Raw genomic sequence first — 144,179 nt, 5'->3', positions numbered from 1 at the left:
TTAAAAAAAACATAATAGAAACTTAATATTCCATTAAAGTTGGAAAATAATGTTACAGAAATTTTCTAGAAAGCAGGACAAAGGGCAACCCAGGTGGCTCGGCGGTTTAGCACCGCCTTCAGCCCAGGGCCTGATCCTGGAGACCTGGGATGGAGTCCCACATCAGGCTCCCTGCATGGAGCCTGCTTCTCCCTCTGCCTGTGTCTCTGCCTCTCTCTCGCTCTCTGTGTCTCCCATAAATGAATGAATGAATGAATGAATGAATGAATGAGTAAATAAATAAATAAATAAATAAATAAATAAATAGAAAGCAGGACAGAAACTGCAAAACAGAAAAAATAAGAAAACTAAAGGACTGATCTAGGAGATGGTCCAATTCGTATTGGGATTTCCAAAGGAGAGAATAGAAAATAGGAGGAGGAAAATCTCTAAAGCATAATGGGAGAAAACATCCTAAAACTGAGGAACATACTTTTCAGATTGAAAGGGCACACGGAATAGCAAACACAATGAATGAAAAGGACCCAATATTTTATGAAATTTTAGAATACAAGGGATAAAAAAAGATTCTGAGGGGATCTCTGGGTGGCTCAGAGGTTTAGCGCCTGCCTTTGGCCCAGGGCGCCGTCCTGGAGTCCCAGGATAGAATCCCGCGTCGGGCTCCTGGCATGGAGCCTGCTTCTGTCTCTGCCTCTCTTTCTCTCTATGTCTATCATGAATAAATAAATAAAATCTTAAAAAAAAAAAAGATTCTGAGAAGGGGCTTAAAGTGGGTACCACACAAAGAAGCAGGAATGAGAAGAGAGCAACCTCTTCGCTTCTTCACAATGGAAGCTAGAAACATCAACAATGCCTCAAAATACTGAAGAACAATTTCTAACCTGGAATCCTACCCAACGGAGTTATCCATCACGTTTAAGGAAGGAGAATAAAAACAACTTTAGACGTGCTAAAACCAAACATGTTCTCTTACATTTGCGGAGGTCAGAAGGACCCTCAGGAGGACCTCAAGCACCAGCAGGGCTGTGTTACTTCTGGGGGCTCTGAGGAGAGTCCATTCCTTTTCTCAGCTTATAAACTGCCTGTATTCCTTGGCTGAAGATTCCTTCCTCTGTCTTCAAGGCCTGGCAGGATAACATCTTCAATCGCTGGCCCTGACCCTCCTGCCTCCTTCTTATTAGGACCCTTGTGATTACACGAGGCCTGCATGGATAATCCAGGAGAATTTCCCCATCTCGGATCCTTTACCAGAGCTGCAGAATCCCTTGGGAAAGGTCAAGCAATATATCTCACCGCTTCCAGGGATTAGGATGTGGACATCGTTGGGATCATTTTGCTTATCAACCAAAGCCTCAGAATTTTTATCTCCTGTGCCTCCTCTCTCAAGAAATTATGGAGGGAAAAAAAAAAAAGAAATTATGGGGGATATATCTACCATAATATGGGAATAAACTAAAAAAGGTGAAGAACTGAGTCTAAATAAGAGATGAGTAAATAACATTTGTTGGGCGAGAAGGCCCAAGATGACTGCTATACAGCAGCCTAAAGCACAACAAATGCAGAAGATCCTAACAGGTGTGTCTCCAAAAAAAAAAAAAAGAAACCAACAAAACACGTCATGTGTTTCCATGTGCGCAGGTGTTTAAGTGGAGAGTTTTAAGAAGGAATATAAATACAGGCTTAGAAGACTATGCAAATAAAAAACAAGGCAAATATTGGCTCCATGATAAACAAAAAAAATATAAAAGGAAGCAAATAAAAAAAAAAGGAAGCAAATATATGTGGTACAATGATGGAAAAAAATAGGTACACGTAATACTGAAACATATTTAAATACAGTGATACAATCTCATTGGGAGGAGGCTTGTGTATATGTATGTGTACAAACTGTGTGTGGGAAGAAAGGCCAGGAGAAAAAGAAATGTACATTTTCATTCTCCATAGTATGGAGTCGGTAGTTAATATCTAAAACTGAAGTATCCAGAAGTAGTAATAAAATAAAGTTGTTTGGAAACATGAAGATAATACCAGAAAAATTAGTTTCCAAGAATGGAAAGCCTCTGGCTATTTTTTTTTTTCTTATTCCCTTCTCTTTCCAGATATTGCCTATTTTCTCTAGTTGCCCTCCTCTTCATGCTTTATTCTGGATAGTTCCTATTGCTGTGTCTTCAAGCTTATGGATCTTTTCTTCTGTATAGTCTATGCCATCCAAGGTGGTTTGTTTGTTTGTTTTTTCCATTTTATCTTTTTTTTTTTAATATTTCTCTCATTATGTCAAGGTTTCCTTTACATCATTAAGGTTAGTTATAAGATTTTCATACTTGTTTAAAAGTCCTGGTTCTATGAATTCTATTGTTCTGTCATTTCTGGGTTTGTTTCTATTGATTGGCTTTTCTCCTGGTCATATTTTTTTCCTGCTTCTTCATATGTGTGGTAATTTTTGATTGGTGTGAGACATCGTAAAATTTTACACTGTTGGGTGCTGGATTTTGTTGTATTCTTGTAAAGAGTGTTGGATTTTGTACTGGCATGCAGCTAAAAACTTTCAGTTTAGTTTGATTCTTTAAAGGCCTCCTTTTAAGCTTTGTTATGGCAGGTCCACAGTATCCATATTCTGGTGCTACATTAGCCTGGTACTACTATTATAGTAATACTACTATATCCCGGTACTACTGGGCATGACCATTTGGAGGACTGTAACCAATATTCTATGTATTAAGAGGCACTCTGGCCTTTAGGAACACAAACAATTCCCAGCCCTGCATGATATCATATAACTTACTGCTTTTCAGATGGTTCTTTCTCTGGTTTTAGGTGTTTTCTCTCATATATCCAAAAATCTCTTATCTACTCAGAAAAGGCTCAAAGGAGCCTGGCCATTCCATATCTCTTTTTTTCTGTGTAGTTTCTTCTTCTCTGGAACTTTGTCTCATAAATCCTAGAAACCTTGGCCTCCCCAAATACTGACTTCTCTTCCTCAATTCCTCAAACAACTGAGTTTGTTTGTGCTTCCCCTCCTAGCACTGCAGCTTGGAAACTGCCTCAAGGCAGTAAACTCAGATAATCACAGGACTCCTCTTATTTGTGTCCTTTCTCTTAGGGATCACAGTACCACACAACCTGCTTTCCAATATCAGAAACCATTGTTGTTGTTTTGTTTCTTTCTAGTTTGTTTTCAACAGGTGAGCAACTCCCATAGCACTTCAAAAGTAGAAGAAAAATCTTCTAAGCCTTCTTCCAATGTTATGCCTAACTCTCAAACCTTTATTCTTAACCCTATTCCCATCTGCAATCCAAATTAGTGAAGTGAGGTATCTGCGTTATACTATGTTATCCAAAAGAGACAGATGGACTAGGAATTAGTCACGAGCCCTGACACTATGATATTAACAGAGAATGTTCTAGAACTTGAGTTCTAGCCCTAATGCTGTGATTCGCTCGGCGTATGCTTTTAGTGATTTAATATCACAATGCCTCATGGTCCTCATTACATATTAACAGTAATGGAATAAGACTGAGTACTACCACAGAATGCTGTTATTCTTTTCTTTATTTCCTTTTAAATCCAAATCCATCTGACCTCCAAAACACCTCAGGGAAAACCTGTAATTGGCCAAATTCCTTAGATTGCTTTCTACCCCAGAAGGACAGAATTGGTACTAAGCTATGGAATTTTTGCCACGCCGCAATTATAGTCACAAGAGCATAGTCAAAACACAGTACTAACCACCATGCTAGATTCTATGCTAAGTTCCAAATAAAAGTTATTTCTCTTCTGTACTTTCTAAAAGAAGTAGAAATCAATGCCTTATTCATCAAGCCTACCAATTATTCAGATAAATGTTTACTTTCAATTTCTTCTACAGAACTCATACAAAATAATTTATTTTCAATACCAAGAATATCAACCTTTTCCTAATTCCTTATCTTATAGAGCACCTCAAAACAGAATCTAGTTCACCAGATCTATTTCTTTAAGCAATTCAGGAATTACATCTAAGGGGCCATTTCCTAATTTCAATTGGCCTAGAGGAGCCAAATTATTAGTAAATCATCTGTTAGTGTTGCTTTGGTGGAAACCTTTCCTCAAGTCAGATTCTTCTCCCGTATTTTCTTGTGGTCCTCCTAGGCCAGCTCTAATTTCCCCTCTTGTTATCTATCTTTTCTGTCTCAGGGGTCAGTATTCTTTCCTGACCAGGAAAGTGACAGACCACCAAACTGCAGAGCACAGTACGGTGGGCAGAACTGCAATCAGCCGTTACCTGATGGGATCCAGAAGGCAGGCTCTTTACTAGACCCTCTGTGTCGGAGGGGGACTTCCGTGGAGCCTGCTTAATCGGTGACACACTCTCTGATGTACTGCAGCTGATGAGTTGGCAATTTGGAGAACAAATGTAAACAGAAAAAAAAATTAAAATAAATGGGAAAAAAATATAGAAATGCAAGTGATGGCAAGGTGAAGCAGCAGATAAAACAAAACACAACAGAACAATGAGTATCAAAATGATCACAGATCTTGAGACTATTTCTTATCCCTGACACTGTTTCTTAGAAGTTGATGAACCTACTTAAGGGTAAGTACAGAAACTGTGTAGTGCAACTTCTTTGCCCCACTTTGCAATCACACTATCTCCTGAATGGGACTCTGCCTATAATGCTCATTTATCCTTTTGCTACTCTGTTTTTCCCCTGCTATCACTCCTCCTCTGGGATGTTTAAAGGAGCAAGCTAAGCCTTTGTAATAGCAACAAGGCAAACCTTTGCTGAATGTATTCCAAAAATTACAGATCCACATCCAGGCTTGTAGTCTTGGCTCAACTCATTCCTTTCATTCCTTAGTTCCCCATATTTAGTTTCCCTACTAATACAACCAAAGAAAACCCAGGAAGTCATGAATGATAAGAAACTGTGGAATGCCACATCACACAGGCTGAACTTTTTCAGGGCTCTGGGGATCTTTCACAATAAACATTATCTCATAAATAAGTAAGGGAAAGTGAATGGCAGGAGGTACCTCATTAGGGATTCTTTAATGGTACATGTCAGCTTAAATCCTTGTTAACACATTTTTAAAGAAAATCTTAGGAGTTTGGGAAGGTTCACATTCTAGTGTGATTATAACTAAGACTAAAGCAAACTGTGTTCTGTGAACTGCGTCTTCTCTGAATCAGGAAGCTCTAAGCTCTATATCCCAAACCAAAATGGTCTGAGTATCTAACACAAAGAGGGTCTCAGCCACCAATAACAATTCATGTATGAAAGAACACTAAAACACACACATACACAAAGTCATTCTACGTGAGGAATATATATATATATATATATATATTCAGGTGATCATAAAACCTCTGAGAAACCTGACAGCCCAATTTCACTGGGATGGTACACTCAACAAGTTGCCAATGCAAACATAAGACATATTTGTGGACAAACCATAATAGCTATTGTGTTAGCACAGAGCTAGCTGGTTAGTTGTCAACAAGGGAGATGGGCTGAATACATACACATGAATGTTAACAGCAACGGGCAATGTGATTAGTTACCATGTGTCTAGTGGGATTGGAAGAGGACCCCAGCCCTGTTACAGTCCCAGTGTGTCGTCTATGTCAGCTTTTCTTAAGAAGTAGAAGATAAGCAGGATCTGATCCCGGCACACCAAGGTGGAAAAAGCAGGGCAAGGGGAAAAAAAATCATAGTAAGAAGAAAAGCAGCATTCACGATGCCATGCAGGACTCTAAGGCATACTCTTTTGCTCCTTTATTAACCCCAAAGCAAGAACTACAGACTGGCATGTCACCACCCTGGATTAGTCTCTCATGTTGAAGACCAACACTTGGGTTATATTTCATCATAAAGCACTCACTATGCAAAGGTATAGATACAGTCAGCAGAAAAGAAGCATTCCAAGCAAACAAGATCTGAATTTGAACACTCAAACTGGCTAAAACACAGCACTCCTAAAAACCAGAGCAGCAGAGCCCGGGTTCCCACCATCCACCAGCAAGGGGGTTTGGGGCAAGCAACCCCCTCACAGTCCTTTAGGGCTGGTAAGGTGAGCCCGTGCACAGGGGACCCGGCTCGTGTGACAGCCTGAATCCGGCCTCTGCTGAGTCTTACCCCATGAGTTCTACATAGCTTACATGGCTAGGTGTCCCACTGGAGAGGGGGAGAAAGAAGGTTCTTCAGTTAGACACACCCTTTGCTCCGAGGTGTTTTTCGAGAAGCCATACACAAGAAGAAAAATCTACTTTTCTTTATTGCTGGTATATTTTTCTGTCCAACTCTTATTACCCCAGTCTGGATGAATCGAGCCATGCATTCGAGAATGATAAAAGCAATAAAACTGCTTACAAAACTATGAAAAGGAAAAGCCCTCATCATCATATCAGCTGGAGTCATTTATTAACACAACTCTGTGACTAGAGTTTTCTATTTACCTAACTGAAAAGAAGAACCTTGTGAGATTATGACCAAGAGATTCAAATGACAATCCTAGTGGGAGAGTGACGTGTGTGGTTTCATGATATGGTACTGTCACGCAGAGCCCACATTGCTGCGTGGTTCACTGCACAAACCCATGGCAGGTGTTCTGAAGTGGGGAGTAGTGCACGGCCCATGTTCACCAGCAGGTCACCGATTTCTGCTGGCCTGCACCAGCACACCTCTGAAGGACAGACTCCCCCGATCCCGATGTGAAAGTAGCTAATTCTTCACCATTCTTTTTGCACAAAAAAATATAGAAGTTTTTGGATTCTTTCCCCCTCCTCCTCCCCCACAAAATGGTGTTTCTTACCCAGTATAATCCCTTTTAGAGTTTCTCCTTCTATAGAGGACAGCCAGGATCATGCTGATGAGCAGAGTGAGACCTAGCACCACAGCAGTAACTATACCCACCACCACCCAAACTGGAAACACGGGCAAGATCTCTAGAGAGAAAGAACAAAATTGTTTTAAGGTACTTTGCTACCAAGAGAGGAAGTGGGATTTTATTAAATTAATAAGCAAGTGCTTTAGGAGTGACCACTTCGTCTTTTATTGTCCACATTATGAGCTCCCACTGTCTAACCGATATTGTACAAATGTTAACCGGTACAGAATAAGCTACAGAGCTAATAAGGATCTCTATACACTCAATCCCTCCCACTCAAGGCTCTGAAGTCAAAGCAATTCCAGGGGTGTGAATTTACCTCAATTTGCTCTCTGGCAAAGCAGACTTTGTCTCAAAGTGAGACACCAGAAGCTGCATTTCCTGCTTATTTTCCAGAAAAGGGAAGAAAAAACTGTACTGCAGGTGTTAGAACTTTCTCTTGGAGAATATCAAAGCAGCATTAATCTTATTCTCCACTGCCCATCCCATCCAACCATAGTGAACTAGGTCCTTCTTCTAATTAATACTGAAAAATTAACACTCCTAAAATTGGATCAGTGGGCTCCAGGTATACAAATGAAGAAACTAGCTACTCCAGCTGGATAAACAGCCCCCCCCCCCACTGAACTCTGGCATATGTTGGGGAGCCACGGGTACATGAAACAGGGAGCGTAACTGTAGCGCAAACACAATAGGAAATGTAACTCTGTTCTCCAACTAAATCTGAGATAAAGGGGACTGTGTCACCTTTGCCAAAATACTCAAGGAAGTACCTTTCTCTACAACATAGAGTCTAATGTGTCCTGGCTGCACAACAATGTCAGGAGGGTTTTTGACATCACAAATATAGGTGCCATTGTGTATAAACTGCATATTCTCTATGTTGATTGATGCATCTTTCTTGTCGAGGTCTCCAGCCCAGCTGATTCTGTCCTTAAATGGTGGGTAATTCCCAGGATACACTTGTCCTTGGGAGTAGTGGAAAAACTGCAATTGGAAAAAAAAGAACGTATGAGCTTTTCTCAAAGGCAGATGCTCTAAACTCTGTTAACAGGCATGCAGCACAAGGTTCTTTCAAAAAGACTTCATGTAGAAAGAAATACAACTTCATATGACAAATAAGCTATGGAATCAAAGCCAGAACAAAGTTTAGAAATCACAGGATTCAGTCCTCTTTCAGTTAAAGAGATAAACTCATCTATCATCTCAAATCTTGTCAATATGCCACTGATGTAGTAATTACTGCCCATTTTTCATACGTAAGGAAAAAAAAGACTCAAAGAAGCCATTTGCCCAAGGTCACTACAATAGGTAGATCCAAGGTCAAAGTCAGGACTATCTAACTCTTCAGAGCCAGTGACAACATCATGATTGAGCCTGTGAATCCAAAGGTTTCAGTCTAAATTCATAAAACTTACCATTTAGTTATACAAAGACGTGAAGAAAGCAAAGCCTAATTATCACAGATCAGTTACTCTGAGAGGCTTTTTCTCTCTTACATATTGGTTTCCTAGGGGTACACATGTGAGAGGAAGCCCAGACACCCCAATGTTCTCGCTTCTCTTCAAAGATTCAGCCTTTAGCTCACTTTCCTCATACTTGCTTTTAGCAAAGGAACTCATTTCTCGAAGAAACCCAGTCAAGCCCAGCACCTTGAAAGCTAGGGAAGGCCTAGTCAGTGGGGATCTAGCCTGAGACTTGGCTTCAATCCAAGTCGCTTTAGAGGAGGCTTCACACCTTTCTTTTAATTCACAGGTGAGGTCATAGTGGACCAGGGTAGAAATGGGCATTAGTCAACCACAAGCTCTGTGGTCAAGCAAACATTTTCAGAACCTCTGAGCACAGCAAAACCTATGTGCGTTCTTGTCCATTCCTCTGATTTAAGGACCATTGATATTTTGGTAACTCCTCAACCCCTCTCTCCATCTGTGGTGGTTCCCTGAGCTCTGAATCCTCACCCAGCAGCCTACTCCAGCCTACTCACTTTATATAACTCAATGGCCCCACCTCCAAGTTTGTCACCTTCTTCTGTAAACATCACCTTCCACCTGTGTGTCCCATCTCAACTGGTGGATTACTCCAGTCTCCTGAACCATGAATCCTGGAATAATCCTTGATTCCTCTACTTTCCTTCCCACCCAGTTAACATACTAACCCTGTCAGTTCTACCTCTTAAGTTTCTCTCTTCTCTCTATTGAAGTTCCACTGATAATACCTCATTTCATGCTCTAATCATATTGGACTGTGGCCTCTTAACTGGCCTTAACCTCCTCTAAACCCACCCTCCGTGATGCTAAATGATCACTGGAAAATATTAGTAATAACAATTATATTATTATCACTACAATTTATCAATCATACATGTTGTATGTAATATAACTTACATGCTTGTTAAGAATAGCAAACATTCTTAATTCCTGGGCTAGGAAAAGCGGTGGAAAAGAAATGGGAGCAGATAGGGAGGACAGGACCACAAAACTCCCACAAGACTCAAGATTTTAAAACCGGGTCCTTAGACAAACACAACTACCCAAAAAGAACTAGCAAAGAAGGTAAACAGAGGGGAGAGAAGATGAGTTCCAGTTTATTTTTTTAAGATTTTATTTATTCATTCATGAGAGACAGAGAGAGAGAGGCGCAGAGACACACAGGCAGAGGGAGAAACAGGTTCCACACAAGGATCCCGATGTGGGACTCGATCCTCGGACCCCAGGACCACGCCCTGAGCCAAAGGCAGACACTCAACCGCTGAGCCACCCAAGTGCCCTGAGTTCCAGTTTATTTTATTTTTATTTTTTATTTTTTTAAAAATTTTTATTTATTTATGATAGTCACAGAGAGAGAGAGAGAGAGAGAGAGAGAGAGAGGCAGAGGGAGAAGCAGGCTCCATGCACCGGGAGCCCAATGTGGGATTCGATCCTGGGTCTCCAGGATCGCGCCCTAGGCCAAAGGCAGGCACCAAACTGCTGCGCCACCCAGGGATCCCCCCGAGTTCCAGTTTAGACATGGGGACCTTGATTCCACAGACCAGAAAAGCCATCTAAGGTATGTATGTTAGACTTGAATTTTCCTGGAAATCTGTAAACATTCAAAGCATCCTGCTCATCTTATTAAATGTGTTCTGAAACTTCCAAGTATAAGATCTTATATCAATAGCTAAGCATTCTGGAATTACCTGTAATCAGTTTGGTGGGTTAAGTATAAATTGATTAGCTAAATATGCTAATCAAAAATATAGCATGTTCTTTAGGTATATAAATTTGCCTCAACCTACTTGACAAGAATGTTTTGAGCATAAATGCAGCCAACTATTTGAGAGAAAGTTATTACCACTGGGTGTCTTCCTGGTGATGTTTGATTTTCTGTGAACTGCCTGCCTGCCTGCCTGCCTCCCTTCCTTCCTTCTCAGGCATAACACCCAGGGCCTATTCCTTTTTTTTAATGTAAATCCTGGGGGACACAGGTCCACTCAAGAATTAGGAAACCAGGTATATATATTCCAATCCAGTGCAACAGAGATTTTCTTCTGGAGACTATTTCAACAGAAAACATATAGCTTTAATGAGACATCACATATGAAAACGAAGCTACTTAGGCTAAACATAAAACTGGTTTTATTCCAGGGACTATAGTCATCTATACACACTCCAAGTTCTCCCAAAGGAGACTCCCCAGAAATCATGATCTAGAGATAATGGGCAGGTAGTCAACTCTATTCTGTCAGGAAGGTATCAAGTAGAAATTCTAAGCACAAAGGCTCTGGGGCGGCGGGGGAGGGGGACGACACTCAAAACTTCCACATATTGGGCAGCCTGGGTGGCTCAGCGGTTTAGCGCCGCCTTCAGACCAGGGCGTGATCCTGGAGACCTGGGATCGAGTCCCACGTCAGGCTCCCTGCATGGAGCCTGCTTCTCCTTCTGCCTGTGTCTCTGCCTTCCTGTCTCATAAATAAAATCTTAAAACAAAAAACAAAAAAAAAAACTTCCACAGATGAATAGCAGCTTCTAAAGTTTCTAGACCATGCATTCTCCACAGAGGTGACATCTCTCACAGTGGGGGCAAATACTGGCTCTAAGGGCATGGAAGAATAAGAAAAAAATCTTCCTCTTTATACATAAAGCAGAGATGTAACAGTATATATGTAGTCTTAAAATTTCTAGAAAGGGGACAGAAATTAGGAAAGTATGTTTCAAAAAGACTCCTTAAAAAGGTGATAATGAAGAGAAAGATTGGGAAATACTGCTTTGGGATGCCCGGGTGGCTCAGTGGTTGGGCGTCTGCCTTTGGCTCAGAGCATGATCCTGGGGTACGGGATCAAGTTCTGCAGGGACTCCCTGCATGGAGCCTGCTTCTCCCTCTGCCTGTGTCTCTGCCTCTCTCTTTCTCTCTGTGCCTGTCTCTCATGAATAAATAAATAAATCTTAAAAAAAAAAAAAAAAAAAGAAAGAGAGAGAAACATTGCTTTAATCAATCTCTAAAGCCTAGAGACAGTAAACATTATTAACAAATTTTCCCATCTGAGAGATAAAGAATACATAAGGGAAGTAACAGTAACTAGAGGGCAACAAAACAGGGTTTGAACAAGTCCAGTCTGTATGGTGTGATCTTGGCTAGATCATGACCCTCTTGAGCGGTTTCCCACTCCCCCTCCCCAATCTGTAGTGGGGAACACACTTGTTCCAGTACAGGTGAGGAGGTGATGTGACAGAGGTATGCAAGGGAACTGCATCCAGATGATGGTCAACCATGTAACTCATCATCATGCAAAAGAATCTCTTAGAGTGGCCGACTATCCCTGCCGAGTGCTGACACCCTGAAACGTGAAACACTGCTAAAGCACGTGCCCATACATAAAGGATGGTCAACATGTAGTTCTCCCTCTCCCACTGCCCCACTCCTTGCTTCCACTCTCTCCCTCTCTCTCTCAAATAAATAAATAAAATCTTTAAAAAAGAGAGAGAGAGAAATGCTGAACTTAATTTTTCCCGGAGAGCTTGGGACAAGAGAAGGGCCTTAAAATCTGTGTGTCAACACACTTGTTTGGGAAGTGAACCACCAGAAGAACGGATGCTCATTACACCTGGGTGGCACAGAGCCCTGGGAACCCAGAGGGAGGCTCAGCAGGAGGAAGCAAGCATTCCTACCGACACAGTGGTGTCGGTCCCCTCTGGCTGGAAGCTCCAGGAGACCGAGGTCAATGTGCCCGTAGTGTTAGTAGACTTGAACTTGCACGTCAGCTTCCCTTGCGTCCCATTTGTCACGAAGATTTCTTTTGGGGTATACACCTCCAAGCCTGACGCATCAGTGGTCACTGGAGAGGGAGAAACAAGGAAAGCAGATTTAGGATTTAGCATAAATAATATGGTGCAATTTATCAGAGAAGACAACAGAGATAATGAGAAAGTTATGTGACATATACAGATTATCTGTTGCCATTGCGTCTATACATTTTTGGAAGAATATTCCACAGCTAGGTACTTCTTGTAAACAGGATAAACTGCTGACGGTCTGGGATTTTGTTTTCGTTTCTCAGAAAGAAGATATTTTCACCAGTTCAGCTATACCTAATGTTTTTCTTTTAAATTAAATTATTTCTTTTAAATTATGTTTTCTTCATGAGAGACTCCCAACTCTGGGAAACAAACAAGGGGTAGTGGAAAGGGAGGTGGGCAGGGGACTGGGGTAACTGGGTGACAGGCACTGAGGGGGGCACTTGACAGGATGAGCACTGGGTAATATGGTATATGTTGGCAAATTGAACTCCAATAAAAAAAAGTTATGTTTTCTTCATTTAAATTTTCTTTAAATTTCTTTATTTCTTAGAGCAGTTTTAGGGTTACAGAAACACTGAGCAGGAAGCAGAGGGTTCCCATAGATTACCTCCATCCCCATCCACCCCCACCCCTGCCCCCGTTTCACCTATTAGTAACATCTTTTGTTACTGTAACACTTTTGTTATAGTTGATGAGTCAATACTGTTACATTATTTTTTACTAAAGCTCATCATTTACATTAGGGTTCACTCCCTGTTACACATTTCATGGGTTTTGACAATGCATAATAACATGTATTTCCACTATTATAGGAAAACACAGAATCATCTCACTATTCTAAACATCCCCCCGCCCCCGTTCCTTCCACCTATTCATTCCTCTCCTCCCTCCCCTGAACCCCCAATAACCGCTGATCTTTTTACTGTTTCTTTATGTTTGCCTTTTCCAGATCATTATGTAGTTGGAATCATACAGCAAATGTAGCCTTTTCAGATTAGCTTCTATCACTTAGCAATATTTGTTTCCTCCATGTCATTTTATAGCAAGACAGTTCATTTCTTTTTATTGCTGAATAATATCCATTTTATGGATATTCACCTCTTGAAGGACATCTCGGTTGTTTCCTTGATGATCTATTTTTAATAATGTAGAGGCCCTAATTTCTTCACTTCTTTAAGTAGTTCTCATATTTTACTGTTAAATTCAACTGCTATCACATTGAACTATTTCTCATCTTTCGTATTTAATGCAATTAAAACTATTCTCTCTCTCTTTTAAAGATTTTATTGATTTATTCATGAGAGACACACACACAGAGAGAGGCAGAGACATAGAGAAACAGGCTCCATGTAAGAAGCCTGATGTGAGAATCGATCCCAGGACTCCAGGATTATGCCCTGAGCCGAAGGGGAAGATGCTTAACCGCTGAGCCACCCTGCTGTCTCTACAATTAAAATTATGCTAGATGAGGTATCACTTCATGTAAAGCCACGTTTAAGGGTGCCTGGGTGGCTCAGTCATTAAGGGTCAGACACTTGATTTCGGCTCAGGTTATGATCTCCAGGTCTTAGGACTGAGTGCCTCCACCCTTGGACTCTGCGATCAGTGGGGAGTCTGCTTGAGATTCTCTTTCCTTCTCCCTCTGCCCCTCCTCCTTCTCTGAAATAAATAATTAAAAAAAATTAATTCATGTTTATGTCATGTTTATTATTTAACTGATCCTTTTCCTATAAGGGATTTAAGGAACATGCACAACATATTTTGTTTTCCTTAGTGAAATCGTATCTACTATTACATTTCAGCATGCTTGATACATATGCATTCAAGAACTAGCTGACCACCCTGGTTCACATTTTCACTTCACCCATTGAATTTATTCAGTTAGTCTAAGCCCAGAAATAGTCATTAAAATGTCTATCACTTAGAATATAAAAATAGGTCCTTTTATCAAATCTGTAGTCAGAGGCAACTACAAGAATTTTAAGGATTGCTGATAAAATCAAATAGTCTTCACTCAAAAGACATTTTTATAGATTCAATGAAAGTTAGAAAGAAAAATATTTAGCCTAAAAATGAAGCGAATTAAAGCTAATGTAGAGAAGCTTATCTTCCAAATAAGATATTTTTTAAAGAAATAGTTTGCAAAGAATCCAGATCTACAGTGTTCTAATTATTCTTAGAATGTAACAGATGAGCAGAATAAGGAAGGGTACTGTCACCCGGGACTGATGATCATATTAAGAATTTTTTCTTCCTGAGGTCTTAACCGTGACTCCAGGCCAAGGAGAACAAGAGTACTCCCCCAGTCCTCCCAACCATCTTCCAAATGTTTATTCTCAGAACACAATGGGCACTTTTGGCTATTCTTTTAAATAAACTGATAGCCACACTGCATCAAGCAGATTTTTTTTCTGCTAAAGAGGGTGGATTATTATTATAGAGAACAATGGATTATTATTTGTGGCCCAAACCTCAAAACAAGCCCTTCTTTCAAACAAGAAGCAAACAAAAGACGTTCCTTGCTATTGTGGGTAGGCAGAAAAGCAGCCCCAAGGCATCTGAGTTCAAAATGAAGGACAAAGCACAAGACCAGGCGATCTGACTAGCTTAACTACAGGAAGCAGCATTGGCTTATAACCCTTATTTACTGTGTGATTTTTTTTTTAAAGATTTTATTTATTTATTCATGAGGGACACAGAGGGAGAGAGAGAGAGGCAGAGACACAGGCAGAGGGAGAAGCAGGCTCCATGCAGGGAGCCTGACATGGGACTCGATTCCGGGACCCCAGGATCACACCCTGGGCGGAAGGCGGTGCTAAACCACTGAGCCCCCCGGGCTGCCCTACTGTGTGATTTTGACTAGTTTTCTCCACAGTGGTGGACACTGAAGGGAAGCCGGTCTGCAAAGTCAATAAATAAGTCTCCTCAAAGGTTTTCTTAAACCAGATTCCTGCCTCAAGGCTGGCTGGCAAAATCTGACACCTGAGAGGTTATTTCAAGATGGAACTAGCCCATGTGTCCAAGTTCACTAAATTTTGACCAAAAAAGACTAACCAAATCCCTAGATGGCTTTTAGACAATCTGAGAAAGACTTAATTATACCAGAGCTGGTTAATGGACAAGTGGCTTTAAAAAAAAAAAAAAAAAGTCACTCTTTGACTAATTAGGACATGCAGCTCTTATAGCCAGGATTGTGAATTCCAACTCTCATCAATCAGCAGTTCCAAAAAATAAATAAGTAAATAAAATGTTCCATACATAGCTAGTTAACATCCTCTTGTCCCTGGCTCTCTTTCTTGCCAGCCCTACTGTTGTCCTAGTCTTGGAGATCCCATTAGTCTTAAAATGAACCTTTCAAAGCCCTGGTCTCTTTGTTTATCTTCTCTTCCATTATATTAACCTCAGGCCTATCCCAGCCACCCACTCCCAAACGTACCCTAGAGGCCAGGGCTTCTCAACCTTGGTACTACTAACCACTGGGTTGGATTGTTCTCTGCTCAGGGGCTGCCCTATGCATTACAGGATATTTAGTATAATCTCTGGCCTCTACTAGATGTCAGTGGCATCTTCTCCCCTTGCCGCTGTGGCAACCAATAATGTCTCCCAATACTGAAACATGAGAACCATGGCCCCAGGCCCTATTATTAATACCAGCAACCCCTCTACCATCTCAGGCTTCTCCACGCTCTGCCACCTCTTGGCTTTTCAGAGCATTTCCTCCAATACCCTGAACTTTGTTGATCCTTCAGCCACATCAGAACCTAATATCCATCAACCCTCCAGTCTCTTTACTGTGTCTCATGCTCAGCACATCATTTGTCCTCCTCAAACTGGTTCCACGGTGCATGACTGGATTCATTCCCTGGCATGTGCCATCAGCTCCCTTGCCTCTCCCCTCAGTGTACTCTCCTGGCAAGACCTCAGCCCAATCCTCTACCCATCCTGCATCTCCACCAAGGCAGCAAAGCACACAATCCCCTCAACTGGTTTCCCCTGAAGTTCATGACCATCAACTTCAAAGGGGGTTCCTAATATTGCCTACCAATCCTTCCCCCTTTCCCTATTCCATCTACTTGTCACTCCTCTCCAGGGCAGCCCCTCCTCTGTACACAGGACCTCCCTCATCTTTTCTTGGTTAAGGATGTTAATCCAGCAGTTCTCTTTCTCTTGAATTTTTCACTCTCTACTGACTTACTACCATCAGCCATATAAATACCTATATTTATATCCCAGCTTTAGGGGAACAAATCTTGACCCTGTATCTTCCCACAGCTATGGCCATTTTGTCCCTTCTATTTTGCAAATCTTGAAAGAATAGTCTACACTCACTGTGCCCAATTTCTCTCCTCCCATATTCTTTTGAATAAACCCAATTCAGGCTTTTATTTCCAGTACTCCACTAAAACTCTTCTTGTTAAAGAATCTAATGACTCCATGTGGCTAAATCTACAGTCAATTCTCAAACTTCACCTTACTGACCTACCTGCAACACCGAACAGTTGATCACTCCTACTTGGAACACTTTCCCCCCCTGTTTGACTTCTGAAACATCACTCTTTGGTTCTCTTATCTCATAGCCTGCTCCTTTTCTAGTTCTCCTGAGCTCTGTTGGAGAGTTCCAGATCCTCCCGTTGACCTATCTCTCATGGTGACTTCATCTAGTTTCAAGGCTGTAATTAGTTCCTGAATGCTGATGACCCTTGTACGTATACACACACACACACACACACACACACACACACACCTACGAATTTCACTTGGATCTAACTGGCATCTCAGATTCATTATGTCCAAATTGAATTCCTGATTCCCACCGTCAAACCCACCATTCCATGGCCTCTTCAATTTCAGTAAATGGCAACACACCAGCCTTTCAGTGGCTGAGCCTTCTTGACACCTCTCTTTCTCATGATTTATCTCCATGCTGTCACAAAACATGTTGTGTCTACTTAGAAAGAGCTCTCAAAAATGATCAATCTCTCCCTGCCTCTCCCAGTGCTGTCATCTTGGTCCAAGCCACTATCATCTTTCACTTGGGATATATCGGTGGCTTCCTAAACTGGTGTCTCTGCTTCCACCTTCATCCACTTAACTGTAGCTAATCCATGGGGAGGCCAGAAAGATCTCTTTAAAATATGTATCAGATCTTATCACTCCTCTGCTCAACTACTCCAAGCGTTCTCCACATTAGCCAGGATCAGGCGAAGTCCTCACAGGCCCACAAAGGCCAGAAAGAGCTAACTCCGAACCCCCTCTCAGACCTTGCCTCTCAGTCTTCTTCCTCAGATAGGCTGCAGCAGCCATCGTGGTCATTTTGTTGCTCCTCAGCCTGTGATGAGGGCCCCCAAACACAGAGAATGCTAAGGACAAAGAGATGGGAGTATCCCAGGAAGCTGTGATGCCATGAGAGACAAGGGAAGAGTAAGCCTTGTGCGGAACACTGAGCCGGGAGCTCTGCATGGCCACTCTCAGGGAGGAGCTTCAGGAGACACCCCTGCTGAAAGCGCCTGCGGTTACCCAGGCACTCTGCCAAGCACAGCACAGCACTTCTGACCAAATGCGATGAGCTAGAATGGTACTGCTGGGATGGCTCTTCTATGTGGGCAAAGTACAGGTTTCTCTCTCGGTCTGCATTCCACGCAGCTTCAGCAAGAGATGAGTTCATGGGTTTCTTAAACAATTGGGAATGGTTTGCTTTGTCCAGTCTTTCCCCACCCCACCCCCAAGTCACTAGGAATATTATGGAAATACAGAGTAAAATTATTGCAGAATTCAGATGGCTTGTCTTCACAGTCATAAAAGAGAGTCCGTTAAATGGCTCCCAACGCAGATGTAAAGTACACTTGAGATGCGGAGAAACGGCTGCTGTAAATGCCACCATTCCGTGCCGCTGGGGACTGGAATCCCCGGCCGAGTGAGATATTAAACAGGGTTCTTTTAGGCCTACAATTTATGCTAGTGCCGTGAGAAGTATTTAAGCTTTAATTAAAAAATTCAGATGGGGAAAAGTCTCCTGTTGCATCCTGGAAAAACCAACTGCCTCAGGAAAAAGAACACAGAAATGAAAGGGAATAAAACGATTACGTGACATATGAATGTTTTTATATCCTGCCAACTTTGGATTCTGAGTTATATATTAGCTTACATGTAAATTTCAAAATGGTAACAGGAGCTGAGCTTATTGCTCTCTTCCTGTGGGAAGGAATCTTGCTAAATTACACTAACATTCAAAGGGCAAGAAAACGAATAAGGACAACCCTTCTTGTAGATCAATTCAAATGAAAAAAGCCTGAAAAATCATTTGATGAGTAATCAAAAAGTTCATAGAATCAACTCACCAGGGGTCATTTCTACAGTAATCAAATACGACACCCACAATTTGATATTCTTCTATTTTGTAATGCAATGTCAATAATGTCTTGTAACTACCATGGTCAAAAGGTCCTACTCCAAGTAAATTCAAGCTCTCATACCATAAAATCATTTGAAATACACTGCAATAGCATTAAAATGAATGAATCAACACTTTCAAGGGCTAGACAGGGATCGTGAAACTTAACGATTAAAGTAGTTCCTTGTCCTGTTACTGCTAGGTCCATCTGCAGTACCCTGGTTTATAAAAACCTCACCCTTTTAACAACCCTCACTACGGTTTTCCTTGAAATTGAAAGGAGGTTTTTGTTTTGAACTTTTTTTTGAAACACTTTGATGTTACCATTATATTCTCCTGCCTAAAAAAGTACAATCAAGTAATTTATTTAAATAGCTTTCTGACCTCTCTTGTTGGCTGTTGGTACACAGTGTTAATCTGATACCGTAATACCTCCTAACATAAGCATAAATATGACCTTTTAAAACATACTAAAAGAGAAATAAAAGAACATTGAACACAATTCAGACTGATGGGTCTGAGTGCAAGAGGGTGGAGGGGGTAGGATGAAAAAGACACACAACTAACGGGAACATTTGATTTCCTAGGGTGGGCAGTGAGGGCATGGAAGATCATTTTAACATCAGCTCTGCAAACTGTATGTTTGTGTGTGTACACACACACACATTCTTTTGTATATATATTATTTTTCACAATAAAAATTGTGTTTTTAAAGCAAGTAAGACATCAGTAAGCTCATAAAAGATTTACTTCTTTAATTCCAGAATACTCCAGTGAAAGTATTCAGCACAAGATTCCCTCAGAGTGTTGACTGTGACTCCTACGATCAGGCTGGATGAAGTAGAGCCACCTGATGATGTGCATCAGTGGAAACAACGCATGTGTCATCAGGTCAGGGGCCTCTCATGCTCGGAACAGGGCCATTCCTCTCTTCCATGAACCAAGGTTGACTATTTTGGATGTCCCTCAGCTGGAGAACACAGAGTAAGTGGAGACTATAAAAATATACTCTAATCAATGAACCCTAAATGTGAATAAATTAAGCTTTTCACTTGTCAGGAACACATTCCTCTACACTCTTTGTCTGCAGTTACGCTTCAGGCCTCAATCTAAGTGACTTCCTCACATCTCGCCAAACTCACCATCCTCTGCTCCTTCGTATCCTGCCCTGCCCTCCCCGCGAAGCCCCCTGCCCTCTGCAGGAATACAGACCGCCTGTAACCAGGAGGCACTAAGGGCTGTATCCACCTTGCTTGTCATCATATTCTCCTTACTTCACAAATGCTTTTTTGTCAATATGTTCAACAAACTTTTATTTTTTTTAAGATTTTATTTCTTTATTCATGAGAGACATAGAGAGAGAGGCAGAGACAAGCAGGCTCTATGCAGGAAGCCTGATGCGGGACTTGATCCTGGAACTCTGGGATCACGCCCTGAGCCAAAGGCAGACGCTCAACCGCTGAGCCACCCAGGCATCCCAACAAACATTTGTTTTAAAGTAGGAAGGAAGGAAAGAAAAGAGAGAAAAATAAAACATGTCAACTAAACTCAGTCATAAAAAGTATACTTGCTTCACAACAAATGCCTTTAGGATCATGCCCCAAACATTATTTCCAGAGATGACTCAGGGCCAACTTAGGATGCTGACAACTATCTTACAGGAAGCTTAGACAGGTTTCCAGAGTTTTCTTCCAATCTAGATGAGAGAATCCCAAAGGAGACTCAAATTTTGAAATGTTCAATAAGAAAAGTGTATGTCCTTTAAGACCCCAAATAGCCAAACTGAAGGCATCACAATTCCAGATTTCAAGTTATATTACAAAACTGTAGTGATCAAACCAGTATGGTATGGAGACAAAAACAGACATACAGATTAATGGAACAGAATAGAGAGCCCAGAAAAAAATCCGACAATTATATGGTCAATTAATCTTCAACATCTGAGGTAAGAATATACAATGGGGAAAAGTCTCTTCAGCAAATGGTGTTGGGAAACTGGGAAGCAGCATGCAAAAGAATGAAACTGGACCACTTTCTTTCTTTCTCTCTCTCTCTCTCTCTCTTTTTTTTTTTTTTTTGGACCACTTTCTTATACCATGAACAAAAACAAACTCAAAATGGATTAAGGACCTAAATGTAAGACCTGAAACCATAAAAATCCTAAAAGACAGTACAGGTAGTAATTTCTCTGACAACAGCTATATCTTTCTAGATATGTTTCCTAAGGCAAGGGAAACAAAAGCAAAAATAAACTATTGAAACTTCATCAAAATAAAAAGCTTCTGCAACAAACAATCAACAAAACTAAAAGACAACCTACTGAATGGGAGAATACAGTTGCAAATGACATATCTGACAAAATACAAAGAGAACTTACACAGCTCAACTTATACAACTCAATACCAAAGAACTCAACAAGTAATCCAATTAAAAAATGGACAGAAGACATGAACACGCATCTCTTCACAGACATCCAGACGGCCAAAACGCAACATCACTCCACATCATCCAACATCAAGGACATGTGAATCAAAATCAATGAGATATCACCTCACACCTGTCAGAATGGCTAAAAAACACAAGAAACAAGTGTTGGTGAGGATATAGAGAAATAGGAACCCTCGTGCACTGCTGATGGGAATGCAAATCAGTGCAGCCACTGTGGAAGACAGTATGGAGGTTCCTAAAAAATTAAAAATAGAATTGCCCTATGATCCAGTAATTGCACTACTCGGTACTTACCCCCAAAATACAAAAATACTATTTCAAAGGGACAGATACACTCCTATAATTACTGCATTATTTGCAATAGCCAAATTATAGAAGCAACCTAAGTGTCCATCAATAGATGACTGGATAAAGAAGATCTAGTATATATAATACAATGGAATATTATTCGGCCATAAAATAAAGAATGAAATCTTGCCATATGCAACAACATGGATGGATCTAGAAAGTATAATGCTAAGTGAAATAAGCCAGTGAGAGAAAAATACCATATGATTTCACTCATATGTGGAAATTTTTCTTTTTAAGATTTTATTTATTTATTCATGAGAGAGAGAGAGAGAGAGAGAGAGAGAGAGAGGCAGAGACACAGGCAGAGGGAGAAGCAGGCTCCATGCAGGGAGCCTGACGTGGGACTCGATCCTGGGTCTCCAGGATCACACCCCGGGCCAAAGGCTGCGTTAAACCGCCGAGCCACCTGGGCTGCCCTCATATGTGAAATTTAAGAAATAAAACAGAGGGAAGAAAAAGGGAGAGACACAAACCAAGAAAGAGCTTCTTAACTATGAAGAACAAACTGATGGTCACCAGAGGAGAGGTGCAGGGGGAGAAGGGGTGAAGTAAGTGAAGGGGATTAAGAGTACATTCATCATGATGAGCACTGAGTAGTATATATGTAAGTGTTTAAGCACTATATTGTACACCTGAAACTAATGCAGTACATTAAGGACACTTGAAGTAAAATTTAAAAAAAAAAAACTTATCTTGAAAAAAATAATAATAAAAGAAAAGTCTGTGTACTTCCACTAACACACAGGATTACTAAACTCCTCAGAATCAATTCCTTCCACTCACAGTCAATGTCCAGCTGGCCACATCTCTATCTTTAACCTTTTTGCACCAACAAAGGTCTTTCTGTTTCTCAAATGAGACATTCAAAAGGTCCTGAATCAGGCCAGTCATTAACTAATCATTTGACTCCTTAAAGCCCTGATATTTCTTCTTTGCCCCCTCTATGTATGTACTGTTCATCCTGCTTTCCTGCTACCACTTTCCTTTTTTTTCAGTCAACGATTCATTCTTTCAGAGCACACTGGGACTCAGCCTCTGCCCTTAAAAGACTGACAGTCTCTTGAAGACAAATAAACAAATACCTACAGTGTCAAGGCGAAGGCATGGTGCCTGGCCCCTGGGACACACACGGCCAGACTGTGGACTTTACACAGGGCAGGGCTTCCATCCAAACCCCAAATGGGCTGTCAATACAGTCAGGCAGTCAACACAGATGCCGCAGATGTGCTGAACCTCAACTGTCTCGTCCACATCAAGTGCCCTACATTTCTCAGTTCTTAGAAAACAGATGAAAGTAAGAAATCAGATCTTCTGCTGATAAATTCTAGTGGACTAAAATGCTTAGCATAAAGAATGTGTTGAAACTGTGGGGGTGGGGGTGGGGCACATTTAATACATTAAAAAATAATACTCACAAATTTTTAGTCATGGGAGACAGAGAGAGAGAGAGGCAGAGACACAGGCAGAGGGAGAAGCAGGCTCCACACAGGGAGCCGGACGTGTGACTAGATCCCGGGTCTCCTGGATCACAGACTGGGCTGAAAGTGGCGCTAAACCGCTGAGCCACCTGGGCTGCCCTACTCTCACATATTTTATACTTCTCATGTGCTGAAACAGCTTTTAAAATTTCTATTCAAACAAAAGACCACTGTACTTATATCTGTCTTTCTGAGCTCTCAGGTCTTATCAGAAGGTCTACAGTATGTTAGAAGATACTTGAACCACAATTTAATCCAAATCAGAAAAAAACAATACAAAATATTAGAGCCAACAAAAGAACATGTGACTAAAGAATATGCCAATGACAAGAAGGGTATTCCTCACTTCCAAAATAAGGCAAAAACAGTGCAATGCAAAAACCACCACTTACCGACTGCTTATTATGGGTAACGCATTACTAAACTAAGGAACACTTATTATTTTTCAACAGCACTATTGGGTGTCATCCACTGGATAAAAGTTCAGAGAGACTAAGGAACTTGCCCAAGTCCCTTATCCAGCAAATGTAAAGCCAAAAGTTCAATCTAGGACTTTATGACCCCAAAGCCTAGCTCTTTTCACTACTCTGATTATCAAGCTTTAACTGAATCTTTTATTCAAACAAAATGTGGGTTTTTATGGGGAACTGACTATACAAAGAAGACAAAGGTACTTTTCACATACAAGTCAGACAAAAAGTACCCAAAACTTATAGTAATAAATAAGCCCCAGAACAAAAATACAGCACAATGGTTCTCGGCCTTGGCTACACCTAGAGAGCTTTAAAAAATACTGATACCTACTGAAACTATTGAAAATACCCTACATGGTAGTGTAATGATGGATACGTATCATAATGCATTTGTCCAAACCCTGAGAATGTATAACACCAAGAGGGAACCCTAATGTAAGTCATGGGCTACAGGTGGTTATGATGTATCAATGCAGGGAAGGTTGATTACAAGCGAGGCTAATCCATGTCTGGGATAATATGGGTCTATGGCATATGGATATACAACTTTTCTCTCAATTGCTGTGAAAAACAAAGTCTAGTAAAGACAAATACTGATGTCTGAGTCCCACCTCTAGCCCCAGGGACTCTGATTTCACTGATATGGGGTATAGCCTGGGCATCAGGATTTTTAAAATGCCCTCAGTGATTCTAAACTTTTTTTTGAGAGAGAGATTTTTATTTAATTACTCATGAGACACACAATGAGGCCCATCTCTAAAATCCTACAGAATCTCAAGACTGCACCTAAACATGACTTCAGAAAACCCTCCCAGACCTGAATACCTCTTCTGCCCCACTACTCAGTATTTGTCATACATCTCTCTATGACTGCTGATTGTTTTTTTTTTAAGATTTTATTTATTTATCCATAGAGACACAGCTAGAGAGAGAGGCAGAGACACAGGCAGAGGGAGAAGCAGGCACCATGCAGGGAGCCTGATGTGGGACTCAATCCCGGGTCTCCAGGATCATGCCCTGGGCTTCAGGCGGCGATAAACCGGTGCGCCACGGGGGCTGCCCTATGACTGCTGATTATTAAAGCTGCATCTTCAAGTGAGAGGCAAAATCTTTTTGGTACTAGTACAGCAACTATCTCGAGTACCCCTCCTAGACTCAAGACCGCTTAAAGGGTGGAATTACCTGTTGGCCTTTGTGTGCCAAACATACAGGACACTTCCTGGGGGTGACAAAGCTTTCAAAGAACACATAAGGTAGTCAACAACCTGAGAACAGCTGAATTTTTAGGATTCCTATAAGGTGAAGTTATTGTTAATGAAACGTAAACATTTTTTTTCCTCAAGTTAATTAAAGAAACCAACCTGCTTATTAACCTCAGTGAACAAGATTCATCAGCACCAACTTATCACTGTCAGAGAGAGTTCAAAGTATAAATGTTCATCCTTGGACAGAAAATAAAACGAGAGAGAACTGAAAACATTTGCCCTCCCCCCTTCCTGTTGAGATGCAGGCTAGAATAAAATAACAACAAAAAAGATAACAAAAATTTTAAAGATAGGGGGATCCCTGGGTGGCTCAGCAGTTTAATGCCTGCCTTTGGCTAAGGGTGTGATCCTGGAGTCCCGGGGATCAAGTCCCACATCGGGCTCTCTGCATGGAGCCTGCAGTCTCCCTCTGCCTATGTCTCTGCCTGCCTGCCTCTCTCTCCCAGTGTGTGTGATTAATAAATAAATAAAATCTTAAAAAAAAAAAAAAGGCAACAATGCTACCAACATACCAAATTATTTTTACATTTGTAAGTTTACAAATTGACTTTAGGTATGTGAAGAATATTTTTAAAAAACTAAGAAGTGCAAGGACACCTGGGTGGCTCAGTGGTTGAGTGTCTGCCTTCGGCTCAGAGCAATCCCAGAGTCCAAGAATTGAGTCCTGCATCGGGCTCCCTGCGGGGAGCCCGCTTCTCCCTCTGCCTGTGTCTCTGTCTCTCATGAATAAATAAAATCTTTATTTAAAAAAAAAAAAAACCAAAAACAAAACCTAGAAAGTACATATATCTAATTTCTTTGAAAGAATTCATAATTCTGCATGATTGGATTTGTCCTATGGCTGCCACAAGTTCCTTGAAGTTGTTTGGTTTTTAAAGATTTTATTTATTTGAGAGAGAGAGAGGAAGCAAGTGCCACTTACAACAGGGGGTGGGCAGAGGGAGAAGCAGCAGCTGACTCCTGGCTGAGCAGGGAGCCCAAGGCAGGGCTGGATCCTGGGACCCTGACATCATGACCTGGGCCGGAAGGCAGATACTTAACTGCCTGAGCCACCCAAAGGCCCCTTCTTGAAGTTGTTTTGTAACACCACAACCATTTTGATGGAAATATTGCTAAAATGTATTATTTTTTCTGTCTTCATATAAAGATAACAGGTTTACAGAGAAACAATATTTATAGTTTCAAAGTATTCCTCCACAAGATAGTTATTAAATACAAAGGGAAAAATAGTTACTTTACAGGGCAGAAATATGGCAGACATTATCTGAACTGGGGATCAAAGGTGATGTCAGGGACGCCTGGGTAGCTCAGCGGTTTAGCACTGCTTTCAGCTCAGGGCCTGATCCTGGAGACCTGGGATCCAGTCCCCTGTCGGGCTCCCTGCAGGGAGTCCGCTTCTCCCTCTGCCTATGTCTCTGCCTTGCTCTGTGTCTTTCATGAATAAATAAAATCTTAAAAAAAAAAAAAAAAAGAGGTAATGTCATTAGTAATGGGGCAATTTGGGAAGACATGCCTCCCTGTTTCATGTCCTGAGAACAGAACACCAAACGTGCATAACCCAAATCGTCAGACAAACATGATGGAGGGGCATTCTAGTATATAACTGGCCTGTGCTCTCCAAAAATGTTAATGTAAAATCAAGGAAAAAAGACTCAGGCAAACTGAGGTGACAGAAGGGAACTGACAACTCAAAGAAACTCATGATTCTCTACTATAATGCACACAATTGGGACAACTGGCAACACCTCAATAACACCTGTATATTAGGTACTTGTACTATAGCAGTATTAATTTCCTGATTTTGATAATTACACTGTGGTTATGTAAAATAATGCCCATAGTCTTTAGGAAACTTCAAAGAGCTTAAGGATGATGGTCTTACACATACACACACACACACACACACACACACACAGAGTATTTAAGTATTTAAGGACCATCATTTCTGCTGCTTTCATATAGTTGAGAAACACACACATGAGGGAGAGGGAAAAGGTTTAAGAAAATGTAATAAAATGTTAACATTTGAGAAATCTGGGTGAAGGGCAAATGGAATTCTTTGCATTCTTTTTGCACTTTGTTAGTCTGAAATTATGTCAAAACAAAAATGGAAAAATGCAGTATTTTGTATAACTGTTTTTTTGTTTTGTTTTGTTTTCTTTTCTTTTTTCTACTTGGTAACAAGACTAGTATGAACATCAGGAACATAATATAAATTTAGTGATGCCCTCTGGGTCCACTCAGATATGTAGGACTATTTGCCCCCATCTAGATGTCCTTAGCATGATTATTTTTGAACTTTTATAAATGCTTTTAATTTTCTTATTATCTGCTCCATTTGGATCAAGTCATCAGCTGACTGCAGCTTGCCTCCAGCAGCCCCTCCCGCACCTCCTAATTAATTGTTCTAACCTATTATGGGCATGGAAAAACTCATGTAGTTCAGGATTCATTTTAAAGATGAAAAAAACTCTAGCCCAGAGAGGGTAAGTAATTGATTGAAGGTATCCATGTTACCAAGAACAGAAAAAGGATTTTAAAAAGTTTTTTTTTATTTATTCATGAGAGACACAGAGAGAGTGAGAGGCAGAGACACAGGCAGAGGGAGAAGCGGGCCCATGCAGGGAGCCTGATGCGGGACTTGATCCGGATCCCAGGATCATACCCTGAGCCGAAGGCAGATCCCCAACCACTGAGCAACTCAGGCCTCCCCATCACGCTGGTTTGGTCAGTGTATAAAGTAAGAGGAAATTGTTTCTTTATAAAGAACTGTTATGAGTAAAGCTCAAGAACCGAAGGAACAGATTTTGTCATATTAATCTTAGCTGTCTGTTGCCCCCCCCCTTTTTTTTGCTTACTTTCCAGTACCCAGATAAGCCTCTGCAGATTAATCGAGTGTTGGTGCATTGTGAGTTTACTCTTTCTTTAAAAAAAAAAAACCCCACATTTCATAATCCCCAGATGTTCTATAGTCTACGGAGTGCCTGGGTGATTGCCCAAAGTTTAGATTATTACTCACTTAGATTTATATATGTGAGACACAACTATGCAGCAAAAAAAAAAAAAAGCAAAAGGAGGACAAATTCTCATTTAAGTCATTTGTAACCAAATATAGTTAAAAAATGTACAACAAAATTTTTGCGTACCTTATTCCTCCAAACGTATCTTCCCCAGATATTTTCACAGAACTGAATATTCTGCTTCCGAACTTATTATAAACATTTAGTGAAATGAAATCTCCTGAAACCATTCTTTGGAATCATACTCCCCAGAGGACTGGCATTTATTCAAAGGCTTCTAGCTGGCAAGAACTGCTTAGAACAATAGTGGTCAAATGGTTGAAACTGCCATTTTGAGGAGGCTGATAGGAAATTACTTTTCAAGTCATATGATATTTGAAATAATTTCCAAATCTAAATGTTTATGCATGGGGGGGACTGTTTAAATAAATGTCGGTGTATCTCTAAAAGGGAATAGCACGGTATCGTAAGAAAGAACGGGGAAGTTCCTTAGCGTTGATATGAAATGATCTATAAGACATATTATTAAATGAAAAAAACAAAACACAGACACACCATATACAAAAATTAACTCAAAATGGATCACAGACTTCAATCTGTGAGAGCTAAAACTATACAACTCTCTTTTTTAAGATTATTTATTTATTCATAGAGACACAGAGAGAGAGAGGCAGAGACACAGGCAGAGGGAGAAGCAGGCACCATGCAGGGAGCCTGATGTGGGACTCGATCCAGGGTCTCCAAGATCACACCCTAGGCTGCAGGCGGCACTAAACCGCTGCGCCACCGGGGTTGCCCAAACTATACAACTCTTAAAAGAAAACACAATAAATCTTTGTGATCTTATATTAGGCAATGGTTTCTTTTTTTTTTTTTTAATTTTACTTATTTATTCATGAGAGACCCAGAGAGAGAGGCAGAGCCATAGGCAGGCTCCATGCAGGGAGCCCGACGCCACCCAGGTGTCCCTAGGCAATGGTTTCTAAGATGACACCAAAAGCATGAACAACAAAAGAAAAAAATAGGTAAACTGGACTTAAATCAAAATTAAAACCTTTGTGCTTCAAAGGATACCATCAAGAAAGTCAAAGGATACCATCAAGAAAGTCAACCCACAAAATGGGAGAAATATTTGCAAATTTTATATATAAGGAGCCTGTATCCAAAATATATAAAGAAACTTTAAAATCAACAGTAAAAAGAAAAAAAAAATTTAAAAATGAGCAAAGACTGGAATAGATATTTCTTCAAAAAAGATACACAAAAAGGGACGCCAGGGTGGCTCAGCGGTTGAGTGTCTGCCTTTGGCTCAGGGTGTGATCCCAGGATCTGGGATCAAGGCCCAGCATCAGGCTCCTTGTGGGAAGTCTGCTTCTCCCTCTGTGTCTCTGCCTCTTTCTCTGTGCCTCTCATAAAGAACTAAAATCCTTAAAAAAAAAAAAAAAAAAAAAAGATACACAAATAACCCAACAAGTAAATGAAATGATGTTGAAACATCCTTAATCATTAGAGAAATGCAAAAGAAAACCACACGAGATGCCACTTCACATCTAATTAGGATAACAATCATCAAAAACACATAACAAATATTAGTGAGGACAAGGCAAAATTTAAACTCTCAATGTTGCTGGTGGAAATATAAAATGGTACAACCCTTTGGAAAAGTTTGGTGGTTCCTCAAATGATTAAACACTGAGATACTTTATGACTTAGCAATTATACTAAGTATACATCCAAGAGAACTGAAAACATGCCCATCAACTAGTGAAAAGGTAAACAAAGAAAGGTATAGCCACACAAAGGAGTATTTTTCAGCCATAAAAAGAACCAAAATTATACATGCTATACCACAGATATACTTGGAAAACATAGTTTTTTTTAAAGATTTTATTTATTTATTCATGAGAAACACAGAGAGAGAGAGGGAGAAAGGTAGAGACACAGGCAGAGGGAGAAGCAGGCTCCATGCAGGGAGCCTGCTGTGGGACCCGATCCTGGAACTCCAGGATCACACCTGGGCTGAAGGCAGGGGCTAAACCGCTGATCCACCCAGGGATCCCCTGAAAAACATAATCTTAAGGAAAATTAGATGCAAAAGGTCTCATTTTATATGATTCCGTTTATAAAAAATTTCCAGAATAGGCAAACCCACAGACATAGAGTAGATTAGAGGGGCTGCAGGCAGAGAAACGGGGAATAACTACTAGTGAGCACAGGATTAAAAAAAAAAAGTTTTATTTATTTCACAGAGAGAGAGAGATAGAGATAAAGAAAAAGAAAGAAAAAGAGAGAGAGCTCACATGCTCAAGCAGGGGGAAGGGCAGAGGGAGAAGCAAACTCCCTGCTGAGCAGGGAGCCCAGGACACTGGAATCATGACATGAGCCTAAAGCAGATGTTTAACCAGTGCCCAGAGTTAACAGATTTCTTTATGGTAATGAAAGTGTTCTAAAATTAGGTACTTAAAAAAAAAAATTAGGTAGTAATGATGGCCACACTACTCTGTATATACTAAAAACCATTGAATTTTACACTTTAAAGGAGTAAATTTTATAGTAGGTGAGTTTTATTTATTTTTATTTTTAAAAAATATTTTTTTTTTTATTTATTCATGAGAGACACAGAGACAGAGTCAGAGACACAGGCAGGGGGAGAAGCAGGCTCCTTGTAGGGAGTCTGACGTGGGACTCCATCCCGGGTCTCCAGGATCAGGCCCTGGGCTGAAGGCGGCGCTAAACCACTGAGCCACCCGGGCTGCCCAGTAGAGGTGAGTTTTATCAATAAAACCACTGTTAAAAAAAAAAAAAAAAAAAAAAGAGCAAGCTGTTGAACAACGTGTATGGGATGCTATCAACTTATAGGTTTGCTCATGTCTCAAATATCTCTGGAAAGATCCACGGGAGACCAACGTAGGCCTCCTCAGCAAGGACTCTGGAGACAGAGGAAGATTTTCTATTGTGTGCTCTCCTTTTAAACTTTTGAACTACGCCAATACAGCAATGTTGAATTCTTTTTGTTAGGGACGCCTGGGTGGCTCAGTGATTGAGCATCTGCCTTCTGCTCAGGGCGTGATCCCGGAATCCTGGGATGAAGTCCTGCATTGGGCTCCTTGCGTGAAGCCTGCTTCTCCCTCTGCCTATGTCTCTGCCTCTCTCTCTCTCTCTCTGTCTCTCAAGAATAAATAAATAAAATCTTTAAAAAAAAATCTTTCGTTAGAAGTGAAATGAAAGTAGAAAATTTTTAATAGACTAATCTCTTCCACTAGTTTAACAATGCAGAGCTCTGTGTACAATACACTCAGGAGCCGCAGGTGGGAACGAATGTTACAATTACCCGGAAGTAACAGAAAAATCAGCAGTGCTCTATACTGTTTAGTTCTGGTCACATTAGCTTTTCCTTACTGGTCTTCTAACTCTTTGTATCTCAGTGGCTCTCTGATGAACAAATTTTCTGTGCTTTTTTTTTTTTTTTAAGATTTTTCTTTATTTGAGAGAGAGAGAGAGAAAGTGAACATGTGCTGGGGGGAGAGGGAGAAGTATGCTGCCCGCCGAGCAAGGAGCCTGATGTGGGGCTCCATCCCAGAACCCTGGAATCATGAACTGAGCTGAAGGCAGGTGCTTAACCTACTGAGCCACCCAGGTGCCCCTTCCTGTGCCTCTTTGTTTGGAGACCCAAACTGAATATGTCCTATAATGGATCAAATCCCCAAACTTGGGGGGAAAAAAAAACACAAACCAAACACCAATATTTAAAAAAAAATTTTGTAATAAAACCTTCCTCTACCACATTATATTTTAGAGGAAAATGAGAATAAACGTTTTTACTTTAGGAAAAAAATTCAAGCACAAATATCCCTTGGAAGAAAGCCAAATACAGCTTAGAAACACCATGAGATGCCTAGGTGGCTCAGCAGTTGAGCATCTGTCTTTGGCTCAGGGTGTGATCCTGGAGATCTGGGATCGATAGGACTGATAGGCTATTGATAGGATTGATAGGCTATCTGCATGGAGCCTGCTTCTGTCTCTATGTCTCTGCCTTCCGGTCTGTGTTCTCTCATGAATAAATAAATAAATTATTTAAAAAACAAAAACACCTCTTCCTAATGCTTCCCTGCAAATTTCCATCAAATTGGATTAAAATTGCCCCATGAGAGCCATTCTCTATTTTTCACCCGCAGTCACAGAAACAGGCTTCCAGAACAGGCCACCAAAACCCAGCTCCAGTCTCAACTGGGGCAGAAGGAAATAGCCCCACACAGTGAAGTTCCATTTAATCCCACACCATCGGGCTAGCTCCTTTCATTTGGAAGATCTCTGTACTACTGATCTTATTTGACATAATGCATTATTTGCAGCACTATCTACTAGGTCAAACTGCCCACCCCCTCGCTGATGCAAACAGGGGACAGCTGCTATACAAGGTACACGGGTGTACCAAACAAGCTCCACTCCCCAGCCTGCCACACCAAGGCTGGCTCAGGTTACCATTCTGCCTGGTTATCAGTCTCCCCATCTCACCCTAGTTCCAACATTTCTGCCACACCATAGTCCTCGTCTTTTCTCCAACACAATACATTCCTTAACAACAACATGCTTTGTACATGCTATTCTCTTTGTCTGGAATGCCATCTCTACTAGCCCACTCACTCAAATTGGGCCAACACCTACTTTTCCTTCAAGGCAACTCCAAGACAATCACATTTGTGAAGTCTCCCTCAACTTGGTTCTGTTTGTGGGTATTTTTTGAAGTTTAAATGAACTTATGCTGAAAAGACATAAAGTTATAAAAACTAGCATGTTTCATCAATTCTAAAAGGCCACTGCTGGTAAGACACATTATTTTATGTGCCATTGGCAACTGAAAATGCTGGTTCTAACTCACCAATTGTAAGGCATGTCCCAATGTCGGAGATATTAAAATATGAAAAACTCTTAAAGATATGCAGTAAACCTCAAATCCTAAAAGGAAAGATGTTGTTTTCTGACTGTTTACCTATAACACATTTCTTGATAATTGTTTCCCAGTTTCTCCCAGGCCTTCGGCATCTAAGTCTAGATTTTATCACATTTGATCCCACTTCCCTACAGTCAGCCCAGAACTGGCTAAACCTAAGCCTAAAACTCAAGATATGCACAGTAAAATAAGAATCCCATTTATTAAATTTTAAAAAGTTCCTATTTATTAAGCACCTGCTAATAAAGTACAAAAGGAATGTGATAAAAGTTAAAAAGTCATCAATGCCATAAAAATAAAAAACTAAAAAAAAAAAAAACCACCTCTTTGTCTATAATGACCAAGGGAATACTAAATATTTCAGCATCAAGGTTAACCCAAACATATAAGAGAACTGGTGGCAGCAAATGTGATTTCCCTCCCAGTTAAAAGGAAACAGATTTAATGAAACCATCAGATAAAGATGTTCACTCACTGTTGTAAAGGGCCCACGAAAAGGACTTTTATGAAGGCCAATATGTGAACTTAATTTCAGAGGGAGGTCTGCCTTTATGTCTTTGTGTAAAACTCTTGGTTTTCATTTAGTCACATTTTCTAATGAATCTTATTTGTTTTACATATCAAAAGTTGTCCGCCTTGTAAAGGGGACACCAAGAACATATGAAAAGGTTGCTCAGCCTTAAGGTATATTTTTAACAAGGTATCACAATTTTTCCTGAAAAACTACCAGTGTGATCCTGTGGTCTGCCAGTGTGGAAACCAAAGCAGTACATAAAACTGCAATGATGTATAATCTGGGGCAAAGACCCCTTTGTGTCTTGGCTTTTTTTTTTTCCTTTAAAACAATTTTTTTTTAAGATTTTATTTATTGGGATGCCTGGGTGGCTCAGCGGTTGAGGGTCTGCCTTTGGCTCAGGGCATGATCCCAGATTCCCGGGTTCGAGTCCCACGTCGGGTTCCCTGCATGGAGACTGCTTTCCTCTCTGCCTAGGTCTCTGCCTCTATCTCTCATGAATAAATAAAATCTTTAAAAAAAATTATTTGAGAGAGAGCGCAAGCATGAGCGGGGGGGGGGGGGGGGGGGGGGCGCGGGGGGGGAACGTATAGAGGGAGAAGCAGACACCCCACTGAGCAGGGAGCCTTATTCAGGTCTTGATCCCAGGACCCTAAGATCATGACCTGAGCCAAAGGCAGGCCCTTAACCGTTTGAGCCCCCCAGGTGCCCCCCAGCTTTGTTTACTGTAAATGTATTCTAATAATAGTGTCTATCTCACAGGGTTTTACAAGAGCAAAATGAGTTAATGTCTCACGAAAGGGATGCAAAGGGCTTAGTAGAAGAACGCCCGGCCTATGGTCAGCTCCTCACATGTTTCTGATAAATAAATAAGTAGCTGCAGTAACATTTAGGAATATTTGTGCAACGTGATGTTTCTAGGCTCTAAAAGGTACCTATGAAAATACACAATTGTCCCTCCCTTCTCTGAACAACCACTGTATTAGTAAGGAGTCCAAAAATGTTGGTTCCATTTATTTCATGCATATTTGTTATCTCTCCAAATAAACTCTAAGCACCTTGAGTGCAGACATAGGTCACTCCACACTCTTGCACTGTACCTGCCATAGCACTTCTGCAGTGCCAATCTCCTTAGCTGTATCCAGTAATGCTAGTAGGCTGGCTAGCTTTGGCAATGGTGTACCAGTGTTAGAAGGAGAGGCTAGAAAGGCTGCCCAGTTCACCTAAATGAGATCTATTTTTCTGGAAATGGAAAGTGTTCTAAAGTAATCCATAAGTCAAGCCTGTTCAGCAATTGTTCATGCAGAGTCCAGAGACAGAGGACAGACAAGTCAACCAGAATCAGAGCACTGGAAAATGAAACAATATGACCTAACTACAGGAAACAAGAGGCATCATTACTTTTACTTACTTAATCTCTGCTTACTTATATGAAGGAGTTGCTGTGGTTTACTATAAGTACATATAAATATAAATATTAAATAAATTATGGAAATCAGGAAAAATATATATTAAAATAAAAGAGCAATATTGGGGATGGGAGAATAGAACACAGATGTGCAGGACGTATGGTCCATATACAGGCTAAAACAAAGCTTTTCCTGGCCAGTGTTCTAGGAGAGATTTCTCATACACATTATGTAAGGAGGGCATGCTGAGTAATGCAAGAGGCATGTCCCCAGAAACAACATATAGTAGTTAATTGTGAGTTTTATAAAGCAAGCTCTATTGGCAACCCAAAAAATAAAAAATAAAATAAAACATAAAAAACACACAAACAACAGGACACCACAACAAATTCAAAGAAAGCAATTGTGTAAGGGACCAAAGCACAAGTGTCCAAGCACAAAGCCAAACCAAGGACAAAACATAGAACAGCTACAAAAATAAATGTAATATCACTTCAACAATCCTTTACAAATAACACTTCCCTTAATGGGGCTACTGATAAAAGTTGTTTAGAGAAACATTTCCGTGATATTCTTCACCAGTGTGGTCTGTATTGATTATCAAAGGCAGACCTACATTCTTAAACAGATCAAAGAACAGGGCAGGTTGTAAAAACTGAGGTGCCAAATCAAAGCTCTGTGTGGCCCAGCTCTGGCCACCTCGCCCACAGGTGGGAGGTGAGCTACAGGTAGGCCCCTTAAAAGTGACAACAGTGCTTTTCTTAGCAAGTAACTTTGGGAATGCTCCAAAATAAGGTACAAATGATTAGTCATGCTGCCAACTCTGGAACACAGAGCATGGGCAATGTGATCTTAGCCCAGAAATTTCCCATGGTACTTGCTACCAGTCACCCAATGCAGCCATTTGCTACATGGTCTGTAAGGCCCAAGCTAGGGCTTGGTACCTGGATCAGGAAGATGAAGGTCCCTGTTGAGTTGTCCATCAAACTGGGAAGGGAATGGTCAGCAAATTACTCTGCCCACAGATAGCTCAGAGCATTCACCTGTCACTGATTCCTCGCAGAAGAGCAGCAGTCACAGAGCGGAGATGCTTGCAGAACCCAGGACACCGAGGGCTGGACAGCAGTTGAGTAAAATCCCATCCCAGCTTGCAGGAGGCAAGCTTGCATGTGAGCAGAGGCTCTTAAGTTTCTGTGCATACCCCACTGTCTCATCAGATTTCATGTACCAAACACACATGCGAAGATAAATTATTCAAAACTTGAAGATGGCGACCTCAGACCATTAAACCCCAAGTTGAAAACAAAACAAAACAAAAACCCCAAGTTGGTTATAGGGTCCTTCTGAATGTGGGGCCCTGCGTGACTGTGCTGGCTGCATGCCTGTGAAGGCTCTGGTAGCCATAAAAAACTGTGGAGAACATTCTCACAAAGTGTCTGCTTTTCAGTGATAAAACATACCAATAAACCTATCAACTGAATGAGTGGAAAAATATATTCCTCTGTCACATTTATAATTCTATATCATATCAGACACAAAACATATTGCTTTAAAGTTACCACCACTACCTACAAATGACATATTTAAGAGTTTTGGCTCTAATTAAAAAATGAAACTATTGTTACTGTTCTGACTATGGTAGATTGATAATAGACTAGGGAGGGACTCCTTACAGAAATTTCTTCAGGAGGGACACCTGGGTGGTTCAGTGGTTGAGCAACTGCCTTTGGCTCAGGTCATGATCCCAGGGTCCTGGGATCAAGTCCCACATTGGGCTCCCCTCAAGGAGCCTGCTTCTCTCTCTGCCTATGTCTCTGCCTCTCTCCCTGTGACTTTCATAAATAAATAAATAAAATCTTTAAAAAAGAAAAATTTCTTCAGGAAATACACATACTTACTTTCAAAGTCGCAAATTATCTTTTACTGAAAGTTATTAATATTTCTGCCCATAATAATACAATTAAGTGACATACTCTTATATTTGCACTTATAGTCAAGGCTTTCAACATTACAGAAAACAAAAAACCTAATTTGATCAGATTGAAGGGTTTTTTGGTTTTATTTGAGAGAGAGCATGTGCATGAGCATACACACAAGCAGGTAGGAGGGGCAGAAGGAGAAGCAGACTCCCCACTGAGCACAGACTCCGATATGGGGCTCAATCAATCTCAAGACCTAAGATCATGTCAAAGGATCAATCTCAAGATCTAAGATCATGTCGAAGGCAGACACTTAACTACTGAGCCACCCAGACGTCCTGAGGTCTACACCTTTAAATGGAGTCAAGAGTGTACCTGGATATGCAGGTCTGAAGCTTATGGAGGTCTAGGCTGGGTATAAACCTGTGTATTGGGACGCCTGGGTGGCTCACTGGCTGGGTGTCTGTCTTCGGCTCAGGGGGTGATCCTGGAGACCCAGGACTGAGTCCCACATTGGGCTCCTTGCATGGAGCCTGCTTCTTCCTCTGCCTGTGTCTCTGCACCCTCCCTCCATGTCTCTCATGAATAAATAAAATCTTTAAAAAATTTTTTTAAATAAATAAATAAATAAATAAATAAAAATAAACCTGTGTATCCACCAATATTCAGGTGGTATTTAAAATCACAGAAGAGGGGGATCCCTGGGTGGCTCAGCAGTTTGGTGTCTGCCTTTGGCCCAGGGCATGATCCTGGAGTCCTGGGATCGAGTCCTACATTGGGCTCCCTGCATGAAGCCTGCTTCTCCCTCTGCCTGTGTCTCTCATGAATGAATGAATAAAATCTTTAATAAATAAATAAATAAATAAATAAATAAATAAATAAATAAAATCACAGAAGAGGGGCGCTTGGGTGGTTCAGTCGGCTAAGCGTCTGCTTTCAGCTCAGGTCATGATCCCAGGGTCCTGGGATGGAGCCCCACATCAGGCTCCCTGGTCAGCAGAAAGCCCGCTTCTTCCTCTCCCTCTGCTGTTCCCCCTGCATGTGCTCTCTGGCACTCTCTCTAAATAAATAAAAATATTTTTAAAAAATCAAATCCAATCACAGAAGAAAATGTCATCACATCAGAAAATAATGTAGAGAAAGAGGAGGAGGCCAGGCTTAAGTCTGCAGAACTCGAATCTGCCAAAGTCAGGTATGGAGGCAGGGAAGAACCTGCCAAGGTGGTCGCAAGGGAGCAGGTTGTGAGAAGGGAACAGGGTGTCAGAAAGCCAAGGAAAGAGGAGTGGCAGAGGGGTCTCAGAAGAGGACTACAGGAAACAATAAGAAGGGACCACAGCCTGGAGTGCATGGGCGATCCCAATGATTAGGGAGCAGAAGGTAAGCTGAGGACAAAGCACAAGCTGACAACCTGCAACCCCTCTTCCCCACTCCCAGGTGGAGGGGTCCATGGGACCTTCCTCAGGAACTCCTGGCTGCCCTAAAGCTAAGAAAGGAAAATGGTTAACTAATAGAGATCACAATCCAGTAAGACCTGTCTCCCTCAGTTTACAAATGTCTTACTGATTTATAAGAAAAAAAGCATCCTGAGATACCTGAGTGGCTCAACGGTTGAGCCTTTAGCTCAGGTCATGATCCCGGGATCGAGTCTTGCATGGGGCTCCTCGCAGGGGAGCCTGCTTCTCCCTCTGCCTATCTCTCTCCATGTCTCTCATGAGTAAATAAATGACATCTTAAAAAAAAAAAAAGTGTTCTTATCAACAACCAAACTTCCAGAAGGAAACTCCCAACTGACCTGTTAATGCTTTACTAGAGGGAAAAACCTTAACTTGACAATGGCAAGGCCTCCAATATCTTGTAGGTCCTCTTTAGCTACAAAAATTCTTTTGAAAACCTCCCTTTGGGCAGCCTGGGTGGCTCAGCGGTTTAGCACTTGCCTTCGGCCCAGGGCCTGATCCTGGTGACCCAGGATCGAGTCCCATGTCAGGATCCCTGCATGGAGCCTGCTTCTCCCTCTGCCTGTGTCTGTGCCTCTCTCTCTCTCCCTCTGTGTCTTTCATGAATAAATAAATAAAATATTTTTTTAAAAAACCTCCCTTTTTGCTTCCAAGTATATAATCAGCCATCCCCCCAAACCCCAACCCCCACTGTGCAGCTCTTTCTACCCACAGGTCCTGTCCCCCTGCTTTAATAAAACCACCATTTTACACCAAAGGTGTCTCAAGGATTCTTTCTTGGCCATTGGCTCCGGACTGCACCCCACCAAACCTTGCCTACATTCCAAAACTACATCACTGACATGAGAAGTTTCAATGAGAGAGAGGCAGCTGGGACAAGGTAGGACTCCATGAAGACAGGGAGGAGGGGATCCCTGCGTGGCTCAGTGGTTTAGCCGTTGCCTTGGGCCCAGGGCATGATCCTGGAGACCTGAGATGGAGCCCCATATCAGGCTCTCTGCATGGAGCCTGCTTCTCCCTCTGCCTGTAATCTCTGCCTCTCTCTCTGTGTTTCTCATGGATAAATAAATGAAATCTTAAAAAAAAAAAAAAAAAAAAAAAAAAACCAGGGAGGAGGTGTGTAAGGAGAACAGACAATTCCTGAGAAACTTCACTGAGAGCTGGAGTCTGGAAATGTAGCTAAGGAGGACTGTGGGACCCCAGGGTTATTAAAGATTAGGAATTCTAGAGCAAATCGTATGGTCATGATACAGAGGCAATAACTAGAGCAATAAAACTCTGAGTAGATGAAATGAGATGGTAGGGCTTCCTCACTGAATACAATGAAGAGACAGAAGGCAAGGAAGGTAGGTGTATGTGCAAAGAGGTGGTTCTAACAATGGACCACACACTCCAGGCTGGAGAGGGAGAGAGGAGCAGCCAGGAAATGACTAATGTAAATAAAGAGTGGTGAGGCATCAGACATAATGAGTTCCAGAAAGTTCTGCAGTCAGACTCTAAGGAGATGGTGCTCAAACTATAGGGTGAGATGTGGGAGTTGGTGCATTTTCAGGTAATGATAAGGTTCAGAAAGACAAGAGGGTAGGAGAGATGGTAAGAGTAGTAAGAAACAAATCCTCAAGAGACAGCACACCTGGGGACCTCCTTCAGGTGACTGGTCAACAGGGATATGACAAATGAAGGGTAAATCCACACATGCCCTAAGACTGAGGTACAAAACAAGCTCTCTGGCTGCATTCCCCAGGTATCCAGCTCCCCAAGGCTTCATGGAGTGCCATGGCAACGCTTATGGGAAGGCAGCACCTGAGAATTTCAGAGCCCAACTTCCACACTTTTAGGAAATAAATTATACCTTAAAATTTTAGAAAGTTTTAATTTTTATTTTAAAAATTCAGAAAGCGGGACACCTGGATGGTTCAGCGGTTGCATGTCTACCTTCGGGTCAGATCGTGATCCCGGAGATCCGGGATCGAGTCCCACATCAGTCTCCCTGCATGGAGCCTGCTTCTCCCTCTGCCTCTATCTCTGCCTCTCTCTCTCTCTCTCTCTCTGTGTGTGTGTGCGTCTCTCATGAATAAATAAAATCTTTAAAAAATTAAAATTAAATAAATAATAAATGAAATAATAAAATAAAATAAAGTAAAATTTCAGAAAGCTCCTCTATTTCAGGATGCCTGGGTAGCTCAACAGTTAAGCACGTCTGCCTTCGGCTCAGGGCGTGATCCTGGAGTCTGGGGATTGGGATTGAGTCCCACATCAGGCTCCCTGCATGGAGCCTACTCTCCCTCTGCCTGTGTCTCTGTCTCCGTGTGTGTGTGTGTGTGTGTGTGTGTGTGTGTGATGAATAAACAAATAAAATCTTAAAAAAAATAAACTAATAAACTTTAATACAGTATAGCAACACTTTGTTATATGGTAACCAACAAATACATTCAACAGACATGTACTGGGTTCCTATTATGTTCTAGGTACTTTTCTGGGCCTTAGTGTAAATTTTCACTCTAGTGGGAGGGCCAAGAAAGTAGACACATAAGGGATGCCTTGGTGGCTCAGCGGTTGAGAGTCTGCTTTCAGCTTAGGGCGTGATCCTAGGGTCCAGGATTGAGTCCCACATCAGGCTCCTTGTGTGAGTCCAAACAAGGAGCCTGCTTCTCCCTCTATGTCTCTGCCCCTTTCTGTGTCTCTCATGAATAAATAAATAAATAAAATTAAAAAAAAATAAATAGTAGGGAGAATTCAAACGAGTGCGATATGTTCATCTTTAGGCCATTGCCTTGTTAGGTGACATGAGCATTGGCCACACTTGTGTGCATTTTTTGTGCACTCTGACTCCTAAGTCCAATGTTTTTTCCATGTAACATTAATATAATAAATACCCTGAAATCTGGTAAAAGCTTGATCACTTAAAGAAAAAGAGGTCGGGCAGCCCCGGTGGCGCAGCGGTTTAGCGCTGCCTGCAGCCCAGGGTGTGATCCTGGAGTCCCAGGATTGAGTCCCACGTCGGGCTCCCTGCATGGAGCCTGCTTCTCCCTCTGCCTGTGTCTCTGCCTCTCTCTCTCTCTCTCTCTCTCTCTATGAATGAATAAATAAAATCTTAAAAAAAGAAAAAGATGTCAATGTATTTTGAAATGAGAAGTGGTGTCAGTGGCTGACACCATTTAGATGTAGAGAATCCACTGTAAATGCCAGGCTCTGTCTAGGGAACTCTCAAGATACAGGAAAGCCTACAGAGCAGTCAAACTTCCTAAGTGGTATCTTCATGTCTAGAGTGTGACTGTTAGAGAGCAGTGTACCACTCTCTAGGGAAGAGCATGATTTCACCAGTACAATGCATCTGTTACTTAAATTCCTACTGATGAGGGAAACAAAGGCCGAAGGAAATGTAGATAAAATTAAATGTCCTTACAACCTGCAGCCTGTTGATAAACACTTGAGATAGGCAATATAACATTCCTCCATGAACTCCCAACTGTCTTAAGCTTCACTAGAGGGAAAAACAACCTTAGCCTGACAACACCAAGGCCTCCAGGGTCCAGTGAGTCTTCTCTAGCATATGAAAATCCTTTTGGAAACCTCTCTGTCTTCACTTCCCCCAACTCCAAAGTATATAATCAGAGACAACTGGGTGGCTCAGCAGTTGAACATCCGCCTTTGGCTCAGGGCATGATCCCAGAGTCCTGGGTTCGAGTCCCACATTGGGCTTCCTGCATGGAGCATGCTTCTCCCTCTCTGTGTCTCTGCCTCTCCTCTGTGTCTCTCATGAATAAATAAAATCTTAAAAAAAAAAAAAAAGTATATAATCAGCCACTCCTCACAACCCCAGTGCAGCTCTTTCTGCCCAAGGGTCCTGTCCCCAGCTTTAATAAAACCACCCTTTTGCACTAAAGTTGTTTCAAGAATTTGTCCCTGTCCACGGGCTCCCAACCCCACCACTTCACACCATATCACTACCATGGAAAGTTGTTGCAGGCTACCTTGGCTTGAAGACCATAGCCATCATAGTCTCTCAATAAACATCCACTGAGCTGATCCCATAATCCCTGGGCAATCTCATGAGGGCAGTCTGCCTTTGCACAGGGAGAAAAATGCACTACCAGCCCCACCCACATAAGCAGTCTAACCTCCCAACATTTATAATGCTGTCAGTTAATAAGCCAACATTATGTTCTTGCTGGCTGTCATGCCCTTAAAAGCTTGGTTTTACCATTTCCCCCGAGCCGTATCACTGTGAAATCCAGTGTCTAGACTCCCTGGATCTTGAAGTACCAAGTTCTAGGAGGACCTGCCTCCTTATTTTCACTCACTCTCTAATGTTTATAGTTCCCAACCGGGATTCAGTTTAACACTTCACGTACCTATTCAACACTCAACATGTTCTAGGTATTGTGCTAAGTGTTGGAGACCCAGAGGTGAATAAGACATAGTTTCTGCATTTGGAGAGGTAATCTTATAGGGGTGCCTGTGATGAGGGAGCAGAAGCTGAGGACAAAGCACAAGCTGACACCTGGCAACCCCCCCACCCCCACCCTGGCCCCACACATACTGGGTGTGCTATGTGTGACATTCCTCCAGGAAGCTCCCAATTGTCTTAATGCCTTGCTAGAGGGAAAAACCACCTTAACAAAGGCAAGGCCTGTAGTAACTGGTAGATCCTCTTTAGCATATGAAAGTTCTTTTGAATACCCCCCTTTTCCTTACCTCACCCAACTCCCAAGTATATAATCAGCCACCTCTCACAACTCCAGAGCAGCAGCTCTTTCTACCCATGGGTCTTGTCCCCCAGATTTAATAAAACCACCTTTTTGCACCAAAGACATCTCAAGAATTCTTTCTTGGCCATTGGCTCTGGACCCCACACTAAACCTCACCTATATTCCAAAACTACATCACCTGGGTGGCTCAGTTGGTTAAGCATCTGCCTTTAGCTCAGGGCACCATCTCAGGGTCCTGGGATGAAGCCCCACATGTGGCCTCCTGCTCAGCAGGGAGTCTGCCTCTCCCTCTGCCCCACTGTGCTCTCTCTTAAATAAATAAATATTTTTAATAAATAAATAAAAAGATAATTTTTTACATGAAGTGATAGAGGGGAAGCTTAGAGGCAGTGTGTTTTGGCCTTACCTGGGGATATCTGCTGCATGACAATGCACTTGAGATTGAAAGGCTAAATAGGAGTTAGCCAGGTAAATATGAAGCGTGATCAGGAGGGAGAGTGAGGGACACCTCGGTGGCATGATCCCGGGTCCGGGGATTGAGTCCCATACTGGGCTCCCTGCAAGGAGCCTGTTTCTCCCTCTATGTCTCTGCCTCTCTCTGTGTGTCTCTCATAAATAAATAAATTAAAATCTTAAAAAAAAAAAAAGGAGGGAGAGTGAACGTATCATATACAAAATCAAGACAAAACAAGCATCATGAAGAAATGTTGCAAATAATCAATAAAGAGCAAGGAAGGAAATGGCAGGTGCTGAGGGCAGGACAGATTAATCAAGCTAAGGACCTGAGCTCATCCTAGAGATAATAGGGATAGAGGGTCTTGGCACAGGAGTAGCACAATTACATCTGCCTATGAAAGATCCCTCTGGTAACAGTTGGGAGGGTAGACCTGAAAGGAACATATACCATTAGGAGGCTCTCGAAGTAATCTGGACTTAAAATGGCTGGCAACTTGTCCTAGCACAAGCGAAAGGAAGAGCTGGATTCAGAAATAAAAGGTAAACACTGGCAAGACTGATTTAAATCCATCGAGATGGGGGTGTCCTGGGTGGCTCAGAGGTTTAGCGCCGCCTTCAGGCCAGGCTCAGGCGCGCGTCAGGCTCACTGCATGGGGCCTGCTTCTCCTTCTGCCTGTGTCTCTGCCTCTCTCTCTGTCTCTCATGAATAAATAAAATATTTAAATTAAAAATAAATAAATCCATGGAGGTGTGTAAGGGAAAGAGAGGAGTCTAAGAGGATCAAGCTTTTTGGCTTGGGTGACTGAGGAAAAGGCTAAGGAGACAGCAGGAAACAGTGAGAACAATGGGGAGTGAAGTGGAGGCCCCATGTGGGAAAGAAAAGATACATGGAGTTTTACTGGGTTTTTTTTGTTTGTTTGTTTGTTTTTAGATTTTATTTATCTATTCATGAGAGACACAGAGACATAGGCAGAGGGAGAAGCAGGCTCCATGCAGGGAGCCTGATGTGGGACTCAAACCTGGGACCCCAGGATTACGTCCTGAGCCAAAGGCAGATGTTCAACTGCTGAGCCACCCAGGTGTCCTGAAGTAGTTTTCAACAAAGTTTGGGGGTGCCTCTGGACATTCTAATGGAAATGGACAGTGGGTAAGAGTCTGTAGTTCAGAGTGATGGACATACATTTGGGAGTCACCATTTACTTAACAAACCCTTACTGAATACCTATACCTACTGAATATGGGTTGTAGTGAAAAAAAAAAAAAAAAGAAAAAAAAAGTGGAGAAGATCACCAAAGATGAGCACATGGTGAGACTATCAGAACCTAAGGAAAATCAACCCTGGGGCACAGGTGGAAGAGCAATGCTTGGAGCAGACAGAGAAAAGCGATGAGAATCACAAGTCATGTCACAAAGACAAAGGAAATAAGATCAGAGTGGTTAACGATGTCAAGGAAAGCAAAGAAGTCCAGAAAGAAAAGGCCTGGAAGAGGATATGTGACTGGGCAATATCAGGTGGCCTTTATCAAAGTGTCACATAGGCGAGAGGAGACCAAAGTCAGACATCGCTGACTTGAGATGTGAATAGGAAATGCTGAAATAGAGCAAAGAACAGAATTGGGTACAATCAGGGGAAACCAACAATTTGAGATATGCCTTATCTTTTACATTCATTACTGGTGTGATGGTTAATTTTATATCATCTTGGTTGGGTCACCAGCTGGACCAATAATCTTTGGTCAAATAAATCTAGAGGTTTCTATGAAGATATTTTTTAGATGACATTAACACTGAAACTAGTAGATTTTGAGTAGACTGTCCTTCACAATGAAGGGGGGCCTCGCGCAATCAGTTGAAGGTCTTAAAAGAACAAAAGAATAACCACCCCTGAAAAAGAATTCTACCAGCAGACTATACCTGGACTCAAACTATACTACTTCCCTGAATCTCCAGTCTGTTGGCCTACCCTGTTGATTTTAGAATTACTAAGCTTCCATAACTGTGTGAGCCATTCCTTAAAATTACCTATCTATCCATCCATCCATCCATCTAACCATCCATCTATCCATCCATCCTGCTGGTTCTGTTTCTCGGACCCTAATAGAGATTTTGGTACAGAGAGTGGTTTTAGAAGAGCAGAATCTCAATGATAAGTTTTCTGAATTTGGTCCTGGGGTTTCTGGAATCGGCGTTCTAATCTGATTAAAGTCACTAATGACTCCATTTCTAGTAATAAAAAGAACACTGACTGTCCATGGAACGATGTGGTTATAGAGATCTGCAAAATATCTCCACTGGATACTCCTAATCAAATGCTTATAAAAGGCAAGGTTCTGGGTCATCAGGTATATAATACCTTTAAACATTCATCAAACTAGTGAATATAATGATATTGACTGATTGTTCCTAATGCTACTAGATGAAGTGGGAAAAGAGATGAGCTCAGGGCGTTGAATTCCAACTTTAAGGGTTGAATAAATGATCAGAAAACTTCTATGTCTATCCTGAAAGAGACTTTTATCTCCTTTAGTCAGGATGAGATTGCTGAAACCAAACCCAGAATCCCAACCTGAGAGTGGCTGAATTACAAAGCAAACTGAATCCCCAACCTCAGAGGATATCTACTACTAAAGTGAGGTCACTGGGATGCCTGGGTGGTCAGTGGTTGAGCGTTTACCTCCCAGCTCAGGGCATGATCCTGGAGTCCAGGGATCAAGTCCCACATTGGGCTCCCTGCATGGAGCCTGCTTCTCCCTCTGCCTGTGTCTCTGCCTCTCTCTCTCTCTCTCTCTCTCTCTCTCTGTCTCTCTCATGAATAAATAAATAAAATCTTTAAATAAATAAAGTGAGGGCACTGATTAAGAACAGAATCCTGAAAATTGGGGACCCTGATGAAGCTGGCAACACTGAACCTGAACCCCTAAATACTGAAGAGTCTTCTCTGCCAGTAGAAGTAACCACTCTATCCCTAAGGAGAAGAATAGTGCTTTCCCCAAGGAAACTGGAATGGCCTCTCCTGAGGCAGCTGCCCTGAAAGACACTGCTGGTTCTCCTCAGGACCCACCCTCACCGCTCTTCTTTGCTTCCAGATTGTTTTTTTAAGACTTTATTTATTTATTCATGAGAGATACAGAGAGAGGCGGAGACACAGGCAGAGGGAGAAGCAGGCTCCATGAAGGGAGCCCAATGCGGAACTCAATCCCGAATCCCAGGATCACGCCCTGGGCTGAAGGCAGGTGCTAAACCACTGAGCCACCCAGGGATCCCCTGCTTCCAGATTTATAACTGGACTCAAATCACAGAAGGCCCCTACCTGTACAAAGGAGACCTACTATACTCCCAAAAGAATTACTGGATTCTTCTAATTTATACAGACAGAAATCCAGGGAATGTGTGTGAGATGGGATACTAAATATGAGGGATAACAGTAAGAGAAACAGTTGGATCAGGCCAAATTTATTGATATGGGCCCACTAAACAAATATTCTGCATTTCATGTTGCAACTCGGAGAGTCAGAAAGAGTTCTTATAGTTTGTTTCAATTCCTTGGCTACAATGTGGCCCATGGTAAATGAACTCGGAAGTGCCAGATCCATCTTGCTTCAACATAGAGGAAGGGACTCAAAGGCTTAAGGAGATTGGAATATTTTGTTTTGTTTTATTTTTAAGATTTTATTTATTTATTTGTGAGAGACACAGAGAGCGGCAGAGACACAGGCAGAGGGAGAAGCAGGCTCCCTAAAGGGCGCCCGATGTGGGACTCCATCTCGGGACTCCAGGATCCCACCCTGGGCCGAAGGGAGGTGCTCAACCACTGAGCCACCCAGGTGTCCCAAGAGATTGGAATGTTAAGAGTGGATTTGTCATTTAAGACATCTCACCCACTATGGGAGGGTCCAGAAAACACATCTTTCACCATGATTGTGAGAAATAAATTTGTGAGGTGCCCGACATCCTTGAAGAGTTCTGTGATCACTCTGCTCTGTGCGCCAGACCTTCAGTGGGACACCATGCTTCCTAAATACAATGGAAGCAACGGCATCCTAGAGCAGCAGGGGTAAAGCGGCAGCATGCAACAGCCAGAGGGGGGTATGGTTACTCTAACAGGTAAGTTAGATGAGATGAGAGCAAGGATCAGAACAGTCTGACTCGCAGAGACCTGCATTCAGCATTAGCTGGACAATCATGGTGTTCCTAGATGAGATACGGAGATGAGCAGCTTACTAAATTCTTACTTGATCTTTATACGCAGAAAAGTTCTAGGTCAAGTGAACGTAAGTCTAAATTGAGTCACAGAAACAGAAAGTCACACCGCTCAATCAATTTCCAGACTTGAGGGCAGCCCCGGTGGCTCAGTGATTTCGAGCCGCCTTCAGCCCAGGGCATGATCTTGGAGACCTAGGATGGAGTCCCATGTGGGGCTCCCTGCGTGGAGCCTGTTTCTCCCTCTGCCTGTGTCTCTCTGCCTCTCTCTCTGTGTCTCTCATGAATAAATAAATAAAATTTATTAAAAAAAAAATTTCCAGACTTGAGCCAGTTTACAGACCCAGAACCCCTGACTGACAGGGAGGCCAGGTCCAAGCTAACATAAACTGAGAAAGGAATTTGAATGAGGCATATTAAGTAGCAAACCATTAATTAGTTTGATGTACCACAACATTTAAAGAACTAAAAATGTGTTGTGTAGCTCTTAGTATTTCTGAGAGTAGAAGAAAATTTCAGAGATAAAATACTGCACAGGCCTACAACCTCTTACTGAAAACCCTTGAGGCCAGCTGTGTTTGAGATGTAGAATTTTTCAGATTTAAAAAAATTAATACAAAAAAAATAAAAATAAAAATTAATACAATGCATTCACTATATGTTATCTACGAGCCTCAGTAGGGTTCAGGGCAGCATCCCATAGTCAAATGCATTAGTATTTCTGTCATGAAACTCATGATTGATCATACCAAATGGGATCAGGACTAAAAATAGCCTCTCGTTAGTACAGGTCAGCTTTTGCAGCCAAAAGAATTTGTATCAAACTTAGGGGAAAAGTTTCTGTTTTCAGAGATTTGGGCATTATTATTTTATTTTAAAGATTTTATTTATTTATTCATGAGAGACACAGAGAGAGAGGCAGAGATATAGGCAAAGAGAGAGAAGCAGGCTCCGTGCAGGGAGCCCAACGCGGGACTCAATCACACGTCTCAGGATGCCTGGACGGCTCAGCGGTTGAGCATCTGCCTTTGGCTCAGGATGTGATCCCAGAGTCCCAGATTGAGTCCCACATTGGGCCTCCTGCAAGGAGCCTGCTTCTCCTCTCCCTCTATGTCTCTGCCTCTCTGTGTGTGTGTCTCTCTCATGAATAAATAAATAAAATCTCAAAAAAAAAAAAAATCCCAGGTCTCCAGGATCACGCCCTAGGCTGAAGGCAGGCGCCAAACTGCTGAGCCACCCAGAAGTCCCAATTTGGGCATTTTAAGTTGCTGATAAGAGACTGTGGACCTACACTCTGAAATGACAATGCGAAACTGCCTCTCAGCATGTTCTGTTCTGAAATCCCTATGCTAGAGTCCAATTACAATCGCTATCACCTCTGCTCATTATCAATACGTTCTCTGGGGACACCTGGGTGGCTCAGTAGTTGAGCGTCTGCCTTTGACTCAGGGAGGAATCCTGGGGTCCAGGATCAAGTCCCACATGGGGCTTTTGCAGAGAGTCTGCTTCTCCCTCTGCCCACCTCTCTATCTCTCATGAATAAATAAATAAAATCTTAAAAAAAAAATACATTCTCTAATTTCTCCAGTGTTGTAAAATTCAGTAAGCCTCACTGGGGTTCTTCTACACTTACAGTCGGGGCAGGGGGGGGGGGGGCGGGTGGTGAGGGAGGATTAAATTCCTAATAGCTGAAAGTGGTTAAGACCAAGTCCCCACAAGTTCAGAGACAAGGGCTGGGACTCCGACTTGTGGCAGGCAAAGCAGCAGAGCTCTGGAACCTCTGCTGATGGAGTAGAGAACCAGGCAAAGGTGCCAGTGGGGAGCCTCTCTGCAAACCCCTAAGGCCTGATTGGACATCCTGAGGGGTCTAGCCTGACACAAGTCTCAACCGTAGAAGAATTTACACAGCCTCCAGGGAAGAACTCAACCCAATCCAAAAGGTCAGGCTCACTGGCTTGGTCCATAGTGCCTCCTGCTATGGGGCAAGGGACCTTTCTGAGACGAGCGTGGTATCGGAGGCTTGGTTAAATGGACTTGCGCTGTGTGGTAGCCAGAACGATCAGTATAAGAGAGAAACCTACAAAAAACATATCATTAAAAATCCCTGAGTAACGGGGAGTCTGGGTGGCTTAGTGGTTGAGTGTCAGCCGTGGGCTCAGATCGTGATCCAGGGATCCTGGGATCGAATCCCACATCAGGCTCCCTGCAGGCATCCTGCTTCTCCCTCTGCCTGTGTCTCTGCCTCTCTCTCTCTCTCTCTCTCTCTCTCTCTGTGTGTGTGTGTGTGTGTGTGTCTCTCATAAATAAATAAATAAAATCTTAAAAAAACAAAACAAAAAACCACCCTGAGTATCAGAGCATTGGGTGGCACAGATTCTGCACTGTCAGTAAGGATGGCTTCAACATGGCAGCTCTGTTCCTCCACAGCAGAGTCAGCAGGAAGCAAGCCATCAAGATTCTTATACAAACATTACCACAAAGAGCAGGAAACTGGATACCTTGGCACAGAGGAAAGACTCTATGTAAACATTTCAGATATGCCAAAAACCTCCTAAGAAATGGTTAGAGACTTTGAAGGAGAAATTCTATAGTATAGCAGAGAGGTTGCAAATAAATGCTTTGAGTCCCATCCCTACCATGGATTAGCTTTATGTGACTTGCGCACAAGTTACACAAGCTACTGGATTCTTAGTTTGCTCATCTGCGAAATTCATAAAAATAGTAATAATCACACAGAATTGTAGATGAGATAATGCATTTAAGTTGCTTAGCAGAGGGGGATCCCTGGATGGGTCAGTAGTTTGGCACCTGCCTTTGGCCCAGGGCATGATCCTGGAGTCCCAGGATTGAGTCCCACATTGGGCTCCCTGCATGGAGTCTGCTTCTCCCTCTGCCTGTGTCTCTGCCCCTCCCTGCCTCAGATGAATAAATAAATGAAATCTTAAAAAATAATAATAATAAATTGCTTAGCACAGACCTGGCACATAGTAAGCACTCAGTGAATGAGGGAAGAGCAAAAGAAATAGCATGAAGCTAGTTTTATATCTAAATTCTAAGGGCTAAGAAAGAACTATACCTGGCGGAAAAGACACACACACAGGATCTGTATCTATATCTATATAGACAGATATAGTATCAATTAATTCAAAATTTCTCCCAAACTACTCATTCCTTTTCTCTCTGCCCTTCTTAGCAATTTAGGAGGTCTTGGGACGCCTGGGTGGCTCAGCGGTTGAGCATCTGCTTTTGGCCCAGGGTGTGATCCTGGAGTCCCAGGATTGAGTTCCACATCGGGCTCTCTGCATGGAGCCTGCTTCTTCCTCTGCCTGTGTCTCTGCCTCTCTCTCTCAGTCTGTGTCTCTCATGAATAAATAAATAAAATCTTAAAAAAAAAAAAGGTCTCAAATATTTGCATTTTATTTTATTTTTAAAGATTTTTATTTATTTAATCATGAGAAACACAGAGAAAGAGGCACAGAGGCAGAGGGAAAAGCAGGCTCCATGCAGGGAGCCTGATGAGGGACTTGATCCCGGGTCCCCAGGATCACGCCCTGGGCTGAAGAGGGCGCTAAACCGTTGAGCCACCCGGGATGCCCCAAATATTTGCATTTTAACACCTTTTTCTCTTAGGAAATGGAATCCTTTACCAGTGTTTCTGAGCAACACTCTTTGAAGAAGGGCATATAGCAAATATAACCTGGATGTGACTGAAGAGCAACTAACTATAAGATACCTTCTGGTCCAGGGTCATATAAGGTTCTCATTGAAGCTCAGTCTACAATATAGCACCTTCACTTTTTTAGGAAAAACACAAGATTACATTAAAGTGACATAACTCCACACTGTGATACTTAATGTTTGAAGAGAAAAAGAATACATTTCTTAACTTTGATAAAAGCATTTTAAAAAATATTTTTAAATTGCACTTAAGAAAGTCCCAGATTCCCAAGTAGAGTATCAGGGCCGTAGCATAAACAATGTTCATTGCAAATCAAAGTTTGTTCAGTTGGTTATAGCATGACACTAACAAAGCTCAAGTCATGGATTTCAATCTGTGCAGCAATTATCTACAATAATAACTGAGGCTCGGGATCCCTGGGTGGCGCAGCGGTTTGGCGCCTGCCTTTGGCCCAGGGCGCGATCCTGGAGACCCGGGATCGAATCCCACGTCAGGCTCCCGGTGCATGGAGCCTGCTTCTCCCTCTGCCTGTATCTCTGCCTCTCTCTCTCTCTCTGTGACTATCCTAAATAAATAAAAATTAAAAAAAAAAATTATTAAAAAAAAAATAATAATAACTGAGGCTCAACAAAGACATAGTACATTTCTAAATCCAATTAGCTAAACTTAGTTGCAAGACAACTACAGTTGAGTCTTGAACAATACCAGTTTGAACTGCACAGGTTCACTTATACATTTGTTTTTGTTTTTAAAAAAAAATTTTTTTTAAGATTTATTTATTTACTTATGAGAGAGAGAGAGAGAGAGAGAGAGGCAGAGACACAGGCAGAGGGAGAAGCAGGCTCCATGCCGGGAGCCCTATGTGGGATTCGATTCCGGGACTCCAGGATTGCACCCTGGGCCAAAGGCAGGCACCAAACCACTGAGCCACCCAGGGATCCCCTACATTTGTGTTTTTTTTTTTTTTTACATTTGTTTTTTAATACAGTACTGTATATTCATTTTCTCATCCTTATGATTTTCTTAACATTTTCTTTTCTCTAGCTTGCTTTATTGTAAGAATACTATATATAATACATATGACATACAAAATATGTTAATCAACTATTTATGTTATTGGTGAGGCTTCCAGTCCACAGTAGGCTATTAGTGGTTTTTGGGAGTCAAAAGTTACTCTTGGGGAGCCTGGGTGGCTCAATGGTTGAGCATCTGCCTTTGACTCAGGTCGTGATCCCAGGGTCCTGGTTTCGAGTCCCACATCAGGCTCCCCACAGAGAGTCTGCTTCTCCCTCTCCTTCTGTCTCTCATGAATGAATAAATAAAATCCTAAAAGAAAAAAAAAGTTACTCTTGAATTTGATTGTGTGGGGGTCAGTACCTCTAACCTCAGTGTTAAGGACCAACTATATTCCAACTATATGCCCAGAGTCAGAGGTATTGCAAAGTTCACAATTTCTAAAGAGAGTCTGAGTTTGAAAGATAAGTTAACTGAAGGAGAATTTATTAATGAAATCATCCTTTCTTTCTTGATAAAAGATTTAATGGGAACAATGGAAAATTTTAAGTGAATAAAAATTACAGCAAGCCACATGCATTCAAAAAGATATTGAAAAAAAAAGAAAAAAAAAGAAAAAAAAAGATATTGAATAAAGTGGTTTAAGGGCAAAGATATGAGGTTCCTATGAGACAATTAAATTTCTCAATTTAGGCACTATGAATGGTCACAAAGCCAACTGACCTCTGCCTTGTTATGGCAGTCAAAATCCCAAGGACTATGGTCTGGACTCTAGGGCATTGCTAATGTCAAGCACTTGGCAAAATGAGTAAAAAAGAAGAAAGGAAAATCACTCAAGATACATGAAAGCTTCATATCTTACCGGTCTTAGGAACCAAGACTCAAAGCTATATGATACTTAAGACCTCAGGAGAGATGTCTAGTTTTTCTAATAATTAAATTCCCTTTGATGGGGCCTAAGGATCAAACTAATCTATAATAAATTCTGTCAGAGCAAACCCTTTACTCTCTCATTTCAAATGATGCCAGTGATCCTAGAGAACAAGATTAAAATCTTTGCAAAGTTTAGGTACACTTAAGAGGCATGTCTTACACAGAGAATTCAAATTCTCAGATAAAAGACAGAACTTAAATAAAAACACCCTTGGGGCCCTGTAGAAGATCTAATCATCCAGGAAAAATGTGACCATGGAATCACATAAATCAGCCTCAGTGGGAATAGAAAAGAATGTGAGAAATATTCAACAGGTAGGCCAGCATTTTCTAGATGGAGGGCATGCAGCAATGTTTTTTAAAAACCATGTATAATAAGTCTTTCCCAATCAAAGCACATTTTAAAAACTCAGTAGGAAAGATCAGCCATTAATGAAATGCTACAACAAATCTCTTGTACGTTTAAAAATTATCTATTTTGTAATACAAGTGTTCTAGTTTAATTCTGCAAATTTTCACAAGAAGTGAATCCTATTTTCTTTAACAGGTGAATCATATTTTCTTAAAAGTGGTGACTGTCAGGAATTTACTCTGTCCTTTATTTATTTCTTTTCAGTATATTCATCCTGTATAGGATCCAGTCTCCCTGCTGTATCCCCAGTAACTAAAACAGCACCAAGCACCCAGTAGGTTTTCATTTAGTGCCTTTACTTTGTAAATACATAAATTTTCATTTCATGTACTTTTCACATATATCTCTTTTTCACTTAAGATTTGTTTTTACTTCCTTTGGAGTATCTGAGCCTAATGACTACCCTAGAGTTAGGGCAAAAACAAGTGGTAGAGTATCTTTTTTTAAGGACTAAGTTTTGGTTTTTTTCTTTTTTAAGATTCTGTATGTTTATCTGAGAGAGAGAACAAGTGGAGAGAGGGACGAAGAGAAAGGAAGAAGCAGACTCCCCGCTGAGCAAGGAGCCCAAAGTGGGACTAGAGCCCAAGACCCCAGGATCATGACCTGAGCTGAATTCAGGCAGATGCTTAACCCAATGAGCCACCCAGGTGCCCCTGGACTAAGTTTAATTTTATTATCCCACCTAGTGTGCTCGCTTCGGCAGCACATATACTATATTATCCCACCTAGTGAGTAAGTTAAAGGCCGAGGGAACTAGTACTGAAATTTGTGGCCTTTTGGGCACCTGGTGTCTCAGTTGGTAAAGCATCTGCCTTCGGCTCATGTCATGATCCCAGAGTCCCTGATTCCAGCCCTGTGTAGGGTTTCCAGCTCAGCAGAGAGCCTGCTTCTCCCTCTCCTGCCGCTCCCTCAGCTCGTGAGCTCTCTCTCTCTCACACTCTGGCTTTCTCTCTCTCTCTCAAATAAATAAATATAATTTAAAAAAAAGAAAAGAAGGGACGCCTGGGTGGCTCAGCGGTTAAGTGTCTGCCTTCGGCTCAGGGTGTGATCCTGGAGTCCTGGGATCGAGTCCCACATCGGGCTCCCTGCATGGAGCCTGCTTCTCCCTCTGCCTATGTCTCTGCCTCTCTCTTTCATGAATAAATAAATAAAATCTTTTAAAAGAAAAAGAAAAGAAATTTGTGGCCTTTGACTGCAGAGGTAGTGTCTCAAGTCTGAATTTTGTCAACAAGCAGCAAAAGTCCTATTGATAAAATACTTAAAGGCTACAACAACCATGATTAATTTAAAAATACAATAACTAGTAATTCTAAAACTATGGTGTTTAAAATAGTTGAAGAATGTTAATTCATTTCATTCGTTTCCAAAGAAATATGAACTGGTACTTAAAAGAGTGAAAATAACCAGATAATACATGAAATCACACCTGGAACACATATTCCTTTTTTCAAGAAACATTTATTGAGTACCTACTATATGTCAGGCTAAATCCTAACTGCATATTACAAACTGCTAACAAACTGATATCAAGACATACCTATGCCTCACTGCCCTTTAACAAACATTGGCATCTGTAGTATTCACTGTGCTAAGCATTAGGAATATTTCTACAAACAAGACAAACACTATCTCTATACTAGATTCTGAGAGAAGAAAAAAGAAAAACCAAAATGGTTAGAAATTTCAACAGGGAAATAAAGAACCAGGAATGATAACAGAGAGTTCCTCTGGAGAGGGTGGATGGAGAAAGGCTTCTCTGAAAAAAAGTGACATTTATGATCTTACTGAATGAAAAGGAGACAACTCTGGGCAGTTCTGGGGAAAGAACAGGAAAAGGCAGCAGCAGCAGCAAGTGCAAAGGACTTGAGGTGAGAATGAATGTCAAAGAGCAAAAGATGGCATGTGGCTTGAAAATAGTGGGCAGGGGGGCAAGTGGCATAAAGCTGAAGTCAGAGAGACAGGAAGTAGACCACACAGCACTGCAGGCCATGGAAGAAGCCAGTATGCCATTCAGAGTGTAAGGGGAAGCCATTAAGGCTTTTAAACAAGAAAGCAAGATGATCTGATTGCAGTTTTATAAAAATCATTCTTGCAGTTGGGTGAAGAATGGATTAAAAAGAGCCAGCATATTTCAGCCTCAGGTCATGATTTCAGGGTCCTGGAATGGCCAGAGTCTGGCTCCCGATCAATGGGGAGACTGGTTCTCCCTCTGCCCCTTTCCCTTCCACTACTCATGTGTGCCCTCTCAAATAAATAAAATCTTTTTTTAAAAGTTTTTAAGAACACCTGGGTGGCTCAGTGGTTTAGCGCCGCCTTCAGCCCAGGGCATGAATAAGGGTACCACAGGATTGAGACAATCAGGATTGAGTCCCACTTCGGGCTCCCTGCATGGAGCCTGCTTCTCCCTCTGCCTGTGTCTCTGCCTCTCCTTCTCTCTCTTTGTGTGTCTGTCATGAATAAATAAAATCTTTAAAAAATAAAAAGTTTTTAAAAAGAGGCAGGATAGAGGAACGGGAAGACCAGATGGGTGAATCTGACTAAAATGCTAAGAATGGACCACTAAGAGAAAACTAGTGGGTAAATTCCAAATGCATTTTGCAGAGGGCAGAACATGTTGGATGAAATGTTGGGGCTAGATGAAAGACAGGGAGGAATCAAGGGTGGATCCTAGGCTTCTGCGTTGAGCAACGAGATGCATGTTGGTGCCATTTACTAAATGGGCGGCGCAGGGGATTCCTGGGTGGCTCAGCGGTTTAGGGCCTGCCTTCGGCCCACGGCCTGACCCTGGAGACCTGGGATCAAGTCCCGCATCAGGTTCCCAGTATGGAGCCTACTTCTCCCTCTCCCTGTGTCTCTGCCTCTCTCTCTGTGTCTCTCATGAAGAAATAAATAAAATCTTAAAAAAATAAAATGGTCAGTGCAAATTACTGAAATTTATTCTTCATATATTGTGTGTTCATTCCTACTTATGGGGGACCACAGACCTGACAATTGCCAAATCCAACTAATCCTCATCATGTTTAATGTCTTCTGATACTCTTCACCACTCCCTCTTGCTTAAAACTTCATTATCTCTTGGTTTCAAAGACACAGCATTCTTCCAGTTCTTCCTTTACTTATCAGGCCTCCTTCTCAGGTTCCATATACCCCAGGGCTCTGGCCTTGGCCCTCTTATTTCCTTCAATACACTCTCTACAGGTCTCTGTTGGGGACCTCATCCAAGCAATGGTAGCTTTAACTACTATCTACATGATGCCTTCCAAATCTGCAGTTCCAACTAGAACTTTCTCATCTCCAGAACCATCTATCCTACTGTCTTCTGCCCACCTCTGTTAGGATGTCTCAGCAGTATCTGAAACTCAACATACCCAAAAGTAACTTCATCGTCATCATCATCTTCCTCATACACTATTCCCTCAATCCCATGTTCACCTGTGAAAAGCCCCACTTGCCAAAAATAGGCCATTTCCCAAGCCCCAAACATTAGGATCATCTTTCATTCCTCTTTCAAGGCCACAGCAAATCCGTTTCCAAGCCCTATCAAATGTACTTTCTAACTAGCTCACGGCATGTCCTCTCTTCATATCCCACTGCTTTAACTCAGCCCCTCATCCTCCACCTCTGGATTATGACAATAGCCCTCTCCAGTTTCTTCAGTCTCCCACCCCTCCAATCCATTCTTCACATCTCCATAAAGAAATCCTTCACCAGCTTCCCCAAGTCCTCAGGATAAAAAACCAGCCTTACAAGGTCCTTTGTGAGTTAATGCCTTTGGCTGGTTCCCCCACCTCCACTGCCCCCATCTCCCTCCCACCACACACACCTATCTCCCACCACACTGACCTACCGACGTAAGAACAGGTCTATTCAGGACTCTGCTTCTACTGTTTCTTTGCCCAGTGCTTACTCAGCTTAAGCATCCCTTCCTCCAGGCCCTCAACTCCAGTCTGAGATGATGGCCCTTCTTCAAGCTCTCACAGCACACCACCATCAAATGACTTTTTATATGACTTAGTGCAGGGTGCTTCTCCCACTGAACTGTGAGTTACAGGAGGGCAGGGACCATCCTTCCCAGGTATGTTTGGTGCGTAATACTTACAAGGTGCTTAATCAATGTTTGCTGAGTAACTGTATCTGGATCAAATTCAGGAAGGTTTTCTATAAAAGTGAACTGCTAATAGACACTATCCACAACCAGGAAAAGACAGTTTGCCAAGACGGAGCATTTGATAGTTTCCCAAAATTAAGCAGTAGCATTAGTGGCTGATTTTCATCTGTCAACATTCATTTTTCCTTACTGAAGAGCTGGGCCCATCCAAGGTGTTTGTAGTTATTATTCCGACGGTCTTTTCATATTAATATCCATTAATATTCAGTATTTCAGTTCTGCTGCTTCTAGGACCTAGAGTCAGTAGCAATGTCTGAACTTTCCTAATTATTCCGTCTGACACACACAAGATTTCTCATAAACCTTATGTTTAGGCTATTTCCTACTGGTTAACTTAAAACACAAATACTGTCACCATCACCAACAAGAAACTTTTAACTTTTTTTCCCTCAGAACAGACATTTATACAGAATAGACTCTGACTTATGTAAACACCGTATATCTTCATCTGTCAACCTCTAAAAGGTGAGGGCTTTTACCTTTACACCTCACCACCTCTGGAATCACCGGTTAAATAATAGTTTTCCTGGTCCCAAAGACTACACTAAGGACTTTTCTATGAGAGAAATTACTGAGTAAACTTGTATTCAGCCACTGTGATGCAACTGACATTTTGGGAAACAAAAGAAAGGAAAAAGTCTACGTGGTTTCTTAGGAGTTGGCCTTCTTTATAGCCATTACTTAACCGCACTCTGAAACAGCAACAAGTCCTCGGCTTTGAACAGCACAATGTCCTATGGCCAACACCACTTCATGTCCATAAAACAACTCATCCAATGCAATAAATCGAGCCTGAGGTTTACCTTATGTTGACCCATGAAATTTGGCAAGAAAAAAAGGTCAGTTTAAAAAAAAAAAAAAAGGGAAAATGAGCTTTTTAATGTCTGGTGTCTTGTCAAACCGTGGTGACTCCGTCTGGAATCATTAGGGATTTGACCAAATTCTTTTTAAGCCAGGTCATTTCAGTGCTATGCCCAGTGCATCCCAGAAGTAATGCAGATGTACTGTCGGTGTGGGTGCTCGGCGGCTAGAGGCGAGACAGGAGATTGCAGGACTCCTCGATCCCGGAGGCTCACAAAATGCACTGGAGAGCATTCGAAATGGAATTTACAGGCTCAAAGAGAACGTGCGTTTAGAACGGGGACACAAGCCAACAAAGGCCCTGCGAGAGCAAACCCTGCGACCTTCCTCCGCCGCCTCCCTGAGGTGGGAAAGGTCGGGAACCCCGGATTCCCGAACCCGAATCCTGCGGGCCGGGGCACCCCGGGGCACAGGCGGGGAAGGCGGGCGACCCCGCGCCAGCTCCAGGCAGCCACCGGCAGCGCCCCCAGGAGGGAGCAAGGTGGGGAGCTCGCCCCTCCTCCCGCACACGCAGGGACCGGGAAGAAGGAAAACCAGGCGCTCCCCAACCGCGCGCGCGCCCTCCAGGCCCCGGAGCGCGCAGGCCGCGCCCCCTCCCCGCCTCGGCGCCCGGCGCGCTCGGCCCGCGGCCGCCGCGAGGGGGAGGGCGCCGGCCCCGGGAGGCCCCCGCCGCCCCGCCGCCCCGCCGCCCAGCCGCGCCGCCGCATCACTCACACAGCCCGAGCACCGCCGCCAGCACCAGCCACAGCCAGCGCCTGCGGGCTGCGGCTGCAAGCACGGCCGCGGCTCCCGCGAGGGCTGCCATCGTCCTCCCAGCGCCGCCGCCGCCGCCGCCGCCGCCGCCGCGCCTCTGGGCCGCCGGCCCCACTGCACCCCGCTCGGCTTGCAGGAGGAACCTCGACCTCGCTGCCGCCGCCGCCGCCCGCGCCCGCGCCCGCTGGCACCTCCACGCCGCGCTCCCCGCCGCTGGCCCCCGCGGCAGGCCCCGCCCCGCGCCCGCCCCCGCGGCCCGCTCATTGGCCCTCCCCGCGGCCTCCGGAGAACGCCATTGGAGGACGCCGCCTGTCCATCACCGCCCTCGTCCGGAGGGCCCGGCCCCCGGTCCCACCCAGGCTCCTTCTCCCGGCGCTGAGGCCGGGGTCTCCCGAGGGCTGGGCTCCTGCCGCGGGGCGCTCCGCCCGCCTGGGTGTCCGCCTGTCCCGCCGACCGGCCGCCGTGTCCGCTGCCTCGGAGGTCCAGTCCCGCAGACCTCTCCATAGTCCCTCCTCTTTGCCGGCTCGGTTCTCGCCTCGGTGTCAGCCCTTCTAGGTTTCTCGGAGCCTCACCTAAAGAAAAAGCAGCGCTCCCTTTACAAAGGGGGAAAAAAAAATGAGAATGACGATGGGATGATTCAGTCGTCCACATGGAACACATCTCCCGCCTTGCCGTTTGCAAGGCTTGTCCTTGGCCTGGACTAGGTAATTTGTGTGTTGCAATTTGAGAAATCAGCCGGCTTGGAACGAAGTCTCCATCTTGCCCCCATCGCCTTTTAGGAGCGAGTCCTTTTTTCGGCTTAAGAAAGGCTGGACTGGGGCCTCTTACCTACTACCTGGAACACAGATGAATGTGCTTTTTGGTTTGTTTTGCTTTTGAGGACAAAATGTCCCTTGGTGTGTCGATTAAAATTGGAATGGGAAATTCCTGGTCCTGAAGTGCCTTGGCGGACTCTGCTCAGCTTGGTTACCTGGGCCCAGAGTGTGTCTGCTGCTCACTGTTGCCCGGTGAATGCTGAAAAGGGTTTGGAAGTGTCCTTATGAGAACACCGTGCAAAAGGCACACCAGAGGGAGGGACAGGATGAGAGCCAGCCAAGAAAAGGAAAAATCCAGGTGGGAGGCCGGTAGAGTCAAGGAAGGAACAAAGTGTAGACCATTTGGACAAGAGTAGGGGAAGAGCCTGGAGAACACCCAAATGCAACCCTCTCATTTCAGGGTTCTGTCTGAAGTCAATTTTAGACAAATTGATATTTTTGCTGTTTTAGCCTACTAGCCTCGTAAGCAAACTCTTAATGATTAGGAGTAGGGAGAGAAAACTAAAAAAGCATGACAACCATTGTGGCCTATTTTTCTCAGCAAGATCCTTAAGAAATGTGCCTGGAATGTATCATAGGTTGGATAGAATACAAAGTGTTAAGTGACTACTATGTGTTATACATGTAGAACACCTAGACTTTAAAGAAGCACATAATCTACCGGTGTAGACAAACAGGTGCTAAATTTTTAAAAATCCTTGAAGAGAAGGGCAAATAAAGGTAAAACCCAAGACCAACAGGGACATTAGCTCTCAAAGTCCCGTGTAATGCTACAAGCTTCTCTGACTGATATACCTCCAACACACATACCTTCCTCTTCTGAGACCCCCTGGCCCAATTGGTGTGTGGGAAAGATGCACAAAGGATGTAGAATTTGAGGTGGTCTTTCTTTTTTAAAAAAAGATTTCTAAAAAATTTCAGTAAGAGAGCGACAGGACTGAGTATCAATTGGGTGGGAAGTCTGATCAAGAGAAAAGAATTCAGAAAGACAGATGTGACCTCCAATTCTAGCCTGAGTGGAAAATGATGCTACCAGACAACCAGAACTAAAAGCCAAGGAAGAGAAGCTGGTCTGCAAGGACAGCTGACAAGCTGGACCATGAACAGAGCTTAAAATGCTGACAGCACCCCACGGGCAACCAGAAGGCAGCTAGCTGCCGGGGTCTGCAGCCCCAGGAAACCTCAGAAGGACTACCTGGAACCTGCAAGGTGTTCCACCAGAAACAGTGGACCATCAGTCTCATGTCAGTAGAATGTCCTTCCCTTCAAGTATTTGATGTAAAGGAAACATCATTTTCTTGGAAGAGTCAGAGGGCTTGGTCGGTCTGGCATTGGGGCCTCCCTAGGGACTCCTGGATGACACCCAGATATGGCTACTCCCAGACTGAGCACTTCCCTAGCTTCAGGCCCCAGCCAGCTTCTCCCATTGCATCTCCCTGGGGATCTTCGGATCTTCTCCAGTCCCCCATACCTGCATGGACCCCCTGCAGGTAGGAAAACCAGTCCAGAGAAAACAAGCAAGAATACCTGGAGTGTGAGGTATTTTGCAAGGGGCTGGACTTTCCATGTCCCCTGTAACAGCTGAGATATTTTCACAACTTCCACAACTGCCAGAATATGGACAGAATGAATTTCCCATCTACTCCCTATTGGGAGCTTTTCATTGGGTCCTCATTGCCCTTACCATGAAGTTGGAGCAGCTTGAGTGGGACACATATCCCTGCAAGCTGCTTCTGTGAGCCCCTGCCTTATGCCCTTCACCCCACACTCCAGCCGCACAACCAAACCTGCCTTCAGTTTTAAGATTCTAATGCTGGGGCCCCTTGCGCCTACAGGGCTCTTTTCCCACTGCTTTCCCACGCTTTAGGCCTCCCTCTGCCCCTTGAAGGTCAACATTTATCTTCTCATCTTTCAGAATGTAACTGGAGGGTTGAATTCCCCTAGAAAGTTCCCCCATAGTCTCTAATATCTCCTCACACTGCCCCATGTAGGCTTGACCACTGTCACCTGGTACACCTCTGTACTCATTTAGATTCCTAACAAATCATCTTTAGGCTTTAAATTGGGATTCATCTCTCAAGGTCTTTGCAACACAGTTGAGAATAATGTATGAGGTGATAAGTTCTTGATAAATGTTACTATTATCATATCAGCATTTGGTTGCTATTATCCATTCACTTGTCTGTCTCCCATGTAAAATGGTCCCTCCTGAGGGACTCGAGAGGGACTTGCCATAGAGTTTTCTGTTTTCTTCCCAAGGCCTAAGATCGAGCCCGGCACTTAGGAATGCTCATCTGTTATTGCCCTCTCCTCTCAGATACACTGTCCTTATCACTGTCTCTGGAATGTTTCAGGTACACACATGTCCCTGGGGGTTTGCGCTGGCTCTCCCCTCTACCCATTTGGTTCTTCCAGATATGGCTTCTACATGATTCACACCTTCCTCCCCTTGCAGCTCTTGCTCCTGTGTTATCTTCGTGAAGAGGCCTATCCTCCCCACCCTGTTCAAATTGCAAACCCTCCCTATACAAATCACTTCATTATTTGTCTGTCTCCTCTCACTAAAATGTATGCTCCACCAGGGCAGGGGCTGTTTCTGTTTTGTTCGCAAGTATATTCAGCATGCACAAAGCAGATGCTCAATACATTTTTATTTTGGATGAAAAGATGAATTCATATTTATTAAATTAATCTATAGAAGTTGCAAATTTAAAAACATCATGCAAGTTTGTAGTTCCTGATCCTGCTGCAGAGAGTAAATGGGAAAACAAGCAAAAAACAAAAAACAAAAAAAACAAAAAAAAACAAATCCTTTGGATTCCAATCATTATTATTAGCCCGAGATCCTCACTCAGCAAAACTCCCTCTTCACAAACCTTTTCTTCCTCCTGGAAACTCCCCTTTTCCGGCTCATGCTGTCCAGATAATACAATCGGAATCAACTGGAGACTTCCAATGAGGTCAGAAGGGTCCTTTTAATGGACAGCTGCCTCTGAAAAGCAGCGGTTTCCCAGAGAGAATTTTCCTCACAGCATCAATAATAAGAAAAAATCATGTGTCAGGGCCTCCTGATAGTAATTGTCATCAACACAGGCCCATTGCCTCACAGACTTCCTTTCTCATGCAGTGCACAATAAATGCAGTAGCAAGGAGGGGTTTGCCTTGGGAACATCTCAAGGCTTAATGTCTTCTCTTAATAGAGATGAAGGGCACTTCTCTTAATAGAGAGCATAAGTGCTGGCAAATATATAAGGGCAGAATTTTCTAGAGCTGGAATTAATGGACAAAGTAGAAAGAGGGTGACAGGCACCAAAATTTCAAACAGATCTTTGTGATTGTGGCACAATTCTCTCCCCTACCCGCCTGTATTCTCACTGGCATTCCTTTCCTCCTTGTCTTCTAAGATCTGTGGCCGCAGGAATTGGAACGCTGTGATCTGTGGGTAGCAATTGCAAGAAGTTCCTGGAACACTGAGAATTTGACTATTAATGAATAAATATTAGACAGAGTCGAAGATGAATTCCAGGCCACCATGAAAAAGTTTTCCTGAAGTTAAATCAATTTCAGTAACATTCTTTAAAAAAAAAATTTTTTTTTTTTAATTTACTTATTGAGAGAGAAGACAAGTGAGAGAGCACAAGGTGGGGAGAGGCAGAGGGAGAGGGAGAAACAAACCCCCCACTGAGGAGGGAGCCCTGTTTGGGGCTAGATCCCAGGATGCTGGGACCGTGACCCTAGCATAAGGCAGATCGCTGAACTGACTGAGCCACCCAGGAACCCCAATTTCATTAACATTTCTATTGACAGAATGGCTGAAATCAGGAGAAAGGTTGCATTTTTGCCAGAAAATACTGAAAATTTGAAAATTAGAATTCTAGTGTTTCTGCTGTTTCCGGGCACCAAGTTGTGGGAACACGAATAATGGGGTCAGTAAAAGTAGATGTCACCAGTCTTCTTCATTCACTGTGAATGGGATAAAATGTTCTTTGAGTTCCTCTGTCTCCTTACATGCTGCAACTATCTGCGTACCACAGGAAGGATTTGCCCTGGAGAGGGTCACAGGCATTCCTTTACTGGCAGAGAGATGTTTCTCACCATGAGTTAGGCAATTGATATCCGGAGTTTTGTGAGAGGCAAATGAGATACTCTAATGGAGCCTGAAGAGTAATAGACAAACTATTTTTCAATCACTAGAGAGCAGTAGGAGAAAAAAAAAAAGCCCTAAAAATGATAATAACTATAGTAAAGTCAAGAGGGAAAGGAGAGCATAGAGACCTCTTAGTAACTGTAGAAGGTAAGGTTTTCAGAAATACGAAGTGGTTACAATTATTTTAACTTACAAGTTATATTTCTTAGTTTCCTCATTCTCCTGAGAAATATAAACTTCTTGTGTCCAGGGCACATTTTTTCCAGTTCAGTTTTGATGAATAAAGTGAGCTGGCATCTAGAACTAATTAACATTTTAAAGGGTATTCTTTTCTCCTTGCCTTGAGCCCTAAGAAGAACTCAACACTCAAGTCAGGACGGTTTCAAATAAAACAGAAGGGTGGAGAATGTGAGAGCTCCAAAACTATAATTTGCTAGTGTCAAACCATAGGAGGGAAGTTGACAATTCAGTGACCGGTACATAGTGCTTCTGAAGTTTGTTTAATGAATGAGCAATCAGATGAATTAATAAACTGATATGAAGCAAAATAAGTAAGTAAGTCTATTTAGGATTAGCCACCCCTCTATTTGTTGATGCTGATCTGGTTAGTTGTTTGTGAGAGTTCACACTTAACTAACTGTCCAAGTACCAAAATTTGTATTGTTAAGGAACTCGAAATTAATTGCAGTCATTTACTGAGGGCCAGCTTTATTAGCATAAACTTAAATACCAAGTATTTAAGAACGTAAAATATAGTAAACAAGCTGTGCAGTAAAGATATTGGGACAATTGGACACCAATCATAATGAATTATACGTTTAGTTGCCAATTATACAGATTGGCAGGGTTCATGTTGGTGTCTTGTCCTCCAATAAATTATGATTAGAGGAAATAAGACCGCACACCAATTATATATCACAAAAAAAATTTAATATGTTAAAGGATCTTTCTCTGGGAAGGTTAGAATTTGGGATTCATCCCAGAGGAAAAGAGATTTTCCAGCTGAAGAGTTTGAGTAAAAACACAAAGATGGGAATTCACAGGCTGGAAAAGTGGGGCCTTGAGCACTAAGATAAAAAGTATAGACAAGAAACAAAAAATTTTACTCTTTTTGGGAAATGCAACGTCCAGAACTCAATAAGGGAGAGAGTCTGGAATTTACCTGCCACAGGGACATTAGCACAGACATCCTGCAATTTATTAGCCATGAATGTAAACTGAATTAGGGCTTTTGAAATAAAGGGTAAATATATTACACTGGTAATGAGATAGTTATTTTTTTCTGTATCAGATTCGTAAAGGTAAAATGTAAAAAAGAGAAAGGAAACAGAAAGCCAATATAGAAGACAAAAATAAGTGGACATAAACACAGTATATGAATAGCCACTTGGGGGCGCCAGACTAAGTTGATCACCTTCCTTTAGCATGGCAGGGAGAACTGAATCACGCCGGCTCGTTGGTCTAGGGGTATGATTCTCGCTTAGGGTGCGAGAGGTCCCGGGTTCAAATCCCGGACGAGCCCTCTTTTTCCCCTTGACGAATTAAAGACTTCTGAAAGAATTAAATTTTGAATACGTACTAAATATGTGTCCATGCAAAACACAAAGTCGAACTTTTGAGCACTGTACGCCCAAATGCCATTAGAAGACAACGTGAAAGCGTAGAAAGTTTGTGATACTCTGGCAATGCGGTCCCCACCACTGCTAGTTCCGGAGTCGCGCGCGTGTGCAAGGGACGCAGCGTTCCGTTCTCGGTCGCCCGCAGGTGTGGTTTACCTCCCCCCGCTTTCCGCGCACGTCCCGCCGCAGGCCGGGGCTGGGCGTCGGCAGGGGCCCGCGCGCCCCCGGGCCCCGACTCTGGGCGCCGGCACCCTGCCCACCTGCGGGGTGCGACGGGGCAGGACTCCGCACGAGGCTCCTCTCGGTCCCCAGCGCCTGTGCTTTAAGCGTGCAGCGGTTCTCCGGCCCTGCTCTCTGGCGCACAGAGGCCGAACGGTCCGAAATGGTCCCATTTGGATTGCTCGCTCTAAAATTAGGGGAATCAACATTCAAGCTCAAGGCACCAGAGTGGTTAGTGTCATAGAAACCCTAAATGGGCTGTGTGGGGGCGAAAAAATAAATTTAAGGTGTGGAGAGAAAGAAAAGCCTGGGCTCGTCCGGGATTTGAACCCGGGACCTCTCGCACCCGAAGCGAGAATCATACCCCTAGACCAACGAGCCACTCTCGGCAGAGCGGCTCCCGGCGCCTCCCTTCAGCCTCGCCCCGCCTCACGCCGCGCTCCTCGCCCGACCCGACCGGGGACCCTTCTCCCGCCGCCTGGACCGCGCACACAACCAGGCGTGGGCCCCGGAGCCCTCTCGCCGCGCATCCCGGGGGACGGGGCCGGTCGGAGTCGGACCAGCCCGCGCCGCGCCCGGGGCTCGCTGGGAGCGAGGGGCCCCGTCCGGCTGCGCTCAGCCCCGGTGCGCGCCCTCGGCCGGGAGCCGCGGCTGACGGCGGGTGGGGCGGGCGGAAGCACCCCCAGACGCGGGGTAAGAGCGACCTTTCCCAACATTCGTTATGGGATCGTCCGCCCGGGTACGGAGCTCATTGGATATTCCTGACGTCGCACCCTAGGAGCTACCGGCCTCCCTTCGCGGAGGGAGCGCAGGTCCCACACGTCAGGTAGCTCGCTTGGGGGCACGCGCGAGGAAGACTTCGGAAGGGGCGGCGAGTGGGGCGGGGCGGGGGCGACCGGGGGCCCCGCGGCTGCCGGAGCAGGGAGGGTCCCGGTGCGTGTGCCCCGCGCAGCGGCTGCAGGGGCCTCCCTCTGCGCCTCCGCCTCGCCCCGCCCCTCGGCTTAGCCCCGCCCCCTGCTTAGCCCCGCCCCCTCTGCTTCGCCCCGCCCCGCCCCGCCTCCTCCAGGGCTCCAGGGCCTGGTGTCCGCAGCCCGACCCCGAGCTTCTTTTCAGTCGGGGTGGGTAGAAGCTCTAGCCCGGTCGCTGTCAGCCCTCCCAGCGTCCAGGGGTCCCTGTTCTTGCCCCCTCAGCTCTTGGGAGCCCCCCGCTTGCACTAGCTTTGTGCTCTGCCCCGCCCCCTTCCTCCTGAAGCTCGCAGGCTCCTGGGGTCTCTCGCAGTGACGGAAGGGCAAGGTCGGGACCGAGCTCACGCCCTGGGCGGGAGGGGCGGAGGGCATACAAGTGAAAACGCCTCAGATCAAAGAACAAAGCCTGAAAAACGAAATCCAGACTCGTAGAGATCCCGGAGCCCTGCTGCTCCCTGGAGTGGGTTAATCCCTCTATTTGCTTTGGTTGCACGTCAGACTTTTAGAGACACCTTCTCCTTGCCTGAGACCACTTTTCTTCCTTCTACTGGACCAAAGTTTCTGAGCTAAATATTGCTTTGAACTCACCCTTTTGTAGTTTGAGAGACTAGGTTGGGGATGCAGTGGGTTCCGGGGTGGGCGTGGGGGCGGGAGGAGCTCTCAGCACAGTCCTGAGCAACGGGCTTTGCCCTCTGCTTGAGACCACAGGCTCACCGGTGCCCACCCCCTCACTCGCCCTGATGCCCCCAGAGATGACAAGGCTGGAGGCTTCTCACCCCTGCGGGTGACACTCGCAGGGATGTTATTAAATTTCCCATGCCTGCTTTCTCCTCAAGTTGTTTGTGAGGACCATCCTGTTCCACCAAGACAGTACAACAGCACAGTATTCTTATTTTCCTGTAAGCTACATAAGTGCTGTCCAACATTTCAATCCATGCCTTAATATTTTAATTTTATTAAATGGATCTGGTGGCATCAATGCTTTGGAGAATGGTGGTAATGTTAAAAGTATGACGGAAGATAATTTTGACTTGGGTCAGATGTATGAGAGGAGGATGACGAAATTAGAGTAGGTGCATTAGGAGATGATTAGAATCACTCTGGGATGATGCCAGGGTTGATGCCTTGAAACTGTAAATGGCTTTAACAATCACTCTAGTTCCTATTTTATACTGATGTTTGCATGCTACTGCATTCAGACTCAACCTAGACCTAAGTGGTGCAGACTTTGTTCTGACATGATACGGTTATTGGTCTTTTGGAAGTGAGAATACAATTTAATCGCATGGGTCACCATTCAGAGAACCCTTCCTGCTGACTTGGCACACAAGACTAGACTCAGGGCTGTGTGTCGGGCCTCATTTGCTGCTCATGAAGTTAGGCGCTAACTGACTTTCAGGCCACCCCAGTTGTCAGAACTGGCAGATTTGCTTCACCACCGCAAGCCATGTCCTGATCCAAACAGAAACTTGAATCTGATTGAAAATTTGTGTCTTTTTCCAGACTCCAGTTGATGAATGTCCTGTAATAGCTTCAGCTACTTTTTACTAAAAACATTTCTACGTGGTTTCCCTCAATGATTTCTTTTTCTGAGGTCTGTCTCATGCCTTCCTCTGAATTTTGCAGCCCCTGAATCATCAGAAATGAATCTTTGCAGCAGCATCAGCCCTTTCTTTTTTGATTCAAAAGTTTTCTCTTGATTTAAGTTTTGAGAGTGCCTGAAGTCCTAAGGTGATAGAAGTCCAAGGCCGAGATTGTGAAAAGAACCACTTCCTTTTTTTTTTTTTTTTTTTTTTAGATTTTATTTATTTATTCATGAGAGACAGAGAGAGAGGCAGAGACACAGGCAGAGGGAGAAGCAGGCTCCAAGCAGGGAGCCTGATGCTGAACTAGATCCCAGGACCCAGAGATCACGCCCTGAGCTGAAGGCAGATGCTCAACCACTGAACCACCCAGGCATCCCAAGAACTACTTTCTGCTAGAACACCATTTCCACCAGGGGATCTTATTGTCCTTCTGTTTTATCCAGACTTGGTCTTGTTCTGGCTGTTATTGGCTACATAGGACAAACGTGTGTAGTTTTCATGATCAGAAGCGTGATTATTTATGAAGACAGGCTCATGGTAGTTTGTTACAAAAAAGAAAGATGCACAAGTACATGCAGTGAGAGTATAATTTTGTAACAAGCAAGAATTAAAACAAAAATATATATACAGATTAAAAAACTAAAAAAAAAACAACCTAGAAAAAAAATCCACAAAATTTTAATACCAGCTATTTCTAGGTAGTGGAATTATAAATATTTTTGTACTTGATTTTCTTTTCCTCCACAAATTTTGTAAAATACAGATGTATTGCTTTTATAAGAAGAAAATCTAGGGATGCCTGGGTGGCTCAGTGGTTGGGTGTCTGCCTTTGGCTCAAGGCGTGAATCTGAGTCTGGGGATTGAGTCCCACATCGGGCTCCCTGTGAGGAGCCTGCTTCTCCCTGTGCCTATATCTCTGCCTCTCTCTGTGTCTCTCCTGAATAAATAAATAAAATCTTAAAAAAAAAGGAGAAGAAAAAATAAAGATAATTAACATCTTTAAATCACACTTTAAGAATCCTGTGTTTCTTTGTGCTTGGTAGAAGAAAAGAGACACAGAATCAGAGGCAATACAAAGCAGGCCCTTTTGCCTTTTCAGCCCAGCTGCTTCCAGAGGCCATCAGTAAAGCTGTTATGGTCACTCTTGAGGGGACAAGTACAGCCATGATGGGGAAGTGCCTGCAGCATCCTGCACCTGTGGGTTCCTTCGACAGCCCAACTGTAGTGACTGGTATTGAAGTTCTTACCTTTTTTTTTTTTTTTTTTTTTTGAGTACCAACCATATATAATCATTCTAGAGTCTTGTTTTTGAATGCTGACTAAAGTGCAATCCAGTGCACTCATTCTCTTAAAAGGAAGCAGTTGAGAAGTGTAATAACTGACATTACAGGTTTGCCTAAATTCAAATAATTTTCTCAAATTTTTATGTAAAACTACACCCCGAGGGGCCAGCGTCATTACTCACAGAAATGTGCCAACGGGCACTCTTGCTTATTTCGACCCCTTCCTTCTGCATCCTGTTTCCCTATTAGCACCTCCCTGGCAGTGCCAGGACCAGCGTGTTGTGGCTCCCATGGAGAAGCCCACAACTTTCCAGGATTAGGAGGAGTAAGAAGTCTTTATGCTCTAGTTTTTTAGGGAGATAGTTTTACCCTCATGGCTCCCTTTTCACTGAGAAGCATAAATCATACACATTGTCTCTTCCCCCTCCATGGAGTCTCAAAGAACCACAGTTTCCTGCCCCATTTGACCACAGTGGAGCCTCTCCGGAATTCTCACAGCTCTCCTGGGATTTGAGGGCAGAGCTGGAATAAAACTCTTCTCAGCAACCATCCCCACTCTGGTCAGGACATCACTGGGCTGAGTGGGAGTCTAGTTACCCCCAAGCAAGGCTGGGAAATCAGAAAATGGTGTCTCCTGCCCTTTAGACTTGTATACTTTGCTCTTCTTTTTTCAATGCCTCTGGGAAGTATTTCAAGAATCAACTCAACCCAAGATGTGATGATCAAGGAAACTTAAAATATTGCTTCTCTCAGGACATGCATTTTGATTGGGAAAGAAGACCGAAGCCAGTGGAAATAGTTGCTAATTATGACTTTTCAGGCATTTGGTATCAGATGAGGGAGGTGTTAGGCAGTGATCAATATTGAAAATAATCTATTCCACCTCTGAAATCAATTTAATCATTCATTACTTAACAAATATTTATGGAGCACCTATAATGCATGGGGCACTGTGCATAATGAAGAACGGTACAGACAATGAAAACATCAACTATACCCTCGTGGAGCTCCAGGTTAGCTCTGGACAAGCCCTGTATACATGAAATCATGAGACTGATATTCATGGGTGGCTTATGAAAACAAATTCTACTTTATTTGAGTAGCGCTTGCATTGTCTCTGTGCTCTTGGTATCTTCAGAAATCACCTGATCATATATCAAATAGAAGCATTCTGTTCATACTATTTTTACCTGGTCCATAGAGCACAAGTTGATTAGAGGGGTTCAAACAAAATGTAATGTTTTAGTAAGCAATGGAATAGTAGTTTGGTGTGTCTGGGCTTACCCTGTCGGACACATCTGTTAACAGTGTTTTGTTTTTTGCCTACCCAGCATAGTTTCATTTGGTAACAGTACCCTATTTGACACCCATTGTTCCCATTCAGTCCTTGCAGATTGTACAGGATTGGCTTACCCGGAGAGCCCTGCTCTGGAGGTCACATGACCCAGGACTGGCCAATCTGATCCCCGCAACTCCTTGGTCATAAGCACTGGTTCAGGTATGAACAGGTGATCCACACAGGGTCTACAGAAAGCCTTTGCAGGACTTTTTCCCAGTGGTTGGAAAAGAATAAGCTCTTTCCATTGGGTTTGCAGGCTGTGAAGAGTTTGCTTGGGAATATGGCCAACACAGAGGAAAGCAGAGACTAAAGAGCAAGGAGAGGTTTTTCGCATTGCTTGAGTGTTATATTTAGGTCTATTCATGGATTTTTAATTTATATTATTTAGTTTATAGGGAGAAAGAGAAAGATACTCATAGATAGATAGTTTTCTGTTTTTCATCAGCCAGGTGGAGTTGGGTTTCTTTCATCAGCAACTAAAAATCCTCATTCACTGTGTTAAACTGTTACACTCCCAAGAGTATCTGATCAAGAGAAGATGATGAACTGGTTGCTGTCCACTATTTATCCCTTTATTGGACATATATTTATTGTGTGTCAGTTGACCGGTCACAGGCCCAAACAGGTATGGCAAACTGAGCTTTGTTCTGGGTGAGCTCAGTGTTCTGGTGAGGAGAGTGGATTCTGAAGCCCCTGGGCTTCCTGTGATCATCAGGCTACCTGGCTCTAAAGGCAGCTGAAGCAGTATAATAGGCACCTACTAAATACTGGCTTTTCCCTTCAAAGTACCCAGGTTTTTGTTTTTTGTTTTTTGTTTTTCCTAGCTCCCTTTCTGGAGAAAGGAAAGATACAGTTTGAAATTCAAGCCGGATGACATAGATAAAGGAGGAATGACTTTGACTCTTCTCTTTAGCCTTGTAGCTATGAAGGATCTGTGCTTTCTTTCAAGCCTATTAGGGAGGCCTGAATGAAAGGTCTTCTTGGCATGGTGATGACTTCGTGCTGCCTAAGACACAAATGGATTTCTTTGATCCCCAATCTTGAAATCCCAGATTTGCAAATGCAATGCATAATCACGGTTGCTTCAGGAAAGGAGAGTGATAAACTGGACTGTAGCAGGAGCCAGAACAGTCCTGGCTCTTCATGAATTCCCTGCCAGGAGCCCCCATCACTCACAGCAACCCCTGAGAACAGGACCTCTGTTGTTTTTTTTTTTTTTTTTCACAAAATAGACCCAATAGTGTGACTACTAGGGTATTGGGCAGATGAGAAACTATTTTGACCCATTACACCTGCTCCATTAGCATCACATTTTTGGCATTTTCTATTGCTCTTTACCAATCTGCTACTGTAAGGTGTCACGCCTCCAGACGAAAAGTAATTTTATTGGGGCACCTGGGTGGCTCAGTGGTTGAACATCTGCCTTTGGCTCGGGTGTGATCCTGGGATCAAGTCCTGCGTTGGGCTCCTCGCAGGGAGCCTGCTTCTCCCTCTGCCTGTGTCTCTGCCTCTCTCTGTGTGTCTCTCATGAATAAATAAATAAAAGCTTTAAAAAAGTGATTTTATCTTCACATCTACATCCCATGCTTTCTGTTCCATTCCTTTTCAAGTAAAGTGGCAGATGTCCCCTATCTGTCACATATGCTCACAATCATGCACACATTCACTAAACTATGGCCTGAATAAGTGTGTGTGTGTGTGTGTGTGTGTTTATAAACAACCCAAAGACAGATGTAAATAAAATCATGTATTGTTTAAGGGGGTACACATCTCCGTCGATAGATACCGTTGATAGACAGATAGATGAAGGATAGATGTAGATGGATGGGTGGATGGATAGATAGATATGCATTATATAGACTTCAAAATAACTGAAACACACATATCTCCCAAATTCGGCTGAAACATAAAACTTAATAATACTGGGCTTGACTAAGTTACAGGTTTTAGAAGATGCGTGTATTTAAAAAGTTCTGAAGACAAAAATATATCCCAAGTATTAACACCATCCCGGACTTAGGAAAACCATAATGGGATGAGAACATGGAGGTACCAGCAGTGACATAAGGCCTTTTTGTCTGGGAGACTATTTTCTGAAGTCACGGTAGGAAGTGGTCTAACAGACCTCCAGAAAAACAACCGCTCCATCTGCCGCATCAGCACAATGAGACACTGCAATATTCAGATCTGGATAAGAACCAACCCTAAAGATTCAACATTCATTGGGATTAACATCATTGCATCAAGAGGGAAGAGGAAATGAGTCAAGGAATAGGTAGTCAGGCCCTGGTTCCTTGCAAAGCCCCTGGCACTTCCCACACAGAACTTTAAAGCGGGAGGAGGGGAATGAGAATGGAGAGTGGGGGTTCTGGAGTGAGAAAACAGACTGAAGACCCAACCCCCTCCTCAGAGTTGAAAGGGAGCCTGGAAAAAAAAAAAAAAAGAAAAAAAAGAAAAAGAAAGGGAGCCTGGGCTTTGATTCAAGAGCAGCTTCCCAGGGAACCTAGGAAGGATGTTTTTTTTGTTATGTACCTTTTAAAACACAAGGCTCTCAAGCACCTCCCAAGAAACCTCTTACTCTCTGCTCAAGGAATTCCTTCTGGAAGTGCAAATTTCACCCTCCCAGGATAAGTCAGAGAGCAGGCATTATTTAGGTATCCTTGCTCTGCTTTCAGGATGAGGACATGCAGCATGCAGAGCCATGACACCTTGACATCTGCTTCTGTGGGAGACTCACTCCCTGCCTCCACCTCCTCCCTGGGAAGAGGGTGTGGGCTGAGCCTGTCACCTCCCGGTGTACCATGGACTACAAAACTCCTGAACAGGGAAAGCTCCTATTGCTGGAACAGATACATATTTGTTAATGTTGCAATAAGTATCTTTTCCAGTCCAATGTTTTAAAAATCGGCTGCACAGTTCAAATTTGGACAAAGCTGAGAGGTTGTCTCAGGGTCTTGATACAATTTAAGGCCTTCTGTAACTTACGGGATTTATATTTTCAGCAACACTATTTTCTTTTGTTTCTAGCCCCCTGAAATTAGTTTTTACTTACATCTGAGAATCATAAAAACTTCAGAACATTAAAGAGGCTCTTGCTTTACACAAACAAAATTTGAGAAGCAAAATCAGAATCCAGTTCCGAGTTCAGCCGCAGGGACAGGTGGTTGTGGGTAGGATCCAGGTTGACCAGTATTCCTGGGAGCTGTCACCACAGCAAACTGTTTTAAATAAGTTTTTTTTTTTTTTAAACCAAGTCCATCAAGTGACACAAACTCAAGCTGATTAAAGGCTGCTGTTCTCTGACTGATCCTTGTTAGCAAGGGAATATTCTGTGTGGAGACCAGGAAACAACACAGTGGGTGTCTTCAGGCTGCCTCCATACCCTCCACGAATTCTGCTTTGGCGATGGCTTTGTTTGCTGCTACTCTTGTTGCTGCGCCTTCTAAAGTGATATCTCCAGCAGCCTTGTCACTAGGCACAACAAGTTCTTCACATTTTAGTGTCCTGGACAGGGGTCCTATGAACACAGAAGGAAAAGAATGAGTTTGCAAGAGGGTGATGGAATCCTGACACTCGGCAGATCTCCTTGGGGATGCCAGATCCAGCCAGGACTGTAACACTAGTAGAGGTGATGGTAATAATAATGATGTAGCTTTTCACATGCATCAACTCATTTATTCCTCACAAAAGCAAGATGAGTTAGGTACTTCTATTAGTTCTGTTCTGCAAGTGGGGCAATTAAAGCACAGAAAGGTCAAGTGACTTCCCCAATCTAGGTAGTAAGGGAGTTGGGATTTAAAACCAGGGACCAGAGATTGAGCTTGAGCCAATCAACTGGTAGATGGCATTGCCCATTCCTTGATGCCTGGCTTCCAAGGTCCTCCGTGCCCTAGCTTCTTACCTACTGATTCATTCCCACTCAATTTCATCTTCCTGTTCTGCTGCTCGAGAATCTTTAGTAGCATGAAAGTGGAAAAAGAACACAAATAATCAAAAAAAGAAGATGGGTACTTTAGTAAAAGGACAGAAAAAGAGCTACTTATTCAACATTCATCCCTTGAATGGCGTTTAGCCCTTCTGGGCTGGGGCTGCACTAGGCCCATGAGTTCCCTGGTTGGGAAACAGGGACCTTTAGCAATGTACCCACAGCATCAGGTGGCATGTACTGTGGGCCACCCAAACGCACTATACTGAAGGTGAGGAGGTGCATGAGCCACTGTGGGTGTTTCTCATTGGGGCAGTTGGGGAAGGCCTATGGAGGACAGAGATGGGGTGAGACCATTTCCAGGCAGCAGTGAGTGTGATCCTGCTTGGGGGTGCAGGCATTTCTGGTGGAGGGGATAGTGGGAAGGTGGGAAGATGTGCTGCCTCTTGTGAAACAATGAGTGTTGGCTGGAGTCTTGAGCCCCAAGATGGGGGAGAAGGAGAGGGTGGGGGAAGTTCTGCATGGGGAGGAGGGTGAACTCGATTTTCCACTTGATATTTTTTTTTCGACTTGATCTTAACAAAAAGGCCAAGAAGCCATGAACTCGATTTTCCAAGGAGTAGTGTCAAAGGGGTAGGAAAGCACACACTGAGATGTCATTTTCTGGAAGATGAATTTGGTGTTATGTATAGGGTGGGTCTGGAGACCAGGAATTCCATTAGGAGTGAGTCATGATTATAGAGATACCATGGGAGGGGGTCACAGCAGGGGAGACAGAACAGGAGGGAGAGTGAAAGGCTCTACCTGGGAACAGCACTGAGACCTGGGGGCTGAGGAGGCAGGGAAGTAGAAGAAATAGGAGCATCTCATTAGCAGAGATGGGTAAGGATAACAAAGGAATGTGGGGTTTCAGATGAATACAAGTAAAGAAACAGAGCAAGTGGGACGAGTTTGATTTTGAATTTGTGGGACTGGCAGGCATCCAAGTGCAGAGGGCCATTGGTGTGTGGCCAGGACTAGAGCCAGGCAGGTGCTAAGCAGTCAGGAGTGATCCAGTGGATGGTGAGGTGCAACTTTAGGAATCATTTACAAAACCTGATGGCTGGAGCGTGGCAGTGGGGGCCAGGCGAGACTGCCAAGGTCAGAGTGTGGCAGCAATTCTCTAGGGGGCAGGGAGGGAGGGAAGTTGCCTGGACAGCCGCGAGATGGAAACTACGGGTGGCAGGTAGCTTCAGGGGTGGGATGCCAATGTCAGCCCCTCACAAAGGCGAGGATGCTCAGTCTTTGGTAGCAGGGAGGCACTTGTGAGCCTCAAAGCATAGTGAAGAGCATCGCAAGGAGAAACAAAGGGAGACAGTGATGGGTGTGGGGGGGAGGGGCAGACTTGGGGGTTTTCCATCCCACCTGGAGAGGACTGAGCAAGGTCTGTAGGCAGAATGGTGTGAGCCAGTGAGGAGCTAGAACATGGAAGAGTGCATGTTGGATGGGAAATCCTTAGTGTAATCTCTCACTTAAAATGCACAGACAACTTCCATAAATGTTCTGTAAAAATGTCCAGAAAATGGTAGTTGGGGGAAGCCAGATCACAGTAGATGGGGGTTTGTCCTGTCAAGAAGGGACCTGTCCTCGGGTTCATACTTTGAGAGGATGAGGCTGGTGGCACCCTGGCTGCTCTTCCTTTCAGTCACATAGGAGATGAAGTCATTTGCAGAGCAGGAGGGGATGAAGGAGGAGGAACTGAGGGACGTGGGTGAAAACAGGTGATAGATGTGCAGGGAAAGGGTGCCCAGGCAGCAGGGAAGATGGATGTGGCTCAGCCCCGTTGGTAAGAGTTCATAATCAGCTCATCCAGGCAGCATGGCTTTGTGAATTTCACCAAGGACACTCATGAACCTTAGCAGAGAAGGTGGAGGGAGAGGGGCTTCGCTCGGTGGATTAATACAGAAAGACACGGTAGGTCACGGGTAAGAGGGCCATGAAGGTGCAGGACAGCACTGCAGTGGCAGCCACAGACCAGGTCCCCGCCACCCCTCCCGCAGGGTTGAGACAGCCCAGAGCTAGAGGGATGCTGAAGAGGGAAAGCAGGGGAGTGTGGTCCCAAGAGAAGTGAGAACAGAAGGTCCAGAACTGAGGTGCAGGGACCTGCCCAGGTAACCAGCAGGGGGAAGTAAATGGAGTGACAAAGGCAGAAGGAGACTCAAGAGAAGGTGGTATCTCATCAGCTGTGGGAGAAAGGGATTTCTTTTTCTTTTTAAAATTTTTTTTAAAAAGATTTTATTTATTTATTCATGAGAGACACTCAGAGAGAGAGAGAGAGAGAGAGAGGCAGAGACACAGGCAGAGGGAGAAGCAGGCTCCATGCAGGGAACCCAATATGGGATTCGATCCTGGGTGTCCAGGATCACACCCTGGACTGAAGGCGGCGCTAAACCTCTGAGCCAACCGGGCTGCCCTCTTTTTTTTTTCAATTAAAAATTTTTTTTTAAGTTTTTATATTTTTTAAGTTGCTACCTTTTTTTTGTTTTTTAAAGATTTTATTTATTTATTCATGAGAGATACAGAGACAGAGACTGAGGCAGAGGGAGAAGCAGGTTCCCTGCAGGGAGCCCAATGGGGGACTTGATCCCAGGACCTTGGGATAACAACCTGAGCCAAAAGCAGATGCTCAACCACTGAACCACCCAGGGGCCCCTTACTGAATCAGCCTTTCAACTTTTTAAACCGTCAGGGCCAGAAGATGCCACCAATGAGATGGGAAGTTCTCCTGGCAAGACAGGCAGCTCCTAGCCTGAAAATAAGATGTAGCTACTGGTAGGTGATGACGTGGACTCAGTGGCTTCATCCTTGAAAAAAGTGAGGATTTGAGGCATGTGTTTGCCTTCTGGACATCTGGTGGAGATCTCCAGGCTGACGGGATTAGATCACTCATTTAGGATGGATGGCGCTGAAGAAACGTGAAGCATCTTTGCCCAGCAGCCCAACCAGAGGAGACTCATACCTCAAGAGTCTTTGGGACTCCTACTTTCTTCTCCCCAGTCTAGTTTAAGTGGAAGTAATGTGAGGGTGCTCAGCGAGCTCCCCTAAACACATCAGCCCTTCTTATACCTCTAGTTGTATCATTAGAGATTATTTCCTATGGCTCAAGAAATTTTCTCTCTTCTATTAAAAATGCATTTATTCACTCAACAAATATATATTTGTTGAACAACAATACTCCAAGTTCAGTGATAGGTGTTGGGGATGCAGTGAGGGAAAAAGAGTAGAGAGAGATGATAAAATAAAATATATAAGAGCATGTCAAATAGTGATATGTACCATGATGGCAGAGTAGAATAGTGCAGGAGAGGAATCGAGTCGTCAACACAGGCCCAAGGGACATCTGAAGGATGTGTAGGAAGTGGCCATGTGAAGATCAGGAGAAGTGTCCCAGATGGGGGACAGCAGGGCAGAGCTCTGCGCAAGGACTGATTTTGGTATATTTGAAGAACAAAATAATCACAGGCACGGTTAAAGCACAGTGAGGGGAGGGTGGGATCAGGGACAAGTGGGCAGCAGCCTCTCATTCTGGGCCTCGTGAAGCATTTGGATTTTATTTGGAGTGCACGGGGAAGCAGTGGGACAGGGGCTGGGGAGGCACAGTGGGTTGAATACCCCCAAAAGATTTGTCAATCCTAACCCCCAGGACCTGTGAATGTGGCCTTACTTGGAGCTGGGATCTTTGCAAATGTCAAGATCTCAAGATGAGATGATTCTGGATTTGGAGTGGGTCCTACATCCAGTGACTGGTATCCTCATGAGAGAAAGGGGGCGGATTTTGAGACACACAGAGCCAGGGAAAGACCATATGGAGACAGAGGCAGAGATCACAGTGCTGTGTCTACAACCCAGGGAAGGCCAATGTTTGCCCACAACCACCAGAAGCCGGAAGAGGCCAGGAAGGATTCCAGAGGTTGCCAGCAGTCATCAGAAGCTTGGGGACGGACATGGGACAGATTTCCCTGGGACCCTCCAGAGTGAACCCACCCTACTAACACCTTGATTTTGGAGTTCTGACCTCCAGAATTGTGAGAAAATACATTTCTATGGTTTTAAGCCACCGAGTCTGTGGTAATTTGTTCTGGCAGCCCTCGCAAGCTAACATAGGAGGTGAATAATAGCAATCTGTAGATGATCTAAACAGACACCCACGCTCACTGTGTCTCCCTTGCTTGTGCTCTGGGCTCCCCCCAGAGGACGCCCTGGCTGCTGCCACACTCAGCCCTCTCTAGCATGCCTAAGGAGCTGCAGGTCTCCCCTGCTGGCCGGGTTGATGGCAAGGTGCCCCCTCCATCTCTGAGCTGAGTACAGGGCCCTGCCTCCTGGGCCTTCAGGAGCGCCAGATACCCACATGCACCCAGAGTACCCCAGGACGCCGAGTGCATGGGAAGGCCAGCACAGGGATGGTCTGTCTGTCCCTCACTGTCCACAGCGGCCTGTCTCAAGCCAGGGCCTTTGTTCCTGCACACCAGAGCCAATTTGTGAGGAAGGATGAGCAGGCACATGCCACTCCGGCCCTGCCTGCCTCAGCTGACCGTGTAGGCCACTTACCTCCATCTTAGGGGCTGCATCACGGGGGTGGCCACCTGGCTCCTGACAGGCCCCCTCTTCATCCTTCTCCTGGCCTCTCCCCTGCTCAGGACTGCCGTGGCCCTCCACTCTTCCAGTGGGGCCTGGTGGGGCCTCCCCCACAGCTTCCTCCTCCAGCACCTCTGTGCCTTGGCTACCTTGTCTGGGCTCATCCTCTTCATTTCCTGCCCTCTCCTCCTTCGCTTCTGCAGACTCTTCTGTCTTTTCTCCCGGGGCATTTTCTTCTGTGGGGCTCCCGCACCCATTTGCTGCCTCTGGGCTGGAGGCAAGGGCTGCTGGGACAGCCTCATTGGCAGCTGGAGGCGGGCCGGCCTCCTCTTCAGAGCCCCCCATGGCCTTCGGGCGATGCTGGGCTTCGTCCTGGGCCTTGCCCGTCTCCTCCTGCTTCTCTGTTCTGCTGGACGTCCTCCTCAGAGGAGGCTTCTCCTGGGACCCCGGCGGCCTCCCTGCTTCCTCTCCCACCGGCCCCTGGCTGGGTGCAGGGGACCCCGGGGCCTTGCTCTTGGACGAGAACACCTCATCCCCGTTCTCTTCCTTGGCACCATTCTCCTGGGATGACTCGGGGGCCCTGTAATCTCCCAGGTCCCCACAGTCTGACTGAGACCTTCGGAATCGCCTGGAGGGAGGGCGCCTTTTTATCGAGCCTCTCGTCCGAACCTGGAAGAACGAGGTAAGGGATATTATCCACAACCTGTGAAAGAGTTCCAGAGGGGGACTACGTGTCTTTCAGTGTCAGTCTGAAGGGCTGCTGTCTGCCAGCCTTTAAGGGTCATTTGATTTTCCATGAGAAGGGACCCCTGTGTGCTTTGTATCCTAGGCTAGAGCCCCAGGGCTGTGAAATCACAAGGGTAACCTGTGCGTTTTTTGCCTTGCCTCCTGAAGATGCAAATGCTTGCCATCCACTAAAGAGAACCTACACTTTTATTATCCTGTAAGACATTAACCAGCGTGGTGTCTAATTTAGCAATTTAATTCTAACATTTGTTTTGTGTTTTTAGAGTTTTATTTATTTGACAGAGAGAGAAAGAGAGAGCGCAAGTGCATAAGCAGAGAGGCCTGCAGGCAGAGGGGAAGGGAACCTTGCTGCCCCAGAGCAAGGAGCCCCTGCAGGGCTCAATCTCACGACTGACAGTCCGGGGATCAGGACCTGAGCTGAAGGTAGATGCTTAACCAATTGAGCTACCCAGGAGCCCCTAACATTTGTTTTTTTTCAGTTGCCTATAAATAATCAGTTCTTTGAATGAGGTTTACCATCTTACAGGTTTCTTCACAAATTGACAAACTGCATAAAATGTCTCTCTGTTTTGCATAGGAGTCATGTTTTAACATTTAGGAAATTATATTTTGACAAAAGTGAACCCAACAGACAAGAGGATTAGGGGCCTGAAGATGGCCTGGGACCTCATGGGCACATAGCTGGACAGCCAATAACTGGCTTGGTCCCCTTCCCCAGCCTGCCCTCCCAGCCCTCCCCAGAGCCGGGTAATCCTGGGAACGCTGTGCAGCTAAACGCCTTCACTTTCCTGGGCTCAGGTCCACCATGAACAGAAACCTTGCTTTAGGAGCCTCCAGCAGAGCTGCCTGAAAATCATCTCCTGTTTGGTAAGTGTGTGAATCTCAGGATCACTCAGGCCTCATCTAGGCCCACTGGACTTTGCCAGACGTTCAGTGGAGAGGTTTATTTGGATTCTCTACTTTATTCAAATGGTGTGTCTTTTAAAATTATATATGTAGATAAAAATCTTATTTCATAAGACTCAAATCTTATTTTTGTAAATCTGATTTTCCCATTGGCTTACGTTTTGGTATTTGTTGATCCTAGATCCTTCTCAGAAATTTTGAGTGAATACTTGCCATATAAGGGCTCTTTCCTGAGACTATGGTTCGGCCAGCCCTGCAGGCTATCAAGGTCTGGCCCTGCCCCCGCAGTCAGCAAGGTTCAGGAATAATTTTGCCTGCACCCCGCTGGCCTCAGAAGGCTAAAGCCTCCATCCGGTTATTACAACTGGGTGGCCCGCCTCCCTGCTGACCCCACCTCCCTAGCGAGCACCTTGTGAAAAGGGGAAGCTCTGGCCTGGGTTCCTCTCAGTTGTCAGGCGTCTCTGCTTACCGTGAGCTGGAGGGTCTCCACCCTATCCCCAGCCAGCAGGCTTAAGACTTAGCACCAGTTTGTTTCCTTGGGTTCTTCCTGTTTCTACACATTTGGCCTTTTTCCCCATGGATTTTCTGAAATGGTTCAGAAGACACCCCTTTCCATCCATACCTGTAAAGTTCTCTCCATTTGCCATTACCCGGCATCAGATCCCTTTATGTTGGCCCTTGCCTGGCTCTGGCCCAGCTTTGCTGAGCACCTGCATGGGCTGTATCCAATTGTACCTCTGATTCTTACTGTGTACAGCAGGGCCGAGGATCTGATGAAAGAAACAGGCCCTATGTACATCTTTTTCAAACGGAACAGTTCGGATCCTCTTTAAACGGGGCAAGCTGCAGTAAGAATGAGTTGAGCCCATACTGGGACACTTAGATGTGTTTACATCAAGCCAGAACAGCGTGTTTTGGAGTCCTACTGACCCTGCCCACCCTCTGTGTGAATCACTGATCAGGGCTTTAGATTTTGTTTTCAACTTTTGACACAATGATGTGTGCAGCTGGGATCAGTTCTGAATTCTCAGCCCTCTCTCCACAAAGGCTAGAGCGCTCTATCTCCCAAGTGTGCCTTCTGGGTGAGTGGCACAGCTCCTGGGAGAGGAGATGAGAGGGCAGGCCAGGTAGAGGGGCCATCTCAGTCACAGATCACTAGCAAGAAGAGATGTCCTTCTTTCCCCAGGACAACATCATGGCAGAAATAATTGAGGACTGTCCAGAGCCTACATCTCCACAGACATGCCACAGTGCTTTGAACCCAGACATTACCTTATTGTAACAAGGCAGATGGCTCCCTTCAGGAGGCTGGTCAAAGCTAACTGGCACCTCCTCTGGCTCCCCGGCCTGAGACCGCACACCGGGGCTGCTGGGGGTGGAAGGTGGGCTCTGGAATGGTGACACCACAGCCTTAAGCCCAGGACTCTTGGGGGAGGCCCCCGGTAGCAGGGCCGCTGGATCAAAAGCTAAATTGGCCTGCCAAGAGAAAGTGAGACATTTCAGATAGGGGTGGGAGAAGATGAGCGTTCCCGCTTGAGCTTGTTGGGTACGTGGCCCGGAACTGGTTGGGGCTAGGTAACATGAGGCTCTTTGTGCCACTTCCTCACCAAACATCCATTGTCATAGCATGTCCTTCCCCAGGAAGCACTGCATACTCAAGCCATCTCCTGCTACCTGACTTACCACAGGCTGCATTCCAGAATGCCCAGAAAGTACTGATTTGGGGCCAACAAAAATGTCCTGGATCAGCCCCAGCTTATAGACAGAGGCCGATATAGCAACTGCCAGCACCTCAGGCACAGGGTCTCACAGCAAGTCAGCCCCTTTATCAGCTTTCTCGGCTGAGCCAGTAGTAGTCTCTGCTTACCGGATGCCTACTATTTGCTGGCACGTGCAGCTTTTCCCTCTACAATAGCCCTATATGCTCCCTTTTGTTCTCATTGCACACATCAGGAAAGTAGCTAAGGAGCCTGCCCTGGGATTCAAGCCAGGTCTGCTTGTCTCTCAAGGCGAGTTGGTAGATGGCCAGAGTGGTGTACACAGTAGGCTGCGCAGCCCTTGGAGGGAGTTAGCAGAACAGATGCCAGTGTGTGCTCCATCTGGGCCATTGTGGGGCAGGTGAAACCAGATTCAAATGAATCCGGAAGGCCACAAAGGGGAGAGATTACCCAAAGCGAATTGAGGTCTGAGGGAGCCAAAAATTGGGTATGGGAGGAGGCGGGGGTGGGGGGCAGGTCCATCTGGTGGCCCTGAGAAGACGGTGCAGAAGAGCTGTGTGGAACGCAGTCAGCACGGGTCCTCTTTAGCGCCATCTAGGGGGCACTCCTCCTGCTTGGTCACCAAATCCGTGTACAGAAACGTCCTCCAGTCCTGGGGACCGCAGGGCCCTCACAGGGAAGGTAAAGGCATGAGGGGCAGATGGTGCAGAGGGAAGCTCTCCATACAGAGCTAACTGCAAGACTTGGATCTTTCACTTAATAGGTGTGTGATCTTCAGTGAGTCCAATAAATAGCCTTTCTGAGTCTCAGATTCTTTATTTGTCCAAACCAGTGAGCCTGACCTGAATAATCTTCTGTGATCTAGTCCCTGGCGCTCTCTCCAGCCACCACCCACTCGTACCCCACACCCACCCCCTCCTCCCAGAGCTCCCTCAGGGCTCCCTTTCTCCAGCGGGGCTCTGTTGTCTTGGGGAACTCCTGCGTGTGCTTTAGGACCTGCAGGCTACACAGCATTATTCATGTTTAGAAAAGTGTCAGTATTTCTCCTGTGATTTTAAGAAAAAACTTAGAAGATGGGCAAGACTGAGTTGTGGTAAGAATTAAAAATATGAAAGTTACAAGGCAATGCTGTGAACACAAGCCATGTTAAGGAGCAGCATGTGATGAGTACCAGGGGCAGGTTTGGTCACAGGGCTTCAGGGCAGTGGATACTTAGGCTGGGTGATAAAGGAGGTCTCCCTCCCTGCCCAGTTCCAAGCGTGGAAAGTTCCCTCTCTAAGACTGCTTGCAAACAAAAGACATCTCGCTAGCCAGCAGGAAACCTGAACTCTGAATTATGGAGTACTCCAGTGAGGAAAAATCATACTTCATAACTCATCTAATAGAATATTTAGATGAAAAGTCTAGCTGATGGTGCATTTCTTAGTTCTTGCCCCCTCCCCCCACCCCCATCCTTCCCAACAAAGTAAAGTCCCTATGGAATCTGGCCAAATTGTCATCCTGTTGCTGATATTCTTAATGAGATTGAATGACTGGCGAACACAACCTCGTCCTCAGTTGCTATGCTTCCCAGAGAGGCTCTTTACTGATGGGAAAGGGGAGGGAGCCCAAGACTGTGGGCACAGAGCATGCACGCACTAATTCCTGGCACTCAGATGAGGGCTGAGGTGGGCTTCAGGGAGGCAAAGGTGCGGGTCCTGGCTGGCTACTATGGGCCATGTCCACATCTGGATCCCATCCGAGAGATCCCCCTCCCGTACATGGGATCCCTACAAGCCTCCCAGTGTGACAGACAGCCCCACTCCTTCTGTGCAGCTGGAGTGCCACAAGGGCAGTGGAGCCCCCCTCCCACCCTCCACAGAATGGGCTCATGACCAGAAACCAGAGATGCTTTCTTTAACCCCAAATCAGGCTGGGGGCCAAATCCCAGGGCTCTCCCAGAGGTGGAATTGCAGAAGCTGTGGCTACTTGTCTTGACACACCCCTAATAATGGCTCCAGAACAAAGTAGATGAGCTGTTTTCTTAGTTGGGCCCAGATGGAGGATACAGTGTGTAAGAGCTTGCACAGAGCCTGTGGTTAAAGCCGGAGCGGCCTTCATGGGGCCGCCCAGACATACGCCAACCATACCCTGTGCTTTAGCTCACACTGTTCCCCCACTCAGGAGCACCTTCCTCCTTCCTTTCCAGCAACCCGTCCTTGAGGACTGACACGGGGTATAGGTGTTTCATAAACCATTCATTAACTCCTCCTGCCTGCTCTGCTGTTTTCTTGCTCTAAAATTCTAGACCAGTGGTCCAGGAGACATTTGGGAATGCCTAGAGACGTTTTTTTTTACTGTCACAACTTGTTGGAGAGTGCTCCTGCCACCTGGTGGGTAGGGACTGGGATGCTGCTAAACATCTTGCAATGCACAAGGCAGTGGCCTGCCACAAAATTATCCTGACCAAATGTTGCCCAGGTTGAGAAACCCTAACGTAAAGCAGGAGTCGTGTGGTTACACACCCTTTAGGTCTCAGTATTTACTCTCCAGGAAAGTCGGCTATGAGCACGATGGCGGGGGCTCTGGGCTCACAAGGTGATAGGTAGAGAGGTAGGCTTTCCAAACAACAGATTTGGCCCCATCGAAGCAATGCCTACCAGCTGAATTTCAGTCCTGTGTTAAAATCAAAATGGGGTGTGGGGGCATTCAGACCTTGGGAGAGAGGACTTGGCTAGTCCTGGAGTGTTTCCTGTGCTATATATAGTGTCTTTTTCCAGACTCATGAGGCACCCCATTATCCACCAACCACCATTAGCTGTTTACTACATGAGCTCATGCTTGATGTGATCCTTATTTTAGCCCTTGGCCCCTAGATAGAGCTCCTTATCCTCCATAGCTGGTTCTCAGAGATCAACTCTTCAGGTGACAGATGGTACTACCCCCGGGAGTCCCAAAGACATGCCGATGTTGGATAAGAGATGGTGTGGGGTCAGAGGTAACCATACTGCACTTACCTGAAGCTTCTCAATCAGAGGAGAGCTCTTCACCTTGACTTTAGGAGGATGGCTTGCATTGGATGGTGATTTCTATGGAGCAAATGGACCAAGACAATGAAATGAGTGAGGTGAAGGGAGGTGGCATTCTGGCTGGAGTCCACAAAGCACAAGTGGAAGAAGAGGAGCAGAAGTTGGTCTCAAACTTTCCCACTTAGCTGCAGCCTCTCCTACTTACCTGGTCAGGGCCTGGGCTGGCATAGACTACCCTCCACCCCTTCCTCCATCTCACAGCTAACAAGACCACTTGAATCTATGAATCAGAGCTGGCAGGACAGATGTCTGAAACACGGGAGGCCCCCTGATCCAGGAAGGATGACTTCATGGTCATTACGAGAGAACAGACTCCATTTGATGGGATGAGATCTTCACCTCATGACTTTCAACAAAGTGAGCCAACCATAGGAGGGAATTCCAAAGAGAAAGGGTGAAATGACCATGTGTTCTGTTTGCACAAACAAAACAAGAAGCCACAGACCATGAGGTGAAACCTCATGGAGTTAACCGAAATCCCTCCCTTGAACTAATGTTATTTTGGAAAATCCCACCAATAGTGTTATTTATAGATTATCCTTTTCCAAAACATTGACTTCATTTCAATTAAGCAGACATTTATTATCTACTACATTCCAGGCATTGTGTTGGTTATATGAATATGAGTATGATTTCGTCCCTGGCCTCTAGAAGCAGTCAATGGCTAATACATATGCATAAAAACATACATACATTCTGTTAGTTGGAGATATTTTTGTGATGAATGTATGTCAGGAAATCTGTCTCTATTTTATTTTATCTAAAAAATGGACTTCTTGTTTTGTGTAAAGTCCCTGCAGCTTGAGTCTGGTTCCACAGGTAAACTGATCCTCAACATGCAGGAGTGATGACAGTGATGATGATGGTGATGATGGTGACTTTCACGTTGTTTAGCAGAGGCCAAGGCAGAAAAGGGACTTTTCTACAGTTTGGAGATCAAGCGTATGTTACGGGCTCCTCGCCCCCATGTAACTAGTTTACCTGAATCATAAAAAGAAGAATAACACCAATCTCTTGGAAATATTCTGAGATATTTATTGGGAGCTGATTGTTAGTGATGGAAGGAGGAAGACTTACTCAATAGAACTCCTTGTGACTTTTTTAAGGCCCAGCACTGAATGAGAAGCATGGGAGTGGTAGTTTCCAGTTGGGACTCTGCCTTTGACAGGAGCCAGAGGGGTGCCCTGGCCTCAGCCTCCTCAACCATGACTCAGGTGGGTTAGAATAAATGATCAGTGGGATGCCTGGCTGGCTTAGTCAGGTAAGTGGATGACTACTAATTTCCACTCAGGTCACGATCCCAGGGTCCTGGGATTGAGCCCTACTTTGGGCTCCCTGCTCAGCAGGGAGTCTGCTTCTCCCTTCCTTTGCCCCTCTCCTCACTTTATGCATGTTCTTGTGCTCATTCTCTCTCTCTCAAATAAATAATACGATTTAAAAAATGATTCTAAGGACTCTGCCGCTTGAAGGTGTCTCTGGCTCCATGAGTTTACACTGTCAGACATATTCCTAGAACAATCTTGCAAGGAGCCATGTGTCCCAGTTGAATACAAAGAGCTTCTAGCCCCAAATCAGTTGTTCCTTTTTTTTTTTTTTTTTTTTTTTTTGAGATTTTACTTATTTATTTGAGAGAGCAGGTGAGGATGAGTGGGAGGCAGAGGTAGAGGGAAAGGGAGAAGCAGATTCCCCATTGAGCCAAGGGATCATTCCAAGACCCTGAGGTCATGACCTGAGCTGAAGGCAGATGCTTAACCTCCTGAGCCACCCAGGTGCCCCCCAAACCAGTTGTTCTTAATTTCTGTGCTTTATGGTGAAATTTCACATGAGCCAGTATTTCTAAAGATACTGTTTTGGGAACTGCAACAATGATTTTGCTTGCAAAGCTCACTTTATGTAATACCAGAAACTCTTCTCTTTCCCAAGTGACCACTGTCTTCTGAAGAGGGTGGACATTCAATAACACAGCCTGTTCACTATAGGACAGCCCTGGGGACGCAGCTCCTGCTCCACAAAATCCTTGTTGATTTAAATTTAACTGCAAAGCTGAAGATTCATTCCAAAATAGCAGCTAGTGCAGTTCCTGGGTACGGCAGCAGGTGACAGCATTTCCTCTGGCATTTAATACAGGACTCCAGGCCAGTGGCCGCGGAGAAAAACCCGCCTCCTGCTCTGTGTATCAGTTTATATGTGTACATGTGACACTCCTGTAATGTCTAGAAATTATTAACCTGATTTTTCAGATGGGAGTGCTTTTCAGCCCTTCTCAGGCAGAAGAGGCAGGGTCTGCTGCTATACTAAATACTGTTGAGGTTGGGTTCTGCAGAGAGGGGTAACTCCTCTGGTCACCCCACTGGCTCAGGCCTGAGCAGGACTAGGGAGGAGGCAGGAGTGAAGAAGGGATGGAAAGAGCCTTCCCTGCCCTGTGCATTGGGAACTAAGCAGCAGCCTGACTGCCCCGCCCCGACCCTGAGGCCCCCTGAGGCTTCCAGAGTTAGGGCTTCTGCAGGCTGGGCTTAAAGAGTGGAGAAGAGCTGAGGGCAGCAGCCTCCATCCAGCCCAGCCAAACAAAGCTGGTTGTTCTCTATTTCTACGTGATTTTCAAGTGACAGAAAGTGCTTCCATTGATCCTGGAAGCAATGTCCTTCCTATGTGCAAGCAGCCTGTCACTCTAGGCAGGATTTTTGTTCTAAAACCTAGCCTCCTATTATTCATCTAGCCCTTGGCTCACACTTGCCATTTAGCTTCTGGGTGGTGCCCCATGGGATGAACCTGTAGATTTATTTCTCCCAGAGCCAATGAACTAACCTGACTCACTCTGCTTTTATTTCAGGGAATAAAATGGCCCAGTTCTGTCCCCATCTGGTTAGTGTTCCTGTCCCATTTCACAAATAAGGAAGTAGGCTCCGTGCAGGACAGGGGCTTCTCCAGGGCTAAGTCCAAGTCATCAGAGGGCAGCATCACAGTAGGCTCCTAATGGCTATGGCCTCAACAGGTGGCCTGGCACAGACACCAAGCCCCGAGGGCTAAAAGTCACAAGGAGAAGTTGACCCCATAAAGAGAAGTTGTTGGAATGTATTTGGCCATAGCACTGGCTAATAACTCCGTGAAGCCACAGAATCATCATATCAGTGCTTGAAGAAATGACAACAAAAACCTCAATTTTTAAAAACTGTGAGATTGGGATTCCCACTCCTGAAGGAGACCCTTGTTCTGTGCCTGGGGGAGTAGTCTCAGAGCAGTGGGGCTCTAGATGCCCGCACCCCCATAGAGCAGGAGCAGCAATGAGTTCCTGCTTTCCCTGATGGGTTGCAGCATGTAAGCCTTGGGCGGGAAAGGCTTGAAAACTGTTGCTTGACCCCACATGGTCACTACAACAGGTGCTCACAGTCACACGGGTATCTAGTATTTATGGTCAGGTCGCTGGTCCCCAAAAAGGAAGGGGGAGAGAGGTAGTTGAAGTGGGATTTGGAAACTGAACTGTCTTTGGCTGGCTTGCTCTCTCTTGGGGTTGGCCTCCCAGGATGGACAAGAAGAACACGCAAGTTCATTTCTGGAGGACCATGACGTACTACAGTGAAGGTTCACAGAGCTGCTGGGACGGGGCGCAGAGAAGTCACTCTTACAGCTACAATTAGATAAATAAGGGTAGTACATACCCAGTCTGGCAATCTATTGCTGGCTATGATCTGTGATACCAGAGCCTTTCTTTTGTTGGTAACATTGGCTATTTATATGGGGAGGCAATGAGGCCTCTGTGTGCTCTGATTTTCTTCCAATGGTCCAAAACAGAGGACAGCCATTATAAGGATAGCACGGAGCCACAGTACTCTCTTGTGTGGTGACTCTGCCTTATGTATGTGTAGCCTCTCTTTCCAGGTGACTTCTCCACAAGGAAGATCATAGAAGTTGGACCTGGAGTAAAATATAACTTTTGTGACTCCTGAAGGTGGCGTGGTAATACTGTATGGCCTGTTCTCTTTGCTGAAATTCTCAGGCTTGGAAAACAGTGTTCCTGTCCTAGACAAATCCTGAAGGAGGCCCCAGAGAAAATGTAGAAAGGAACCTGATGTCCCAGTAAAGGATTCTGGAAGCCTTGAGAAGAGGAGATTCAGCCATAAACCTGAAAGGGAGACATGGCCTGCACAGGTTTCAAGGTCTAAATGTGTGCATTTTGTGCCCCCTCCTAGAAGAAGGAGAAAGCAGATCCATAACCAGTGTCCCCTGAGCCCTGGCACAGCACTTACCTCCTCACCATTCTGGCCCAGCTCTACCTTGGGGGGGAACAGGGGGAGGGAGCAGGGTGGTTTCCTCCTTGTTGGTTTACAGGCTGGTGTCTAGAGGGAGGGGGACAGACAGACACACAGAGAGAGAAAGAGAGAGCTAATCAGGCAACAGGGAGGAAGAGAAGGAAGTGGAAGCTGGTTTTAGGAATGGTCAGGGATGTCTGGAGAGAAAGGATGGAGGGAGGCGTTGCCTGTCTTTAAGGCTGCCCAATAGCTATATGCATTAATTCTATTCCACTGTTGACCCCTTTGGACTTCCAGGCTCCTGTCCTGATCATTTTCTGCTGGAGCATCTTCTTTTACTTGAGATTCATTGGCCTGAGACAACATCTCAAAATGACACCTGCTTCCAGCTTCCAAGCTCTGACAGCACCTTAGATCAACACTATCTTCTTCACCCTTTATGACATTCCTGTACTGTCTGATTTTTTTCAGATGGGAAAACAAAAGCACAAAATACTATGCCTAAAAAAGCATGATTGATAGCTATGCCCTTGTTTGCCTCAAGGGGCCACCCCCCACCTTGGGGTGCTCCTCCTTCCTGTCACTCCTAATGAGCCCTTCATACTGTGGGACTAGATCTCTCTAGCACTCTCTCTTTTCACACTGTCCTCTCCAGCAGGATCCCCCGGAGCCCATGGGTCAATGGATCCCTGGTTTCCTAACTGAATGCACTTCCCTGAGGGTTTTTCTTCCTCTTCAATTCTCCATTTGGAATCCGCCCCAGGTCTTGCCTTGCTCCAGACTCCTGGGCTCTGGGGCAGGAGTCGAGCAAGCGTGGTCATCTCTTTATTCTGAACCAGTACAGGCCTGGCACAGCAGGGCAGGATCTAAGTCTCCCACAGTGGATGATGAAGATGGAAATGGATCCAGACTCCCATCTTTCCAGCTCTCTGCCCTGTGTCTCCTCCCTCCAGGCCAGAGTGTAAGCCTTGCTCTGGTGGGGAAAGATCCTGCACAGGCCCAGCCACATGGCCACATTCCTCACATTCAGAGGGACCCCTCTCTGGCTTCTCTTCCTAATTTGGTAATTACCAAGCCTCCTCCCTCCCTCTCCTCTGGGCCTGACCCAGACTTCCCCTTCCTCCAGCCCCCTCCCAGAAGAGGGGCTCAGAAGCCGCCTGACTCACCTCCTTTGCAGCAGCAGCCTGCTCCCTGAACAGCCCAGCCAGCTGGGCCACTGAGGGGGGCGCCGATTCATCCACTTTGGCACTGGGCTCTGATCTTTCCTGGCAAACCAAAGGGAAGCGAAAGTTAATCGACAAATGTACACTTGGCTCTTCTCAAGTGTTGTTCCTGGGTGCCACACAAGGCACTTGTTTTGTGGCCATGAGCAGGGAAGCTGTGACAATGAGGTATTTCAATAGCCTCTTGCAATTGGCCCCTGCATCCGAGGATTTTTTTTTTAAGATTTTATTTATTTATTCATGAGACACACACACACACACACACACACACATACACACACACAGAGAGAGAGAGAGAGAGGTAGAGACACAGGCAGAGGGAGAAGCAGGCTCCATGCAGGGAGTCTGACGTGGGACTCGATCTGGGGTCTCCAGGATCACTTCCTGGGCTGAAGGCAGGCGCCAAACCACTGAGCCACCCAGGGAGCTCATGGGATTTTAAAAATCATCCAGTCAACCACATTTAGTGCATATTTACGATGTGCTCAGTCCTGGGTGTGACTCTGGGGGTCTGGAGAGGAACAAAACTTGGTCTTGTTCCCAAGAGGTACCCAGGAATCTGGGAAGTGTACAAGCCCCTTGTTCCTCATTCTTCAAAGACCCAGGCTGAAAAGAGGGTATCGCATAGATGGCACAGGAGTCTCCTTCCCTTGGTCAGAAGAGGCTTTCAGAAATGGGGGCTGGCAAGATGCCTTGGAAAGCAGGGCTTGTAGTGTATAGAATGGGGTAAGCAAGTGCCCTTTATTGAACTTTTAACCTGTATATGTCCTGTCCTCTCTCCATGAGTGCCTTGGACAAAGAAGTGTGTGGTATATATTTAATTATAAAGAATTAATAAGAAATTATTAATTGATAAGTTAATAAAGAAATTAATAAAGAAATAATATGAGGGGCAGGTAGTATGGCCGATGAAAGCTGGACCACCTGGACTCAACCCCTGGGTGGTTCCCTGTCTTATGGGCTCAGTGACCAGGGCAAATGGCTTTACTTCCCTGTGCCTCGACAGGGATAATAGTCATAAAGCACTCCTAGGGCTGGTCTGCAGACTGAATGATTCACTTAAGAGCTTTAGAAGGCTTGTTATTACTATCAGAGATCTGGTGATTCAGGTTAGGTACGCGCACGATGCGCTTCTGCTCCGCACGGCGTCCTCACCGAGAGACCTCATTCCTCTCCCACTCTGTTCCTTTGTGCTGGAGGAACCACCTGGAGGGTAGACTTCTCCAAGTTGGCCACAAGCATGCCTGTGCCCCTGCTCTGTCACTGGTCCTCTGCGGCCACCCCACGAGGTGCCTCCAGGCTGCTGACCTGACCGAGATGCACCCTGGCCACTGTTGGCTCCCACGTGCCCCTGGTCACAGAGACACATTGCAGTGAGTCAGTGAGTGCCACCAGTGGCCACCTCCTTCTGCCGAGTTGCATGTGGCCCACGTAACCACCTGGCTTTAGTATTTTTTCAGTGTCCAGTCCTATAGACATTAGACTTTTGGTGTTTGGGACCACAATGATGGCTGCAAACTCCCTCTGCCACGTCCCCTCCGCAAACTGGCTGACCCAAGAAAGCCTCTCTTTATCCCTCCAGGGGGCTTGTGGCCCACAAAGACAAGGCATGCCTCCTTCCAGCTGCAGGCTTGCGCCCTTATAGGCTGCATGCTCACACTCACACATGCATGCATGAGCAACAAGCTCATGTGCACACACTTCTAGGTCCCTCCTTCTGTGCTCTAAGGTGTCTCCAGCCTTTCTTATTTGGGTGCTCCCTCCAAAGCAAATGTCACTAGTCGTCCTAGACCCACCTGGTTGGACCAGGGGCAGGGCAAGCCCCAACCCCTCACTAACTTTTGGTTGTGAAGTTAAGTAAATGGGGCCGAGCTCCACAGAGAAGGCTTTGCTTAGACATGGAAAGGCATGGCTGGGAGCACAGACCTTCAGATCTGCGAACAGGCTGTTCTGGAAGAAAGAACAGTTGGTCTTTACTGTTTCCTGTTATAATTCAAGGTCAAGCCCATTCCAGCCTAAACACCCAATACTGACTTTGCACAAAGATGTGAAAGGATTCACCTCCGTTCAGGGTGCCAGGGCTACCCATAATGCCAGGGAGGCATGGGGGCATCTGAGGCCCACTGAGTCGTGCCCTGCTGGGTAGTGCTCACAGGACTCACACCTGTCTGCCTTCCACACCTGCCATGATGGGCGTGGTCACAGGCAAACATCTTGTCCCTCAGGAGCTACTGAGAGGCTTTAGGCACAGTGTGATTAACTGAGCCACTCTTGGCAAAGACGCTGGGCTGATTGGTTTGTCCATCTGTCTAACTTCCTGCCCACATAACAGATCAGTCTCTCTGTCCATGGCTATTTATTGCTCGGGTCCTGCTGACAGCGTACTTTACCTCAGCTTCGAAGGCACCAATCACTGGTGTGCAGGAAGATACATTCCAGATAAAAATAGAGCTGTACAGGAATAAAAAACTCCTCCCTAACTTCCTTGTCTCAAAACTGGGCTTGGCAAGGGGCTCAGAAATGATAGAACTATGAGGCTTCTGGAAGCATTTAGGGCTTAAAAGCTGGGTTGAAGGAAAGATTATGATACATCTGAGTTTGTTTTCCTGGAGCCCAATGAATGACTTTTCTTTAGAATGGCTAAGGACTCCAGAGCTTGTTGAAGCCTGGCAAATCCACTCACCACCAGTCCGTGTCCAGACTCTTCTTCTGTGCTGGCACACAGAAGCCCAGAGAGGGCAAGTAACTTAGCCAGAGTCACACAGGTGAAGCCAAACAGGATAATCTATGAAACACTTTACTCCAACACCTGATAATCCAGCAAGCGGTATCAGGCGAGTAGTATAATGTGAAGGTGCTTTGAAAACTGCGAAGTGCTATATATAAAAAGTGAAATTATTCTTAGCCACTGGGTTGCACAGGTACAATGGGAGAAGCATACCCTTGGAGACGGGCAGAAGTCAATGGCCCAGCCTGTTTGAGGCTCTGCCTGGATTTCGCCTTATGATTCTGGCAGGTGTAACTACTAACCTCCACCAGTGGTTCAAAGGCAATTCCTCAGTTCCAGGTTAGCGAGCGACTTCTCTAGCTTTCTCTCTCAGCACTGTGGCTGCTTTGGTAGGGCCATGCTCTTACCCTGATGGAGAAGGACTTCAGTGTCCCTGCCCTAGTTCCAGACTTTTCTGGGACCCCTTCCTGGGATTACGTGTTCTTTCTCTGTCCCTAAGACATCTATAAGGTATTTAACACAGAGCCAGAACGTTGAACGTCTTGATGGAAGGGTGCTTTCTTGCCCCTGCCCACATCCAACTCAGCCTGCAGGGTCAGGGTTGAACCTGGTCCCAGAGTCACTGACACCCTAACTTACTTACCTTTTAGGACCACACGGGTCACAGGCCCTCCCCAGCCTGCATCTGGACTGAGCCTGAGTCACTGCTTAGACCTCAGCTGGTCCCCTCTTCTCCAGCCAATCTCTATGTCTTCAATCCTGTTTCTGGACTCATCTCCTTTCATGTCCTGCTTTAGTGGACACTCGTCTTTCCAGATGGCAGGGCTCCACTCCATTTTCCTGGGCCCAGATCTTGCTTACCAAACTCTCCCTGCCACGTTTCAGCCAGGCTCTGCCAGCCAGCTTGGAATCCACTCCTGTGTTCCTGTCTGACTCTGCCTAGGCCAGAAAAAAATCACCTCTGGTGTTTACTTTCCATTTCTATGGGACTTTCTTCTGAGAACTGAGGAGGCCTGTGTCTGGACAGCACGGAACTTCCCCCAAGCTGTTGCCATGTTGAGTAAATACAATTTGCATGCTGCCAACCATTCACATAGTGGAACCTTTGTGTACAGGCCTGAATTGGGCTCTACCTACCTCCCTGGCTCTGCCCTTGTTTCTCCATCCTCCTTCTTGGTCCAGTCTAAGTATCTGACACTGTCTGGGTCCTGGATTAGGGAAACAAGGCACCGAGAGAGGCCTTTCCATCTATAGCTTGGGAGGAGAAGCAATGAGAAGACTCAGCCCCAGGGGCTGCGGAACTCTTGCTCTTGGCTAAAAGGGAGGTTCTCTTACTCACCAGAAACAGACTAGAAACCAGAGCTTTGAAAGTATGGGGTATGCTTGCTTCTTTGCTCTTCTAGAATGATGGATTTTAACAGTCATTTAGAGAGAGTCACACTCTGCCAACATGATCATACTTCAACTGTCACTTCAAAAGAGTCAACTGACTGTCTCTTTGGGATGCCACAATCGTTCCAGAGTCTTCCTTTACACTCTTACCTTTTCCCTGACTCTTCATTTCATCCCAACGTCCATGTAATGGGATGATGCGAATGGCATTGGACCGGGAACCATATAGGCCCATTTGACCTACCTACATTCTTAGAGCCTCTGCCATTTGGGAAGCACTGTCCTCAGAGCACTTCATATACTTTCTGTAACTCTCACGATACTTCTTTCAGAAGAAGAAACTACCCCAGGTTGCTGAATAACTTGTTATTCAAGTTAAAAGTGTCCACATCAGAGTTATGAGATACCAAAGCTCTAGCTCTTTCCAGACCAATATGCAAATTACTCTAGACCATTGATATCTTATTCTGGCGTCAATAAACATTTGCTGTCCTGGGGTATAACAGTAAACAACACAGAGTTATTACTCTTAAGTGTTGTCTTCCAGCGAGGGAAACAAGCAACAAACATATACAGAGGTGAATAAGATGACTCGTTAAATGCTAGGCAAGAGATCAAATAGGGCATTTATCTCTGGGGGTGTGGGAAGATGTTTATGAGGAGGGGTCATTTGAGGTAAATCCTGGCTGGGGAAAAGGTGGGAAGAAAACTTCTGAGCAGACAGCACAAACAGACTGAGGGCCAGAGTGACAAGCATGGCAAAGACACACTGTATACATGAGACGAGGGGGAAGTAAGGATGAGAGGCAGCCTGGGGCCCACCATGTGGGCAGCAACCTGTATTTTATTCTGAGTTAACAGAATGCCATTCAGAGGGTTTCAGGGAAGGGTGTGACCCAGGTCACACGTAAGAGGCTCTCTGTGGAGGATGGATGGGAGTGGAAGCCCAGAGTCCGTCCAGGAGGGAGCCTCCTGTGGTGGTAACTGTGGACTGTCCAGGCTTGTGGCTGGCAGGGAGTCAGCAGGGGATGTCTGGGCAGGGCAGTGAAGAATTATTGATGCACTGGGTCTGGGGAGCAAGAGAAGAGAGTAGTCTGAAAGTTTGATTTGGACAACAGGATGCAGAAGTACTTTTCCTGGGTTGAGGAAGGATTGTTGTGGAGAGCGATATGAGTGTGGTTAGGTGGGGGATGAATAACTCTTTCCTGATCCTGAAAGTCTGAAACATCTATAGACATCCAGGTGGAGATGCAGTGGAGGTAGCTGAATGGATACCCAGGTCTGGGAGCTCAGAGGAGGCATCCACGCTGGATACAAAACTGGAAAGTCACTAGTTAGAGCTGCTGTTTGCAGTTGCAGGACTAGATAAAATCATAGGATACACAGAAGAGGGAAAAGAAGGGGTCCACAGACTGAACCCAGGACCACCTTCTTATCAGCACAGAGCTAGCTTTTATTCACAGAGGAGAGGGAGCTGCTCCTGTTACTGCAAGGCCAGCCTCACAGACATTTTCCTGCAGATGGGATGAGTTGGGGCCAGATCTCTGTGGCTTAGGTGACAGAGGGCAAGAAATCCTGGAATGTCACCAGACAGGAGAAACATCACCACTGTCACCTGTGCTGTTGAGTCCCTTTATCATTTCCTGAACATGTAGAGCCACACGGGAATGCCCTGGGATGGCAGTGTGGCCCTTGGTGAGCAAACGGCCTCTTTTGGAGGTGATGGGAATGGAGAGGGGGTCAAGCAACAAGATAAGGCAGAGCAATAGAAATGGTGTATTTGAACACTGAGCAGATATCTCATGTCAGTCCAAAAAAGTCCCAAATATCCCCTACCTGCCCATTTGTAGGCTTTAAGGATCTGAAAATTGCAGATCCTTGGCCTCTGAGATTCCCTCTCAGGGGGAAACCCAGGGCATGAAAAGCCCACAGACCTCTGATCCGGGGAGTGTGTCCCTCCTGAGGACCTTTAGGGCTTCCGACTTCCTCCCAGGATGTGGTGCTACAGCCCAGCTGCGTGGACACATGTTAGCAGCCCTCGGCCGGTGGGACACAATACTGACTGCCTCAGTGGTCTTAGAATCAGTGTAGCCCACAGCCTTGAATGCCTGGTGGGGTCAGCAGGGTTAGCGGCAGTGGTACATGCTGGGTTAGGGTCCAGGTGCATTCCCAGGAAACAGCAAGGACAACAGAGAAGTGGAAGAGAGATGTTTATCCCGAGTGCCATTATAGTGATGGGATGTTATAAGTGTAATTTGGGAGGCAAGGAATGCTAAAATCTCTATCAAACCAGTTAGCTACTGGACAAACATAAGGAAGACACATTTATTTTGGGTCTGGTGGAGCTGGGGATGCACAGGGACAATTTGATAGAAGTGCAAAGAGCAACTAATTCAGAGTCAGATCTGAGGTCTAGTCTTGGCTCTAACATGTACTGGGCGGGGGTCTTGCTGACCCTCGGTTTCCTCATTTGCAACATCCATCAGCCTTGTTCCAACCCAGTGTGCAACGCATGCTTGGTCTCCTGGAGGCTGTGCTATCATTCTCCCACAGACACCAAGAAGGGGCTAGAATCCCCCGGAGTCCCCACAAGATTCAGAATTAGCCCTGTCTATCCCAGGAGGCATGCACAGCTGATGATGCTATTATGCTATATGTGAGGCAGTAGAGCACAGAGCTCAGGCTTTTGAGCCAGACTGCTTGGGTTCAAGTCCTGGCTCTGCCTTCACTAGTTCTATGGCCTTGGACAGGTTACCTAACTTCTTTGTGCCTCAGTTTCTATCTGTAAAATGGGGATGATGATGGTAGCACCTATGATAAATGGTCATTGGAGGGATTTAATGAGTTCATGCGTGTAAAATACTTAGAATGGGGCATGGCATGAAGTCAGCATTCCAGAATTGTTAACTATTACTAAATGCTGGCTATGGGGCTCATGGCTCCCCTGAATATCCCAAGGGATGTCCAAGGTCTCATCCAGTCTACTCTTGCTCTGCCATTTCCTTTGGGTCACAGAGGCCTCAAGGGGAACCCCAGACGACGAAGGTGTGCTCCCTCTGTTTCCTGCCACCCTTAGGTCAGGAGTGAGCTATCTTGACTCAGCTATTTTTGTTGGCTGTCTTTTTACCAAGGCAGATTCTCAACAGACACTCCATCCCTGAGTGTTCAAGCCATCACTGAGAGACTGATGTGCACAGTAACGAGCGATTAAAAACAATAAACAAAGCTGTTATTTTTATGGTTTTCATGATCATAACATAGGTCATGAATACATACACATCCCAGCTGTCCAAAGCCCTGTGTCAAATCAAAAGAGTTGAATCAAAATATCATGTACATGGCCACTGACTGATGAATGGAGAAACAAATGTAACATATCCATGTATTGGACTATTACTCAGCCATAAAAAGGAAGGAAGTATTGCTCATCCTACAATGTGGATGAACCTTGAAGACATGATGCTTGCTCGGTTAGAGAAGCCAGTCATCGAAGACCACATACTGCATGATTCCATTTATCTGAAATGTCCAGAATAAGCAAATCTAAAGACAGAGAAGACCGTAAATTCCTAGTAGTAGTGGATTACTCTGTCATAGATTACCACAGAGAGTGGTGGCTATGCAGGGCTGGAGGGGGGTAAAGATAAGGAGGTGGGGTGATTGTTAAGGGGTATGGGGTATCTTTTTTGGTGAGGTGACAAAAATGTCATAAAATTGACCATAGTGATGGTTGCACAACTCTGTGAGTATATGAAAAACCATCAAGTGTTACCCTTTAAATGGGTGAATTGTATGGTATGTAATTTCTCTCTCAATAAGGCTTGTTGGCTTGGGAGTGGGAGAGGCCAATGGAGAGAAACCACCTCTGTTTCTATGTTCCTGACTTCCCTTCCTTCCTGTTCAGCATCCTCCACCTATAGGCTCCGGCTTTCCCAGGTTCCCAGCATGCCTTGCAGCTGCAGATCCATACAAGAAGTCTTCCAACTTGCTGCTGGAGGGGCCGATTATGCAATCAGGTACCTTATAGGTTTGTGAAGAGGACAGAAGAGTTTGATGTCAAGCACTCAGTGAGGGCCTGTCACTAAGAAGAAGAAGAAGGCACTCGGTTCATGGTTGTTCACTTCTTTATTCACTCAGTGCCTATTTATTGAAAATCTATCATGTGCCCAACACTGGCTAAGTGTGGGGACATAAAGCTGCAAGTTCACAGTCCTGGAGCTTAAGGAGCTGCTTGTCTAGCTGAAAGACAGAATAATAATAATCAGGGAAACTTCATGGGGGAAGTGATGCTTAAGCAGTCTTGAAGGGTAAATAACAGTGTGGCAGGAGGGAAGGAGGGAGTCAGGGGAGAGGGAAGAGGCCATGCCAGGCACAGGGGACTGACTGGCAGGTGCGAAGTGTCCAAGTGTGGGAGACTAGTAAGTCTCTGGGGAACTTTAATTGGTTCAAACTGGTCTAAATGGAAAGGGGATGGAAGAGACATAGAGAAGTAGAAAGATGTTGCTTGTCCAGGATGAGGCATATTCAAGTTTTAATTCAGGCTCTAGCACTTATTTCTTAGCTGTATGGGTGACCTTGGGCAAACTTGAGGTCTCTGAGTCTCAGTTTCATTAACTGGAAAATCAGGTTGATAATCCCTGTCTCATTATGTTGTGATGGGGAAGATAGGAGATGAGAGTGGCCCTCGTAGCCAACATTTGCTGTGACTGTCCTCTGTGCTAGACCCACATCTCCTGGGACATGCACAAGAAAGCCATGGTGATGCAGCTGGACTCCAAAATGTGGACATTATTCCCCAGGCTAGGATGAGCTAATAAAACATTGTGATGGAGGGGGGGAGGCTATAGGATTTGCTGTGTAGGAGGATCACTCTGGGAGCAGATGGTACAATAACATATATTTCCACCCATTCTGCAGTCGCTGGGCGACTAGAAGGATCTGTTGCTGCTCTTTGAAGGTGGTGCTGTTGAAAAGGGACATGTGTCTCCATCATCATCATCTTCCTTTTGTCCTTCTTTTCTTCTTTCTTTTATAAGATATTTAAAATCTATTTATTTATGAGAGACATACACAGAGAGAGGCAGAGACACAGGCAGAGGGAGAAGCAGGCTTCATGCAGGGAGCCCGATGTGGGACCCAATCCCAGGACTCCAGGATCCTGGGCCAAAGGTAGGCGCTCAGCCACTGAGCCACCCAGGCGTCCCTTTTCTTCTCTTTCTGAGTATTGCTTGCTATCACCTCATGCAGGGAGCTCTCAGGGGCTTGCTGGTAAGGACGCTAGGTAGGTCCTGCGCATAGCCTTGGATCTGCCCCTTTCTTGTGTGATTTTGGTCAAGTCAGATGAGGTCCTGAAGCCTTGGCCTCCTTATCTGTACGTTGGGAATGAGGCCGGCCTCACCTTCCTCATGGGATAGTTGGGAACCCCTATGGACATGAGGACGAATGCACACTAGATGAGAGGAGACAGAGATGGCCACCATGGGTCTTGTCTGCACCCGAGTTTATGGGCTACTGGGGAACAGGAACAGTTCAAATGTATTTAAAGTATGATAAATCTGCATGGTGGGCAGATTAATGGCCCCCAAAGATGTCCACATCCTTGTCCCTGGAACCTATGAATATGGTAGGTTCCATGGCAAAGGGGAAGGAAGGTAGCAGATAGGATTGAGGTCGCTAATCAGCTGCCCTTAAAACAGGGAGAGTGTCCTGCATTAGTTGGGTGGTCTCATGCCATCAGGGTTCCTGAGTGTGGCAGACTAGGGTGGAAGGGGAGAGAGAGTCTGGGAGGGTGAGACTGTGGGGAGGGCCTGACCCATTGACCCATCAACCCATCACCGTGGGCCCTGAAGATTGGGGCGCATAGGGGTGGTGCAGCGAAGCCAGGCAGGCAGCCCCAAAGCTGGCAAAGGTGAGGAAATGATTTCCCCCCCTAGAGCCTCCAGAGGAAACACAGCCCTGCCAACCTCTTGATTTTAGTGCAATGAAGCCCATTTCAAACTTGTGACTGCCAGAACTGCAAGGTGATAGACTTTCATCGTTTAGGCTACAGTTTGTTACACTGGCCATGGGAAAAGAATGCGGTGAGCCAGCAAGTGCTTGCGGAGCACCCACTCACTACATGCTCTGAACTGTGGGAACGGGGTGGTGAAGACAAAGTGCCTGCTCTCACTGCTCTCACTGGAACCCACATTTGGTGGGGAGGGACACATGAACAAGTGAATGTATAATACAAGAGTGGTGCTAAGGGTCTGGAGGGTTTGCCTGAGAGGGGGGCGCTGGGTACTGCTTGTGTGCATGTGGTCACAGGAGACCTCCCTGAGGAGGAGGGGGAGGGCCAGGGGAGGAAGAGAATGGGGAAGAGGTGAGTGACATCGAGTTGAGGATGCTATGATTGGAGAAGGATAGGACACCAACCTGGCCAGAGGTGTATGGGAAGGCTTCTAGGAGGAAGTACCAACCTGGCCAAGTTTGAGGGATGAGCACAGCTGGGTCCCTCTCCCTTCAAGGGAGCAGTATATGTGGAGGCTGTGAGGCCAGGGGCACTCAGGAAGCACAAGAAGCCCCTAAGCCTGGTGCAGGGCTTGAGGTGTGAGGGGTGAGAGGAGGCTGGAGTGAAAATAGTGGCCAAAATGGAAAGGGCCCTCTAAGCTGGAACCCTCCTCTAAGGGCCATGCAAAGTCATCAGAAGGTTTTAAGCAAAACCATTGAATTTATTTTGATGTTCCCTCTGGCTAAGAAATGGATGGGTTGGGTACAGGGAGCCCAATTTGGAGGCTGTTGCCATTGTGATAAAAGGTGGACAGGAAGCACATGGACAGCCCACTGCTGCCCATAGAAGTGGATCCTGGCCCTGAAAAGCACTTCCACTAGGCTAAGCCTTTTGCTGGGTCTGGATCTGCCAGGGAGCCAGGAGGTGCATTTGGGAAGAGTAAATGTAGAGGGCTGGGAAGGGGGCTGAGAGCCCAGGCAATGTTGAGGGTCGACAATGTCTGGGGGAAGTGGCCAGGATGAAAGAAAGTCTGATGATAGGGGGCCGAAAAGTCTTGAAGATCAGGAGTCTGCAGTCACTAGTTTACAGTGTAGGATGTTTAGCGTTATCGGGGCCCTCCCGTTAACTGCAGCCTCTAGTAAAGGATATACTGTAAGCAGCAGCCTTTATTTGTGGGTGCTTTCTTAAGGGGTAGGGTGAGAATCAAAACTGTGTACAGCCCACCTTTTGTGGGTAAAGGAATAGCCTCAAAATGCAGAGTCTGTGGATTCACCCACTCAGAAGATCTAAATGAGTCTCTAGCACACGGCAGGGGGCTGCAGGGGGTCATGGATGAACGAACTGATGGGGGATCTCTTTATTTTTTTATTATTTATTTATTTATTTTTTTGATGGGGGATCTCTTAGGGCTATTGGCCTTGTAGGGGAGTGAGGACAAGGGTTTTGCAGAGGCAGAGAACAGGGCTCAAAGGTAACCATGAGCAAGATGTCCTTTTGGGAATTAGTGGCTGTTTAAGTAAGGATGGCTTTATAGCTATAGGGCAGGAGCCAGCATTCTGCTGATCTCAGGAGTCCGCCCAACTAAGGCGGATGGTGGCTGAACTGGGAAGGGACCATGGGGACAGGAGTGAAAAGCAATTTAGGAGAAAGGATTACAAACCAGGATGGGTGACTGACCAGGTGACGCCAGGAGGAGTCAGGTTCCTGTCCAGATCTCTGGCTGCTGGTGGACAGGGGTGCCCTTTCCAGAAAGGGGAGCCTGGGGAGGAAGGGAGCTGGGGGCAGGTTGCAAGAGGCATCACTGGCCTGGGAGGGGAGAGCCCCCCCGGGAAGGCCAGAGGACAGCCTCTGCCCCAAGTGCCCGCCAGGGGTTTCTGGAGTCATACAGACCCTTGGTTTGCAACTTGGCTCCTGCCACAAGGTGAAGGCAAGCAACGATTGCAAAGAGTCAGAGAAGGTGCCAGGGTGAGGAAGAGGCTCCAGACTGGGCTTTCTACACCACTGTCACCTCTTCCCCCCTCCTACTCCCAGTGGGGCAGAGGGGCAGAGTGAACCCAGCCTCTTTTGCCAGGCAGCTTCTGAACGGCTGGGCCTTTGCTTGTTTTTAGTTTTTCTTTGCAGGGCAAATGGGACAGTGTGGAAGAAGTGACTCTGCATAGCTGGCAGGGATGATTTAGGGGGATTTCTCCGTCTGAGGCCGACAAATCAATCTACAATCCGTGACTCTAGGAAGCAAGTTCAGAAGTGCCCTGTCCTGTGCTCCTCTTGCCCTGGTTAGTCACATAGTAAAGCTGACTTCACTGAGAGCCCCTCTAAGCCTGAGGGTGGGTTGGGCCCAGGGAGACCCCTGCGGTAGCTGCAGCCACCTGGAGGCTCGCATGAGTGCCTAATTAGGAGCCATTTCTGCTTCTCAAGGGAGAGTAACAGTGTATGTGTGTGTCCTGGGGTCTAGGACATTTGTCCTTCAGGCCGAAGCAGAAAGCCGAGACATACCTTCTAAGATTAGAACAAGTCACCCAAGGACCCGGGCCTGCCTCCCAGTCAGCTGCAGCCTCTCCTATTACAGCAGCTCCCCTGTCCTCCCCTCCTCCCCCCAAGTCTGAAGCTGGACTCACAGCAGGGAGCCCCTCTGGCTGCTCTGTGGTTTGGGCCACCATGGGCAGGGCACCTTGCTGGGCCCTCTGCTCCCTCCTGTTGTTTGACCACATCTAGGAATCATTCATTCATTTTCCCATCCATTCTTCCTGTACTCCAGGCCCTGCACCGGGATATAACAATGAACCAGAGGACATTGCTCCTTTCATAATGGAAGTTAGCGATGGAGCCATACACTCAACCACCACCATCATTTTTCCCTGGGTTAATTGTTTTTTAGGGCAGAAAATTATACAGAGGGAAAGGATGGGGGGAGATAAGTAGAAGGGATGCAAGCAAGGTATGTGTGTGGTAGGGAGGGCAGGAAGTAGCCAGGAGCATTCCAAGTAGAGTTGATATAAAGGCCAAGAAACCAGAAGAACAGGTGTTTGAGGAAATGAAAGGAGGCTGGACTCAGAGAGTTGATCCAATACCTACAGTTTTGCAAGGTCATCTCTTCCTGCTGTGACCTCTGAGCACAGGGATCATGTATTATTCATGTCCCCACCCCCAGCCCATTGCCTGGCCCATAGTAAGTACTCAATACATGTCAGTAAATGAATGAAGGAAGAAATGAAGGATGCTGCAGGACTAGCCAAAACCCCCGCGCTGACATTGTGAAAGCTTGATAAATATAGATCAGGACCTTGAAGTGAAAATGGAAACAAAGGGTCAGCCAGGGTTGGCTGGGCGCACCCCACTTGAGTATTTTCATGAAGGCTCATTGACTCATCCAAGGTTGCTGGAATACGAACTAGAGGGCAGAGAATGAGATCTTCCTTGCTGAATCTAATGCTTAGCAATCTAAGCCTCCAGTCTCTACTTGGAGCTAGGCAATCCATCATAATTTCATGTTCCCATCCCTGGGTATCTGTCGTCTCCAGTTTTAACAACCCAGTGTATACTAAAACATGACATCTAAAATGTGTCTATTTCTGTAGCAAGAGTGATCGAATCTTTGTGTAGGCTGTTGATATTTTCAGATACATTTCATCAAGGAGCAAACTAAGGGAAAGGGAGGCGTGAGTCCCATGTCAACGTAGAATGATATCTGCCCCAGTGGATCTGAAAACCATAGCCTTGGGCTGATCTCTGTAGCTTTCCCCCACGCCTCTGCTGCCTGGGCTGCTCTAGAAGTCCACAATCCCTGGTGCATCAAAGAGGCATCATGCATGGGCCAGCCAGGTTCTACCTGCCCTACTAGCCTGTTCAGCTGGGATGAGGCCCAAGGGGTCCTGAAGCTGTTATTTAATTATTGCTCCCATGTCCTCTTGCCACATCCTTCAAAGAAGAGAAAAGAAAAATCACCTAGCTGAATGGAGTTGCTTCGCTTGAAAGGTCTGTTGGATTTTATAAAGCAAAACTGCTGGCCTCCTTGGCATGAAAAGGGGAGACTGGGAAGAATAGGGAGTCTGGCCTTCAGCCTGCAAAGGCTTGGGATGGCCAGACCTCCCTTTTTCCTCTGCCCTTCGCTCCAGCTGCTCCCTTTGGGCCTGAGGCTGATTCACAGTGGGATTGTCCCTCCAGGTGCTACCTGAGAGTGCTCCAGGGCAGCAGTCCCACCTGAGTCCAGACCTGCGTGAAGTGACTGCAGCGCTGCTCGGGTCCCCAATGTACCCAGCTGGTCGACACTGAGTGATCTATCCGCACCTCTACCATTGCTCACATGTCTCTCCTTGGAAACTGGTTTTTAATTAGTAATAGTAACCTTTTGCCATGTATTTTCTCAACGGTAATAAACCAGCTCATTTGTTGAATGTTTATCATGCCAGGTGCTATGTTAAGATTCTCTCTTACAATTTTCACAACAGCCCTGGGACATGGATTTCCTAATCACCTCCAATTTGCTGATGAGAACACAGAGAGTGCAAATAATGGGGTCCAATATTGCACAGCTACTCATGGCAGGCTTAGCCTCCACATATAGATGGTCTACTAAAGCCTGTGTTCCTAATCACAATACCAACTTGCCTCCAACAGAAAAGTATTTGGACAAAAAAAGAGAAAAGAAAAAATATTTGGAAGTTCACATTTTGGGATTAAAAAGGACTCATCAAATATTACTCTTAGGTAATAATAAGATAAACAACCAGTTAAAAAAAAATGGGCAAAGGATTAGAGCAGACACTTCATCAGAAAAAATATATGAATGGTTAATTAGCACATTAGTGATTAAGTAAACACAAATTAGAACTGTGAAGATACCACTACATACCCACAAGATGGCCAAGATGCAACAAACTGACATTACGAGATGTTGGTAAGGCTACAGAGCAATTGGAAGGCGCATACCATTGGTGAGAGTGCTAAATGGCATAGCCACTTAGAAAAATATTTTGGCAGCTTCTCGTCGAGTTAAATGTACACTAACTGAACAACCCAACAATCCCACTCTTACGTATTTGCCCAAGAGAAAGGAAAACCTATGTCCACATAAAAACTCATATATAGGGCAGCCCGGGTGGCTCAGCAGTTTAGCTCCGCCTTCATCCCAGGGCGTGATCCTAGAGACCCCGCATCGAGTCCCACGTTGGGGTCCCTGCACGGAACCTGCTTTTCCCTCTGCTTGTGTCTCTGCCTCTCTCTCTCTCTCTCATGAATGAATAAAATAAAATCTTAAAAAAAACACCTCATATGTAAATATAGCAGTTTTATTATAAATAGCCCAGATCTAGAAACAACCTAAATGTCCATCAATCGGTGAGTGGGTAAACAAACACATTGCATGTCATATCACAGACTACTACTCAACCAAAAAGGAATGGACTAGTGATACACACAAGGGCATAGATGAGTCTTGAAGGCAGTATGCCAAGTGAAAGAAGCCAGACACAAAACACTACCAGTATGATTCCATTTACATAATATTTTTAAAACATAAAGCAAAAAATAAATAAAAATAAAAAAAATAAAACACAAAGCATAATGACTGAGGGCAGATCACTGATCATCTAGGACCAAGGGTAGGGACAGGGGATTAACTGCAAAGAATACAAGGGAACTTTTGAGGCTATGGAAATGTTCTATCCCTTGATTGTGATCTATATGTTGTGGTGGTGGGAGGCACCTGGGTGGCTCAGTAGTTGAGTGTCTTTGGCTCAGGCCATCATCATGGGGTCCTGGGAACGAGTTCCACATCAGGTTCTCCACAGGGAGCCTGCTTCTCTTTCTGCCTATGTCTCTGCCTCTCTCTCAGTCTCTCATGAATAAATAAATAAAAATCTAAAAAGTAAAAAAAATATATACCTTGTCATGGTGGTTGCCTGACTGTATATAGTTTGTCAACACATCACATTGTACACTTAAAATAGGTGAATTTTATTGTGCATAAATTTTACCTTATGAATGTGATAAGCATTTAAAACATTTTTAAAAAGTACTCGTCAAATTAAAAATTTATTCATACTTGGGCGGCTCAGTGGTTGAGCGTCTGCTTTCGGCTCAAGGTGTGATCCCAGGATCCAGGATTGAGTCCCATATTGGGCTCCTTGCAGGAAGCCTGCTTCTCCCTCTGCCTGTATCTCTGCCTCTCTCTCTCTGTCTCTCATGAATAAATAAAAATTTTAAAAATAAATAAAAATAAAAATTCATTTTATTTTATTTTATTTTATTTTATTTTATTTTATTTTAAAGATTTTATTTATTTATTCATGGGAGACACACGGAGAGAGAGAGAGGTAGAGACATAGGCAGAGGGAGAAGCAGGCTCCATTCAGGGAGCCGAGCCCCATGTGGGACTCCATCCCAGGTCTCCAGGGTCATGCCCTGGGCCGAAGGTGGCGCTAAATCGCTGAACAACCTGGGCTGCCCCAAATTTATTTATTTTAAAAATTTATTTAATTTATTCATCAGAGACATAGAAAGAGAGAAGCAGAAACATAGACAGAGGGAGAAGTAGGCTCCCAAAGGGGAGCCTGATGCGGAACTTGATCCTGGATCCCGGGATCACGCCCTGAGCCAAAGGCAGATGCTCAACCACTGAGCCACCAGGTGTCCCCAAATTAAAAATTTTAAAGGGGGTGAGTTGCATTTTATCTGCATCAGTTTGCCTTTCATTTGTGCTGCAGCTCGGGGACCCAGATCAGCCCAGGATGCCAGTTCCATTGGATGGCATTGGCCCCAATGGCATTGGCCAGAAGGCGCCATGCTGCTGGGCGTTGGCAGCCCCTGGCAGCCTCTAGGAGGGGCCACACTCAGCCACTCCTGCCAGTTCAGCACAGCTGCTAGCACTTGTGAAGCAAGAATGGTGAAGAAAGCACAAAATCTGAAGTGCCAAGATTTTACTATTCATGGGTGGTGGGAATCTCAGGCAATGGACTTACCTGCTTAGAGTCTCTTCTGTAAAATGCGAATAATAACAGTCCCTACAGGTCATGGGGATGCTAAGAGCTAGTCCTTGATTAGACAGTTTGGGTTCAATTCCAAACCCTGCCTCTTACTAGAAGTGTGATCTTAGGCAAGTCACTTAACTTTGCTGAGCCTCAGTTTCCCTGCTTTTAAAATAAGGCTTATCTCATCGATTACAGTATATTATTTGGGTTATAAAACTCAAAGGAGATAATGGCCATAATGCCTGGCACATAATAAGCTTTCCCTCACACTGTTGTCACCTAAGATACTGATTGCCACACACTAGGTGCTAGCTGGAACATGGACTCCCTTGCGCTCCTTGCAGGGATGCGGGGTTGTTGCCAGTTGGTGTTGAAGAACGCAAGGGCTGGGCAGGGATCTGCTGCTGCCAAGTCATTTTCATTCTCACCCTGGAGAACAAGTTGGCAGACCAGGTTGGTTGGCACTGCATCTTAGTGTCAGGGGAATTTACAAACAGGAATCTTCTGAATCACGCAAAAGAGCAGACTGGCTAACTCGAGTGTGATTCTGGACTCCAGCCACAAAGAGTCTCACTCACAGCAGGGCCATTCATGGGCTGGGGTCACGTGGATGTCTTGGGGATGCGGAGTGGGTTAATGGGGACAGGACCAGCCACCAGAGGGAAGCCTGCTTCAGGCCTGTAGGTGGGGAAGGGTCTTGTCTTTTACCCAGGACCCTGCACCATGAAGGGGCCATAAAAGGGAAGCCCCGTAGCCAGAGGGTGAGGGTTGTGTCTGCCCCTGCAGGTCCAAGTCTGACCAGGACAATTTATCAAGTGGGAGCAGGTGCCCCCTGTGGTTACTGTGGCTCAATGGCTTGAGCAGCTCTCTAGGGACCGTGCTTGGGTCCAAATGGTGCAGGGATTAAGAATAAGGGGTTAAGTTTCTGGGAAGACATGTTCGGTCCTGCAGAAGGGAATATCCAGATGAGTTATTTCAAGAACTGAGCAGCCTGGAGGCGGGAGGCCACTGACCCCGCAGTCAGGGTAGCTGTGTGAACTCCCCGCCCCTCCCTGCCCTTCTGTTTCCTCATCAGTGAAATGAGAGGCTGGCTAAGGCCTCTGGAGCTAGCTGGATCTTTCTCTTTTCCCATTAACACCACTCTGAAGAAAACTGGGAACGCTTAGGTCATCTTATGTAGATAAAAATGGAGGCAGACAGCCTAAGTTCAGGGAGAATGGGAGCAAACTGGAGATGCAGTGGTCCGCCTGGGACACCCTCCCAGACAGCTCTCCTCCTCCTTTCTTCAGAGAAGAGTCTAAGAGTGGAGCCCTCTCCCATTCTCAATCTGGGAATCAAATGGGTAATGTGGTATGATCTCTTCATTCCAAATTAGCAAACTGGGGTCAGTAATTCTGTTGGAAAGAAGAGTCTCAGAAGAGCAAGATGGCATGGCTCAAATACTCTAGGAAGCAGTTAGCACTTAAAGAGAAAGTGGGTCAAAACCCAGGAATAAAGAACAACTGATACCCCCAGATGGAGGGGGTAGGGTTAGGAGGCTGAGGGATGCATGACCTTAACGTGGGTGGGGAGTGGAGATAGGGGAAGTAAACGAATAGAGATCTCAGTCTCTACCCTGTGCTGCTGCCCAGCTGGGCAAAGAATAATCCTCACTCTGATTTTCTTTTAAAGTCTGTGTTTTGGGGAAGTCTTACAAACAAGTGACTGCAAGTTTACTTTTCTTTCATTCAGGATCCCTTGGCAGGTCATCTTCTTGCTACCTGCTACACCTAGGGGACAGGTTTGCACCCTGGCCATCTGGAGAGCCTCGCAGTTCCGAAGCAGGAAGGGTGGAGGCAGGAACCAGGGGCCTGAGAATTCATGGGTCTTCAGGGAAGCCCTAGGGGTCACACAGACCCCCTGCATGGGAAGGAGGATGGATCTTCCTTTCCACAGGGTACTTGGCCCCCAGGTTCTGAGCAGAAGTTCCTCACAGGAAACCCAAGAAGGGTCCTTCCAGTAGTGAGCACACAAATATATGGATCCCAGCCAAAGAAGCAATGAGTATGGGGCCTAAGACACAAATAAACCAACCTCCTCCTGCTAGCCTCTTCTCTGCATCTGTTCCATCCTCCACCGCCTGCACATAAGAAGTTTCTCTTTAGACACCAGCCAATCTGCTCCTCACCTAGGTAGGTGTCTGGGCAGATGACTCACAGGATGATTTGGTTTTTCTTATTGACAATGGAGCTGTGGACACCCCAGGCAATACTTAATCCCATCACTCCAGGACTCCCACACACACCTGCTAACTGCCTCCAGGGAGCCCAGGAGGGCTGTTGCTATGGCTTTTCCAAGAGAGGTGGCTCCACTCTCAGTGGCTTCCAGACCCCTTCACACATAGAGGATCTGGGACCAAAGGACCTTCTTAATGCCTGCAGAAAGTAGAGAGGAAGTGCTGTGCTGGTCACATCCTCTCAGGGTCAACACGGTGCTGGTAATGAGGTCAGATTGGTCCAGCCAGTCTGCTCTCCAAGCACAGGCTACGGGGATGCAGTGTGAGGGCCCAGAGTCCCAGGTACAGTCTACTTCCAGATCTGCCCAGATGTCAGCAGGGACCTGTCTCTTCTAGATTTCATTTCCTGTAAAATGAGGAGACTTGCTACACAGCATGATTATGAAGATTAAATAAAATGTGTGTGCAAAGTGTCTTATAGGCCAATGGTTATCGTTCCTGATTTCCACCAATTTTACTTAATATTGCCAAGAACTGGCCCTTTTTAGGGTTAGAGCTTGCTTGGTAGTCAAGACATTTAAGTTAAGCAGGGACTTCCTAGGTTCATCACTGCAGGTATTTTAAAGCCAAGTGAGATTTAAGAAGATTTAATATCCCCACAGAAGTTGTGGCTAAGCCTCATTTTAGTGAAGGTGAGAGAAAGTGCCTGAAAAATAAAATGCAATCAGATGGCCATAGATTCTTGAAAAGATGCTCGACATCACTATCAAGGAAATGCAAATTATTATTATTTTTTAAAAAGATTATTTATTTATTTATTCATAGAGACAGAGAGAGAGAGAGAGAGAGGCAGAGACACAGGCAGAGGGAGAAGCAGGCTCCATGCAGGGAGCCTGACGTGGGACTCGACGCCAGGTCTCCAGGATCATGCCCTAGGCTGCAGGCAGTGCTAAACCGCTGCGCCAGGCTGCCCAAGGAAATGCAAATTAAAACTATAATAAGATAGCACCTTACATCTGTCAGAATGGCTAAAATAAAATATACAACAGCAAATGTTGACAAGGATGTGAAGAAAAAGGAACTCTCCTACACTGTTGGTGGGAATGCAAACTGGTGCAGCCATTATGGAAGACAGCATGGAGGGTCCTCAAAAAATTAAAAATAGAATTATATATGATCCAGTAATTCCACTGCTGGGTATTTATCCAAAGAAAACAAAAACCAAAAATTGAGGGCAGCCCGGGGGCTCAGTGGTTTAGCGCTGCCTTTGGTCCAGGGTGTGATCCTGGAGACTTGGCATTGAGTCCCACATTGGGTTCTCTGCATGGAGCCTGCTTCTCCCTCTGCCTCTCTCTCTGTGTGTGTCTCTCATTAACAAATAAATAAAATCGTTCAAAAAAATATTTTAAAACCCCGCTAATTTGAAAAGATACATGTGCCCTGATGTTTATTGCAGCATTATTTACAATAGACAAATTACAGAAACGATGCAAATGTCCATCCATAGATGAATGGATAAAGAAGATGTAATATATATTATATATATATGTATATAATGAAATATTATGCAGCTATAAAAAAGAATGAGATCTTGCCATTTGCAACACAATGGATGGATCTAGAGAGTATTAGGGTAAGTCAGACAGGAGGATGAACGCCATATGATTTCATTCATATGTGGAATTTAAGAAACAAAATAAATGAACAAAGGAAAAAAGAGATGAACAACAACAACAAAAAAACCAGACTTCTTTTTTTTTTTTTTTAAAGGATTTTATTTTATTTTTTTTTTAATTTTTTATTTATTTATGATAGTCACACAGAGAGAGAGAGAGAGAGAGAGGCAGAGACACAGGCAGAGGGAGAAGCAGGCTCCATGCACCGGGAGCCCGACGTGGGATTCGATCCCGGGTCTCCAGGATCGCGCCCTGGGCCAAAGGCAGGCGCCAAACCGCTGCGCCACCCAGGGATCCCAAAAACCAGACTTCTTAAATAAAGACAACACGCTAGTGGTCAGCAGAGGGGAGGTGGGGGGGATGAAGAGTACACCTATCGTGATGAGCACTGAGTAATGATAGGATTGTTAGATCACTATATTGTACACCTGAAATGAATATAATATTGTATATTAACTATATTGGAATTAAAACAAAAAATAAAAAGCAATCAACCAATGAATTTGCAGGGGAGGGGCCATAGGGAAATGCAGTCATGATCTTTGCTCTGTTTAGTGCAGTTGGGGAAATCTGAAACAAGAGTAGAGTGAATGAGGAGTGAGTTAAGAGGACAACGACACAGAAGCTGTATCCATGTGGGGTGTGGTTAAGGCCTAAGGAGCAGCACAGTCTATATGTGTTCCTGAGTCCGAAGCTTCAGGAAGAAGTGGCCAGATAAAGATGCAGGGTAAGATGGGATCAGAAAGTGCTTACAGATAGTGTTCTGGAGACATGTTTGATTCATATCCCTGCTCTGCTCCTTATGTGACCATAGGCAGGCAACTTAATCTTTTTAAATTTTGGAGGTCTCATCTATAAAGTGAGAATAGCAACATTTATATCCCACTGGCTTGTCTAAGAATCAAGTGAGAGCATAAGGTACAGTGCCTAGCACAGAGTCGGGCACATAATAAGTGCTCAATAAATGCAGGCTATTAGTAAATATAAAGCCAAAGCATTGAGAATTTATCCTGAAGGGTTAAATTTGGCCTGGAGTTTAAAGAAAAACATTTGTCCGGAAATTTTTTTTTTAAGATTTTATTTGTTTGACAGAGAGAGGGAGAGCACAAGTAGGTGGAACAGCAAGTAGAGGGAGAGGGAGAAGCAGGCTCTCCACTGAGAGGGAGCCCAGGCTTGATCCCAGCACTCTAGGATCATGACCTGAGTTGAAGGCAGATGCTTAACCAACTGAGCCACTCAGGCACCCATTCGTCCTGAATTCTTATGATGCAAATCCCACTGCAGAGAGGTACTAGGGCAGCCCCCATGGTGATCCAGACATCCTTCTGGTGAAAGGGTTGGATGTTCAGGGAAGGGTGGGTGATCTGGCTTAGGCAGCAGGAAGGGCCCCTGTGACCTCGAAGGCCGTGGAGCAAGGACATGGAGAGTTCAGGGACAGTTCACATCTACTCTGGCAGAAAGAAGGGCAAAATATAGAGGAGAGCTGGTAAAAGGAAAGAAAAGCTGTCAGGGGCGGGAAGAGAAGACAGAGGCTCAGAGCTGGAGAGAGAAACATTCCAGACTGGTATCAGCGATAGGATCTAGCCAGAGAATAGACACGTGGCCTGAGAGGAGCCTGGAATAACAGTGCCCAGTATGCTTTGCTGAATTCCCACGCCTGGCTCTGGGTTCATGACATTTTGAAGGCACTGAGATTAATTAGCTGAAGTGTAGGTTATAACGGCAGAGTACAGGATCAAAGAGTGTTAACATGAAATAGTTCCCTTTTATAACCAAGGGAGAAATCCTAGCCATTAAAAAAATAAAAAGCCCCTCTAGCTATAAAATAAGTAAAAATTTTATGGCAAAAATAATATAAATGAAGTAAAGAGAAAACAATGGATTTGGAAAGCATTTGTAACACAGATGAAAAGGAGATGGTGTCTGTTATATAAAGTGCTCTGACAAAACGACAAGAACAATGTATCTATAAATAAGCGATTCACAGAAAAAAGCAAACCCCCAAAGTCCAAGAAACATAAAAGAAGCTCAAATTTATAAGTTGTCAGAGAACTATAAATGAACACTGAGACTTTTCTTTATGCTTATCAGACAGGCAGGGGGGTTGTGGAGGCAGGAGGGAAGACAGAGAAGTAGCTATTGCTGTTTGGGAATTGGGAAAAAGGAACCATCATACGTTGCTGGAGGAAATGTGAGTTGTTACAGCCTTTTGGGAATGTTATCTGGCAACATTTATTAAATTAGATTACATAAATGTTGTAACTCAGGCCCATGCTCCTGAGAATCTACTCCATAAACATAAAAGACCCAGTATATAAGGACGTGGAGGTTGATTGCAGCAAAGTTTATAACAGCAAGATACTGGGAATACAACAAACACCCATAAAGAGGGAAAAGGTTTATAGTCCATTCACATAACGGGTTATTATGAAACCATTAAGAAGAATGAATTAGAGTACTCCAAACATCCATGAAAAATTGTAAAGTGAGAACAGTTAGATGCATGGAATTCTGTATCATATGGCCCCAGTTTTATAAAGCAACAGCTAAACAACCCACCCCCATACTGTGTGTATGTATATATTTACATGAGTGCGTTTGTATAAGCAATTATTTACAAAGCTACAGAGCATGAAGTATCCTATAGGGATTTCTGGAGGCTGGGGTGTGGGGAGGGAAGCAGATTTGGAGGAGTCAAATCAAATGAAAAACTTTGCCTGTAAAAAACCAGCAGGCTTGCTATGATTTCAGTTATGTCAAACTATATGTGTGTATTTGAATGAATAAATTAGAATTGATTTATAGGGTTGCCTGTAATTGTTTTCTTTTCCTTTTTTTAAAGATTTTTTTCACTTATCTTTATTATTTTTTTATATTTTATTTATTTATTCATGAGAGACACAGAGAGAGAGAGGCAGAGACACAGGCAGAGAGAAAAGCAGACTCCATGCAGGAAGCCCGATGCAGGACTCGATCCCAGATCCCGGGATCATGACCTGAGCCAAAGGCAGACGCTCAACTGCTGAGCCACCTGGGCGTCCCTTTATTCACTTATCTGAGAGAGAGTGTGAGCGGGGAGAGCGGCAAACAGAGAGGAAGAGAGAATCTCAACCAGACTCCTCGCTGAGCATAGAGCCAGATATGTCTCAATCTCAGGATCCTGAGATCATGACCTGAGCTGAAATCAAGAGTTGGACACTTAACCAACTGAGCCACCCAGGCGCCCCACCCATGATTGCTTTCAAAAGAAAGAAAGGCTGCCAAGACCTATAATAAGATAAACATAAAAGAAAAATGTTAAAAATACTGAAATGAGAGTTTTGAACTTTACTCCCTAAATCTTTTTGGAAGGTATGGTTTGAGCAGGGGAACAAATACCTGAAAACAACTCTAGAGTGAGTTGTCAGTCTACTTTTTTTTTTTTTTTTTTAAGATTCTATTCATTTATTTGAGAGAGAGAGAATGAGCATGCACAGGGGAGGGGCAGAGGGAGAGGGATAAGCAGATTTCCTGCTCAACGGGAAGCCAGATGCAGAACTTGATCCCAGGACCCCAGGATCATGACTTGAGCTAAAGGTAGACACTTAACCAGCTGAGGCACCCAAGCTCCCCTGACAGTCTTCTCAAAATATCAAAGCCAAGGCCTGAGTGTCAGGGGACAGGACACATACCCAGGGAGGGGGAAAAGGAGGAGGTGAAGTCAGTAATTCCGTAAAGATACTGTGTTGTTATCATAATTTCAGACTTTAGGTTATATTATGAAGCTATAGTAATTATCACAGTATGGTACTGGCACAAAAACAGACATAGATCAAAGAAACAGAATATAAAACCCAGAAAGAAACCCACACCTATGTGGTCAATTAGTCTTGGACAGAGCAGAAAAAGAATAACCAATGGGAAAAGGACAATCTCTTCAACATATGGTGCTGGGAAAACTGGACAGCTACATGTGAAAGAATGAAATTAGGCCACTTTCTTACACCCTATGGAAAAATAAATTCAAAATGGATTAAAGACCTAAATGTGAGATCTGAAACCATAAAAATCCTAGAAGAGAGCACAAGCAGTAAGGTCTCTGACACTGGCCAGAGCAAGTTTTCTAGGTTATGTCTCCTGAGGCAGGGGAAATAAAAGCAAAAATAAACTACTGGGACTACATCAAAATAAAAAGCTTCTGCACAGTGAAGGAAAAAAATCAACAAAACTAGAAGGCAACCTATGGAATGGGAGAAGATACTTGCAAATGAGACGTCTAACAAATGGTCAGTATCCAAAAAATATATAAAAAACTGATATAACTCAACACCCAAGAAACAAACAATCCAATTAAAAATAGGCAGATGACAAGAACAGACATTTTTCCAAAGAAGACATCCAGATGGCCAACAGACACATGAAAAGATGCTCAACATCACTCATCATCAGGGAAAAGCAAATCAAAACTGCAATGAGTTATCACCTCACACCTGTTAGAATGGCTAAAAATAAAAAATGCAAGAAACAACAGGTGTTGGGGAGGATGTGGAAAAAGGGGAACCCTCTTGCACTTTTGGTGGGAATGCAAACTGGTGTAGTCACTGTGGAAAACAGTATGGAGATTTCTCAAAAAATTAAAAATAGAACTAACCTACAATCCAGCAATCATACTACTAGGTATTTATCCAAAGAACACACAAATGCAACTGAAAGAGATGCACACACCCCAATATTTATAGCAGCAATATTTACAATAGCGGAATTATGGAAGCAGCCTAAGTGTCCATTGATAGATGAATGAATAAAGAATATGTGACATATATCACTTCTCGGCCTTTTGGCTAAGATTAAGTGTAGTATCTGTTCTTATCAGTTTAATATCTGATACATCCTTTATCCAAGGACAATATATTAAATGGATTTTTGGAATTAGGGGACAGAATAGGAGCTTGCTCTGTCCACTCCACACATCGACCTGGTATTGCAGTATTTCCAGGAATGGTGCACCCTCCTCAAAGGAAATAAAAGTTGCAAAAAAAAAAAAAAAAAAAACAAAAACAAAAACAAAAAACAAAAAACAAGGAAATAAAAGCTGCTTAAAATTAAAAAAAAAAAAAGAATATGTGGTATATATGAACAATGGAATATTACTCAGCCATAAAAAGAATGAAAACTTGCCATTTGCACTGACATGGATGGAGCTAGAGAATATAATGCTGAGTGAAATAGTCAGAGAAAGACAAATACCATATGATTTCACTTGCATGTGGAATTTAAGAAACAAAACAAGCAAAGGGAGAGAGACAAACCAAGAAACAGACTCTCAACTATAGAGAACAAACCGATGTTCTCTGGTGACCAAGAGGCAAGGTGGGCTGTGATGAGCACCTGGTGATGTATAGAATGGCCAAATTGCTATAGTGTAAACCTAAAAATAATATAACCCTATTTGTTAACTATACTGGAATTAAAATAAAATGGAAAAAAAAGATATTGTGTCACTAAGTTAAATATATGCTCTTCAAAGCTGTTTTTAGGTTTAGTAAAATTTAGGCCAGTTTACCCCATTTGGAGGAGCCCTGAATACATTTTTAAGTGCTGTTGCGTTGCTATTACATACAGTCTCTGCTCAAGGAAATGATCAATCTGAAGCCAAAATGTCCCCTTCCAGCTCAGCATATACTCAGAAAAAAAAAATATACAAATTATAAGACAAGACAAAGGAGAAACAGGTAATTTCCTTTGGGTTCCAAACCCTGATTGTCTACAGATTTTGGACAACTCACCATATAGCTATTTACATCTTTGGTGATAAATAGATTATGTCCCCAGGGAAGTCATGTATTTATCAGCTTGGAAAAGGAAAATGAAGAGAGGAATGAACATTGATTGAGTGCTTAGTCTGCACAAGGCACATCAAGGATGTACCTTGCCTAATCCCCTCAACAGCCATGTGAAGAAGACATTAATTACTATACTATTAGTCCTGTTTGACAAGGAAACCCAGTAGTGAATAGCCTTCCCAGAGTCATGTGCCCTGTAGTAGGGTTGGGTTCAAAATTTGGCCAGTCTGACTTTTTTCCCCCCAAGATCTTTTTTTTTTTAATATTTTATTTATTCATGAGAGACACACAGAGAGAGGCAGAGACATAGGCAGAGAGAGAAGCAGGGCCCATGCAGGAAGCCTGATGTGGAACTTGATCCCGGGAACCCAGGGTCACGCCCTGGTCCGAAGGCAGATACTCAACTGCTGAGCTGCTCAGGTGTCCTGTCCCCAAAGATCTTAACCATTTATTCGTGAGAGACACAGAGAGAGAGGCAGAGACATAGGTAGAGGGAGAAGCAGGTTCCCCATGGGGAACCCAATGTGGCACTTGATCCCGGGACCCAAGGACCACACCCCAAATCAAAGGCAGACGCTCAACCACCGAAGACATCCAGGTGGCCCTGGGCAGTCCAATTCTTAATATGACACAGCCATCCTCCCTTCTATGAAATCTATTCATACACCAGATGTCGATGATATGAAGAGGCTTTTCCAGTGTGCAAGACCTGTTCTGATCCTGACTGCACTTGGTGCACTGTTTTCACACCCCTCTCCTGCAGCATCTAGGGTGAGTGTTGCAAGGTCCAATGCCCTCAGAGGCTGGGCAGTCAATGCACAGAAGTGGGTGGGCACTGGGGGAGACCCCTGCCCACTCACACCAAAGGGGTGCCACTCTGCACCAGTCCACCACCTACATGGCTCACACTGACTCATTTCTCAAAAAATCGTTCACATGATTTGATTTTTCAGGATAAGATTACAAGGCTGACTTGTAAATATAATCTATTGAATTTACTTTTTAATGTCAGGTTAGCTAAAAAGAAAAAAAGAAAACTTTGCTGGGGAGAGAAAATGTTTGCCTACAGCATATGATCCAGGGGTTTGTTATTTCTGATATATGGGAAGAATGTTTTCCTGGATTATCCCAGGAGGTATCTTTTGGTTTAATATGTGAATTTATTTTTAATTATTTTAAGGACATCACTGATTCATTGCTCTTAATACTAAATAATATTACAGGCATTATGGGCTCCTCATGGAATTCTATGGGGGGATGAGGGTGCACTGTAGACAGGAGAGGGAGGGACCTGGGTTAGAGGTCTGCTCCTGCCCTATGGAGCCACCAGACCCTTTACGCAGTCTAAGCGTTTGTCTCCTGTTCAGTACAACAGATCAGCAATACCCAACTCACAGAATGGTGGTGAAGGTTTTAAAAGAGAAGCTGTGTAATGAAAGTATTCAATAAATATTAGTCACATTCCTTGTGAAAGACAGATATGAGGCTCCATAGATTCATGAGTATTGTAAAATAGGTAGTTTGAGACAGACTATGTTGCTTTACTGATGGTCCCTTCACTTTATAAAAGATTTCCCATCACCAATGGCTTCTCTGGTGCATGAAAAACATGATGCTTTCCCCAAAGTTTTAGTTTGTGCATAACTTTTTTGGGGTAAAAAACAAGTATTTCTGCCTTTTCAATAGTTGTTCTACAGAGTCTGTCATGATTGTTTGGAGGTGAGAGAACCGTCCTACAAATGAAAAGTAAAGACTAATTTTACTGGAGCTACTGGGCAGCCCTGTCATGAATGCCACAATAGCCAGGGAATCAAAACCCAGAGTGCTGCTGGAACCAGAGACTTCCTCCTCCCCTCTCTCTCCACTGGCACCTCTCCAGGAGGTATTAGAAGCCACCCCTGCTTGCACCACAGGTGAATGGTGGCAAACACATGCAGGTTATGGAGGGGCCATGTAGTCACCTTGCCTTGCCCCAAGGGGATTTGAGGTCACAGCAGGGAGACGTTTTAGAAATCTCAGGAACAGAGCTGATTATGCCTTTCTGACAGCAAGACCATAGGAAACACCTGTAGACAGCAGGAAACTAGAGAAATTAAAAATATCTGCTTCATCCCTTAAAAATAAATAAAAGAGGAAAGTAAATTGGTCTCTTTTCTTCACAGGGAAAACAAACAAGGCAATATCTGGTTTGAGCCATTTCCTCTCCACAAAGCACATCCCTCCTGTGGGCCACCCTTCCCGGGCAGAGCTGGGCCTGGCCCATATGCTGCAAAAGCCCAGGATATCCGGATGCCTGAGATGGTCGGCAGGGAAGGTCTCGAGCGGGTTCCAAGTCACCAACCTTGAGATTTCTTTTGCAGGAGTGGGAGACTAAGGAAGCTGAGCTCATTTCCTTGGGGAGAGGTGTAGCCTCCAGCTAGTGTTTGAACAAATGGGCCCTGTGCTCTTCCTTCGCAGTTTGCCTAACCCCTGGGAGTCAGTGTCTGGGAGCCAGGAAGATCAGGGACAATGGGCCCCTTTGGAGAGGGATTGTTGGGGCTGCTGGATCAGGTGAAGCGCAGGAGCACACCTGCAGGGGGTGGAGTGAGGAAACATCCCATTTCGCTCCCTGTCCCCTGCCTTCCCACATCCAACAGATCATCAAGCCTAGTTAATCTGCATTTCTGGTTTGGCCTCTTCATTCTCACAGTGGTCACTGCACCTGAAGGCCCCCATCACCTCTCCTGTGGTTGTGGAGAGAGATTATGGTCACCTGACCTCTTTGCCTCTGCTCTTCTCTCTCCTGTCCATTTTCCCCTCTTGCCAGACTATCTTAAATCTGTCTGATTATGTCTTTGCGTGACTTACCTACTCTATAGTCCTTACTCTATGATCAGATCATCTCAGTATAGAAAATAAGGCCCCTGTCCATCCCTTCTCCATAAAAGATTACGTCTTCTCAATAATGACAACCAATAGTTATAGGGCATTTACCATGTGCCAAAAATAATGCCTAGGGCTCAATAAAGATCTCATTTGGTCAACCTCCAGCCAGCCAGCCAGGCATTATGATCATCATGGGACAGATGGGAGATTTGGAGCTTAGAGAGGCTACATAACTTGCTGAAGATGACAACGCTGTGGTGGAGCTGGCAGGCCGACTATGTGCCCTGCTCTTCCCACCACGCACCCCTGCAATGCCTCCAGCACGTTACCCATTTTCATGCCTCTGTGTCTTTGCACATGCTGTTCCTCTACTTCAAAAGCCTTCATCCTTAGTCCCTCCACCTGGGTAGCTCTTCTTCATTCAAAACCCAGCTTCTTGCTTCCTTCAAGAAGCTTTTGAGGATCTCTCCCATTACACTTCCCTAGCTACAACGAGCTGCCTGTCCCTCTCAATGGTGTGACCCCTGCTGAAGGTATGTACCATAGACTTTACCTGGGCCTCCCCCCTTCCTAGCAGAGTGGCCAACTCATAGTAGGTGTGCAACAAATATTTATTGGCTTGAAAGCATCAGCCACTGGATAAAGATTGACGTTCTAGTTTCTGGATCAAGTCTCTAGGCCTCGGGGTCTTTATCTGTTTGAGGAAACCAACAGCTCCTCTTCTATACTTCTAATGCAGCTAAGGTCTGTATTTTTTTTTAAAGACTTTATTTATTATTTATTTGAGAGAGAGAGAGAGAGAGAGTTTGAGCCGGCAGAGGGAGAGGGAGAAACAGGTTCCCCACTGAGCAGGGAGTCTGATGCAGGGAGTCTGATGCAGGGAGTCTGATCCCAGGACTCTGAGGTCACGACCTGAGCCAAAGACAGATGCTTAATCAACTGAGCCACCCAGGCGCACTTAATGTCTGTGTTTTAGAAACTCTCCCAGGTGACTCTAACATGCATCCAGGGTTGAAAATCATTGCTTGATCTAAAGAAGACTTAGCAGAGGAAGGCTGCCAGGATAGAAGCTCACTAAGGGAAATCACACAACATGTTTATGCATGTGAAATGTCTGTAAAATAAGCACCCAGAAGGCAACCAAAGCAGGTAAACTTCCGAAACCAAGGGAGAAAATACTAACCCAAAGTTATTATTTGGGAGGACACAGAATGTTGACAGTCAGTACTAAAATGTAAATTGACTTTAAGGTCACTTTGCACAACCATTACATCGGCAAAATATGTCATCACGATAAACAGCCAGAGTTGCCAGGATTATGGGTAAAATAGTTTCTTTAAAAATTGCTCTTAGTATTACATCTTGATTAATTCTGGCCCTCTCTTGAGACAATGGTCTGGCCCTGTGTAGCAAGAGCTTGAAAATGCCTCACTCTATTTTTATAATAAATGTTAAGGAAATAAAGAAAAAAACATGCAGTTTATACAAAATAATTTATGATACTGCTATTCGCATAAAGGTGGAAAATTAGAAACCATCTGAATATTAAATTTGAGAGAACAGTAGGAGTAAACTATAGAGCATGAAGGCAATAAAACACTGGGCTCCTATTAAAAACAACAAGTAGTTAACGCTCCTAACACAGAGATGTGTATGGAACAAAAAAAGAAAAAAAAAAAATCAGGGCTGAGAAATCCAGTGTTTTGTATGCAGTGATGAGACTCACAGAAACACATCAAATTTACAAATTTACATTTGTAAATTGACAAAGACAAGGGGTGCCTGGGTGGCTCAGTCGGTTACTCGTCCAACTCTTGATTTCAGCTTGGGTCATGGTCTTAGGGTTGTGGGATGGAGCCCCACGTTGGGCTCTGTACTCACAGGGGAGTCTGCCTGAGATTCTTTCTCTCCTTCTCCCTCTGTCCCATTCCTGTTCACATTAAATAGACAGATAAATAAATACAATCTTTAAAATAAATTGACGAAGATGAGAGTGAATTTGGAAGCATGGGCCAAAAAAAAATTGTTCATCAGCTTTGAAGTTGTTCACAGTTTTCATAATTAGAAAATGTGTGTCCCCAGCTGGGGCAGCAACTGGTCAGTGTCTCTCTTGGGCGGGGGGGAAGGGAGGGAGCCAGGCCTGGTTCCAGGCTGACAACTGCTTGTATCTTCACCTAGGCCTCCTGCTGAAAATACACTCCCATATCTGGTCATGGTGAGGTTTCAACTTTAAAGGGGCCCAGTTCCCTTTAAACTCAAGTCCTCCCCTGTCTGGATGATAAGAAGGACATCAAGGGCTCAGGAGAGTGAACAGAGCTAGGAGCCAGGCTGGGGGAACCTCCTCCCAGGGCCTGGAAACAGGGCGCTGGTTCCTGTGGGAAAAGGCACTGGGGACTGTGTGTGTGAGAGGAAACATCTGGGACCCACCCCCAGATAAGACAGGAGATGGGAGGAGAGCAGCCCTTGAGGAACGAGTGGGAGAGGGCCCACCACAGCCTCTGCCCCCTCCTGCCAGCCCCCATGCCCTGTTGACAGAGGGCAGATAGGCATGGGTTGGTTCATGCCAGCCGTGGTCCTTCCAGGCCTCACCCTTCATCCCGGCTGGAGAGACGTGGTGTCCCACATCAAATGGTGACTGGGGAGGAAGAGCCCCACAGTAATGAAACTCCCCAAAGGGTGATGGTGAGGAGCAGTGAGGTTCCAGACAGAGGCACCAGCATGAGTAAAGGCCTGCAAGACAGGAAGCTGGGAGAATTTTCCAGAGCGGCTGTTAAATGCCATGGTTGCAGTCCCCAGCACTGCACTTTGCGTCAGCAGGAGAGGGGACAAGGAGAAGGTGGTGGAAGCTGTGCCTGGGTGAGGGGAGCCAGGCAGCAACCTTGCCAGTGCGGGGCTCAGTGTGCCCTGCTGCCCTGCTGCCCTCTTTCTAGGATATGGCCCAAGGACAGGCATGACAGAGGTAACAGAAGTAGCCAGGCATGGAGTGAACGGTGGGCTCTGGGCCACTGCTCTGCTCTTAGAGCCCTTACAGCTCCATCTCCACCCCGTGGCTGTGGCTGGGCCGTGACCTCCATGGCAACCTGTCCTCACCCACGGCTGGAAGGGAGGCTCCGCATCTGGGGTTTTTTTCATGGGCCGAATGGTGTCCCCCAGATTCATATGTTGATGTCCTAACCCTTAATACCTCAGAAGGAGACTCAGGAGACAAGTCTTCAAAGACAGAGTTAAGTTAGAAAGAGGTCCTCAGCCAACATGGTTGGTGTCCTTATAAGAGAAGGAGATTAGGACACAATCTTAGGGAGGGGAGACCCCATGAAGAGACAGGAGAAGACGCCCATACTAAAGCCAAGAGGAGAGGCCAGCGCTGCTGACACGTTAACCTCAGACTTCTGGTGTCCAGAGCTGTGAGGAAACATACTTCTGTTGTGTCAGCGGCACCTTGTGATGGTGGCCCTAGCAAACTAACAAAGGCATTGAATCTCACCAATGGAAGCTGCCTCTGGGGCTCTACCCCAAGACCCCCTCACTCCAGCAGCCTGTGCATGCTCTTGCTCTGCAGGGGGTCAGGACCAAGTGCCTTACATCCTTACATCCTTCTCCCCTACCAAAGCTGCCCAACTTCACACAAGCAGAGACTTTGGCTGGGCTGGAATTCTGGCCTTCCCTGCTCCCTGCTCTTTTTTTTTTTTTTTTTTAAGATTTTATTTATTTATTCATGAGAGACAGAGAGAGAGAGAGAGAGAGAGAGAGAGGCAGAGACACAGGCAGAGGGAGAAGCAGGCTCTATGCAGGGAGCCCGATGTGGGACTCCATCCCGGATCTCCAGGATCACACCCCAGGCTGCAGGCGGCGCCAAACCACTGCGCCACCGGGGCTGCCCGGTACTTTTGTTTCTAAAACTCAAAACACTTCACTGGACAGAAGAGGGGTCCCTGGAGCTCCTGAACTTTGCCCTTGACTGTGACTAGAACAGAGTTCCTGGCAGGAGTGATGGGACAGTGGTGCCCCTGGTATGGACAACAGGCCTTTCCTCCCCAGGGCCTCCTGGTGGGCGTCAGGTCAGAGACGTCCAAACACTAGAGAGCCTGGAGTCCGGAAGCCCTGCCAGCCCCCCGCCAATTTCCTCGGTGTGGCTTCAAACATGGCCTCTGCCTCTGAGCAGAGTGATCTGGGCTGGGCCCGACCTGTTCTTTGATCTAACAGCTGCCCTCAGCTTCAAAGGCAAACCACAAGAAGAGGAGGAAGCAGGGACCCAAGCAGAGGTGCACACCCTGTGGCTTCCCCACCCTCACCCACCCTCCATGCACTACCCCCCTCCCTCTTTCTCTCTCTCTGGCTCCAGGGGGCCTACCTCTCTTTTGAGGGACTAAGTTATTTCCAGATATTTCCCTATGTTTTCCAAAGCACAGAGGTGACAACACCCTGGATCTATGGCATCCTTTGTATCTTCTCCAAGGTCTTGACTACGGACATATTTTCTCACTGAATCCTCCCAATAAGCCAGGCAGGGATGGAATTATCATCCAGGTGAGGACCCCAAATCTTGTGGCACTGATCCCAATCAAGATCCCACAGTGATTGGGTGATGGTATTTAGTCCGGAGCCCTGAACTCAGTCACCACTGTGCCTGGCTTCTTCCAGCCGCAGTGTAACACTCACTTGGCTCTCCTCCCGCACACACAGTGTAACTTCACAGGCCCAGGAGGCACATGTGAGTTGCCTTTCATTATGGACATAGAAACCCAGCCCCAGGTCTGTCCTCTCATTAAATGCTATGGCCGCACCTGGGCATCCCATTAGACCACAGGCCCCTGGAAATGGCTGTTCCTTCCCTTAACTCTCAGTGAGGCTTGTAGGGAGAAAGTTCTTGGCCCTGGGAGGAAGGGTCCCCCTCCACCTCCCTCAAACCCCATGGTCCCTTCTGAAGCATGGCTTGCTTGACCTCTGGTCTGGATGACTGACCAGCCCCCTAAAGGACCCCATGGTCTCTCCAATCCATTCTGCAAACCTCAGCCACAGAGAACTTTCTAAAATGTAAATCTGGTCATGTGACTTCCTGCCCTCCCCCACATTGCTCTGAGAATCAAATGAGTGGTGACCCAAAGAGGTGGCTTTGGAGAGCTTTAAAGGTCCCCATGATCTCATCAGGAAACATTCAATTTATGTTTAAAAGTCTGAGCTATAAATGCAGCTTCAAGGATCTCAGGCTCCCCCTCACAGCTGGGACTGTGAGCTAAGTGCCTCTGCAGAGGAATCCTTAGGCCTCCACAACCAAGTCTGAAAGAAGCTCCCAGGGTCTTGTCTGGTCTCCCACTTCACGCACTCCCCGCTCTCCTGCTTTGGCATCCCCAGCTGGAACATCCTTCACTTCGGATGCTGCCCATCACCTCTGCCTGCTGTGCATGGAGCTCACATGCTAACTCCTCTGGGTCACACCAAAATCTGTGTCCCAAGCGCAGGTCTGTAGGATAGGTGATGATGCTGTTGCAATCACTGTTACCCTTCTGACTTCCTTACCGGCTTGCAAGCTCCCTGAGAGCAGAGCCCAAGTTTTATTCCCTTTAGGATCAGAATTTCCAGAACCTGACATAGTGGCCACTCAAATATTTATCAAGCAAGGGAGTGAGTGTCTCTTCAGCCTAATCCAGAACACTCTTGCCCAGGACCCTGAGGCATTTCCTAGGGGCAAGTCCACAGCTCCCTAGAGACCATTCCAAACACAATGGTGTTCTGCCCTCATCCAGGGCTGGGGGTGGGGGTGGTGGGGATGTTCTTGGGGCTGCACGTTTACTCTGCCCTGCCTCCCTTTCGCTGGTATGTAATTTCTCATCTGCAGCTGCTCTGGCAGGAAGTACCAGATTGTTGCTTCATTTCCCACGGTGCCCACAACCCTTTCCTGCCCTCTCCTCCCCTCCCTGGGGTGGAGGACCCAGAGGAGTACCTGGGAGGACAGGGCTCTGTGCTGACCCAGGCGCCACAGGCGGCTTTCTGTTCACATTCCCTTCCTGGCACATCTCACTGAGCTTATAATTTGTGCCCACTAGGTACAGTGAGCCTTTAAGGAAGGAAAGAAGGATGGGGGCCAATCTGGCAACATTTATTGAGAACCATAAAAGCATCCATATTTTTTGACCTAATAATTCCACTCCTGGGAATTGCTTCCAAAGAAATAATTCAAAAGAACAACAAAAAAAGATACATGGGCTGTTTACAGATCTGTTATTTACAATAAGGAGAAAGTAAAAGCAAATGCCACGTCCCAAAATAGAAAAAGGATTAAATAAATTATGATGTATTTGTAGAACAGAATACCACTCAAGTATTTAAAATGAAAATAGGACTATATTGAACAAGCATACTGTCTTGGAAATAATAGTAAGAGAAAAGATACAGGCTTGCATATACACCGATTATAATTTTGTAAGAACTATGTATGTGGCAGAAAGTAATAAAGACACAAAAAGTTGGAAGTAGTTACATGAAGTGGAGCTGTCTTTCCTAGTTTTTTTTTTTTTAATGATAAAGGGGATTAAAATTGAGGATCAGAAAGGTGTGAGAAAAAGAAAAAGGAGGATGAATTTTTATGATTTTACCTTAAAATGCCTATTAGTTTAATAATAAAATAACATTTTAAAGCTAAAGCATACACCCTGAACACAAAGTCCTGGGGTTTTCCTTCTTTCTTTCTTTCTTTCTTTCTTTCTTTCTTTCTTTCTTTCTTTCTTTCTTTCTTTCTTAAAGATTTTATTTACTTATTCATGAGACACACACACAGACGGGGGTGGGGGTGGGGTGGAGGGGGGCAGAGGGAGAAGCAGGTTCCATGTAGGGAGCCTGACGCGGGACTCGATCCTGGGTCTCCAGAATCAGGCCCTGGACTGAAGGCGGCGCTAAACCGCTGAGTCCTCCGGGGCTGCCCAAGTCCTGGGTTTTTCTAAGAGGATTTTTGGTTAATTGTGGCTTTAGCATTGTTTTACAAATAATAACAAGAACACCCCTCATTCAGACCTTCCCACTGTGTGTGGAACCTGCAGTCTGATTGCCACTAAAAGCACTTCAAAGACCTTTGCCTGGTGGATAAAGAATCCTGTCCCTTCTCCCTCTGCTCTATCTTCACTACCACAGTCCCAGTCTCCGGGGCCTCCATTCCTGGGCTTGAGAGACATTAGGGGACGGAAGTCAGGATCCCACCAAGGAGAGACCTAGGGAGGCCGCCTGTGCAGGATAAAAACTCTAGTCCTGCATTGGTGGGGTCTAGAGGGAAAGCCTGAGATGCAGCCTTTCTTCTCGTTAGTTTACATGAAGGTTATGGTGGGTTAGAGTTTCCTACCCTCTGTGTATAAACCAAAGTGCTCCTTCACTGTCCTGAGTCTCTGGTTGTCACTTACACAGGAGGGGTGTCCACACCTCATCCCTGGCTTGATTCCCTCCTTGCAGTGGCTCTCACTCGCCCTGCTTTGCAACCACTTCTGTGCAGGTAACCACCAAACCTTCCCTACCCAAAGCCCCTCCAAGCTCCAGTTCTGAGTTCCCGGTCCCAAATGTTCTACCAACCCTTCAGCCCAAACACAGTGTCTTCCCGCCCAGACCAGCAATGTTCCCGCCTCTACTCCTGGACCGACAGTGGGGTCACTGTGCACTGTGCACACCTGCCTCTCTCACCACTGCCCCCATGGCAGCCTCCAACCAAATACCAAATGCTGGGGATCCCTCTCACAGTTTATTCTGCAGCTTCTTTGCCGCTCCAGTCTCAAGGCCACCCCTCATTGGTGCTTTGGCCCCTCAAATGGTAATTTTCAGCCTCTAGAGTCTCCCCTTCTGCCCCTCTGTGCGCTGGGACTGGATGAATGGCCTTCTGGCACCCCTCGGAACCCAGGGGCCCCCTCTCCTGGAGAGCCTTCATTTCCCACTGAGGAAGGCCCACATTACCGACGTTGTCTTTCTAGACGATGCACAGTCTAGTTTCATCTTATCTTTGTGCCACTGTTCACCCTACCTCTCCCCATACCCGTGTGTACATACACATGTATGCGTGCCCCTGTGTGCACATACACGTGTATACACGTTTGCACAGGTGCCCCTATGCACATACACATGCACGCATGTTTGCACAGACACCCCCTGCGTACATACACATGTATGCACGTTTGCACACACACCCATTCCCTTAAGAGACCCTCCATTTTAATCACTTCAGGTATTCATCATTGCCCATACACATCCTTCATTTCTTCTCTTCGCCACATTAGCTTCTTCTTTTTTTTTTTTTTTGAAGATTTTATTTATGTATTCATGAAAGACACAGAGAGAGAGAGGCAGAGACATAGGCAGAGGGAGAAGCAGGCTCCATGCAGGAAGCCCAATGTGGGACTCGATCCTGGGACTCCAGGATCACGCCCTGAGACGAACACAGACACTTAATCGCTGATCCATCCGGGCATCCTGTCACATTAGCTTCCGAATCCCACCATTTCTTTTTTGCCCATGCATCCTGCCGCCTTTTTAAAAAAATCATCCTAGTATTCAGTGCCTACTCTGAAGTCACTCCTCCCCACAAGCCTCCTCCAGTTGCACCATTTGAGAATGCTCTTTCTCTGAGAAGGTCCTCCAGCCCCTTGGTCTTGTCGCTTGCATAACAGCCTGTGCCTTGCGTTTATTCGGAGATGCACTGTGTGGCTTCCCACCTTCAGCTTACTGAGACCCTGTGTTTATATTTGACTCCCTCCGAGAATCTAGACAGCATCTTCTTACAGTAGGCCCAATAAATGCATGTGGAATGAATGACCAAATGAATGCATATTTCTAAGCCAGGTCTTGTCTATACCCATGCATGACATTTCCCTCAAGCAGAGGACTTTACATTCATTCTAGTTTAATTTCATTAGGTTGGTTTTGGCCCAGCATCCCACCCTATATAAATCATTTTGAACTTGTCATGTAACACATTAACATATCCTGGCTGTGGGTCATTTGGATTCTATTTTTCATCCAAGTCATTAACAAAAGTGTTTAACAAGCCAGGGCTACGGACAGAGCCCTGTGACCTGTCCCTGGAGACATCCCTCAGGAGAAACCGGAGATGCAAAACGTAGCTCACCACCCTTTGGGCAAGGTAGCTCATCCTGCTCTGAATTCATCTTGCTGGAAAATCCTTTGTACTACAAGCATAGTAACTGTTTGAGAAACCAGAATACTCTGGTTGGTCTACGAAAGCACTTACTTCCTTCAGCCCAGCCAGAAGGGCTCTGGTTTGAAGGGTTAGCTTCAAACTCTGCAGTCCCTGCGGCTGTCCTAGCACTCTCAGAATCCCACATCCCATGCTGCTCAGTCCCCCAGCAGCGGCCTCCCACGCAGGTGTGAAAGGTGAGGACGGGTCAGGGAAGAGGTAACCAAAGTGAGAGGGAAGCAGAGCAGTTGAGTTGGTCAGACGGTCTCCTTCCCATTTCCTCCCTCCTCGTTTCACTGCTTTATCAGGATGAACCCACGAAATACACCTGCTGTCTCCTCTCCTAAATTTGAAATGCATTTATTGAGCCAATGATATCCACTTCCTCTTGCAGGCTTTGGCTGCCGTGTGAGCCTGCAGCTTGGATTTTCTGTTCCGTGCCTGAGTCTCACCCATTTCCCAGTTTCTACACTGGACTAAACTGTTCCAGCACTGCCCTGAGGACCAGCCGAGGTCCACACACAGTGTACTAACTGCCCCCTGCCCACACACTCACCAGCTGGAGGAGGCCTTCTGATGTCCTCATGTCCATCCTGGGTCCCAGTCAAAGCTGTACCAAGAGGTACATGGAGGCTGTCCTCTTTTAAATGACTGTAAAAATCTACTTATTTATTCCAGCAAACAATCATGTCACACCTATTATGTGCCAGTCATTGTTCCAAGTGCTTTACACAAATATTAACTCACTTAATCCACAGAACTACCCAATCATGTAGGTACTATTACTATTTCCATTTTACAGATGGGAAACCAAGGCACAGAGAGGTCACAAGCTAGTAGTAACTAGAAAAAATCAGGGTTCAAATCCAGCTGTGTGGCTCCTGGGTCTGTGCTCTTAAGCCTTATCTCATGCTACCTCTCAGGGAAGCAGTGTGAAGCCTGAATTTCAACCTTTGTCCAAGAGGGTGTGTTAAATACATTCTATGGTCATTGCTGGATAACTAGGGCCATTGATGGAGGTTTTTAGACCTTATCATTTAGTGTAAGAGCTACGGGAGAGTGCTTTAAAAATAAAGCATGGTGAAATTGTATTTTCCTTCTTACCATTATGCAGACCAGTGTTTCTTTTGTATATCTTTTTTTTTTTTTTTTAAGATTTTATTTATTTGAGAGAGAGAACCAGCAGGGGTGTGGGAGGGGCACAGGGAAAAGGAGAAGTAGCCTCCCCACTGGGCAGGGAGCCCAATGTAGGGCTCCATGCCCAGGGACTCTGGGATTATGACCTGAGCTAAAGGCAGAGCCTGAGCCACCTGGGCACCCTTCTTTTGTGTATCTTCTGACCTACACTGGAAGCCTTAGCTCTGCTCATTTCACCAATGTCATCTTCTTTGCACCTCCTCTGTGCCATTGTCCACTAGGCAAAGAGAACATCAGAACCTTCTTATAGAAGACATGCTCAGGGATGTTAAAATTTTTCACAATATCCACTTAATAAGTATTAATAACCATATACCATGACTTTAACCAATATCAATGGGATGTTTTAACATTCCAAGGCAATTTCATAATTTTTTTTTTAAAATTCACACATGATCTTACTTCCTTCTCAAATTAGCCCTAAATGGTAAGTAAAGCAGGAACCAGTTTTACAGATGGAGGGATGAAACAAACCCTCAAGTAGTTACTGACTCTGGACCTGAACTCAGTTTCCATGGTTCCTCTGTCCACATATCATCCCTATTTGCCTTTCCTGATGCAATAATCAGAAAAGGAAAATCTGGGGAGTGGGGTAGGCAGAGCAGAACGCAGCCTGTTGTTATCAGTCCCTTCAAATCCACCACCTAATTCCAATGTTATTTGTAGACTTTCACTAACCCTTTCACTAAGCACAGAGGGCAGGGCTTGTGTATAAGGCTGATAGCAAAATTGTAATTCTGAGTGTTTGGTACACGCAGAAAAAAAAGTGTAGATTCCCTGTTCACTATGGAGGGGCCCTTCCAAATCAAAAAGGCTGGTTACAAGCTCTTGATGGTGTGGTCTGTGGAATTGGTTGTTTGAGGGCTAAGATGTTTGAGAAACACTTTATTATATTAAGATTTTTAAATTTATTTATTCATGAGAGACACAGAGAGAGAGGCAGAAAGAAGACAAAGGCAGAAGGAGAAGCAGGCGCCATGCAGGGAGCCTACGTGGGACTCGATCCCGGGTCTCCAGGATCACAACCTAGGCTGAAAGTGGCGCTAAACCACTGAGCCACCAGGGCTGCCCTTATTTTATTTTATTTTATTTTATTTTATTTTATTTTATTTTATTTTATTTTATTTTACTTATTCTTTGAGAAACACTGTAAACAGTTGCACCTAAGGTTTATGTTTATATTTCACTAAATCATTTTCCTATGGAAATGGGGCGTGTGTTCACCCCATGACTTTCCCTTCGGACCTACCTGCCCCTCCAAACATGCCCCAAAGCATGAAGAAGAATAACTCCCTGAAAACATTCTTTGTGCTTGAGAAGCAGGTTTCATTTTAATCAGGAAACTCTCTCCAGCCATGCGAGTTGTGTAAGTCTCCAGTAAATGAGAGACTTCCTCAGCCTTCACACCTTTGTTAGCCTAAACGACACAGCCTTACTTCCATACCCAGTTCAAAAATCATCTCCTCTGGAAGTCTTGTAAGACTCCGCCAGGATCCTGATGATATTCATGAAACACTTGCAGCTTTCATCATTCAGGGCACATGGGAGGATCACTCTTCCGCTTTCCTGTGGTCAAGTGTACCTGTGTGCTACTCCTGACCTTTCCAGGCCAGAGCCACAGCCGGTGCAAACCCTCCAGAACTTTCCTTCCCTCTGCCATGACAACCGACAGTGCTGCATACAGAAGCTGCTGTCACCCTGGGTCCCCATGGGAGGACAACAATGACATGGAGCAGAGCCCCCAGTTCCACTCTTGACAGACATGCAGCAAAGGAGAAATAAACCTGTGTTGTTTTCAGCCACACACTAGCCTGTCCTAATCTTTACAGTTACCTGTCATCATGTGTGCCACCAAACTGTTTGCTCACTGCCTGTACAGAGCCAATCACATTGTTTGGTATCATTTGTTCCATCTCTACCCTCTCTCCACCTCCAGACTGTATGGACCTTATAGCAGGTGTTGTGTCTCATTAATTCCCATTTGGTACCTGCTCAAAACATGTCCTTAAATAAGTAAATGAAGGGATGAATCAAGAATAAGGTATCTGACAGCAGAATATCAAATGAGATCACATATTAAAATGCAGTTTTATAATCTTGCCAGGCACAATCCTTTCTGAAGGTGGGGATGATCATGGATAATCTTAAGTAGCTCTTCTCAGCCTGCTAACACTGTACTTCTCTTACCCGGGAGAGACCAAGGGGAGACCATCCTTAGAGCCTCATGGCAATGCTCCATAGCACCCTGTGGACCTCCTCTCTTAAATGTGGCTCTGACCAGAAAGAACTGTGTTTGTGACCTACCCCATTACTCATCTTGTAGGCTACCCAAGAGGCAGGAAATTAGTCACATAACAGATATAAATGAATATTCACTAGAAATTCACTTGAGGGCAGTGACAGAGGTGGTAGTGTCACAATGTGGCCTGCAAGAACCAAGGATTCACCCTGCCAAATCCCCAAGTCTCCGGCCCCTATAATGCTGTCATGGGCTAAATGGTGGCCCAAATGGTGGCCCCCAAGAAGATATGATCCCACCCTAATCTCTGGAACCTGTGAATATTACCTTATTTAGTAAAAGGGTTATAGATTTGAGATGTGGAGATCACCTTGGATTATCAGTGTGGATCCTAAACCCAATGATACATGGATTAGGAGAGACACACAGAGAAGAAGGTAAAGTGAACATGAGGCATGGACTGCAGTGGTCACAAGCCAGAAACCACCAGAGCTAGAAGAGGCATGGAACACTTCCCTCCCTTGGAACCTCGGTAGGGAATGTGGCCTGGGACACCTTGATTTCAGATATCTGGCCTCCAGAACCGAGAGGATAAATTTCTAATGTTTTAAGTCCACCTAGTTAGTAGCCATGTTATGGCAGTCCTAGCAAGCTCATCTACCTGCCAACTCCACTGGCTCTAGATTCTCCATGTGGGCAGCACTCTGGCATCCTGCTGTAGCCTGGGCCATCACGTCTCTCTGAGTCTCCCATTTGTGGGAGAAAACACAAGGGCTTGGAACCGACCTTGTTTCTCTCCTCCTGAGGACTTCAGTTCAGGCACTCGGGAGGGCATTCAGGCATGACTGGGAGACAGAGGTCAGGGGCTCTCCCAGGAAGAGCCCCCCAGGAAGACTAGTAGAACGAGGAAAGGCACTGCACCTGGGGGGTTCGGCTTCCCAGCTTTAGCTCTGGATCCCTTGCCCTTGCAGTCTATTTTTTTTTTTTTTTTTTTGCCCTTGCAGTCTAGAAGGATGATGATAAAAGCTGTTCTTCTCCCTGTGTCACCCCCAGAGATAACAGTGCTTGTTCAATAAAGCCTAGAAAACTGAGCAACAGCGCTGTGGACTTGGGAGAGCCTCGAGGAGACGATACACAGAAATGGGGCGGTGAGGCAGTAATTTCCACACATGATCTACAGTGCCCAGTGCAGGGGGAGTTCCTGTGCTGAGGGCTGGAGGGCCTTCATCTTAGGTCTGACTCTGCCACTAACTGATTTTAAGTGTGACCACCGGTAAAGCATTTATGTGCAGTTTCCTCATCTTTAAAATGAAGGGAAGGGAGAAATGGTTAACAGTCCTCTTTGCTCTCAAAACTCTAAGCCCTAAAATTTAATTTTTATTTAAACTTTCTTTTTTTCCATAGACATTCACACTAGTTTCACCCAGAGATATAGCTGGAAACTTTCAGACATCTTTCAGATATGTAGTGAGGGCTCAGAGTGAATCTCTGCCAGACCTTAGAGGTCCCCTCATGCCCTGAGCCACCTGGCTCACACCGTGGGCTGGCCCTGAGCTGGAGGAGGACTAGGCAGGTCCAGGGGCAGGTGGTCTCCCTGTGAGCACACAGACACTATAGGGGCGGCTGGAGCTTCTCCAGTGCAGGAGATAAGAACAGAGGCCATAGGATCCCGCCCCCCCCAACAGGGTGAGTTCCAATGTGGGCTTCAGGTAGTCAACTTCTAGACCTCAGGCATATAATTTAATCACACAGAAGCCCCAGCATCCTTATCTAGAAAACAGAGATAACGGGTAGCCCTGGGCACAGTGGTTTAGCACCGCCTGCAGCCTGGGGTGTGATCCTGGAGACCCGGGATGAGTCCCACATCAGGCTTCCTGTATGGAGCCTGCTTTCCCCTCTGCCTATGTCTCTGCCTCTCTCTCTCTCTGTGTCTCTCATGAATAAATAAATAAAATCTTTTTTTTTCTTTTTTTTTAAGATTTTATTTATTTATTCATAGAGACAGAGAGAGAGAGAGAGAGAGAGAGAGAGAGAGGCAGAGGGAGAAGCAGGCTCCATGCAGGGAGCCCGATGTGGGACTCGATCCCGGGTCTCCAGGATCACACCCCAGGCTGCAGGCGGCGCCAAACCGCTGTGCCACCAGGGCAGCCCAATAAATAAAATCTTAAAAAAAAAAACACAAAACATTAAAAAAATAGAAAACAGAGATAATTGGACGTTAGGAGGACTAAAACAAGATAAGCTTAGGCAAAACACCTGTAGTTAGTAGGTTTTCTTTCTTTCTTTCTTTCTTTTCTTTTTTTTTTTTTTTTGTTGGTAGCCTTTCAACAAGTGGCAGTGATTACCCGGATGACAAGCTTTAGGTTTCTCCCACACTGACATCAAGGTGGCTGCTCAGAAATTATTTCCCATTATCCATCAAAACACACCTCAGAAGCAAGTTGAGCCAGGGACCTGAAGCCTGGGCATGCATTTCAGCGGTGGGGCCAGGTGGGGGTGGGTGGCCCTATCAGGGTGGGGGAACTGTCCCTTTAGCTCCTGTGCTTGGAATGAATGATTGCTGATGGGGGTCTGGAGGGGAGGCCCCTCTGTGGCACATCGTGAAATGGATATTCTCGGTGACCTCTTGTGTGGGTGCCGGGCTTGTGTAATAGAGGCCACAAGGCTCCACTTCCTGTTTCTATGAAGCTGTTGTTCTGGGCCCAGCCCAGGCCGGTGCTTGCGGTTGGCTGCTGCTGCTGCAGGGCCCACCTCATTGTGTCCCTGCGTGGCCTTGGGCCAAAGAAGAGAAAAGCTAGCTTTTCAGAACACCCACAGGATGTGCAACCCAAGCGGGGGGAGTGAATGGGGCTGCAGGTAGAGGTATGAACCAGGACAAGGTGGTTTTTTTGTACGCTTGGTTATTCCCAGAGGCCTCTTTCATTCAGAGCCTATTTCAAATGGATTTCCTCAGCAAGAGTGTGGAGGTGCAGACCCAAGGCAGAGCGCGCTCATCACTGGAGTGAAATCCTTATGGTTCCTGGGCTGCTGGGAGGCTGCCACATTTGTGGGGGGATCCCCAGCAGAGGAAGCAAGTTTTCTCTAGCTCCAATTAAAGATGCTGGCTTTGAACCTCTACATACCTGAGAGCTCATCGAGATACTATCTTATATTTTTTTTGTGTCATGTGATGTGTGTACATCTTGTTTCCCCAAATAGAAGAGAGCTCCTTGAAGGCAGGAACTGTAACTTCTCTTACTTTGTACCCCCTATCCATCCCCCAACTTCAAATGCCTTCATCTCACTTTGTCCTCCAAGAATGAACCGTGGGTGGTTCCCCAGGCACACCGTGTTGTTTCTAGCACTGGGGGGTTTGCTCTTGTCATTCTCTCCAACTGGAATAGTCTTCCCAATTTTCTGTGTTAGAACTCATACTCCCCCCTCAAGACTCAGAAATTGCCTCTAACAGGAAGACCCCTGAGCCTTGTGCTGGGTACACCACTTCTTCTCTGTCTTCATGAACTCCTACACTTGAATCCTTCAAGGCTGGGCAGAGTAAGGCATTTACCTTTGTGAAGCCAGTGCCTGGCATCAACCCATGTCTTTTGGGCCTAATTAAAGAGCGAGGGTGCCGTCATGTCTGGTTAGTGATCTATTACAGAAGATCCAGTCCGGGAAAGAGCTGTGATTGTTACCCTGAGGCCAGGAGGGTGGCCCTGATATGGCACAAGCAGTTTTGAAACAAAGGGCTGGGGACATCTGATGAGGCAGATGCTTAGCTTTGTGGCTGGAGAGAATGTCCAGTTCCACTGTTTGGAATTTCTCAGTGCTTCCAGCCTCATCCATTCGAGTGAGTTTTTATAGGGGGGGCCTCATGGGCTCAGCAGTCATTTCCCACAATTCCCAGAAGACAGGTATCGAGGAAGCCCAAAAAGGAGAAAACGGGGAGCTCACTGCCCAAATGCCAGGGTACAAGGGCAGATCCATTCAAGAGATGAGCTCTTGAAGAGTCCTAGCACAGTAAGGCTGAGGGTAACTACCATGCCCAAACACTGTGCCAGCAGTATTCTGATGACCTCTTCTGCACAGAGATCAAACCCCAAAGGTCAAACATGAGGTGGATATTGCTTTTGTGGAGAAACTGATGATCTTACTTCTTAAGGCTTAGACTGTACTGCTCCCCAGGTGAGAGAAACACTGCAAGCCTTTGGCTTCCCAAAGGTCCACCAGCACACTCCCTCACAATTGTGGCGGAGGCAGCTAGAGATGGTTTACTTCCACCCACAGCTTTGAAATGTTTCGATTCTAGCGAGTCGAGGAGGGGAGTCAAGCTGGCCACAAACCTAAAGCTATTACTAGAGGAAAGCAGGGCTGCCTTCAGATTTCTCTGGAACCAAAATGCTTTTCCCTGTGGCCCTGATAAGATTACTGGGCCGCTAAGCTGCCAGCGTTCAGATTTCCCACGGAACCCCAGAACCCCCGCTCTGGTTCCTCTCGCCTGCCCGCCACCCTCCCCCCCCTCCTGTGAGGAGGCATGCTGTGGATCAGGCTCTGAAACCTGACTCCATCCCAGGAATGCATGCTCACCCTCCTGTGATCCGGCCTGGGCCCTTCAAGTCAGATTGCCCCAAATTCCCTCTTGTCATTGCAGTCCCATGAATGAAAAGTGTTGGCTCAGTGGAACTCAGTGTTACTTTGAGGGTCCTGCAGAGCACTGGGGAGCCACACAGGAATGCAAGGGTACTTGGGCATGCCCACAAGTCCTCTGAGCTAAACCCCAGCTTCCAGAAACCATGCAATCCCTAATTATGACCCATGAGCTCCAGCTAGCAGCCAACATATGGCTCAGTGAGAGGGTGGGTCCCAAAACAGCAAAGGCTGTTGGTGAAACTGTGGTCAAAAAAATTTGATGAAATTTTAAAAAATCAGTAAAAAAGTAGGTTACGAATTGAACACATTATATACACAGGTACATGGATACACACACTCTGATCCCCCAGCCCCACCCCATTTCTCTCTCATTGTCAGTAATACAGATAGTTTGTGAGGAGGAAAAAACAGGATAGTCCAGTAATTTTTAAGTAACATTTCAAACACAAGGTTCAGTATGTAATAAATGCTCAATAAATACTGAATAAATGGATGAGGAACAAATGATGTCTGGAAGGGACTTAGCATAGCCTCAGAGAAAAGGGCTCATTAATTGTCTCCATCTAAATTAGAAATTAATGATCTGTTCAGTGGCAAGAAAGTTTAATCTTCACAGATGAAATCCTTCATGTGTTCAACTAAATAGTAGATGCATGGGTGCCTGGGTGGCTCAGTGGGTTAAGCATCTGCTTTTGGCTTGGGTGATGATTCCAAGGTCCTGGGATGGAGCCTCGCATCAGGCTCTTTTCTCAGCAAAGAGCCTGCTTCTCCCTCTCCCTCTGTTCCTCTCCCTGCTTGCACTCTCTCTCTCTCTCTCTCTGTTAAAATAAATAAATAAAATCTTTTTTAAAAAAGAAGAAATAGTAGACACATGGTTTTGGGAGATAAGGTTAATTTTCACGTGTCTACTATTTGTTGAACAAATGAAGGATTTCATCTGTGAAGACTGAACTTTTTGCAAGTGTTCTCAGGCTATTTGGTAGGGCCTACAATAAAAAAATTTTTTTTAAAGATTTTATTTATTTATTCATGAGAGACACACACAGAGGCAGAGACACAGGCAGAGGGCAAAGCAGGCTCCTCACAGGGAGCCTGATGTGGAACTTGATCCCAGGACCCCAGGATCATGCCCTGGGCCGAAGGCAGATGGTCAATTGCTGAGCCACTCAGGCTGCCCTACATTTTAAATTTAAATTAATAAGAATATTAATTTAATTTGGATGTCCTAAGCCTCCAACTCTTTCTTTACTATATATTTCTCTCTTCTGGGCTCTTATCCACAGTGATGTCACCCATTAGCTCTTCTAAAGAAGAATCCTTTTTGTATCCTAAGAGGTCTGTATTTCTTGTGGAATGCTGGGCATTTCAAAAACCAATATACCTAAATTTTGCTTAAAAAAAAAAAAAAAAAAACCTAAGACTATACTTTCAGGGATCATTTCTATAGTTTGTTACTAGAGAAGTTTCTCTGAACGTGTAGGGTACCCGAAACCACGAGGAGGAGGGGCAGTGTCCCTTCCTGAGCGTGAAATTGGCTTTGGGCGTCACTTTGGTGCTGCCCTTTGTCCTTGATGATCGTTCTTTTTTCTCCTTTGGGGGGAACTAGAAGGAAGGGATGCCATCTGAGTGGTTTCTATAAAAAAAACAAACAAACCTGATCTTTCTCTCACCATCAATCATTTATTCACTCATTTAGAATGCATTTATTGAGTGCCTGTTGGGATACTCTCAGGGAGAGAGGCAGGTGGGCAGACGTTACAAGTGGGACCTAGTACTCAGGTCCAGCTTGCACAAAGTGTTTGAGGAGAGAGCTACAGAGTCTGAGGGCATCTGGGAAGGCTTCCCAAGGAGTCACAAGAGCTATGGACTGAGGTGTCAAGGAGTTCCTGTTAATTAATTTACCAAGCAAACTTCTCTCGAGAAGTGAGATGATTATAATTCAAGGCACTGTGCTAATCTCTGGAGACTGAAAGACCAACAGGACAGACTCTGCTTACAAAAGGCTTATAGGCTTACGTAAAAGCTGCACTGCCATTCTCCTTGGTGTCTCGGACAACTCCGCTCTTCTGGGCACCCTGGGGAGCTCAAACATGGATGTCATTTCTGATTTCTCCTTTGACCCATGGTCTTTACTCTTCCATCTTTTCCACCCTTACTCTCTCTCGAAGTCAGAATCTACATGGACACTTAAAAAAACTTCTCAGCCTGGTTCCCCTGCTGACTCTATGAATTGGCATTTCTGCCAGGTCATCCCTGCTTCTTCATGGCCACCATCTTACTAAATGCTCTGCAGAGTTTCCTACTCTCTGTGGAGCAGAACCCAGGGCCATCCACTATCTGGCCTTTGAGGGCCACAGCTGGCCTCTGTCTTAGAAAAAGGCACCCCTTTCGGGGCACAGCAAGACAAGGAGACTTTGTATGAAGAAAAAGTAACCCTTTCCTCCAGATGGCTTGGATTCCAGCTCCCACTCACCCACTTGGCCAGCATCCATTATACTTGGAGGCCCTGTGGTTTTTATCTTATTACTTTCATTTTTCTCTCGCGCTGCTTCCCTACCTTCCTCTCCAGCCAACTGGCCTACTTTCCTGAACAAAGCTGGCATGTTCTCCCCGTACCCATTCCTATGCCTTCTCCTCCTCACCACCCACCTTTTTTCAAGGCTTCTGTCAGGTCTCACCTCCAAACACCCTAGTACTGTAGCACTTATGATCCGCAGTAGTCATTCATTTGGCATTTACACATTTGAAAATACATACATGACAGGATCCAGTAAGTCTCATTTGCCCTACTGGATTGTCAGCTTTAAAAAGATATCTTTCTCTTGTTTATTCCAGAGGGCTTAAATGAGGGCTGAAGCAATGATTGAGATCGTCAATAATGGTAATAGTGGCTTAAAAAAAGAAAAGATGGGGCGCCTGGGTTGCTCAGTTGGTTAAGTGTCTGCCTTCGGCTCAGGTCAAGATCTCAGGGTCCTGGGATGGAGCCTCACGTTGGGCTCCCTGCTCAATGGGAAGCCTGCTTCTCCCTTCTCGCTACTGCTCCCCTGCTTCTGCTCTCTGTCAAATAAATAAATAAAATATATTTAAAAAAAAAAAGATTTCCTGAAGACTTCTAGTAGGTAAGTGGGTTCTAGAGAATGAATGTTGAGTAAGCCTTGTTAGTCTGGCTTGAATTCCTAATACTGAGATATCATATAACTCAGTTGCTCCCCAAGTAGAGTGGTGCCTTCATGCCTCCAAAGTGGGATTCATCTCTCCAAAGAGGCTTTTACTCTGCGATTTGTCAGGAGTTCCCAAATCCCACTGCTGCATATCATGTCCCACCATGAAAAGTTTGCTTCCTGGCTGCAAATTGAAACGTCACTTCCCCAGCCTCTGGGTTTCCTCTTTACTTCCTTTTCCAGGGCTTTGCTACTGCAGTCCTTTTCTGAGTGGTTCTGACAAAGGAACTTCAAAAACAGTCATTGTCGATCAGCAGTGCCCAGCGGTGGACTCAGGGCAAACTGACAGGTTTCCTGGCTGACTGAGCAAATCCCTCCCAGGCCCCAACTTGGTAAAATCCCCCAGCAGTTATTACATGCCTCCATCTGGGGACCGGAGGGCCTTGTCTTTTCCCGGGCCCCCAGCCATGCAGGAAGTTGCTCAGGTGACCCTTTCAGGGCCTCTACCACATACACACCCTGTTCCTTCCTCAGCTGAGGGAGAAGATGGGCCTCTGTGGAAGGAGTCCCTCTGTATCTTCCAAGAACAAAGTTCACATACTCATTTGGCCCCCAAGGAGCATCATGCTTTTAAGCTTGCTTTGTTCTTATGCCCAATCCATTTCGGCAAGAGCTGAGACGGGTCCTAAAGCATACTGAACCTCTAGCCTAGGGCCTGAGGCCCCCCTGTACTTTCCCAGATGAGGGAACCCACTTTTCAAGCAACTTCCTTAGGAGCCTTCATTCATACCACCTAACAAGTTGGGGGGGGGGGGGGACTGGGCCATCTGCCACCTCTGCCCTGAAGCTAGAGCCAGCCTGAGAGAACCCTGATGCTCTATGCTTAGAGGATCTTTGAGCAGTGTGGACACCACCGGCTGAGCTTAGCTGCATGTTCCCCATCACCCTTCCCCAGCGCTTATCCGAGTTTCCCTGACTTGCAAATGTTTCTACGGAGGGTGGATCCCACACTCTAACGGCCCCCTGAAGATGATCCTTGTTCCTTGGAGACAACCGTGGAGCTGCATGCCTGAATGCAGGAGGCCTGCTCGGGACAGACCTACAGCCTTGCAGAGAAGTCACAGGGCTTCCAGGCCCAGCAGGGGTCTAGCTGCGAGCCAGCCAGGGCTCCTGCCGGAGTCCTGGTGGCTGCTGACTACAGCCTCAGGAGGAACAATCTTCCTTTTGAATGTGGGTGGGATGGGAATCACCTTAGAAGCTACATAACATCTGCACCTTCTCCTTTCATCTTGTTCAAAAGCCCTGTCCTGTTGGGATTGGCTGAGGGCTAAATGTCAGCTCTCCATTTCAAGGGGGAAGTCTGCGGAAGCCTCAAATTGTGGCGAAGGGAGGGACCGGGCATACACCCGGCATTCCTCCCCTGGAGGGAGGCTGGACCGGGACCAGGAAAGAGCCCTGCAGAGGAGCGGGGCGGCCCCGGTGCACCCGCACGTGTGGCCAGCACACCTCGGCGCGGCCGTCTCAGGAGGCAGGGACACGCCCGGGAGCCTCAAGGCTGGTGGCAAAGGGTGCCATTGGACTACCCACCGGGGGAGCTTTGCAGGAAGTTCTGAAAGAAGATGCGACGGACACAGGCACTCGAGAAGCTAGAGGACTCTCTAGAAGGTCAATCTTCAGTCGAAAAGGGACGCGCACAGCCCGGCGCACAAGCGCCTCGCGTCGCCCGTTCTGTTTCTCTTTTAATGCCCATCTCTTGAGGTCAGGGGCGTATGCTCCTGCCACTTCTGCCCACACGTCTGCCCATCTACAAAGTCGGCCGCACCTAACTTTAATTCTCGAGCGGAGAGGTCCTCACCCCAGCACCTGGCCCCCGAGGGCGCCCCGCTCCCCACCCCGCGCCCTCCCTCGGGCGGTCCTCCCGCCCCCCCTCGCCCGCTCAGCGGGGTGGCCCGGGGAGCCCGGGGCTGGGCCGGGGGCGCTTCAACCCCCTCCCGGGCGGCCCGGGGCCCCGCACCCCCTCCTCAAGCCCGCGCGGGGCCTTACCTCCATGGTCTCCAGGTGCCGGCTCCGCGGCGGCTGCGCTCGCTGTGCGCTCGGCTCCCAGCGCGGGCCGGGGCAGGGGCAGGGGCAGGGGCAGGGGCCGGGGCAGGGGCCGGGGCCGGGGTTGGGGCAGGGGCTGGGGCAGGGCGGGCAGGGCGGGCAGGGCAGGGGGGCGGCGGCGCGCCGGCTGCCTCGCTCGGGACTGCGGGCGGCCCGGCCCTGCGCGGGAGCACGAGGGAGGGGGAGGCCGGGGGAGGCCGCAGGAGGGGGAAGGGGTGGGGAGCGGGGGAGGGAGGCCGGCGATCAGGGTTTAAATTTAGACGCAAATCTAAACAGATACTGTCCCCTCCCAGGGCAGGACTCGAGCGAGGGAGTCACGACTCCATTAATCTGCCCAAACATGGGGATGGGACGGCCGCCTGGCCCCTCTTCCCCGCGAACTTTCTGCAGGACCCGGGTCTCTGCCCGGGTCCAGCTCTTCTCAAGCCTCGCCCCCCTTCAAAATGCCTAGCGCTTGCCCTGCAAGTTAAAGCCGTTCGTTTATTCTTCTTATCTTCCCCTCTTTACTGCTTCTTTCTTTTACGTGCATCTTTATTGCTTTCTTGCCTCCTTTTCTTAAAAAAAGAAAATTACGGCACTCGTGTCATACCTGGGTCTCCTGGCACGGCCGCG

The 144,179-nt window shown here is 45.4% G+C and overlaps 2 protein-coding genes and 4 non-coding genes across 7 annotated transcripts in view; 3 read left to right on the top strand and 3 right to left on the bottom strand.

The window, feature by feature from the left end:
* Positions 1-59,506, bottom strand: part of MPZL1 (myelin protein zero like 1) — a 66,630-nt gene extending 7,124 nt beyond the window's left edge. Inside the window, exons 1-6 of the mRNA XM_072733734.1 lie at positions 59,432-59,506; positions 58,964-59,282; positions 12,013-12,179; positions 7,642-7,855; positions 6,794-6,926; positions 4,263-4,365 (exon numbers count right to left, since the gene is read on the bottom strand). Of these exons, the coding sequence (XP_072589835.1) occupies positions 4,263-4,365; positions 6,794-6,926; positions 7,642-7,855; positions 12,013-12,179; positions 58,964-59,282; positions 59,432-59,506 (1,011 nt within the window). The remainder of the gene's footprint in view (positions 1-4,262; positions 4,366-6,793; positions 6,927-7,641; positions 7,856-12,012; positions 12,180-58,963; positions 59,283-59,431) is intronic.
* Positions 59,507-65,414: 5,908 nt separating this feature from the next.
* On the top strand, positions 65,415-65,486 carry TRNAP-AGG (transfer RNA proline (anticodon AGG)). The gene has a single exon. It is a non-coding gene; the product is annotated as a tRNA-Pro (tRNA).
* Positions 65,487-66,111: 625 nt separating this feature from the next.
* On the bottom strand, positions 66,112-66,183 carry TRNAP-CGG (transfer RNA proline (anticodon CGG)). The gene has a single exon. It is a non-coding gene; the product is annotated as a tRNA-Pro (tRNA).
* A 6,526-nt stretch (positions 66,184-72,709) lies between these two features.
* On the bottom strand, positions 72,710-143,810 carry RCSD1 (RCSD domain containing 1). Of its 2 annotated transcripts, XM_072732923.1 has the most exons (8): positions 143,511-143,810; positions 91,367-91,465; positions 90,198-90,287; positions 85,882-85,953; positions 82,440-82,643; positions 79,488-80,183; positions 73,444-74,492; positions 72,710-73,399 (listed from the first exon to the last, which is right to left on the bottom strand). In XM_072732923.1, exons 1-7 carry the CDS (start codon positions 143,514-143,516, stop codon positions 74,472-74,474), a joined length of 1,188 nt encoding a protein of 395 aa, XP_072589024.1. In that variant the 5' UTR covers positions 143,517-143,810; the 3' UTR covers positions 72,710-73,399; positions 73,444-74,471. The 2 variants fall into 2 exon arrangements, with proteins under 2 accessions (XP_072589024.1, XP_072589023.1); XM_072732922.1 differs by lacking the exon at positions 90,198-90,287 and having other exon boundaries at positions 143,511-143,759.
* Positions 117,189-117,379, top strand: LOC112923584 (U2 spliceosomal RNA). The gene has a single exon (XR_003235717.2). It is a non-coding gene; the product is annotated as a U2 spliceosomal RNA (small nuclear RNA).
* Positions 139,723-139,937, top strand: LOC112923595 (small nucleolar RNA U3). Its single transcript, XR_003235725.1, has one exon. It is a non-coding gene; the product is annotated as a small nucleolar RNA U3 (small nucleolar RNA).
* Positions 143,811-144,179: the final 369 nt, after the last annotated feature.

Source organism: Vulpes vulpes, chromosome 13, assembly GCF_048418805.1.
Source record: "Vulpes vulpes isolate BD-2025 chromosome 13, VulVul3, whole genome shotgun sequence".
In the NCBI taxonomy this organism is placed as follows: Eukaryota; Metazoa; Chordata; class Mammalia; order Carnivora; family Canidae; genus Vulpes; species Vulpes vulpes.
This window is presented reverse-complemented; position numbering and strand designations above follow the sequence as displayed.

What these genes read in the sequence shown, in the direction of transcription:
- RCSD1 (XM_072732923.1), bottom strand. An exon ending in AGGCTGCTGCTGCAAAGGAG is followed by an intron (nt 90,288 to 91,366) that starts GTGAGTCAGGCG and finishes CCCTCCCTCTAG; the next exon opens with ACACCAGCCTGTAAACCAAC. An exon ending in ATCTGCCTTGTTACAATAAG is followed by an intron (nt 80,184 to 82,439) that starts GTAATGTCTGGG and finishes TCGTTCTTCCAG; the next exon opens with GTTCGGACGAGAGGCTCGAT.